This window comes from Nycticebus coucang, chromosome 11 (genome assembly GCF_027406575.1).
Source record: "Nycticebus coucang isolate mNycCou1 chromosome 11, mNycCou1.pri, whole genome shotgun sequence".
In the NCBI taxonomy this organism is placed as follows: Eukaryota; Metazoa; Chordata; class Mammalia; order Primates; family Lorisidae; genus Nycticebus; species Nycticebus coucang.
In genome coordinates, this window is record NC_069790.1 from 110,250,813 (window position 1) to 110,363,722 (window position 112,910).

Sequence of the window (112,910 nt, forward strand, 5' to 3'; positions counted from 1 at the left end):
TTTAAGGGGTTGTATTTTACTTTCTACTCCGAAGATGCAGATAGGAGAGGAAAACAGAGGTCCTAAAAATTTAGGGAGAGCAGAGGAAGTGGCCCTGGCATTATTGAAATAAGCTTGTTTACCTGTAATAGAGAGAGAGTTACCTCAGGCTCTCAGTGTGACAAAGTTGAGCTTCTTCTGAGGCTGGGGTCTGTCCTGCAGACCAAAGTGATCCTAGAGGGTCTGTGGGTGTGGAGGATGCCACTCGGGTGGGCTCCACCTGTTCTAGGCATGAGCTCTGCTCCCTGGTGCATTTCTCTCCAGGGACCCACTGGAGCAGAGGAAGCAGGGTGCAGGGCACAGTCTTGGTGTCTTCTTGCCTGAGCCTCCAGGGTACCTCTGTCCCTAAAAAATTTCTACTATAATTTTAGCCACCATTTGAAAAGCTTCTTTCTCCTCTCCAGGCCTGCTGTGGCCCTGTCTCCTCTCTGCCTTCTCTCTCTCTGTTTGTTTTTGAGACAGACTCTCAAGCTGTCACCCTGGGTAGAGTGCTGTGACGTCACAGCTCACAGCAACCTCAAATTCTTGAGCTTAAGCGATTCTCTTGCCTCGGCCTCCCAAGTAGCTGGGACTACAGGTGCACACCACAATACTTGGCTATTTTTTGGTTGTAGTTGTCATTGTTGTTTGACAGGCCCAGGCTAGATTCAAACCTGCCAGCTCTGGTGTATGTGGCTGGCGTCCTAGCTGCTTGAGCTACAGGTGCTGGGCTTCTCTATTTTTGTTTGAGACAGAGTCTCACTATGTCGCCCTCTGTAGAGTGCTGTACTGTCACAGCTCACAGCAACCTCAAACTCTTGGGCTTATATGATTCTCTTGCCTCAGCTTCCCAAGTAGCTGGGACTACAGGTGCCCACCACAACACCTGGCTATTTTTTGGTTGTAGTTGTCATTATTATTTAGTAGGCCAGGGCTGGGTTTGAACTCACCAGCCCAGGAGTATGTGGCCAGCACTCTAACCACTGAGCTATGGGCACTGAGCCCCTTCTCTCTCTCTCTCTGTCTCTCTCTCCAGTTATCAAAGACTGCTGAAGGCCTTACGGACTGAGCCACAGGCGCCGCCCCCATATACCGAGGGTGGCGGGTTCAAACCCGGCCCCGGCCAAATTGCAACCAAAAAATAGCCGGGCGTTGTGGCGGGCGCTTGTAGTCCCAGCTGCTCGGGAGGCTGAGGCAAGAGAATCACCTAAGCCCATGAGTTGGAGGTTGCTGTGAGCTGTGTGAGGCCACGGCACTCTACCGAGGGCCATAAAGTGAGACTCCGTCTCTACAAAAAAAAAAAAAAAAAAAAAAGAAATTCTGTTTGAGGGTCCTTTATAAGCTTTTGGAGTTTATGCAAAATATCAGGGTCCAACTGGGAGATGAAGTACATTGCCAGGATAGATTGTCTTTCCTTAGTGTCGGAATCTAAATTGGGAAGGAGGGAATCGAAAAAGACACTTTATCTGGAAAGTGAAGACAGTGAGAGCAAGAAGGATGTAGATCAAAAAGTCCAGCAAACTTGGTTGGGTGTGGTGGCTCACCCTTGCATTTAGGAGGCTTAGGCGGGTGGAATGCCTGGGCTCACAGGTTCAAAACCAGACTGAGCAAGTGTCAGAATCCCCTCTCCTCCCCCCACAAAAACATAGCCAGGCGTTGTGGCAGGTGCCTGTAGTCCCAGCTACTTGGGAGTCTGAGGCAAGAGGATCACTTGTTGCTGTGAGCTAAGACGGCACTCTACCAAGGGTGATGAAGTGAGAGTGTCTCAAAAAAAAATAGAAGTCCAGCAAGTTTAAACCTCAGCAGGGCATACAGTAGAAAGAAAGCATTGAAAATAAAAGTAGGGCGGTGCCTGTGGCTCAGTGAGTAGGGCGCTGGCCCCATATACCGAGGGTGGTGAGTTCAAACCCGGCCCCAGCCAAACCACAACAAAAAATAGCCGGGCATTGTGGTAGGCACCTGTGGTCTCAGCTACTTGGGAGGCTGAGGCAAGAGAATTGCCTAAGTCCAAGAGCTAGAGGATGCTGTGAGCTGTGACGCCATGGCACTCTACTAAGGGCAAAAAATGTAAGACTCTGTCTCTACCAAAAAAAAAAAAGAAGAAGAAAATAAAAGTAAATCAGTGAGTCATACCTCCTCCTGGCTGGCTTTCCAGCCAAATTGACCTCCTTGATGGTTTTAGATGAGGGTACCATGTCCAGGCCCACCTCCCTCGGATGAGGGGTTAGCTCTTTCAGCTCCCCTTCTGGAGCTAACAGAGCATGGGCATATTGGTCACAGCTCATTCAACTCAATTACCAGCTTACAGTGATCATCTTCACCCTGAACTATATTTTTCCCTGAGTAGCTAACTTTTCTCCCTCTGTTCTCTAACCCATTGGAAAAGGTGGTACCCATAACTCAGTGGGCGGGGTGCTGGCCACATACACCGAGGCTGGCGGGTTCTAACCCGGCCGGGCCTACTAAAACAACAATGACAACTGCAACAAAAACAACAACAACAAAAATAGCTGGGCATTGTGGCAGACACCTGTAGTCCCAGATACTTGGGAGGCTGAGGCAAGAGAATCGCTTAAACCCAAGAGTTTGAGGTTGCTGTGAGCTGTGACACCACAGCACTCTACCAAGAGTGACATAGTGAGATTCTGTCTCAAAAAAAAAAAAAAAATTAGAAGATTCCTTTCTGGGCGGCGCCTGTGGCTCAGTGAGTAGGGCACCGGCCCCATATGCCAAGGGTGGCGGGTTCAAACCCAGCCCGGGTCAAACTGCAACAACAAAAAAAATAGCCGGGTGCTGTGGCAGGCGCCTGTAGTCCCAGCTACTCGGGAGGCTGAGGCAAGAGAATCGCTTAAGCCCAGGAGCTGGAGGTTGCTGTGAGCTGTGTGATGCCACGGCACTCTACCAAGGGCCATAAAGTGAGACTCTGTCTCTACAAAAAAAAAAAAAGAAGATTCCTTTCTTTTCTTATATCTATATTATGTAAAGACATAAAAATCTTTACATATAGAATTTCATCTCCTTTTCCTGATCATTGACAAAACATCACATTCAAGCTGTGGAACAGTATAATAATTCAAGGAACCGTTCAAGGGCCATCTTTCCTCAGAGCCCCAAACGTACATAGGCTAGACAGTGTTGCAATAGAAGGTTAATTTCCTTTTAGTTGGAGACTAATGCCCGTAAGTGGCCCAACTAGACAGGATGTGCCCCAAAAGGCTTTCTTGTAGGTTGTACAGACACAAACAGAGACAAATGTCACGCAAACATATACCACATACGTACATAAACAGAAATAGAAGCTTGAACACAAGGATCTCATTCTATTTTCCTATTTTTTGACAAAAGAGCTCTACCTGGAGAATATTGCAGTAATTTAAGAATCCATTTAATAGCCATTTCGCTTTACCTTTAAGATTGTACATAAATAGTCAGGCGTTGTGGTGGGCGCCTGTAGTCCCAGCTATTTGGGAGATTGAGGCAAGAGAATCACTTGAGCCCCAGAGTTTGAGGTTGCTGTGAGCTGTGATGCCATGGCATTCTACCCAGGGCGACATAGGGAGACTCTGTCTCCAAAATATAAAAAAATTAAAAGATTGTACATAGGCCAGGCCATATCACAGTAAAACCTCATCTTTTGGCGGGGGGAGGGGTGCGTGTCCTAGGTGGATACCCATTAGATGGCCAATCAGATAGGATACAACCTATAGGCCTGTCCTGTAGAACTGATAAGTGAGCCCCTATGGTTGGGCTCCGCAGAAAACACAGATGCCTAGTCAAGCAGACGGGGACTCTATCCTCTGTGCGCAACCAGACGGGGACCCTAACCCTGTGCGGCAACCAGAAGGGGACTCTAACCTCTCTGTGCACCTGAATAAAAGTGGAAGGGATTTCTATATAAATGTGACAGTGAGAGGAGGACCCCACAGAGAGAGATATTCCGGCAGCGTTGCAAGGAGCGGCAGGGAGGCATGCTGCAGTCTCCCCTGTCCAGGCCAATTGCCAGAGCCCTAGGTGAGGCTGTCCTCACCAAGCCACCCAATTGATCGTCCCTTCCTGGTTACCAAAATATGTTGGCAGACCAAGGAGTCTGTCCACCTGTTACCCAAGTCAATTAACGGAGAAGTGGTTGAGAGATCAACAATTCCACTTTTATTTAAAGAAAAGCCAGCTTGGGCGGCGCCTGTGGCTCAGTCGGTAAGGCGCCGGCCTCATATACCGAGGGTGGCGGGTTCAAACCCGGCCCCGGCCAAACTGCAACCAAAAAATAGCCGGGCGTTGTGGTGGGCGCCTGTAGTCCCAGCTACTCGGGAGGCTGAGGCAAGAGAATCGCTTAAGCCCAGGAGTTGGAGGTTGCTGTGAGCTGTGTGAGGCCACGGCACTCTACCGAGGGCCATAAAGTGAGACTCTGTCTCTACCAAAAAAAAAAAAAAAAAAAAGAAAAGCCAGCAATTCTGGAGAACAGCGAGAATGTCTCCTCAAAGAGCTGTTCTATTTGTCTTTGTTAATTTTATAGCCTCACCGTAAAAGTAAATATTAGCCATGTTATTACTTTTTGTTGTAAACATTAAACACATTTTTCTTTTCTTTTTTGAGACAGAGTCTCACTATGTTGCCTTCGGTAGAGTGCTGTGGCATCACAGCTCACAGCAACCTCAAATTCTTATGCTTAAGTGATTCTCTTGCCTCAGCCTCCCAAGTAGCTGGGACTACAGGCACCTGCCAAAATGGCAGGCTATTTTTTTGTTGTGGTTGTCATTGTTGTTCAGCTGGTCTGGGCTGCGTTTGTACGCGCCAGCCTCGGTGTATGTGGCTGGAGCCGTAACCACTGCGCTACAGGCACTGAGCCACAGATTTTTCTTTATAGGTTACAAAGTTATATAATATCCCGGTATCTTAAAGTGTCTATGTCTTCAAAGCATTCTTACTTTAGATTAAATCTACAGTTAGTCATCATTTTACTAAGTGTATTACTAAGTGTACTTCACACACTGGGTCCTTGACAGGTACCATGGTCCTTAGAGTGTTCAGTTTCTTAACTTTGTAACAGAAGACCTTGTGTGTGAATCACAAACTCCCGATGGTGGCACATGGGTTCATTCAGCCCCACCAGGACCTGTCCAGCGGTGCCCTGTATATAAAGGTTATTCAGGTTAATAGTGGTTGCCGCCAATGGGACACTGAACAAACTTCGGAAAGCTGTTTAAGGTATTGTGCTTCAAAGTTCCTTAATTTAGCCAGTGTGACAATCAGCTGAGCGTAATGAAGAGCGACTTAGACTGACTTTTGAATATAATCTTCCAGGTTAAGTCAATACAAATGAGTTAACTCTATTTATACCAATTCTCAGGAGCTTCTTTTCCAAAAGTAAGACCAGGTAACCAAAGCAATTCTTTTCCCAAGTAAGAACAGCACATTTTTCCATTCTCTCAACTTCCTCTTACTGTCTTTCTTCTTCACAAACTAGAAGTCTGTAGCCTAAGTGTTTTGTTTGGCATGTAGTACTTTATTTTTTAGTTTTATTTTTGTAGAGACAGAGTCTCACTTTATCGCCCTTGGTAGAGTGCCGTGGCCTCACAGCTCAAAGCAACCTCCAACTCCTGGGCTTAGGCGATTCTCTTGCCTACAGGCACCTGTCACGACACCCGGCTATTTTTTGTTGTTGTTGTTGTTGCAGTTTGGTCAGGGCCAGGTTTGAACCCACCACCCTCGGTATATGGGTCTGGTGCCCTACCCACTGAGCCACAGGTGGCGCCCGGCATGTAGTACTTTAAAAGTATTAATTAGTGGCCAATATTTAGAAGGCAAGATTTTATAGCACTATTAAAAAATGGATTTCTTGGTGGAGGATGGGGAGAGATTTGCTTTCCTAAATGGCAACCATAGAGGTGAGTAGTGGGGACAGGTGGGCTAGGTGCTGTCCAATTCACCTAGGTTTCCCACCAATTCTGCTTTACTCATTAATGTACCATTAGTGTTCCATTTGTGTTGGTCATTTCTGCTCAATAGCTTATGTCTCCTAGCCATTGGGGCCATAACGTGCCAAAGCCCTTTAGAAGCTCCAGATGAAGCTGCCTTCTGAAGGAACAGACTTTTCTGTAGGCACAGGGCTTTTAGAGCTGAACAATCGCCCAGTCTGATGGAGGAAACTGATAACTATAATATGGCATGATGAGTTATGTATGACGGAGTAAATAAAGGGAACAACAGAAGACGGGGGAAGTGAAGTGAATCATTTTAATCTTGCCTGATTGACCATTAGCGGCCTAGAGAAGAGTCTAACCCAGACTTCTGAAGTAGGCTGAAGCCCCAAGGATAAACAGCAATATAAATACAAACGGTTAAGGCAGAGGGAATAACATGTAAGTTGTGGCTGAGACAATGAGTTCATATATTCGGAGAGGAGGGTGACAAGAAACAAAAAGTGAAAGATGAAGATTAAGATATAAGCGAAGTTCAATTTAGGCAGACTCCAGTATGTCGTCTGGGAGTCAGTTTAAGTAGCCTGAACTTTAATTTAGGGACAATGAGTCACTGCCAGACTTCAAGCGAAGGGTAAAGTCGTTGAGACTCTGAGAAGTAACTCGCCCGATTTATACAATTAAGAACATAACCAGAAAATGAGCTAACTCCTGATTACTTCTAATTAACTCATTCCTCATGAATTAACTACAATTCCCGGCTGTCCCATATCTACCAGCGACCCGCCAATTCAAAGGGCAAGGCTAAGGTTTCTCACTTGCCACTGGCTCGGCGGAGTTAGCTTAAGATTTCAACCGGAAACAGAAATTGACCGCTGCGGGCGCCACCTAACGGCCGGCAAGAGCAAAGCTAATCCCGGAAAGTCGCAACACCGGAAGGGGCCTGGCTGTTTCCGGTAAGACGGCATCAGCGTAGACACTCAAAGGGGGAGTCTCAAGGGAAAGGTCCGGCAAGTTTACCTAGCGCGCTCGGCAATGAGACGTCGCATGCCCGCTTTTGCGCAGGCGTGGGGGCTACTGCGCAGGCAAGCGCGTGCTCAAAAGCGTGCGCGCACTCGCTTTGAGCCTGGCGCACCGGTGGTATTTGGAGGGTGAAGCATTTGGAGCTGTAACGCAGGCTTGTTTTCTGAACTACAATTCCCAGCAGGCAGCACCCTTTATTTTAGTGCTAGGTGTGGTTTTCCAGGATAGGGTAAAAAGAAACTTAAGAGGCGATGACGTAGTAAAGAGAAAAAAATTTAATACGTTGTTTGAGCGTGTTGTTCGCAGAAGCCCCAGTGGCCTAATGGATAAGGCATTGGCCTCCTAAGCCAGGGATTGTGGGTTCGAGTCCCATCTGGGGTGGAGGAATATTTTTTAACTTAAAAGATTTTTTTTTCTTTCTTACACAATTACAATAAAATCTACCAACTTAGTATCACTTTTTCTAAACGAGGAGCGTGTGTATGTGGTTTTATTAGTTGCTGGAGTGTAATTCTCCAGAATCAGCACATTCCTTGTCCTGCAGGATTTTTGAGAAGTCTGACAATACGTTGAATTTTGATACCCCTTTTGGAAATCATTACAAGGATATCTTCTCAGCGTGTTCTATACCAAATCCACATTCAAGCCCGCCACGCCCCGAGACTCCGCAGGCGGTCGGCGAGCGGCGTCTCGATGACGAGAGCCCTGAGGACCTCCTTTCCCCGCCGCCGGCCTGTCGCAGGTTTTCAGGACCTGGTACTCATTTACATTCGGCCTTCGGTTGCTTTTCTCTTAATTCGGAAGGGCGCCGCTCGGCGTTCGATTAATATGGTTCGGTAAAATAGGGGAGTGAGACATCCCACTGCCCGTTTGTAGAAAAGGGGAGCTGGTCGTCTGGGCCCGACCGTACCATTCTGCTCGTGGGCGCGGGAGGGCGCGCGACGAAACCAGGCGCGGAGGACAGGAAAATGGCGGCCTTAGGGTCACCGGCGCGCACTTTGCGAGGCCTTCTGCGGGAGTTGCGCTACCTGAACACGGCCACCGGCCGACCCTATCGCGACACCGCGGCCTATCGGTACCTCATGAAGGCTTTTCGAACACATCGGGTACGAAAACTATGTCCCGATGCTCCACGTCCCAGGAAGGGAGGAAGAGTGGGGAAGAGCGGGGGTGCGGAAGGCTGAGTCTCCCTTCGGTATCTCCGCGGCCGACCCTCCCTCCGAGCCCTGCTCCAGACCAGACTCAGGCCCCAGGCTCTATACTCCGGCCCACACCCGGGGACCTGCCGAGGCCCGGCGGGCCGCAAAGTCCTCCGGAGGGATGGAGCCGTCCCGAAGGACTTCATTGGCCGGTCTGTGGCCTCTGCGGAGGGAAAGTGGGATGGTGGGAAGGATTGACGGTGGGTTTTGTGAAGGGAGGAACGTCCCGAGACTTTAAGACACGGTATCTATCCAACACTCTCCTTTTTCTTACCCTAGAAGAACTACTCAGAGAAGCAAATTTTGGGGAGCAGAAAAGAAAAACTGTAACAAGGTGGGGAACATTGGGAGCTTGAAGAGCAGAAACTGTTTTACTTTTGTATCCCCTAAAAAAATGGTGCCTTGCAGAGTGGTGCTAGGAACTGTAATGAGGTTGTACCATCAGTTACAGCATTAGCTTGATACATGACCAGGAACCTTTTTACTCCTGTAGCATATAAATCTAAACTTAGGGGAGGCCAGCCCTGGGGGAAATATCGTCCTGAAACCCACAGTTCCATATACCTCTTGGGCAAGAGCCAGTGTAAGATAGTTTCATTTTTTTCAAATGGGGCAGCCGAGACCTGTACAAGGAGACGTAGAACAAACAGCTATTCTAGAACCTAGGTTACTTTGCTCCCAAATAGGATTCTTACAATTAATGCCATTGGCGTTATAAATCTGGCTTGGAAGAAGCTGCAGCCTATCTAAGAAATGGTAAATTGTTGGAGCCCTGTGCTTTAGGAAAGACACTGCAACATGGGAAAAGGGAGACCCATCATTTTGACTGCTGAATTTCTGAGCCATGGAAGTCAGAATGCAAAATCTTAAAAATAGACCTCAGCTAGTTTTAAAATATTAGGGACTGTGTTAGGAACTTGGGCTAAACAAGAAGAATAAGATGCACTTGGGTCATGTCATTTATGCAGCTTACAGTTCACCTCAGGAGCCATATAATAAAGAACTTAGAACAAATACATGCTAAAGGTATAGAGGACAGGGGGCTAAAGGAGTAGGTAGGGAAAGCTTTCAGGAGGAAATTAATTGGGGGACCTTAAGGGTAAATGTAGTTAGCAAGTAAACGGGCTTAGGAAATTTGAAGATCCAAGTATAAAAGCTGCAGAATTGACAGCCCAGAGGGAAGAGGAGTTGGGAAAGATAGAGTCTTAGGTGTGAAGGTGAAGTGAGGAAGAGGAGGTGGTTGGCAGAAATTTAAACTTTATGTAAGTGTAATGGGAGGCCATTCTAAGATTTTTAAGGTGACATGATTACTCTTGAGGCTTGGTAATGGCTCTGAAATTCCTTGGAAATACATACAAAATTCATGCTAAAAATTTTAGAAACAGCACTCTGTGGAATGCATATGAGGATATGGAGTATGGATTTTACTCCCTTCTAGCTTAGACCTAACTCATTGACTCTCCCCATTTTCTCTATCCTTTCCCTAGGGAGACAGGAGAATCTTAACTTTCTTCTTTTGAAAAATGTAGTGTTTAATGTATGGACTCTAGGTGTCCATGGTTCATTTACTGACCCTCGTAACTCCTCTTGACTCAGGCTCAGGTGAATCAAGATCAGTATCTTCCATATTAACCTATAATTCCTGTTTCAAATACTAGAGATTTAGGTTTATATAGTAGAAATGGATGTCACCCATTGTTAATAATACTTGACTTTTATGAGAGTATACTTGGTGGTATACTCTCATAAAATCTTAATTAAGAAGTTAAGGGCGGCGCCTGTGGCTCAGTTGGTAAGGCGCTGGCCCCATATACCGAGGGTGGCGGGTTCAGATCCAGCCCCGGCCGAACTGCAGCCAAAAAGTGGCTGGGCGTTGTGGCGGGCTCCTGTAGTCCCAGCTGCTCGGGAGGCTGAGGCAGGAGAATTGCTTAAGCCCAGGAGTTGAGGTTGCTGTGAGCTGTGTGAGGCCACAGCACTCTGCAGAGAGCCATAAGGTGAGACTCTGTCTCTACCAAAAAAAAAAAAAATTATAAAAAAAAGAAGTTAAATTAAAAAATAAAAAAGGAAATATAAGGGCGGTGCCTGTGGCTCAAGGAGTAGGGCACCAGCCCCATATATCAGAGGTGGTGGGTTCAAACCCAACCCTGGCCAAAAACTGCCAAAAAAAAAAAAGTTAAATTTAGCTGGTTCCAGTGGCTCCATCTGTAATCCTAGCACTTTGGGAGGCCAAGGTGAGAGCATCACTTGAGGCCAGGAGTGAGACCAGCCTGGGCAACATAGTGAGATTCCTGCATCTACAAAAAATAGAAAAATTAGCCAGGTTAAGTGTAGTAGCATGTGCTGTAGTTCCAGCTACTCAGGAAGCTGAGGCAGGAGGATTGCTTGAGCCTAGGAGTTTGAGGTTGTAGTGAGCTATGATCATACCATTGCACTCTAGCCAGAGTGACAAGAGTAAGACTATCTCCAAAAAAAAAAAAAAGGTTGTGCTACATTAACCAGTGTCACAGAAACATAAACTAAAGCAGTCCTTCATTTTTTTGAAAGTTCTGTATTATATTCCTTAGGTGAAATTGATGAGCACTGACCTGATTATAATTCCTGTATCTGCCAGTAACCAACCACTGAATGTTTCTAGGCCTTAGTTTCCATATTTGTAAAATGAAGGAGTTGAAACTAGATGTCTTCTTCCAGTGTTAAAATATAGGAACTTCCATTGGCAGTTGAGTGTCAGCAGAAATTTTTGCAGTTTTTTTTTTTTTAACTGGGGCTGGGTTTGAACCCATCACCTCTGGCATACGGTGCCAACACCCTACTCCTTTGAGCCACAGGCAGAAATTAACTATGAGATTTCTAAACTGTGCCTACTCCATGGCAGATTCCAAAGGCATATTTGGAGTCTGTGTAAATAGTGGCAGCTTTTCCTTTTGTCAGTGTGCAAGCTCTAGTAAGAGCTATGATTAAATTGACAAAAGGCAGTTTGGGGTGAGCATTTGAGTGCCCTGAGATTTTTTATGTCCTCAGTAAGTATTAGTTGTTTATACCCACTGGAGTCTAGGGGCCTTATATACCTTATTCAGTTAGAGTCTTCAAAAGAATAAGGGAGTGAAAGAAGGCAGCTTGTTTATAGAGCAAAAGATTATCAGTGTACTAAAGTGCTGAACAGGAGTAGATCCCTGGAGGCTGGGCGAGGTGGCTCATGCCTGTAAACCTAGTACTCTGGGAGACCCAGGTGAGTAGATGGCTTGAGTTCACAAACTGGAGACCAGTCTCAGCAAGAATGAGATCCCAACTCTAAAAACTAGACGGGCATTGTGGTGGGCATCTGCAGTCCCAGCTACTTGGGAGGCTGAGGCAAGATGGCTTGAGCCTAAAAGTTTGAGGTTACTGTGAGCTGTGATGCCAGGGGACTTTTTTCTTGAAAGAATATTAGAGAATTACATTATCTGTGAGGTATTGAGGCCCATGTTAATTATCTCCCTCTAAAGATGAAAATTTTCTTGTAGGGTGGTACCTGTGGCTCAGTTGGTAAGGCGCCAGCCCCATGTACCAAGGGTGGCGCGTTCAAACCTGGCCCCGGCTGAATTGCAACCAAAAAAATAGCCGGGCGTTGTGGCGGGCGCCTGTAGTCCCAGCTACTCGGGAGACTGAGGCAAGAGAATCACTTAAGCCCAGAAGTTGGAGGTTGCTGTGAGCTGTGTAATGCCATGGCACTCTACCCAGGGCCATAAAGTGAGACTCTGTCTCTACAAAAAAAAAAATTTTTTTTCTTGTAAAGAGAAATTGCGAATCAGGGTACAACAGAATCAAGAAAAAAGTTGAGCAGAGGACAATTACTGTATTAATAAAGTCATGGAAGCTAAAAGAAAAAAACATATAGGGAGGCTGGGTGCGGTAGCTCACACCTGTAATCCTAGCACTTTGGGAGGTTGAGGCCAGTGGATTGCTTGAGTTTATGAGTTTGAGACCAGCTGGAGCAAAAGCGATACCCCCATCTCTACTAAAAGTAGAAAAACTAAGGTAACAATTTCTTGAGCCCAAGAGTTGAGGTGGTTGTGATCCATGATACCATGGCACTCTACCAAGGCTGACAGTTTGAGACCACATCAAAAAGAAAAAAAAAAAAAGGGATATTCAATGATACTCCTTTTAAACATCCTTTGATTAACTGGAAGTCAGCTTTCCTAAGAATTATGGAGTGGTTTTACAAGTGTATTAAGTATACACTTATTCATATTTGTATTTCTTCTGGGCAATTGGCTTTCCCTCTGGAGAATGCTAGTTTATTATTCCTTTCTTTGTGGACCTGTATCTGTTATCTGGGGTGTTAATGGCATTTCTAACTTGTTGCTTCTCCAGGTCACCAGTGAGAAATTATGCAGAGCAAAACATGAGCTTCATTTCCAAGCTGCCACCTATCTCTGCCTCCTGCGCAGCATCCGGGAACACATAGCCCTTCATCAGGAATTTCATGGCAAGGGTGAGCGCTCAGTGGAGGAGTCTGCTGGCTTAGTGGGTCTCGAGTTACCCTGTCAGCCTGGAGGGAAGGGCTGGGAGCCATGAACATGGAGCGTTTCCCCGGATGCTGCATTCATACAAGAATTTAATCATTTCTGCCAATATGTATTTATCATTAAATTTCTTTTTAAATTTTTAGGGTTTTTTTTTGTAATTTTGTTGACTGAATGGTTCTTAGAGGAATTAACTAGAGGTTTCTTCATTACTTTCAGTGAATTCACTGAACTTCTTGTGCTAGCCTTTTGTTTTAATGAATTCATATATTATAAAATAAAAGCAAGCCCTCTTGTCTCACTTCCCTTCCCTCTTCCATCCCCATTGCCAAGTAGTAACCATTACTAACAGTTGATGTGCATCCTTCTAGATATTGCCTATGCATTTATATATAATTACACATAGAAATCTTATTTTAAAAATATACAAATATGTGTTAGGATCCTGAAAGAAATAGATGGCATACTCGAATAGGGTTATTGAGGAGGGTTAAAGGGATATATAAAGATTTGGGCTGATTTGAGGTCAAGATGGTGACCCTAAGGGACTAACAGGATTGGGGAGCTCTTGCCTCCCTAGGCCTGACAAGCCCTGGCCCTCAGATGGAGGAAATGGCCACAGGTCAACTATAGTACACAGGAAGGAAGTTCAGAGAGAGGGGAAGGGAATGAACTCACTGACATCTACTTACTAATCTTGGCAAATGGCTTTTCCTCTTGAATTCCCTAGCTTGGTGAATGGCTCCGCCATGCACTTGACTAATCAAGTAAAAAACTTGGGCTTCATTTGGTATTTTTCTCTCCTCACTCATCACATTCAACCAGTCAGTAATTTCTGCTTCTACTAACTCTAATAGCCTTCTCTTCTCACCCTCTCTGTTTCCACTGACTCTGCCCTAGTTCAAGCACTGATAATCTTTTGGCTGAACCATTAAAAGACTTTCTAAATGGTTCTTTTGCTTTTTTTTTTCTTTTTGCAGTTTTTGGCCAGGGCTGGGTTTGAACCCACCACCTCTGGCATATGGGTCCGGTGCCCTATTCCTTTGAGCCATAGGCGCCACCTGGTCCCTTTGCTTTTAATGTCCTTAATTCGTCAAATAAAAATTATTCTTTTTCTGTAAACTGCCAACACTTCTTTGTTTGTGGCCCTTTATTATATAAATGAGTATGTCAGTTTCTTCTGGTAGATATTATATGTATTATAATTTCTTTTTCCCTAGACTGTAAGGTCTAAAGAGTGAGGACCATGTCTCATTCTTGTGGTTTCCAGAGCACCTTCCACAGTGACATATATGTAGCATGTATTAAAATATTTTTAAAATGGATAGCTCAGGCTTGATGCCTGAGCCTGCTAAACAAACAAAAAAATAGGGCAGCGCCTGTGGCTCAGTTGGTAAGGCGCCGGCCCCATATTCTGAGGGTGGCGGGTTCAAACCCGGCCCCGGCCAAACTGCAACCAAAAAATAGCCGGGCGTTGTGGCGGGCGCCTGTAGTCCCAGCTACTCGGGAGGCTGAGGCAAGAGACTCGCCTAAGCCCAGGAGTTGGAGGTTGCTGTGAGCTGTGTGAGGCCACGGCACTCTACCGAGGGCCATAAAGTGAAACTCTGTCTCTACAAAAAAAAGACAAATAAAAAAAATCTCCAAATGCCATGTTTTTCCTGTAAGAGGTTAACATTAAAATAATAGTATTAAGAGGTCATGTAACCATTTATCCAATTGAACAGATTTAAAAAAGGGAAGTGTTTTGGCTCAGCATCTGTAGCACATTGGTTATGGCACCGGCCACATGCACTGAGGCTGGTGTGTTCAAACCTGGCCTGGCCCTGCTAAACAACAACAACTCAACAAAAAAAAAATAGCCAGGCATTGTGGTGGGCGCCTGTAGTCCCAGCTACTTGGGAGCCTAGGGCAGGAGAATTGCTTAAGCCCAAGAGTTTGAGGTTGCTGTGAGCTGACATTACCGCACTCTCAAGTGAGACATAGACTCTTGTCTCAAAAAAAAAAAACTTTTAATTTTTTTTTTTTTTTATTTATTTATTTATTTTTGGCCGGGGCTGGGTTTGAACCCGCCACCTCCGGCATATGGGACTGGCGCCCTACCCGCTGAGCCACAGGCGCTGCCCAACTTTTAATTTTTTTTAGATTTGTATTAAGATAGTCTACTTTGTAAGAGTTAAGAAAACAAAAGGATAGGTTGATGTTTTGATTTCCTTTGTTGTATACAAAAAATAAATATTTTTCAAGAAAGAGATTTGAGGCAGAATTGCCTAATTGCCTATGGCTTTTAAGTCATACTGATTTTTTCCACCTTTATAATTTACTTGCTGTGTGATCTTGGGCAGGTTGACCAGTGCTTGTTCCATCGTTTATAAAATGGGAATGCCAACAAGGTGGTTGCAATAAATGAGAATGTTTATATAACATATAATGAGTGCCTAAGGAAAAAAAATCTTAACCATTTTCATCTTTTTTATTCTCATTCTTTTTTTTTTTGAGACAGAACCTCAAGCTGTTGCCCTGGGTAGAGTGCTGTGGCGTCATAGCTTACAGCAACCTCCAATTCCTGGGCTTAAACGATTCTCTTGCCTCAGCCTCCCAAGTAGCTGGGACTACTGGTGCCCGCCACAATGCTGGGTTATTTTTTCGTTGTAGTTGTCGTTGTTTGGCAGGCCCAGGCTGGATATGAACCGGCCAGCTGGTGCCTTAGTTGCTTGAGCTACAGGCACTGAGGTGTATTCTCATTCTTTTTATCATGAGCCCATCTCTAAGTCCTACTGCCATGAGGCTTCAGAAGACTAGGCATATTATATCTTATGACTTAAATAATTTGCTCAGGCCATTTCTGTCCATATATAATCAGCCTTTACCTCCTATTAATAGTCATTACTAAGAATCAGCTCAACTCAGTATCAGAAATAGAAATTATTCTAGAACAACTACAGTACATTAGCAGTCAACTTTTCCGTCCTTGGAAGGTCCCAGAACAGAGAATCCTGAGGTTTTGGCCACCTACTATTCTAGGTTTTTTTTTTTTGTTTGTTTTTGAGACAGAGTCTCACTGTGTTCCCCTCAGTAGAGTGCTGTTGCATCATAGTTCACAGCAACCTCTCACTCTTGGGCTCAAGTGATTCTCTTGCCTCAGATTCCCAAGTAGCTGGGACTATAGGCACCCACAATGCCTGACTATTTTTAGAGACAGGGTCTCACTCTTGCTCAGGTTGGTCTCGAACCGGTGAGCTCAGGGCAATCCATCCACCTCAGCCTCCCAGGGTGCTAGGATTGATGTAACATCTAGTTTTTGATGTGACATATTCCTTATCACATTCCTTCACTTTCCTGTCTCTTTTACACTTTCTTTAACTTCAACTGTTCCCTCTCACTGGTCTCTCTTATTAGCATTTAAATATGCTTAAGGACCTTCCTTCTAAAAACTACTCTGCCTCTATCAACTTTTTTAGCTACTACCTTCTCTTGTTTCTCTTTATAAATTGAATGTATTCAGTGACTTGAATAAATTATATTCCCTTGCTATATTTTAAAAACTTGTAAAATAAGCACATCAAAGTAAAATTTATAGATAATATACCAATTTTAAGAGTCCAGGTCAGTGGATTTTGACAAATGAGTGTACATGTGTAATAAACATCTCAGTAAAGCTAAGTAACATTGCCATCACCCCAAAAAGTTCTCTTGTGTCCTTTTGCAGCCAATTCCTTTTCTTCACACCTCATCCAAGGCAATCACTAACCTGCCTTCTATGACCAAAGGTTAGTGTGACCTGTCCTAATATTTTATCCAAATGCTGTCTTATTGTATGCACTCTTCTGAGTCTGCTTTTGCTCAGGATACTGATTTTGAGGTTAGTAAACCACATTGCCTGTGTCCATTTTCTGCACTTACTGCTCATTCACCCTCCGTGTACTTTCTGCCTCTCCCTCTTGCAGGATTACAAATGACCTTCCTTCCGGCCACTAAACCCAGCGAATCCTATTAATTTCTTTTTTTTTTTTTGTAGAGACAGAGTCTCACTTTCTGGCCCTTGGTAGAGTGCCGTGGCCTCACACAGCTCACAGCTCACAGCAACCTCCAACTCCTGGGCTTAAGTGATTCTCTTGCCTCAGCCTCCCGAGTAGCTGGGACTACAGGCACCCGCCACAATGCCCGGCTATTTTTTTTTTGGTTGCAGTTTGGCCAGGCCGGGTTTGAACCCGCCACCCTTGGTATATGGGGCTGGTGCCTTACTGACTGAGCCACAGGCACCGCCCAAATCCTATTAATTTCTTGTTTGTTCTCTAGGAAGCATGTGACATGCACTATTCCCTCCTTTCCCCTTGGCTTTGATGACATCACATTCTTCTGTTTTCTTCTCTCACTCTAGCCATTTGTTTTTAGTTTCCAGTTCTGTGTATCCCTTATATATTGGTGTTCCTCAGGATTCAGACCTAGGCCTTTAACTCACACTCTATGTGCTTTCCCTGGCATGATCCCCTCTACTCCCAAAGGCTTCAGTTATCCTCAATGTGCTGATAATTCCAGTTCAGGGTCCCCCACTCCCAGCCAAACTGAAGACCTGTATGTCCAGCTGCCTGGCAGACAATACCACTTAGATAACTGAGTGTCCAAAATGGAACCTCATCATGTTCCCCTACAATTCCTTCTCAGTTCAATGAAACTTTTGCTTAGCTTCAATAAAGAAATCTCAGGGTTTTTTTTTTTTTTTTTTTGAGACAAAGTCTCACTTAGTCATCCTTGGTAGAGTGCTGTGGCGTCACAGCTCATAGCAGCCTCAAACTCTTAGGTTCAAGTGATTCTCTTGTCTCAGCCTCCCAAGTAGCTGGGACTACAGGTGCCTGCCACAACACCTGGCTGTTTTTTTTAGAGACGGGGTCTTGCTTTTGCTCAGGCTGGTCTCAAACCCATGAACTCCGGCAATCCACTCACCTTGGCCTCTGGGAGTGGTAGCATTACAGGCGTGAGCCACCGTACTGGTCACAAATCTCAGTTATTGAATGATTCCTTTACTTCATATCCTTAGTTAAATAATAATCACTAAATTAGATTCTATCTCCTAAGAATCTCTGTTGCTATTATCCTAGTCTAAACCTCTTACATCTTGCATCTCTTCCCTTAACCACTGCCCTCCCCAATGGTTTCTTTAATTCCAAACTTGCTCTCTCCAATCCATTTTCCACTATGTACAGATCTGATCTGGTCACAGTCCTAATTACAGCCCTTGCCATGCCAAACCTTTTTGGCCTCATCTCTACTGAATGTGACAGTCCAGCCATACAGAAATTCAGTTCTTAGAAGTTGTGATCTTTATTTCAACATTTGGCCATTCCTTAGGCACGGAAAACTCTTTCTTCACTCATACCCGCCGTTCCCTAGCTATTTCACATTCATTCTTCAGGAATTTAAGGTTCAATTTCCCTTTCTCTGTTTTCTTCCTTCAATAAACATTTATGAATGCCTACTATATGTTTGACACTGTCTTAGGTAAACTGTTTCACCCTTAAAAAAAGTAAAAGTGGGCCAGGCACCATGGCTGAAGCCTGTAATCCTAGTACTCTGGGAGTCCGAGGTGGCTGGATTGATTGAATTCAGGAGTTCAAGACCAGCTTGAGCAAAAGCGAGATTCTATCCTTACTAAAATAGAAAAATTAGGCAGACGTGGTGGCGCACACCTGTAGTCCCAGCTACTTGGGAGGCTGAGGCAAAAGGATTGCTTAAACCCATAAGTGTGAGGTTCCTGTGAGCTATGATGATGCCACAGCACTCAACCCAGAACAGACTGCCACGCTGTCTCAAAAAAAAAAAGAATTTTTTTTTTGACTTTTTTTTTTTTTTTTTGGCCGGGGCTGGGTTTGAACCCACCACCTCTGGCATATGGGACCGGTGCCCTACTCCTTGAGCCACAGGCGCCGCCCAAAAAAAAAAAAAGAAGAATTTTTAAAAAAATTCCCCTGTCTTTAATAGACCAATTAACTAGCTCTTTCAGTTTAGGGGTGGCTCTTGCCATTTCTCCTCTCTACAAGCTTCATATATTAATGCATTTCCACTTATTTTCACTAGAATTGAGGATGTTTCTGGCTATAGAGTTCGGTGTCAGGGTGTTAGGGACACAGATACGAACATGTGATAAGAAAAGGATGTTCACATACTAGGGTTATGTAGAGGGCAAAGAAATTTTTGTTGTTTGAAACTAAAGGCAGGCTGATCCAAAGTATATCGATTTTTGTTTTTTTTGAGACAGAGCCTCAAGCTGTCACCCTGGGTAGAGCGCTTTGGCATCACAGCTCACAGCAACTCCTTCAACTCCTGGGCTCAAGCGAGACTCCTGCCTCTGCCTCCCAAGTAGCTGGGACTACAGGCACCCGCCACAATGCCTGGCTATTTTTTTGGTTGCAGCTGTCATTGTTGTTTGGCAGGCCTGGGCTGGAATCAAACCCGCCAACTCAGGTGTATATGTATGGCGCCTTAGCTGCTTGAGACACAGGCGCTGAGCCCAAAGTATATTGTTTTAAATTTTTAATTCATTTGACTAAAAGATATAATTTTCACAGAATTTGAATTTCTAAGGCTATCTTTATTTTTTTTGAGACAGAATCTCAAGCTGTCACCCTGGGTTGAGTACTGAGGCATCATAGCTCACAGCAACCTCCAACTCTTGGGCTCAAGCGATCCTCTTGCCTCAGATTTTTCTATTTTTAGTAGAGACAGGGTCTTGCTTTTTGCTCAGGCTGGTCTCGAACTTGTGAGCTCAAACAATCCACCCACCTTGGTCTTCCAGAGTGCTAGGATTATAGGCGGGAGTCACTGTGCCGGCCTATTTTTTATTTTATTCCTTTTTATTAGACAGAGTCTTACTCTAGCACCCTGAGTAGAGTGCTGTGCCATCATAGCTCACAGCAACCTCGATCTTAGGCCCAAGTGATCATCTTGCCTCAGTTTTTACTATTTTTTTTTTTTTTTGCAGTTTTTGGCTGGGGCTGGGTTTGAACCCACCACCTCTGGCATATGGGGCCAGCGCCCCACCCCTCTGAGCCACAGGCACCACCCAGTTTTTTCTATTTTTAGTAGAGATGGATCTTACTCTTACTCAGGCTGGTTTCATCAGCTCAAGCAATCTACCAGCCTCAGTCTCTCAGAGTGCTAGGATTACAGATGTGAGCCACTGTGCATGGCTACCTTTAATTAAGAGAGACCTTTTTTTTTTTTTGTCTTTTGAGACAGAGTCTCACTATGAGTGCTGTGGTGTCAAAATTCACAGCAATCTCAAACTCTTGGGCTAAAGCTATTCTCTTGCCTCCCAAGTAGCTGGGACTACAGGCATTTGCCACAATGCCCAGCTAAGGAGAGACCGTCTTTTTGTTTTGCAGTTTTTGGCTGGGGCTGGGTTTGAACCCACCATCTCCAGCATATGGGGCCGGCGCCCTACTCCTTTGAGTCACAGGCATCACCCCAGGAGAGACTATCTTAATAAAATTTGATTGTGTATTGATGCCCCAAGAATAACTATAGTATTAATTTTTATTATATAGCCTTTAACCATTTATTACATTAATTTATAAATTGTAACAAATTGAACTCTTTGTTCTGGACAGCTAGCAAAACATATGTTACTTGTACTATTCTAATGTTTATTTTATATATTAAATAGCTGGCCCAGGCCGGGTTTGAACCCACCAGCCTGGGTGTATGTGACTGGGGCCATAACCACTATGTTATAGGTGCCAAGCTGATTAATGCTACTTTATATAATTTCGTTTCCCTCTGAGACCTTGTTCCTGAAGAATGGTTATCATTGCTAAAATATAGACTCAGACATAGTCTTATTTTTCAGATAAGATTAATATATAACTACATTTTAAAAATGGAGAAAATTTGCAAGCAGAACAAATTTTCGATTCTGTTAATGTCAGTCCATTGAAGATAACTGAAAAAAAATAGTAGATAAAATATTTTTTAAAATTCTCCTTAAAATCATTGAAGAGCTAACAGTAGTGGGGAAATAGCAGGCCAAAACTTTGGAAAAGACAACCAAGAAAAGGGTAGCACACAAAGGCACATTTCTGGCTTAAGGGTATTTGCTAATTTTGTAGAAATATCTTCAGTACTGAAACTGAGCTGTGCTTTGAGTGGACCTGTACAATTGGGAGACAAAAAGCAACACACTCATTAAGGTAGGGACTCTTATTAAACCACACACAACCACTTCAAATTAGAGCCCAAAGTTCACTTTCAAGTGTGAGTTGGAAATAAAAAAACTTCCTTGCCAGACTTTCAGTCCATATTTTTATCTTTTGACGGTCAAGATAAACTGAGGCCTTGGGTGTGTATCTTGGTAGTTCTTGTAGTCAAAAATGTCTTCAATTACTTAACTGAAAAATGAAAATCCTCTCTGGAGGAAGATAACATTATATCCTGACTTAGGACATACATTATTCCTATACATATTTTTTCAAACACATATTCAGATAACCAGACACATAAGAAAACAAGACTTCATATGTGAGGACCAGCAGAAATGACAGACAACAGGAACAGACCACAAAAATCTTCAGATACTAGAACTGGCAAACTCAAATTATAAGAGTTGTTCACTAAGGTCAAAGAAATAGCCAACCTTAGAAATTTCATCAGGGAATCAAAGTATAAAGTGATATAGCAGATTAGAAAAAGAACCCAATACAAATTCTAGAACTGAAAAATGAAGAATTCAACTTATATAATTTAACAGCAGATTAGATACAGCTGAAGGGAGATTGGTGAATTATAAAATTTGTCAGAAAAAAATACCAAGGCAGCAGCTTTGGAAGGCAGGTAGAAGGCCGGATGCTTTTGGTGGCTCACACCTGCAATCCTAGCACTCAGGAAACTGAGGCAGGTGGATTGCCTGAGCTCACAGATTCAAGATCAGCCTGAGCCAGAGCAAGACCCCATCTCTTAAAATAGCCAGGCGTTGTGTCAGGCACCTGTAGTCCCAGCTACTCGGGAGGGTGAGACGAGAATCACTTGAGCCCAAGAATTTGAGGTTGCTGTGAGCTGTGACACCAGCGCACTCTACCAATGGTGACAAGTGAGACTCTGTCTCAAAGAAAAAAGAAGACAGGCAGAAAGAAAATCAAGAGTAAAGAGAGAAAATACAGTGAAAACTATATAATATACATGTATTTAAAGGTTCAGAAATTGATGCAAGAGATAATATCTGAAGAGATAACAGCTGAGAATTTCCCAAACTGATGAAAGATGTTCATGGATTCTCCATGAATGAATGAATGCTCATTGCTCAATGAGCTCCTAGGAGAATAAAAATAAACTCACACCCAGATACATCATAGCAAATTTGCAGAAAACCAAAGTCCAAAAGAGCACAATTTTAAGTTAGTGACCTTCAAAGGAGTAACAGACTGAGAAATGACTTCTCAGGAGAAATGGAAAGTAAAAGGCCAGATAGAATCTATGTGCTAAAAGAAAATAACTTTTAACTTAGAAGTCTATAAAAATATCAATCTAGAATTAAAGCAAAATAAAAACCTTATCGGTTAAGTAAAAATGAGAAAAGCCCCCACCAGCAGGCCAACAAACTCTGAAGTTGGGAAGGCAAACTTAAGAGCCAGATAATAAATATTTATGTGGTGTAGGCCTTATAGTATGGTATCTGTCACCATTCAATGCTGCTTTTGTAAGGCAAAAGCAACCAAAGGCAGTATGTAAATCTCTGAGCCTGGAAGTATTCCAGTGAAACTTTTGGGTTTTTTTTTTTTGAGACAGTCTCATTCTGTTGCCCTGAATAGAGTGCTGTGGTGTCATCATAGCACACTACAACCTTTGAGTTCAGGTGATCCCCCTGCCTCAGTCTCCTAAGGAGCTGGGAGTACAGGTGTTCACCACTATGCCCAGCTAAGTTTTTCTATTTTTGGTAGAGATGGGGGTCTTCCTTTTGCTCTGGCTGGTCTTGAACTCCTGGCCTCAAGTGATCCTCCTGCCCCAGCCTCCCAGAGTGCTGGGATTATAGGTGTGAACCACCCTGCCCAGCCCTCCAGAGAAAGTTTATTAAAAAAAACTGGTAGTGGGCTGGATTTCACCTCTTGACTGTAATTTACCGACTGCTGTGTCCTGAAAGATAAAGTTCAGACAAAAGGCACATGATCCCAGATGGAAAGGCAGAAATTTAAAAAAGAATGAAGAGGCTCGGCACCTGTGGCTCAACTGGCTAAGGTGCCAGCCACATACACCTGAGCTTGCGGGTTGGAATCCAGCTGGGGCTGCCAAACAACAATGACAGCTGCAACCAAAAAATAGCCAGGCATTGTGGTGGATGCCTGTAGTCCCAGCTACTTGGGAGGCAAGGCAGGAAACTTGCTTGAGCCCAGGAGTTGGAGGTTGCTGTGAGCTGTGATGCCACAGCACTCTACCCAGGGTGATAGCTTGCGGCTCTGTCTCAAAAAAAAAAAAAGAATGAAGAGTAAAGTGGTAAATAAATGAATACAGATTATATATGACTTGGTCTTAAAAACAAAACATCTGGTAACAAGAACATATAACTTGGGCGGCGCCTGTGGCTCAGTGAGTAGGGCGCTGGACCCATATACCGGAGGTGGCCGGTTCAAACCCCGCCCTGGTCAAAAACTGCACACACACACACACACACACACAGCATATAACTTGGGATTAAGAGGTACATGGAATTAGTGTTCTAGTTTCCTTATATTATCTCCCTGGAGGGAGTACAACTGTCTTGAATAAATGAGACTTGGATATCTTAAGAGGTAACTACTAAAAGAATAAAATATAAAATTTCCAAACTAGTAGAGGAAAATGGGATAATGAAAAATAAGGAGAGAAAATTAAACAGGAAACAGGTGAGACAAATAGACAAAAATAAGCTTTAAACTCAATTACGTGAATACAAATGATTAGCTGTTTGAATTAAAAGTCAATGAATATCAGACTACTTTAAAAAACCCAATTACATGTTGTTTGATACACCTAAAACATAAGCAAATAGAAAGGCAGAAAGTAAAAGTTAAGAACTAAAATCTCTTCAGTAAAACATAATCCTTTAACATTTTAGTTAATTTTTTAAAAAGATACTGTTTTTCAGGATTAGATCATACTGTATATATATAACAGCGCATCCCTTTAGGACATAATATATCGTGCATTTTTCTATTATAGTAAATCAGTATTCAAAGGATGATTTTTTTTCTTTTGAGATAAAAGTCTCACTATGTCGCCCTTGGTAGAGTACCGTAGCGTCACAACTCACAGCAACTTCAAACTCTTGGGCTTAAGCTATTGTCTTGCCTCAGCCTTCCAAGTAGCTGGGACTACAGGCGCCCGCCACAACGCCCGGTTATTTTTTTGTTGCATATGTCATTGTTGTTTAGCTGGCCCGGACCGAGTTCGAACCCGCCACCCTTGGTGTATGCAGCTGGCGCTGTAACCACTGCTAAGGGCGCCGAGCCAAAGGATAATATTCTTACTAATTGGGGTTGTTTGGAATTTTGAGTTCTTCGAATAAAATCAGGGAAACTATTTTGCCAATTTAAAAATCTAAAATTTTTCTTGGCCCGGGCGGTGCCTGTGGCTCAGTGAGTAGGGCGCGGGCCCCATATACCGAGGGTGGCGGGTTCAAACCCAGCCCCAGCCAAACTGCAACAGAAAAATAGCCGGGCGTTGTGGCGGGCGCCTGTAGTCCCAGCTGCTCGGGAGGCTGAGGCAAGAGAATCACGTAAGCCCAAGAGCTGGAGGTTGCTGTGAGCCGTGTGACGCCACGGCACTCTACCAAGGGCAGTAAAGTGACACTCTTGTCTCTACGAAAAAAAAAAATGTTCTTGGCCCAATATGCATTTAAAGAATCTTGGGGCCAGGTGCAGTGGCTTACACCTGTAACTTCAGCACTCCACTCTGGGAGGCCCAGGGTGGTGGACTGCTTGAGCTCAGAGTCAAGACCAGCCTGAGCAAGAGCGAGACCCGTCTCTGTTAAAAATAGAAAAACTAGCCAGGCGTGTTGGTGCATGCCTGTAGTCCCAGATACTCCAGAGGCTGAGTCAGGAGGATCACTTGAGCCCAAGAGTTTGAGGTTGCTGTAAGCTAGGCTGCTGCCAGGGCACGATAGCCTGTAGCAACAGAGTGAGATTCTGTCTCAGGGAAAAAAAAAGTAATCTTGGAACTATGCGATTTCATGTTTTTTTTTTTTTATTGATTCTGCTATTAAATTAGAAGTTCTAAGTGATGCACATATAATTTTAACAAAACAAAAAAAGAATTTTTACCAGTATTTTCTTTCAAAGTATCTTGCAAGCACCTATATTTCATCTTAAAGATAATTGGCGACCAAGGTTTTGTTTTTATTTATTTTTTGAGACAGGTCTCTCTCTGTTCCTGCCCCTGCTGAGTACACTGCATCCTCCATCTCCTGGGCTCAAGCGATTCTCCTGTTTAAGCCTCCGAGTAGCTGGGACTACAAGTACCCGCCACTCCGCCCGGCTGTTTGTATTTTTTGTAGAGACGGGGTCTCACCATATTGCTCAGGTTGGTCTCCAACTCTGGCCCTCCCAAAGCACTAGGATCACAGGGCGAGTCACCCCGCTAGCCCTAGGTTTTTTTTGAACACCAACCGGGCCACAGCAAGTTAAGCTTTCTTATGCTGATACACTTCTCTACAAGATCGCCTCCATTTACTGCTTAATTTTTAGTTTCAAAGTTAGAGCGACAACTCTTCGCTATGGTAAAGATTATCCTAATAGGTTGGAGAGCCTGTTTCCTAATGTACTGATTTCAGGTGTTATTTACTTGACGTCAAAATGCCAGTTCCGGAGCCTTAAAGGTCTGTGAGCACAGATGCAGAACAGGACCCAGACGTCTGTAATCCGGGGCTGCTTCTGCTGAGGGAAAGGAGCCGTGAGAAAAAGGCAGACTCCGCACGATTCTGGGTTGGCCACTGAAACCGAGATTATCGGCCGGAGGAGCATTCGTCAGGAACCGTGGCTACTAGACTGCTAAATTCAGTCGAACCGGCGACAGAGAAGGGGGTCTCACCATATTGCTCAGGTTAGTCTCCAACTCTGGCCTCCCAAAGTGCCTACTTACTTTCGACTCGGACTAACCCTCCGGCACTTTTTGCTAATTGGGGTCTGGCTAGCCAGCACACCAGGCCCCGCAGCCCTAGCTGGGAGCATGAGGTTTGGCGCTTGCGGGGAGGTACCGCTGGGGAGTCGGTTAAGGAACTCGAATCTCGCGAGATGTGGGGGAAAAGGGGCGGGAGGTGCTCGCGTGCACGCGCCCGAGAGCCGTTAGGGTGGACCTCCTCCCGGGCGGGGCGGGTGGAGCGAATACTGTTGGACGCCAGTTGGTGGAGCCCCCGCGGGAAACGACTAAGCGCGAGGAGCGTGCGCGCTCCCGTCGCGGCGACGGTGGCGGCGAGCAGCGTCAGAGCTCCGAGGGGGGGTTGACGGCTTCTGGCGGGTAGCGGTGTTAGAGGCGAGAGCTTGCTTAGCCCGTGTCGCTGTGTCCCAGGAACTGGACGGATAGGGCACGAGGGTCGCTTTCGGGGGCTGTCGTCTTCCACGTACACGTCGTGAGGAGCGCAGCCCGGACTCTACAGCCAGCCCTCCGGCTTTTCCGCACGTCTCGAGGCGGCGGCGGCGGCCACCGAGACAGCATCGCACCTCCCCCCACCCTTTCCCCTCATCCCCCCGCCCCGAAGGGCCCGGTCTGCGCCCCACCCCCGCCGTCCGTCCGCTACGCCGCCGCCATGTCGGCGCAGGCCCAGATGCGCGCGATGCTGGACCAGCTGATGGGCACCTCCCGGGACGGTAAGTCGCTGCTGGGGCCCTGGGGGTGGGGGAGGGGAAGCAGAGGGAGACGGGAAGGGAGTCCGAGAGCGCACCTGGGCGCGCGTGTGTGGCTTGAGTAAGGGGCTCCCAGATTGGTAACACGAGGTCCCCGGCCCTCATACTATCCAATCAGGGCTTGGGAGGCGGTGACTGTGCGGATTGGCGGGAACTGCTGCCAATAGGGTGAGGCAGGGCCTGGAGGCAGAAAGGAGAGTTTGTGCTTTTAGCGTTGACTTGGCTGAGAGTGAAGAGTCTCTTGCGTAGTCGGGCGGCCCGTTTTGTTGCTGATTAGGTACCTGTGGACCGCTAAACCTCCACCCCCTGGTCTAATTCTATTACCCAGAGTTTTGACGACATTCTTCGCCGCCGTCCTCTAAAATATTCGGAGAGAAGCTTCCCCTACTTCCTCTTGGGTCTAGAGGAAACCTTTTCTACCAACCCAGTCCCAGAGATGCACCATCGAGCCCCACAGAAGCAACCATTTTTATGGAAAATCTGACCCAAACCATGGTTTCTTGCAGTGGGTGTGTTTGGCCCCATTTTGTGAAAAGAAAAATGCCAATGGCCTGTTTTTCCGAGAGACCTCCATTTTGTTAGACAATTTAATAGAGGCTTTGTTCCGTAAATATTGACAAATCTTGCATGTGCCCCCATAGAGCCATTTTGAAAATTTGGTGCCCAGCGAAGTAGAATTGAGGGAAATAAAGATCCTTTTGGGCGTTCAGGTTAGAATCTGTATAGAAAGACTCTAAGTGCTGGATTATCCTTTTGTTATAAAGAGAATCTCTAAATGATAAAATACTGCTTTTTTGGTGATGATAATTATGTACTCTTTGAAATTCAACTGATATCCACGCAAATATGGAAGAAAGACCTAGTTCAGTACTTTCTCTCTTAAAAACAATGCCGAGTCCTTGCTAGTTTTTATATGTCGCTTGTTTAGGCAAATAGTGTTTTAGCCATTTAAATGCGTTTTTTTTTTTTTTCTGACAAGTTACTTAAATTGTTTGGCTTAAGAGATAAGGCACTTCTCACATTGAGTTTTTAACAATTGCTCTTATAATTTACTTGAGTGCTTTGCAGCAAAATATGTGAGTAGACAGAAAACTATCGCATTCAAATCGTTTTTGCAACGACTATTTAGAATGGCTTTTTAGTGTTCACAGTTCAGTTTTTATAAAGACCCACTTGGGAACTTTTCTTCATAGATCATACAGACAGGTGGTTGTAGGTGGCAAATCTAATTGTGGTTATATAGAAAGGATGGAGAAATTGGAAAGGAAATGAGTTTTATCTGCAAGCAAACCCTTGGAAGTTAACATTAACTTAAAATGCCATTGGAAAAACTTAAGTTATAATTTCTCATGTTTAGATAACAATGGTTACTTTATAACTTTAGCATGTTTTAACATTGCTCCTTTTCAAATATGAGAGGGTATTGGGAACATTCTTCATCAGATATATATATATATATATAAGAATAATCTTCGTAATAAAATATAGTGATCATTTAAGGCTTTACATGATTCTTTTAATCCCTGATGTATATCATTTTTGGTTATCTTCTGCGTGGATTGGATTTCCTCATTTTACTGGGAGGGAAGTCGGATCAAGCTAACCATTACTGATAAGTTTCTGAACTAAGCAGCCTGTCTTAATATTGCAAAGCTAAATTAAAAAAAAATATGTTTGTGTGTAGTCAGCAGAAATATGGATTTCTTAAAATCCACTCTGTATATATATTTTTATGTATCTGTTGGGGATTTTTTGTTTTTAGACTTACAGGATTTATGAATGAACTCGTAATTACGAGTCCATGATATTAATTAGTTGAAATGATTGGGTTTTCACTGCTGTATTGGGTCAGAAGTGAGAAAGCTACTACTTTCAAGGAAAAGAATTGAATTTTTGTAAGATATCCAAATTAGTTGTTTTTATATGTGAAAGATAAGAATCAGAACATTCTTTTCCTTCTTACCAGATAATTTAATGAGTTTACATATTTTATTTTATGATTTAGGACCTTTAAATAATTAGGATTGTTCTTTTTTAGCATACAGTCAACTTCAAGTTATCCAGGGATAGGGGAACATGGATACCTCCTCTGAATAACACCATGTAATTTGAAACCATATAATGGGAAGCCTTGTATTGGACACATGAACAGCTTATGGGAACGCTGTTGGGTGTCTTTTGCACTAAGAGGTGGAAATGGGGATCCAGGAGGTGGGAAAGAGGTGGAAAAGGTAGGTGGGAGGGTATTTAAGGCAGCTCTGCCCTTTGTTAAATTCTAGAGACTAACTATAAAGCAACGGCTCTCTTTTTGGGTAGTGGGTTCAAGGTGGCATGACTCCCTCAATCCCTGCTGTCCTATCTTAAAAGAATCTGAGGTGGCTCAGAGTCCTGATGCTCTGGGAGAATATTGCTCCCCCTTCCCCCTTCCCAGCTGTTTTTAATTAGTTCCTTTGAGGTCTGTTAAAGTATCATTTAGATTACCTAAACTTTACTAGAATCTTTAGGAACAGGAATTTTGGTAGCAGGGAAATGGAGAGGTAATTTTGGATCATTGGGCACTTCAAGAGAGGACAGACCTGGGTGAGTGGTGGAAACGGGGGGCTTTGGACAACTAGAGGGCAGCATGATGGCGCTGGGAGGCTGGGCATGGGATGACCCGGAGGTGGGAGAGGAATGCATAAGGGAGGTGGGAGGGCCAAAGACAAACTTTGCCTTCTTTGCAATTTTGCCTAGGGCCCTGGTGGTGGCAACCGCCTGTGTGCCACTGAAAATCGTGCCGATGCCTGGCATACTGCATAAATGGAAGCAGGGTACCGCGTGAGTTGAAACATTGGTCACACTATATAAAGTTTGTATATGTGAATCAGTGTAACTCATACCCATATTACTGGGGGTCTGACTGTATTTGGATTTTTCTGATAAGGCATCATGGGCTAAGGAAAAGAGCACTGGGCTGAGACTCAGGAGACCTGGTTTCTAGCCCCAGCTGTACCTCTATTTGTAACCTTGGGTAAGTCACTTAACCTTTTTTGCCTCAAGTTAAGTCTATGATTTGTTACACGGGAAACCAAATAATTACCTATGTTATACTAAAAAAATGTTGAAAATAAATAATTTTAAGTTCTTTTAGAAAGGAGAAACTATAAGTAGATATTAATACTAATATATTACTTTATCTCAAATTTATGAGTCATTACGTTTTGTAAATACCTTTCTGTTTTAGTTAGCATTTATAGAAGGGAGAGGAGCAATTTATTTTCCCTGAACATATTCCATTTGAAAGCAAGGAAGAGCTGCAAAGAAACAGTTTGAGAATTGTGTTATGTGACAGTTGGAAGAACCCAAGTCCTCACCCAGACTCTGGTCATTTTTGTTGGGTTGGAGTAATAGCAAGTGTCCCTAGCTGAAGCCCTTTTGCCAACAAATACAGTTTGGTTATAAGTTATCTTTGATCCTGATCCCAGGGAGGCCTGGGAAGGTGTAAGGGATAGGAATTAAATAAATTGAGGGTGTAGATTTAGATTACATCATAAATTTAGAAATTAGGAAAGTTACAGAAGGTAGTTTTGAGGGTTCCCTCTCTCTTAATTGCTTATACCTTTAAATGGGAGTGGAGACCATCTTTGAAAGGTTAAAATAAGGGCGGCGCCTGTGGCTCAGTGAGTAGGGTACCGGCCCCATATACCGAGGGTGGCAGGTTCAAACCCAGCCCCGGCCAAATTGCAACAAAAAAATAGCCGGGCGTTGTGGCGGGCGCCTGTAGTCCCAGCTACTCGGGAGGCTGAGGCAAGAGAATCGCGTAAGCCCAAGAGTTAGAGGTTGCTGTGAGCCGTGTAACGCCACGGCACTCTACTGAGGGCCGTACAGTGAGACTCTGTCTCTACAAAAAAAAAAAAAAAGAAAGGTTAAAATAGACCAGAAATGGCAGCCTGCCCTCAAAAACAAACAGTAGACTAAGAATGTAATACAGAACAGAATTTTATAGCATCTTAGTTGTCCTTTATGGTTAAGGAATGTTTGGGGCAAGTTAAAGCTTTCAGAAGATTTTAGCTATTTTTGATAATTCTAATTTTATGATGTACTTCCTCAGTTAATAGAGTATGTTAGTCATAATACTTCTGCTGATCAATTATATTGTGCAGTAATTATAGTTTATGCCATGTAAAATTGAAAGGATACAAATCTAGGAGATATCCAGGAAAATATAGTTGAGAAAGTCATTTGCCCGTTTCTAATATGTTAGTAATAGGATAGCATATAGTTTCCTTTCTGCAAAAATACTGAATTAAAGACTGAGATAATATTTTCTTCAGTGGATTTTCTTTTTTATAAAATCATCTTTACTGTAATCTGTGTACCTTGACTTGTCATCAACATTGAAAACATTTTTTCTTAAGTTTCTCTCATTAACATAATGAACCATGTTCATCTCTTGGTCAGTTGTGAGCCATTCTTTATTCCACTTGGAGCATTCTTTTTAATTGAAGGAGGCGGAGCCTTTAATGTACAAACACATATTTTGGAAACGATAATGGAGTATATCGTAGTCCCAGGTTGTAAAGTTTTTAGTATTATGAGAAATTTTAGGAAATGTTTCACAGTTTTAGTAATTATTTGACTTTATCAGTGGGCTTTCTTTCTTTCTTTTTTTTTTTTTTTTTTTTTTTTTTTGATAGATGGGGTCTCACTATGTTGCTCAGGCTGGTCATAAACTGCTGGCCTCAAGCAATCCTGCTTTAGCCTCCTAAAATGTTGGGATTATAGATGTGAGCCACCATGTTTGGTGAGCCGTCTTAATTTGCATTTTGAACTCTGATATCTACAGAGTATCCTAGAAAACAATAAAAAGTATCATCTCATATGCATAACCCTGCAGTTATCCCTGGATTCTCTGCAGTTGTTTAGCTCTTCTCAAGATGTTGTTCTACTTTAGGTGAAAAAAAATTGAAACAGGAAAAATCACTGCATGTCTATCTGGGCATCAACTCTGTAAGGAGAAAGTAAATGCTTTTAATTGAGGTTGGGTGATACTATAAAAGGATAAATGGTGGTGAGCTGCATGGTTCAAGATAGGTAATATGGATCTAAAGGCAGTTAGGTGTCATGGATCAAGGTCCAGGGTTAGGGAGTCAACAGTGTTCAGTAACAGGTAGTTTATACAAGCATTAAAGCTTGAAGTTGGTGAGAGTTTGCAGAATAAGTGGGTTTGAGAAGATAGGCAGATGGCTTAAAACTGAAGGTCAGTGAATGCGGGGAAGATTGAGATTAATGAAGCAGGTTTTCCTTAAGGATGAAATTCAAGAAAGATTCTTGAGGCTGGGCACAGTGGCTGGTGCCTGTAATCCTAGCACTCTGAGAGGCTGAGGCAGGTGGATTGCTTGAGCTCAGGAGTTCGAGACCAGCCTGAGCAAGAGTGAAACCCTGTCTCTAAAATAATAAAAATAGCCAGGTGTTGTGGTCCCAGCTACTCAGGAGGCTGAGGCAAACTCTTGAGCCCAAGAGTTTGAGGTTGCTGTGAGCTACGACGCCTTGGCACTCTAAGGAGGGTGGCAAAGTGAGACTGTCTCAAAAAAAAAAAGTAAAGAAAGAAAGGTGCTTGAAATGGACTGAATCCTTAAAGCCCAGTGCTTTTGCATATATAGTTCTTGAGGAAACAGCAATTCTACTCAACTTACTCAGTCTGCTAAGAAATTGTAGACTAAGAAGATGAATGGAGTTGGAACATCTTGCTGGAGAAGGAATGAGGGAATGAAAGAGGGTAAGTTTCTGATGGGAATCTCTTGGCTTTAGCAACCTACAGAAAAGCCAGGCTGTTTCTTTTTGGTTTAAATTCTCATGCACTAGCAGCTGCTAGGGTAGATACTGGAAAGCAAAGTGGAAATAGAACAGTTAATCAATTTTGTAAGATTGAGCATATAGAAGAATGTAGTTTGTGAGAACTCTGAAATTGTCTATAGCTTCTTGTTTTTGTTTGAACTGTATAACTTCTGACTTTTAGAAGTCAAAATCATTAGAAAATAACATGTAGTTTAGTCAACTGAATAAATGTCGTTTTGCTATTTAATATGGGCCAGAGAAAAGAGTCTTTAAAACTTCTTTCCAAAACCCACTCACTCAGTATTGACCCATATGTTCTAATGTAGTTGTGAACCACGAACTACCGATGTTTGACCTACTTGACTCAACATGAAAAGAATTTAACCAGCTGCCCTTGATGAATCTTTTGTCATGTCTCCTGAATATGGTAAATTTTTTTTTTCCTCTTGAGACCTCAGATTTCTGCAGATCCCAGTTTTCTCTTTTAGAATTAAACTTGCTGAAACTTCTTTACAATTGAAGAGGTTGTAGATATTTATTGGATAATAGGTATAGGACACTTGGCTGTTCTGTATTCTGTCCTACTATTATTTTACACAATATATTCTTTTCAGTTATTTGAGGGTGTATTTTATTTTAGATCTGGGTTTGGTACCATGGCCGCCTGCTTTTTATAAATAAAGTTTTATTGGAACATAGCCATGCTCACTCTTGTATATTGCCCGTGGGTGCTTTGTCTTAAAACAGCAGAATGGAATAGTTGCAAGAGTCATAGTTCCCACAAGCCTAAAATATTTACTGTCTGGCAGTTTAAGGAAAAGTGATCACTGTTCTAAGTAAGTTATTCTCGAAGTGTGGTCCTCAGGCCAGTGATCTCAGCATTACTTGGGAACTTGTTAGAAGTGCAAATTAGGGTGGCACCTGTGGCTCAAGGAGTAGGGCACCGGTCCCATATGCTGGAGGTGGCAGGTTCAAACCCAGCCCCAGCCAAAAACCACAAAAAAAAAAAAAAGAAGTGCAAATTAAGGCACGTGGGCCCCAGCAATCTGTGTTTTAAGAAGCCTTCCAAGTGATTCTGATACATGTTAAGAGTTTGAGAAACCCTGTCCTGAATAAATGTTTCCCAAATGTTTATCACATATATTACCTTTATTATTTTTCTTTTTTGTTTTACCCTTTTTAAAACTGTTTTCTGTTTATTTAATATTTTTTATCAACTCACTTTCTAAAAATTAATGTTTAGAAGTTTATATCACCATAAAAATAAATATAATGAAAACAAAGTATTGTAAAGCTATAACTAGATCCTGTTGTCACTTAGGGTTCCTTGTACTAAAAATAAGAATTGTTAGATGTATTAAATGTATAATTGCCAAATGGTCACTTTTTTCCTGACTTAATCATGATAAACACATTTCTTACACTATGTGACTGTTGTTAAAAATGTCATGTTGGCTGGGCATGGTGGCTCATGCCTATAGTTCAGAGGCTGAGGTGGGAGGATTGCTTGAGCCCAGGGGTTCAAGGCTACAGTGAGCTATGATTATGCCATTGCAGTCTAGCCTGGGTGACAGTGAGACTCCATCTCTTAAAAAAAAAGTGTGGGCATGTGTATATGTATGTATATGTAATAGTAAAATTTCCTGTTAGTGAAATCATATAAGTCATATTTTGGAAAATACTGTTCTAGGTAGTACTTGTATAAAAGTAAAGCTGCCTGAACTGTATGTATCCATGCTTGTAAGCAGAAATGATTGGCCAGAAATATAAACCTGTGACATGGAGAGAGTTAGAAGATCACTAGAGGGGCCCATCTAGACTTCTAGAGTGAAATTAAACTCATTTAGTTCTATTTCTCCCCTTTGCTTTAATGTTTTGGTCCTACGATCAACAGTTCTACAGAATTTCACTAATTTCATAATGGGAATGTGAAAAGATGCCTGTGGGAAAAGCTGGTTGTGAAGAGACATGTGGAGGTCTGTGTTGCTGCCTTATAGACAGGGGAACAGAGTAGGGCATGCTTGCTTGCACTAGTAGTTGATTCACCTTAGGGTCTAGAAACTATATATGGAGTGGCACCTGTGGCTCAAAGGAGTAGGATGCTGGCCCCATATGCCAGAGGTGGCAGGTTCAAACCCAGCCCCGGCCAAAACTGCAAAAAAAAAAAAAAAAAAATAGAAACTATGTATTAGTATTGTGAAATTCCTGTGTTCAGATTTAATTTGTCTGGTGGGATTAGGACTACTTCCCTACACAAAGTGTTCTGTATATTTATTTGTTGATGTGCTTCAGGGTATAGTTGTTGATAGCAATAGAATCTTACTTTCTTTAGTATTCCCAGGTTGCTGAGTTGCTTTAGTTATTTCCTTTCTTCCTTTTCTTAGAGATTATAGACATATTTGCTTCTGTCATCTTTTCGTTTTGTGCTAAAATAATCCTAGAGGGACCAAAAATCTAATGGGGGAGTTAGTTAGTTACACATGAACAGTTACGTTTATTTTTAAGTAATACATTCTGTGACTGCTTTTAGCTATCTGATTTGGAAAAAGTTTTTAAAAGTACAAAGAATAATCAGACACCTATATGAATGAACAAATGTTATTTTGTACATTTCTGTTAAATTTTAAAAAGTGAGTAAAGCATTACAAATAAAATCCCTTTTGTTCCTCTTCATGGTTTCAGTCCTTTCCTGAAAGGCAACCCTTGCTATGAATTCGGTTTTAATTCCTTGTGACACAGTATTTCTGCTGTGTTGTTTCTGTAATTTTAAGGCTCACATCTCCTTCATTTGTTTTTCATTTTAGTTTCATTTATCATTGGCTGTTTGTCACCTCTGTCCTTCAATATTCTCAGTTCTTTTCCCTTTTTCTTTTTTTTTAGATTTGAGAGGTGGCTCTAGTTGGCTTCTATAGCTTTTACTAGTGAGTGAGAACTTGTCCTTTTTGATAGATAAACTAGCCAATCAATTTTTCTTTTGATTCTTTTCAGCTATTCCTTTATAGCCAACAGTATAGCTTTTATTACTTCTGGTTTTATGTACAGAAAGTTCTGGATGGTAGGAGGGATCATCCAGGCACAGTGGCTCATAATCCTAGCACTCTGGAAGGCCAAGGTGGGAAGATTACTTGAGCTCAGGAGTTCAAGACTAGCCTGAGCAAGAGTGAGACCCCAGCATGAGCGAGACCTCGTCTCTACTAAAAATGGAAAAACAAGCCTGGTGTTGTGGTGGGTACCTGTATAAGTCCCAGCTGCTTAGGAGGTTGAGGCAAGAGGATCTCTTAAGCCCAAGAGTTTGAGGTTGCTGTGAGCCATGGCACTCTACCCAGGGTGAAAAAAAAGAAGGGACCAGATATTTAGAGTACATGTGTTCCAATATCAGAATTGCAGCTCTACAAGTAAGTATTAAAGCGTATAATTTAGCATCCTGCAACTTTTTATGACCTATCTTCTTGTTCTTTTTTGGTGGAGAAGGGTTTCTATGTTGCTCAAGGCTGGTCTTGAACTCTTGCTTTCCTGCCATGGCCTCCCACAGTGCTAGGATTATAGGTGTGAACCATCATGCTTGCCCTTTTATTATATATATCTTAAATTGCATATAATCCACTTTAGAACTTTATTTTTTTTTTTAAGTTAAAATAAGTTTTGTTTTGTTGTAGGGATAGGGTCCCACTCTGTTGCCCAGGCTGGAGGACGGTGGTATATGGCTTATTGCAACCTTGAAATCCTGGGCTCATAGAACTCAAAGTAACTATTTATTCAGGTTTTTATAATGTCGCTCTTAAATCCAAGAAGAGAAATACGTTAATAAATTTCTTAAAGTAGGTAGTCCAGAAATGTAAAGTCGTTCATGCCTGCCAGCCACTAAGATTATTTGCTTTTATAGAGAGAGAAGCTAGGGTTGGGGCAGGGGATGGAAAAGAACCCTTGGAAGGTAGCTACTCTATTATTACTTTTTTTTTCTTTTTTGGAGATAGAGTCTCATTTTGTCACCCTGGGTAGAGTACTGTGGCATCATAGCTGACAGCAACCTCAAACTCTTGAGCTGAAGAGATCCTGTTAGGTAGCTGGGGCTACAGATGCCTGCCACAACATCAGCTAGGTTTTTTTTTTTTTTTTAGAGACAGAGTCTTCGCTCTTGCTCAGGATGGTGTTGAACTCCTGAGCTCAAGCAATCCTCCTGCCTTGGCCTCCCAGAGTGGTAGGATTACAGGTACGAGCCACTGAGCCGTCTGCCCTAGTATTTCTTTTCTCACATATTATCACCTTTCTTAGTTCTTAGAGATCCTACAAGCTTTTTCTTCTACTAACAAGGCTGATTCTCAGTCTCATTGTTTTTAATTTTGTTACATGGATTTTCACAGACAAGTGGGCTAGATTTTTAGAATTTTAAAAACATTATTAATCTTTGATCATATCTGGCAAGAATGAACTTTTGCTGGAAATTTCTTCTACAATGGACATAGCAGTTTTTAAATTTTGAGCTTGTCACGGGGCTTATTGGTGCCTACTTATAATTATAAACTTTCAGGGCCATGTGAACCAAAGGATTACGAGGGATATCCTTTCTGAACTGAATAGTACCCTATGTTTGCACTTTCTGCAGGAAAGGAAACTGGTACTACTGCTCAGTGTGACTTTATGAGTTCTGATAGAAAGAAATGACTTGATACATTTGGAAAGCAGACTGCCGTAATTGGTTTCTCATTGCCATCTTTGGTGTGTGGTACTCTTTGTTTCCTTTCCTTATGTAATATGTGCCTGAAAAGTTTAACATATTAAGTCATATTACATGTTTTCAAAGCATCTTTAATCATATTATGTTGAAACGTGGTGGTGAATCTTTTTATAAAATGAATCCTTACACTTTGAATTGCTTAAATATACAGTGGGTTAAATGGAGTGTATTTATTAACAAAGGAATGTAGAGCGAAGGAGTAATACTTTTTTTTTTTAAGGTTAATGTCAAAAGGGTTTGTGTAGTTGGATTTTTAAGATGACTTCTGAAGGAACAACAAAGGTAGGTGGGAGAAGTTAGAATTGGTTAGAAAGTTTGAAGAGGACATGGAAATGATCAGATTGGTTCCTCAGTATAGTAGTTACTGTGTATCAGTAGTCACCCATTTTTTTTACCTTGGTTCCACATGAAGACATAGGTTTTATCATGCACTTCTGATGGTCTCTTTTTGTCCTGGACTAGGCTAGATGTTTACCAAGGGTCTTTATATAGTTCGCACATTATTATGTGCACTTGGTATCTTACGTTGGAATAAGCGGAGGGAGGAAATTGGAGGGAAAAAGAGGGAGGAATATTTCTCTGCATTTGAGGATTCAAGGGGTTAGGGAAACAAGAAGCTTTAAGCTTTCAGATCTATACTTTACTAAATCTAGCTTTCCTTTCACCGAAGGGTTATGGATCTTACCTTAGAGTGAAGGGGCCTGTCCTTTGTCAAGCCAACTGTGATATGGTGGCCCCTAACAAGTGTACCTGTGGGGAGGGCTTTGGTTGTTGCACTGGAGAATATGGGAGGCCTTCCCCTCCCTGCCCCATGTATAGACGTGGGGCACTACCATTGCTTTGTGTGCTGTTGCATTTTCTCCTCCCTCTTTGTGTTCCCTAAGCTAAGTTCTAAGCTAATTTTGTGCAAAATAAATACTGATTGTTTTTGTAAATTGCTTGCCATTAATGCCTGATAATATGCAGTAAAATAGGATTCTGCATACCCTTAAATATGTCAAGTATTACAAACTTGAAGATTCTTTTGAAATTACAATACTAAACTCAGTTCACTTTTGCTTAGCCTTCACAGTTGTTGATCACATAGCATGGTCATCCACTCACAGCTTAAAAAAATACAGGGAGCATCGGAGAGAATGGGTAAAGTAAAATTTTGATGTTTTTAAAATAGCAACTAAATCTATAAAAGTTGATTTGATTTCTTGTTTGTATGGGAGGGAGGGGTGGGTAGTACGCAGGGAGGGAAGGGTGGATGTTGGGAAAATAGCATGCACCATATAAAATGATGTCAGATACCACTTAGGCTATGGTTTTAAGTGTTACTAACATTTAAGTTTAAATCAGTTTCAGAAAAGGCAGGACCATAAAATGGCAGTGTTAAAAATTACGATGGGCTTATTTTTCCCTCCCAGCAGATTAAAGGGGAGATTTTGAGAATAGTAATATTTGAGTATGGTTTGGACAAGAAACCTCTTTTAAAAATGACCTGCCCTGATACCCTGAGTGAAACTGACTACTTCAGTACCATCTTAGGCTCTGTTACATTGGTGAAGGAACTAGAGAGAAATATAGTATGCATCCAATTTTACTGTTTACCTGTGACTCAGGTGTTCTCAAATGTTACAATTCATGAAACTGATGAAATAAATGTTACAATTTATAAAACTGATGAAGGGGTTGAAGGAAGAGGGAGATAAGACAGTTGTTACTTTGAAGATAGGTAGGAAATATTAATAGAAATATTAATTTGTTTGTTTGGTAGGAAATATTAATAGAAAATTTGATGCTTCTCTTAAAATGAAAAATGTGTCACCTTGCCAAAGTTCTAAATTAAGTTCCTTCCTTCCTTTTTCTTTTTTTAGACAGAATCTCTCTGTTGCCTGAGTGCCTGAGATAGTGTCATGGCCTCAGCCTAGCTCACAGCTACCTCAATACTCTTGGGCTCAAGCAACCCTTCTGCCTCAGTCTCTGGAGTAGCTGGAATTATAGGCCGCCACCACAATGTCTGGCTAATTTTTCTACATTTTTTAAAATAGAGATAAGGTCTCACTCTTGCTCAGACTGGTGTTGACCTCCTGAGCTCAAATGATCTTCCTACCTCAGTCTCCTAGAATGCTAGGATTACAGGCATGAGCCGTGGTACCTGGCCCTAAATCAGGTTTCTAACTTTAAAAAACTTGCCTATGCAGTTGTATGCAAAGCTTAATTATCATGGAGATTATAAGGCAGAGAGACCTCCTCTGTGGTCTCATACCTCCTTTGATAGGTATGACGTTTTTGTTGTTGACTGAAATCATTTGGTCTAATCTCTGCTCCATTGTTCTAATTTTTTGTTACTAAAAATCTAGATTAAAAAAAAGGAAAAAATATTTAAGAAATCAAATTTTACCCAGTCGGTATTCTGGCCCCGACTTTGCTATTCCCCTCCACGAAGCCATTTGCCAAAGCCAGATACGGTTTACTTATTGTTCCCCAAACCTTCCTGACTCTGTAAGCATTATTCCAGTTTGGAATGTTCTTTTGTCTACTTTCCTTTGGTCTAAGTTCTGTCTTTCCTTCAAATTTTGGCTTCTACTTATCCTATGAAGCCTTTCCCAACCTTTCCACTCTTGGTGGTCATTCCAGTCTTAGAATTCCTGAAGTATTACCTAATTGAAACACTCATTTGGCACTTGGATCATGTTATCTTGTATTATTACTTATTCATTTATATGACTATCTTCTCCAGCAAAATCAAGGGTTTCTTGAGGGTAGACAGCTTGTCTTATATGCCTCTTTGTAATTCCATTGCCTAGTACAGAGGATATGGTAATTAATAGGTTTGATTCTATAATTTGGATCCAATGTCATCATACATAGTAACAGGACAGTTCCCCCCCCCCCCAATTTAGGTTATTTTTGTAACACTCCCACAAAAGCCAAAGGTAAAGTACATTGAATTCATAAAATAATTCTTTGTATTATAAGGAGATAGGTTCATATTCCCTAATTGCAATCCTTTTTTTTAAATTTGTGAATAGTTATTGTTTTATCAATTTCTTTTGAAAAACATGGTTTGGGCCAGATATCTTGACAGAAACCAAAATTATCAGTGTTTTTATTTTAAAATTCTTCCTTGCCGTAGCAAAATTGCACTTTCATGACATAAGCCCAAGTACATTTATAAATACTGCATGGATGTGTAGCCAAATTGTTTAAAATGTCAACCTTAAAATCCCTTAAATAGAGAGTTAAAATATCAATAAACAGATACTTAGTTGCTATTTTCTTTCAGGGATTTTCCAAATCTCAAATTATTAGGGTTTTTAAAAATTTTGTTATTTTATAGAGTTCTATAATAGCTGATATTTGATAGCTGTATTTGTTGTGTTTGCTATAATTATCAAGTATTTATGGATAATAAATATCAAGTATTTATGGAGCACCCATTCATTTGCAGTGAGCAGTTATTTTTAAATGCTTTTTTGCATTTATAGAAACATTTCTTTTTAAAAGCTTGCCAGGGAGAATACGTACAATTATTATATATCCATAAAAATTTAAAAAACTCACCAGGAATACTTGGTGGTTTTTCTCTAGTCATAATTAGAATTAATCACATTTTACTTGATCCTATGTCTTTAGGATCCAAAAACCTTAATTTTTAATTTAATATCATTTAAGCAAAAATAGTCACTCAACTTGATGAAATGTTTGATTAGCAAAACATCCATGAATCTTGATTATATCTGAAGGCCTGAGCCATTAGTTTAACAGAGCATTGAAATGACACTGCTATTGCATTGCCAAAAAGCCTAAATACTTGTAGCAGGAGGACTACTAGGTATGTAAGGGTTTGTGTTTTTCTTCTTTTTCTTTTTTTCCCAACTTTTAAAATTTTATCATTTTTTAAATTTCTTAACATAATTAGGGTATAGATTTAAAGCAAAATTATTTTTTCCTTACTAGGAAGCAAAAAGCTACCATTCTGGTGTAAGTTTATCATAAAACCATACTAACATGAGCCTGGGGCCCTCACCAAAGTCTTGAAAAATACACTTGTTTTTCTTTCCAAGATCCTGAATAAAACATACTTTTTAAAGAAACATTTTTTAAAAACCCCAGTTGGCCCAAGGACCACTTTCCTAAAGTCCAGAGTTCCAGCCTTGGACTTTTACCCATGGTCATATTCTTATCTGGGGTTACACTTGTTAAGCCAGTATTTTAAAAGAAAACACCCTGATTTTGTTCACTTTTGTTTTCCTATACAAGAATCTTTACAGTCAACATGTACTTCTAGATGCTGTATTGAAATTGCTGGCAGAGTCTATTCTATACAAACTGAACAATCTGGCCCCTTGTTTTATTTGTAAAGGTTCAATGTATCTATGCCTGCCTACTTCAGTCTGCAAGGGAGTGTCAGAAAGGCCCCGCATTCGCCGAGCCGTGAGTTATCACTAACTTTTCAGATGTGTTAATGAATGTGGAACAAAAGCAGTTGTGTTTAAAAGGAAAAAAGGACCATCAAAATAACCTTTATTATAGTAGCAGGCGTGAACACTATATGGATTATTCCAAGTTATGTCAAAAATAACCTACTAGAGACTAGCTTCTAGAAAACCTATTGTTGAACTGCTCTGAAGCTATCATTTTACTTGTAAATTGCTGTTCTTAAAACTTTATATACCCTGGTTACAAATTAGAATGTTCTTCAAATCTTTTTAACCATGTTAAAACAATCTGAACAAAATCTTACCCCATCTATAAAAGACAGTATATAGTTGAATTTAGTTAAGCTCTTCAATATAAGACCACATGAAGGGGTAAAGTTTTAACCCTTTGTGTTATTGACATATGGAAATATAGACATTAAATTTAAATGACTGAATCACTTCTAGATGAAAGTTTTTGGAGTGCTCCAGGCATCATGTGAAGTATGGAGGTATTTACGATATCTTTTGGTACCAATAGTTCTTGCTTCAGTAATTCACCAGTAGGTTTTCATTCACTAGTGGTATCAATTTAAGGCTAAAATAAAACTCCTACATTTCTTAGGGCTTAATCATTCTGTATAGAAAGAACAAACATCCTTTAAATTTTTCTTTTGTTTTTCCAAAGAGATTCTAAGCAAAAAAATGGTAACTAACATCTGTATTTTGTTATTAGTGCTAGTTACTTTTCTTTTTCTTAGACTCTTCAAAGTTTTTGAATAGATAGCCATATTTAATAAACAGGTTGGATACTTAAGTTGCTTAGGACACGTATTGTGTTATATGATGACAGAGTGAATTTAAATGTACCCAGTTTGGCAATATATAGCACAGACTACATAAAACTTGGAGATATGGAACCTTTGGAGGCATTAAAGTTAACGTTTCATGTAGGCAATGTGCCTTTGTTTGACTGGTGTGTAAGTCCTTCTTCCAGGTTTGTACACTCTTAAATGCATTATTCTACCCTCTCTTAACTCCTCCCAGCAGCAAAAGGGAGACACATCAGCTGGAACAAAATAGTGGAAGAAATGGCGTCTGGGGTTCAGTGGGGATTCGCAGTGTGTATGCAATGTTTGCAAGATTACTTTTTATATTTTTCAATTACTGTAAACAATTATAAAATATATCAATGCTTATCAAGAAGGGAACAGTGTATACCAGTAGAAACTCTCCTAGTGGGTCTGCTGTAAGTCATTTAACCTCTTGGGGCCTCAGTTTTCTCACCTGCAGTGTGAAGGAGTTGGACTTGGTAATCTTTAAGGTCCATTCCTGCTCTAAAATCCTATGCTTTTCTGAAGTACTCTATTTAACAGAATGCATTGCTTTCCCACTTTGACTATTTGAATTACATGTGCAGTACACTTGCTGCAACTGCATGTTGTCTAAAATAGTTTTTCTATAGGATGTTATATAAAAAACTAATCCCTCTTGAGCTTTTATATAAATGTGTGTATAATAGCCACACATACAAAGCTAGTGATAGTAGGGCTCGCAGAAAATAAATGCTTTCCCGTTGTCTAACCTTGAATGTTATTAACTTTTCTATATTACAGGAGACACTACTCGTCAGCGAATCAAATTCAGTGATGACAGAGTATGCAAGAGTCACCTTCTCAACTGTTGCCCCCATGATGTGCTTTCTGGAACTGTACGTATTTTTTAAAAATTATCATTTGATTACTGGTGTGCTATAGTAATGAACTACTTGATGAAATCTTAATTCTTTGTCAAATTATTAACATCTTTTTGGACACTTGTGAGAAGGAGGGATCTGCATTCGTTATCATTTATTTAAGTTGATTTAAATCTACAATAATGGGTTTCCTCTGAGAAGTAGTTTTTTTCCAGTTTTCAGAGCAATTTTTTAAAAAGCATTTATTTGGAATACAAAGGTAGTATTTGCATTTGCAAACACAGCATTGCACTTTTAGTTGAGAAATAATATAATTCATTTTTATTTTTCTTGAGACAGACTCTTACCCTGTTGCCCTGGGTAGTGTTGTGGCATTATTATAGCTCACAGCAACCTCAAACTCTTGGGCTTGAGCAATCCTTTTGCTTCAGCCTCCCGAGTAGCTGGGACTATAGGTGTGTACCACTACACATGGCTAGTTTTTGTATTTTAGTAGAGACAGGGTCTTGCTCCTCTTGCTGAGGCTGGTCTCAAACTCCTGAGCTCAAGCAATCCACCTGCCTTGGCCTCCCAGAGCTCTAGGATTACAGGTGTGAGCCACTGTGCCCAGCAAGTATAATTCATTTTTAAAGTATTAATAGTTTCCTTTATTGTTAAACAGAGTAGACTTTTGTCCAGAATAGTACACACTATTGTGTAGATTTGTGTACAGTTATATTGTGCAGGGAGTAGGGAAAATAGCAAATACTTAAATCTACACAGCTTGATTTGAAAGTAGTGTTATTACTTAAAATTCATCTATATTGCTGACTCCTAATAATATAAAGCTTACTTAATTGTGATTCTGTGTCTGCAGAGATAGATGTTGATCTTAGAGTATCATCATCTTAATTTAGAAGATAAAGCACATGATAGTAGACCTATGTAAAGGGATCAAAGGATTTGATTCCCTGACTTTTGTATTTGGTAGAAATGATTATAATTGCTTTCCCTTCACAGTTGCTTCTGATGGGAACTAAATGATGACCAGATCTTGAACTGGTTTTATTTCTGATTTTGCCAAAAATGACTGAAATGAAGAAAAGATTTCTGACTTGCCTTTTCAGAAGCAATGAGTTCTTTAGTTAAAGATGCCTAAATGAGTGGTTTCTTTATTAATAGGAAGAGTTAAATTAAGGACATACTCCAAAGAGATACGTATTAAGGCATATGCAGAGGAAACACTTGTGTCTTCCTAGTAGGAAAAATAATTGGAACTATATTATGTTAAAGGGGGGGGGGGAAGCCTTTTTTTAAAAAAAAGTATATTACCACAGGCAAAAAATCTAGTTTCTGAGCACTTGAGTTAGGACTGTGACAGATAATAAACTCTCTTTTATCTACTCTTTGAAGATTTATTTGTTTGTTTTTGAGATAGAGTCTTAACTCTATCAACCTGGGTAGAGTGCTGTGGCATCATAGCTCACAGCAACCTCAAACTCTTGGGCTTGAGCAATCCTCTTGCCTCAGCCTCCCTAGAAGCTGAGACTACAGGTGTTTGCCGCTACACCTGGCTAGTTTTTCTGTTTTTACTAGAGACGTGGTCTTGCTCTTGCTCAGGCTGGTCTTGTACTTGGGAGCTCAAACAGTCCACCCACCTCAGCCTCCCAGAGTGCTAGGATTGTAGGCGTGAGCCACCACACCCAGCCCAAAGTTTATGTAATTATTTTCTACTGTGTTATAGTAGATTTGAAATCTAAAAAAATCTAATTGTAGTATACTTTGATTCTCCATGTTTACTATAGTATAAAATTGAAGTTAATGTAATTTTATTTAATGGTTAATTGATCACCTCAGATCAATTTTGAGAACAAGATTAACAAAGAGGCAGAATTTTTACTTTTTAAATTTTTCAGTACTTTAAGACCAGCCATAGCAAGACTTTGACTTGTTACATTCTTCAGGTATGGCATTAGTAATAAAAATAGGACTTCACACTTGGGTTTCACATTTCATAATGTCTATAACACATTTTTTTTTACAATGATTCTGTAAGTTATATTATCCAACAGCTTTATTAAGCGGCTTATTCAAAATCACTCAGGTCTGTTGAAACTGAGAACAAATTTTAGTGTTTTTTGTGTGTGTGTGTGTGTGTGTGTGTGTGTGAGACAGTCTTACTATGTTGCCCTCGGTGGAGTGCTGTGGCATCACAGCTCACAGCAACCTCAAACTCTTGGGCTCAAGCGATTCTCTTGCCTCAGCCTCCCAAGTAGCTGGGACTACAGGCGCCTGCCACAACACCCGGCTGTTTTTTGGTTACAGTGGTCATTGTTGCTTTTATATTGAAGATGTGTATTTCTTTCCTTTTTACATACTAAATGAAGAATGAAATAAATTATAACTGTTGATTTAGTTGGCCCGGGCTGGGTTTGAACCTGCCACCCTAGGTGTATGTGGCCAGCGCCCTGCCGACTGAGCTATGGGTGCCACCTTGGTAGCATTTTTCTTACGATACAGAACATAATGATGAAACTAAAAATTGATAGTATCTTGGATTACATGAAGAACAGTAAAGACAAGGCTTTTGCAAAGGCATCTTCAGAGAATAGTCTGGAGGAGAAATCTCTTATCTTTTGCCAGCTTGATAGACAAGAGATGGTTGTATGTAAACATACGATTAAATAATGAACCTCTTAACAGAACTGATTATTATTATTTGGGGGGAATGTTGGGAGGCAGCATTAGCTTCTAAGTTGTGAGAGACGACCACCCCAATGTCAAGCTCCCCTCCCCTTACAGAATTCAAGCAGAGTTTTGAGAACTAGCTAAAGGACTTTGTGAGACTCTAGAGTTGTCACAGATTGGTGTCCTTAAGAACTTGAAAATTGTCTTGGTGCCTGTAACTCAGCAGTTACAGCACCGGCCACATACACTGGGGCTGGAAGGTTCTGTCTCAGCCTGGTCCTGCCAAACAATAATGACAGCTACAACAACAACAACAACAAAATAGCCAGTCATTGTGGTGGGTGCTTGTAGTCCCAGCTACTTGGGAGGCTGAGGCAGGAGAATTGCTTAAGCCCAAGAATTTGAGGTTGCTGTGAGCTGTGACGCTGCGGTACTCTACTGAGGGTGACATAGTGAGACTCTTGTCTCAAAAATCTCAAAACAAAACAAAACAAAACAAAAAAACAACTTAAAAATCATGCATTGCATGATATCCTTATAACCCTCATTTTTAAAAAGTGCTGTTTATAACAGTTGACCCTGTATACAAATAGCTTGTAATTACAGAGTTCTGACTTTTTTAGCAACCAATCCCTGTAGAACAAATGCTTTTTGGGGATGGTACATAATAGTTCATACCTCTTTATGTTGAAGATGTGTATTTCTCTTCTTTTTACATATTAAATGAAGAATGAAAATAAATTACAACTGTTGATTTCATAATGCTTTCTCTTTTTTGTACAACTAAAGACTGCCCTTTTAGTTTCTCTGACCTTGTGCCTATGATCTGTGTCTTCTAGCAGAATATGACTTACCAATCGTCTGCATTATTTAGCAAAGCCTGATGTGGTAGCTTGTGCCTCTTGTGCCAGCTTCTCAGAAGACTGAGGTGGGAGGCAGGGTTGTTTGAGCACAAGGGTTGAAGTCCAGCTTGAGCAACATAGTGAGACTCCATCTCTTAAAAAAATAAATGAAAAAGAATGTATAGAAACTTATTCCCTGGCTTTTTTTAATAAAGAGGTTGGACTTTTATATGTAGCATTTGGAGATGAAAAGTGTAATTTCTAAAACTTACATTCATAATTGACATTTAGTATGGAATTCCTTTATACTGAATGGAATTCAGTTTCACAAAAGTGCTCCTATAACATTTTACCTTTATAAGTCTCCCAAAAACAATTCTTTTTTTTTTTTTTGAGACAGAGTCTCACTTTGTCACCCTTGATAGTGTGTGTGCCATGGCATCATAGCTGACAACAGCCTCAAACTCTTGGGCTCAGAGGATTCTCTTGTCTGAGCCTCCCAAGTATGGTCTCGAACTCCTGAGCTCAAGCAGTCCACCCACCTCAACCTCCCAGAGCACTAGGATTACAGATGCGAGCCACCACGCCTGGCTTCCATAACCAATTCTTAATCTGATAATTGATCAGAGGAGGTAAGATGAAGAGCAAAATGAGGATAATTAGTTTTTGGCCAATTATTTCTGGGAGAAACATGAGTATTTCTTTTTTTTTTTTTTTTTTTTTGTAGAGACAGAGTCTCACTTTATGGCCCTCGGTAGAGTGCCGTGGCCTCACACAGCTCACAGCAACCTCCAACTCCTGGGCTTAAGCGATAGCTGGGACTACAGGCGCCCGCCACAACGCCCAGCTATTTTTTTTTTGGTTGCAGTTTGGCGGGGGCTGGGTTTGAACCCGCCACCCTGGGTATATGGGGCTGGCGCCTTACCGACTGAGCCACAGGCGTCGCCCTAAACATGAGTATTTCTTATAGCTTAGGCAGTTAATATACTTCAAAGGCTTGGGTTATTTTCCTACTTATTAGAATACTGTTTTCTCCTTTTGACACACTTGGTTTCTCCCTGTTCTATTCACTATGCAGACAGCAGACAGCATCCTCTTTCAGCTGAGTTGTCATTTTCACCCCCAATACATTATTTCTGGTGGGTACATATCTTAAGTCTTCCTCAAGGAAAGATAAAGATATTGAAGTGCTTTTAAAATTTTTTTCTAGTAGGAGACAACAATGAAAAGCAAGTAGACAACCTTCAGAATGGGAAAAGGTATTTTTACAAATCGGACAAAGGTATGATAACTAGGATCTGTAGAAAACTCTAATCACAAAAAGCAAATAATCCCATCTGTCACTGGCAAGAGACATGGACAGAACCTTCGCTGAGGAAGACAAACAAGTGGCTAACAAACATGAAGAAAGGCACATTGTCCTTAATCATCAGAGAAATGCAAATCAAAACCATCTTGAGATACCGCTTAACTCCAGTAAGATTCATCCATATCACAAAGTCCCAAAGCTGCAGGCGCCAGCATGGATGTGGAGAGATGGGACCACTTTTTCCACTGTTGGTGGGACTACAAACTAATACAACTTTTTTGGAAAGAAATATGGAGAATCCTCAAAGATCTCAAATTAGATCTCCCATTTGACCCCACAATCCCACTACCAGGCATCTACCCAGCAGAAAAAAATTCTTTAATCTTAAGGACATTAGCATTAGCACTTGATAGTATGCCGTGGCGTCATAGCTGACAACAGCCTCAAACTCCTGGGCTCAAAGGATTATCTTGTCTCAACCTCCCGAGTATGGTTAGCACTAGAGTGTTTATTGCAGCTCAATTTACAGTTGCCAAGACAGGGAAACAACCTCAATGCCCACCAACCCAGGAATGGATTAACAAGCTGTGATTGAGATTTTACACACACACACCATGGAATACTATTCAGCCATAAGAGATGGAGACTTTACATCTTTTGTATTAACCTGGAGGGAGGTGAAGCACAGTCTTCTTAGTAAAGTATCACAAGAATGAAGAAGCAAATATCCAGTGTACTCAATACTAATATGAAGCCAACACTAATAATTCACGCCCACAGAGGAAAAAAATCTCATTTCAATTCAAGTTGGGGGAAAGAGAAAGAAGAGGTTTGGGGTGCTCCTACTTAATGGGCATAATCTAGGGGATTATGGCATACCTTTTGGTGCGAGACACAACTCAGAGAGGGACTCTACCTAACAAATTCAAGTGTTGTGACCTGATTGTGTGTACCCTCACACTAACCTGAAATAAAAAAAAATTTATTCCTTAGTAATTTGTAGTGATCTGGGAAAAAGATACATGATAGTATTGATTTATAGATAGCATGTGATATAATTAGCTTGAAATTAAGATTGACAGACATAATGTATACTGCCTTACTGTATTTGGCCAAAATTCAGAAATGACTACTGTTATATTGTAGTCTTCACCATAATTGAGCATTGATAGACCCTTGTGTCTTCTAGTGTGAAGTTCAAATGATGTTTGTGAAATGTCTCACCATCAGTCAACTCACAGTACTTTATACCATGTAGGAAGTCTTAGATTTACTTAAATCTAAAAACTTAAAAAAAAATTTGTTGTTGTATTTTATAACAGTTACCTAGGGCAGTGACTTTCAGATGTTTCTGAAATATCCTTGGAGGTGTCTCAGGTACTAAGGATGTGGGAGCAGGCTAACCTCTCCTATTTTAATTAGAATTGTATGTATTTTTTTTTTTTTTAGAGACAGAGTTTCACTTTATCACCCTCAGTGGAGTGTCATGGCATCACAGCTCACAGCAACCTCCAACTCCTGGGTTTAGGCGATTCTGTTGCCTCAGCCTCCCAAGCAGTTGGGACTACAGGCGCTCGCCACAATGCCCAGCTATTTTTTTTGTTGCAATTTGGCCGGGGCTGGGTTTGAACCCACCACCCTCGGTATATGGGGCCGGCACCCTACTCACTGAGCCACAGGCGCCACCCGAATTGTATGTATTTTAAATACAGGGATTTTCCATGAAATTTCATTTAAAAGAAGTTAAATTCTGTTCAAAAATGAGGGCATTTTAAAATACCTGATTTTAAATAGAGGTAGGGTCTTTTGATGTGGTCAAAGTCATTATTAAAGTAAAAGTTTATTTGCCTTTTTGAAGTGATTTGGATGGAAGTATTGGTTGTCAAAAAAAATTTTTTTTTTTGTTGAGACAGAGTCTAACTGTCACTCCAATGCTTCTCAACCTGTGGGTCTCAGCCCCTTTGGGGGTTGAACGACCCTTTCACAGGGGTCACCTAAATAGGTCCTGCATATCAGATATTTACATTACGATTCATAACAGTAGCAAAATTACAGTTATGAAGTAGCAACAAAAATTTTATGGTTGGGAGTCACCACAACATGAGGAACTGTATTAAAGGGTCACTTAGGAAGGTTGAGAACCACTGCTCTAAGTAGAGTGCTATGATATAACTCATAGCAATGTCCAACTTTTGAGCTCTAGTGATCCTCTTGTGTTGGCTTCCCAAGTAGCTTGGACTACAGGCATGAACCACTATAGCCTGCTAGTTTTTTTTTTTTTTATTGTTGGGGATTCATTGAGGGTACAATAAGCCAGTTACACTGATTGCAATTGTTAGGTAAAGTCCCTCTTGCAATCATGTCTTGCCCCCATAAAGTGTGACACACACTAAGGCCCCGCCCACCTCCCTCCATCCCTAGCCTGCTAGTTTTGGGTTTTTTTTTTTTTTTTTTTTTTTTTTGGTAGACACAGGGTCTCGCTCTTGCTCAGTCTGGTCTCAAATTCCCAAGTTCAGGTGATCCACCTGCCTTGGCCTCCTATAGTGCTAGGATTACTGGTGTGAGCCACTGCACCCAGCTGGTTGTCAGAAATTCTGTTTTATGGTACTCCAGTAGGTTCTGGGTTTTACCCAAAGTGCAAGTTTTTACCAACTCAGACTCCTTTGTTACTTCCCTGACTTCGGGGCTAAAATCAGTTACTTAGGTGGCTACAAACCTGAACTTGAAGACAGCTGAAGCCTTTTTTTGTTGGTTTTGTTAATTGAGACGAGAGTCCCAGTTTGTCACCCTCTGTAGAGTGCAGTTACATCATAGCTCACAGCAACCTCAAACTCTTGGGCTAAAGTGATTCTCTTGCCTCAGCCTCCCTAGTAGCTGGGACTATAGGTAGCCATCACAAGGCTTGGCTATTTTTTATTTGTTTGTTTAGCAGGCCTGGGTGGGTTCAAACCCAGCAGCCCTGGTGCATATGGCCAGTGCCTTAACCTCTGACCTATGGGCATCCAGCCACTAAAGTCTTTTTGATAGTACGTAAGTAAAAGAGCCATGAAAATATGGAGAAGCAGAATAAGTGTTAAGTACGAAATTTTCTCAACCAGCCATTAGAATGAAAATTTCACAAGGGTAGGGACATTTTATTCACTGCTATATTCCTACCATCTAGGCAGGGATCCTCAAACTTTTTAAACGGGGCCAGTTCACTGGCCTCAGACCATTGGAGGGCCGGACTATAGTTTAAAAAAAAAAACTATGAACAAATTTCTATGCACACTGCACATCTTATTTTGAAGTAAAACAAAACGGGAACAAATACAATCACACCACCTCATGTGGCTTGTGGGCCGCAGTTTGAGGACCCCTGATCTAGAAGAATGCCCATTCATTGTATTCAGTCTACTCAAAAGTAGAATGCTACATAAATAGATCTGTTTCACAAACCAACTGAGTTTCAAAAATTAATAGTTGTTAATGGCAAATTACCTTTAAATGGATAAGAAGTCCTGAGTATTTTGGTTTTGACAATTGCATATCAAAATGTGATAATTGTAGGTGGTGCCTGTGGCTCAGTGAGTAGGGCGCTGGCCTCATATACCCAGGGTGTTGGGTTTGAACCTGGCCCCAGCCAAACTGCAACTGAAAAAAAAAAAACCCAGAAAACAGCAGGGCATTGTTGTGGGTGCCTGTAGGCCCAGGTGCCTGCAGGCCCATTGTTGTGGGTGCCCCTCCTCTCAGGAGGCTGAGACAGAATCGCCTAAGCCCAAGAGCTGGAGGTTGCTGTGAGCTGGAACACAATGACACTACGGAGGGCAACAAAATGAGACTCTTGTCTTGAAAAAAAAAAAAAAATTAGGCTTGGTGCCCATAGCTCAATGGTTAAGGCACCAGCCACATACACAGAGGCAGGCGGGTTCGAACCCAGCCAGGCCTGCTAAACAACAATGACAACTGCAACAACAACAAAACAGCCGGGCATCGTGGCCGGCGCCTATAGTCTCAGCTACTTTGGACTCTGAGGCAAGAGAATCGCTTAAGCCCAAGAGTTAGAGGTTGCTGTGAGCTGTGACGTCACAGTACTTCACATAGTAAGACTGTCCTAACAAAACAAAACCGAAACAAATATGGTAGTTATTGTAAATGTGAAAAGATAGTCTGTAGATTTGTTAAATTTAAATAACCTCTTTCCTAAAGTTAAATTTCTAAGCAGTAAAAAGAAAAAGAGAAAAATAACCTCTTTCCTAGAAATGGTTTGTTTGGAGGCTTAGTATTATTTAAAAGGTGTTTTTGGCATAAGCTTAGAGTACTGGCTTGCTTTTTTTTTTTAATTTTTTAATTTACGTGAGCAAATTTCTAGAGCTTCTCAGTTGGCAGAATAAGCCTGGTTTTATCAGTTTTGGCTTTGAAGTACCTGGTCCTTACTTCGAACAGATTTGTTGTATTATATTTTTCTTAGTCTATTACAAAAAATATACATTCCTTTAACCATCATTTCTAGAGACTGCCTAAACCAGATATGCATTTGATATGCATGAAGTTAGAGGCACTTTGAAAACTTTCCAGTGAATGGCTCAGCACCTGTAGCTCCTCAGTTAGGGCGCCAGCCACATACACTGGAGCTGGTAGGTTCGAATCCAGCCTGGGCCTTCCAGACAACAATGACAACTACAACCAGAAAATAGCCGGCCGTTGTGGTGGTGCCTGTAGTCCCACCTACTTAGGAGGCTGAGGAAAGAGAATTGCTTAAGTCCAAGAGTTTGAGGTTGCTGTGAGCTGTGATGCTATAGCACTCTACCGAGGGCGACATAATGAGAGTGTCTCAAAGAAAAGAAAGTTCCCAGTGAATAATCAAAATTTTACTATTAAAGCTTAAAAGCCAAGTCTTGAATAGGCGCAGGGATGTTCAACCTTTTTTTTTCTTCTTTTGGTGCACATCGGAAGTAGAGTTGGCTTGGGCCACACATTAAAAACACAATTTTACATTAATGAAAGCTGATGAGTTAAAAAAAAAAAAAAAAAAAAGAAATCCAAGTATAATTTTCTCAGTATCCAACACCACAGTTAAGCAAAATAGACCTCAAATAATCTGTACATGGCCCACAGACTGTAGGTTGGGTACGCCTGAGCAAATAGGCAAGTGAATCCTCTGCACTATTTAACTTGGGGTCCTTAGGCCCACTGGAAGTTAAGTAATTCCCCCCACCCCTTTTTTGAGACACTCTCAGTCTCTTGTCCCTAGGTGGAGTATCCTGGCATCATCATAGCTCACAGCAACCTCAAACTCTTAGGCTTGAGCAGACTACAGGTGTGCACCACTAAACCTGGCTGGTTTTTCTGTTTTTAGTAGAGACGGTTGCTCTTGCTCAGGCTAGTTTCAAACTCCTGAGCTCAAGCAATCCTTGCGCCTTCTGCAGAATGCTAGGATTATAGGCGTGACTCACCACATCTGGCCAAATGACTCTTTTCTATTCTTCTAAGTAATTTTTTTTTTTTTAGAGTCAGGATCTTGCTATACTGGCCTGGCTGGCCTTGAACACCTGGGCTCAAGCAGTCCTCCCCCTCAACCTAGGTAGTTGGGGCTACATGCGTGTGCCACCATGCCTAGCTCTGTTTTGAATAATCTTGTAATCTTTGTTTTATGTACTTAATAGTATACTTAAGGCTTGTGGAAGTCACTTTATTTTTTTTAAGGTGACCCAGAGGTAATGTGTTTAAAATCTTGTTGAGATTTGTCAATTCTTTTGTTTATTGCATTAATGGTTAAGTACAAATATAGATCATTATAGGTATGATGGACTGCAGTGTTTGATGTCCAGTCTTACAAGTCAAATGCAAATTAATTGTACCTTTTATTGAGTCTGAGGGAGAGATCTTTTCAACTTTTGTAATGAAGAATTTCAAACATAAACAACCATCAACCAGCCTCAGTAACTAGTTTTCTCATGGCCTGCCTTGTTTTATTTACAGTAACTTGTGTCCTCTCTCCTGCCTTTTTTTAAAAGAAAATCTTAAGTTTGTATCTGACTCTTGAAATGATATAGATAGAATGTAGCAGAGACCAATTACTCCTAAACAAAGCAGGAGGTCTGCAAGTCATTATTGAAGCAGATTATTTTTCAGAGTCCTTATACATTATTAATATATTTCATTGTCACAGTTTTTTTTGTACAGTGAGTCTTGAATGTTTATTAATAACCTATGAACCAGGATTTATTCTCTTATTATTTCTTGAGCTCTCCAGATACTTTTTAAGAAATACATACAATTTCATTAGCTGTCTTTTAGCAAATCTGAGGAAACTAGTGTGTTCTCTGAGGCTATCCATTGGAAAAGGGAGTATGGTGTTATAAATTCATCATTTGAAGGATGTAGCTCATTAAACAGACTAGATACATGGTACTGAAAACTTCAAATATAAGCGTGTATATATGCATATTTTGAGACAGAGTCTCACTTTGTTGCCCTTGGTAGAGTATCATGGGTTATAGCTCATAGCAACTTCAAACTCTTGGGTTCAAGTGATCTTGCCTCAGCCTCCCAAGTAGCTGGGACTACAGGCGCCTGCCACACCAGCTATTTTTAGAGACGGGGTATCACTCTTGCTCAGGCTGGTCTTGAATTCCTGAGCTCAGGTGATCCACCCGCCTTGGCCTCCCAGAGTGCTAGGATTACAGGTATTAGCCACTGTGTCTGGCCCTCAAATATTTTTATTTTATAGGTGATTAACTACAAACATCAGGCAAAATTATAGATAATTACAAATAGAATATTTCTATATCTGGAAATACATCTTAAAAGGTGATGAATTCTACCTTGATATGCAAGGCAAGATCAAATGACTTAGTAAAATAATTTCTAGTCTGATGATTCTTACTCATTAAGGGAACTTTTATGAACATATAGTCGGTGACTATGGCCTATATAGAACTAAGCATTTTGAAAATATATTATCTCATAAGATCTTTTTGGTGATCTAGGATCAAAAATTTAGGTATATGTACTGAGTCAGTCAGATGATGTAATTGGTAAAATTTCCAAGTGCAGATAGGCTTTTATGTTTTTTCTCTAAATATTTTATTATAATAGAGTTTAGAGTCATGAAATTTAAATAATACTAGAATTAAGCAGACAAAGAAATAGAAAAGAATGATCAAAAAGGGTCAGATTAACAGAGGCTGAATAGAGAAAGTAAAGAGAATTCACAGTGCTTTTTTATTTAGCATGTTATTTCTGAAGCATCCCATCTACAAATAAAAACCAATGTGATTGTATAACTATTTTGAAAAACTAATTTTAAATTTACATGTTAACACATTTCCCTTCAAGAAGTGATTTAATTTTTCATCTCTGAGAGTGCTGATGGCTGAGATCAGCATTCATTCATTCACTTGATAAATACTTGAGTACATACTCTGTGCTGTGTGCTGTGCTAGGTGAGTTCATGCTTTAGTGGTGAATGGCTTACATTGTAATGCAAGAAGCAGACAACCAAGTATGAAAAGCAAATAATATGATTTCAGGTAGTGATAAGTGCTATGATGAAAAAGCATGGTTGGGTATTTTCAGAATGGACAGGGCCGAGGCAAAGAGCTCCTCTGGTGGGGTTGTTAGAGAAGACCTTTTTGAAGAAGTGGCATTTAAAAGGATCTGAATGTTGAGAAGATGCTAGTCATTCCCGAATGAGAGTCAACTTGAGATGTTATTCCTACACAAAAACTTGTGTCAGTTCCCAGTTTATACCTGTAGTCAAAAATCTAAAATTCATAGCCTACTCTATACCTCTCCCTTGATTGAAGAAATCAGCATGGTCCTCTATTTTGACCAAATTGATTTATTCATTTTTGTCTCACAACTTTCCTTCCTTAGTATGTTTGTTATTTTTGCTTATCCTTTTTTCTCAGCCTGTAATATTCTTTTTCCTCTCTACAGATTTAAATCTTGCTTGGTTATTACATATGATTGCTTTATCCTATAGCAGTTTTGCCTTTCAACCCTAATGTAGCACCTGCTATCTACATTGTTGAATAGGCATTTGTTATTTATCTTGTTTGTGTATGTTTTTTATGGAGCAAGGCCTTTTGTTTTGTTTTGTTTTGGTTTTTGAGACAGAGTTTTAAGCTCTCGCCCTGGGTGGAGTGCCATGGCATCTAAGGTTGCTATGCCAGCTCACAGCAACCTCAAACTCTTAGGCTTAAGTGATTCTCTTGCCGCCTCCTCCCAAGTACCTGGGACTACAGGCACCTGCCACAGCACCCAGCTATTTTTTGGTTATAGTTGTCATTGTTATTTGGCAGGTCCGGGCTGGATTCAAACCCAGCAGCACTGGTTTATGTGGCTGGCGCCCTAGCTGCTAAGCTATAGGTGCTGAGCCAAGGGGCAAGGCCTTTTTTTTTCTAGTTATTTTTATATTGCTAGGGTTGGAAATGGATACAAAAGTATTGCCTGCTTTACTCTTCAAAAAAATAGGTAGAAGAAGATCATTGTTTTTCTTTATGTGCTTAGGGAAAAATGGACTTGGAGGTGGAATATATAAGTGGGAAGGTGCAGTTAAGAATTTGGGAAGTGGGTTGGCTACAGTGGCTAACATAAGTAATCTTAGCACTTTGGGCAGGTAAGGCAGAAGGATCATTTGAATCTGGCCTGGGCAACATGGTGAAACCCCATCTCTACAAAAAAATAAACTGGGCAGTGGTAGGAAAGCAGCAACTGCTTTCAGCATGCAGTATGTCTCATTTTTCTTTACACTATGCTCATGTTCTTAATATGATTTGTTAATGATGGTCTCCTAGAAAAATGCTTGAGCTGTAATTCCAAGGAAGAACATAAAACATTCTGCTTGGAGAATTTAGTTGGATAAAGAAAGCCTGTAATATATATAGTCTTTTATCTGTACTTAACATGTCCAAAGCAAGACAAATCAATTCTCTCATTTGATTTTCTCACTTCTCTTGGTGACATTGTTTTCTCTTGCTTAAAATACGGGCTCAGTCGGTAGGGTGCCGGCCCCATATGCTGAGGGTGGTGGGTTCAAACCCGGCCCTGGCCAAACTACAACCAAAAAATAGCTGGGCATTGTGGCGGGTGCCTGTAGTCCCAGCTACTTGGGAGGCTGAGGCAGGAGAATCGCTTAAGCCCAGGAGTTGGAGGTTGCTGTGAGCTGTGTGAGGCCACGGCACTCTACCGAGGGCCATAAAGTGAGACTCAGTCTCTACAAAAAAAAATAAATAAATAAAAATACATGAATCCTTAAAAAGACTCCTGATTTTTTTTCCTTTTCATACTTCATTTCTATTTAGTTAAAACTGTTTGAAATTTGTATTAAAAAGACCTGTTCATATTTTTACTCCACTGCTACCAGCTTGTGCTCCTAAGCAAATCATCTGGCCTCTGAGTCTTCCTTTCCATATCTGTAGGAGGATTTGATGGAGTTCATGATTTCATAGATCCTTGTTTTTTTTGTTTTTAGGCAGAATTTTATTATGTTGCCCTCGGTAGAGTGCTGTAGTGTCACAGCTCACAGCAACCTCAAACTCTTGGGCTTAAGCGATTCTCTGGCTTCAGCCTCTCCAATAGCTGGGGCCACAGGTACCTGCTGCAGTGCCCGGCTATTTTTTGTAGTTGCCATTGTTTTAGCAGGCCCTGGGCCGGGTTCGAACCTACCAGCCTCAGTGTGTGTGGCCAGTGCCTTACCCACTGAGTACGGGTGCCGCCAGATCCTTGTCTTTAAAATGACTTTTTTGGCTGGGTGTAGTGGGTCATGCCTGTAATTCTAACACTCTGGGAGTACAACACTGGAGGAATCTTTGAGCTCAGGAGTTCTAGACCAGACTGAGCAAGAAGGAGACTCTGTCTCTCCTAAAAATAGAAAAATTAGCTGGGTCTTGTGGCAGACGCCTGTAGTCTAGCTACTAAGGAGACTGAGGCAGGAGGATCGCTTGAACCCAGGAGTTTAAGGTTACTGTGAGGTAGGCAGCTGCCAGGCACTCTAGCCTGGGCAACAGAGGAAGACTGTCTCAAAAGTTTTTTTCTTTTTCAGTATGCTGATCAACTATATCACCACCTTCTTTCTTTTAATTTGACTCTAATGGCTTGGATTGTGATAATAGCTTTTCTTTCTTCTTGGTCACTTTCTTCTTGTCAATCCATCTTGTCAGTTAATCCAGTAGTGTTAATGCTTCTAAAGCATAGAGATTTTATCGTGTCATTACTATTCAAGTAATCGAGCATTCTTTGCATACAGAGTAAATTCTGATTTTTTGGACTAATTTGCAAAATCTTTCACAGTCTAGTTATAGGCAGCAAACTGGTGGCCTCTGAGCCAGAATAATCCTATATCTTCTTTTCCCCAACAATTATTTTTCACTATCTTCTACTAGAAATCATCCAGTTCTAGTTGAGCTACTTGAACTCTTTATTTTCCAGATAGGAAATATTTATTCTCTTAAAGTGTTTGCTCCGGCAGTTTCCTGCTATTCTTTGTCTTTTCCTATGTAAATCATCTTCACTTTTCCTGGAAACCTCCCAGTACACACCAAAACCAGAGCAATAGGTCTGTTTCATGAATTCCTTTGAAAATGGAAGCATTAGAAATAATTTATGAACCAAGAAAATATGCCCTATTGAACTATAATATTGTATCATTACATAACAAAATATTGAGCACCTTTTAGATGGTATTACTAATATTGGGGCTATAGCAATGTTCAAGAAAGGAAATGTCCTTCTGTCATTGGGCATATATCCCATTGCAGTCAGTATGCAAAAATAAGTAGGTCGACAGCCTATCCTCAGAGTGCTTTCATAAAAATCTTATTTGATCTATACAATAACCCTGAAGAACTTGAGAAAAGAGAAATTCAGAGACAGTGATGAATTTCTGATTCAGTTAGGTAATAAAATAATGGGAGCTTCTCTGAGTGGTCCAGTGCTTGGTATGTCTTTTTTTTTTTTTTTTTTTGAGACAGAGTCTCAAGCTGTTGCCCTGGGTAGAGTGCCGTGGCATCACAGCTCACAGTAACGTCAACCTCTTGGGCTTAAGCGATTCTCTTGCCTCAGCCTCCCAAGTAGCTGGGACTACAGGTGCCCACCACAACGCCATGCAATTTTTTTGGTTGTAGTTGTCCTTGTTGTTTGTTGTCATTGTTGTTTGGCAGGCCCGGGCTGGATTCGAACCCATCAGTTCAGTGTATGTGGCGGGCACCCTAGCCGCTGAGCTGCAGGTGCTGAGCCTGCTTCGTATGTCTTAATTTATCACTTAGACAATATAGTTTTCAAGTACAACAGGATATAACATAAAACATGAACTAGTATGTCTCTCTTTTCTTTTAAAAATTTTAAGAGACAGGCATTGTTCGGTCATCCAGGCTGGAGTGCTGTGGCATGATCATAGCTCACTGTAACCTCGAGCTTCTGGACTTAACCGATCTTCCAGGAACTACAGGTGCCTGCCACAATATGCAGCTAATTTTTCTGTTTTTAGTAGAGGTAGAGGCAGGGCCTCACTCTTGCTCTGAGCTCCTGAGCTCAGATAATCCTTGTGCCTCAGCCTCCCAACTCCTGCACTAACATACTCAGCTATTTGTTCTCTTTTTGTAGAGATGGGGGTCTCACCATCTTACCCAGGCTAGTTTTGAACTCCTGTTCTCAAGAAATCCTGCTGCCTTGGCCTCCCAAATTACTGGGATTGCAGGCATGATCTGCCACACCTGGCTGTATATTTCCCATTATACATTATCCCCCTTCTGAGACCTAAACCTCATCAATAATGTAGTATACATGTTTTACACTGACCTTTCTTTGTATATTTACAAGTGTGTGAGTACGTGTGTTAACAAATGTCATTATGGGCTAGGTGCCTGTGGCTCAAGTGGCTAAGGTGCCAGTCACATACACCTGAGCTGGCGGGTTCAAATCCAGCCTGGGCCTGCCAAACAACAATGACAATTGCAACCAAAAAATAGCTGGGCGTTGTGGCGGGCGCCTGTAGTCCCAGCTACTTGGGAGGCGGAGGCAGGAGGATCGCTTGAACCCAGGAGTTGGAGGTTGCTGTGAGCTGTGATGTCACGGCACTCTATCCAGGGTGACAGCTTGAGGCTCTGTCTCAAAAAAGATGACATTATGTTGTTTGAATTTTTTTCACTTGCCTGGAGATTTCCATATTAGTCATGCACATTAAATAACAGTACTTATATAACATTTTATGCAGTATAGTATTCTTTATTTTGCTTATCCAGTGAGTATTAATAGTCTTTGTTTCTGTTTTTGATGTATTATGGCACTGAAATCCTTGTATGTACATTTTTATATGCATTTGCAGCTGTTTCTTTACATTTTTTTTTTGAGACAGTCTCACTGTATCACCTTCAGTGGAGTGCTGTGGTGTCAGAGCTCACAGCAACTTAAGACTTTTGGGCTTAAGCAGTCCTCTTGCTCAGCCTCCCAAGTAGTTGGGACTACAGGCAACCCCCACAATGTCTGGCTATTTTTTTTTTTTTTTTTTTTTTAAGAGACAGGGTCTCGCTCTTGATCAGGCTGGTCTTGAACTTCTGAGCTCAAGCAAGGCCACTTGCTTAGGCCTCTGAGAGTGCTAGGATTTCAGGTAAGCCACCACACCTGGCCAATGTCTTTTTGGTTTTTTTGTTTTTTTTTTCATTTGAATATAAATTCCTTAATGGGAGGAATTATATTCTCACATTGTTTTGTAATTTGGTTCAAGATATGTCTCATAGAACTGAGCAAATATAATAACATACCAACACAATGATATTTATGGTTGACGCTGTCTCTATGCCACTTTCTATTACTGATATATTCATAACGTATTATTGAAACTATACTTGGCAGTACACTCAAATGTCTAAGTTAACCCTTTGATTTACTCTACTAATATCATTTTGTATGGCTGGGTATGGTGCCTCACAACTGTGATCCTAGCACTCTGGGAGGCCAAGGTGGGAGGATGGCTTGAGAGGTCAGGAGTTTGAGACCAACCTGAGCTAAGAACGAGACTGTCTATACCAAAAATAGAAAAAACTGGCTAGGTGTGACGATGTGAGCCTATAGTCCCAGCTACTCAGGAGACTGAGACAGGAGGATTGTTTGGTCCTGGGAATTTGAGGCTGCAGTGGGCTATGTGATGATACCATTGCACTCCAGCTCAGGCAACAGATGCTATCTCTGAAAAAAAATAAGAAAAGAATTCATGGTTGAGGAATAGTTGAGGCTCATGGTTGAGCCTAGAGGAATAGTTATTAGGACTGTATTTGAACTGCTCAGTTACCTGGGAACTCACTCAACTCTGAGGAAGGTTGTTCCACCTTTGGAAAGCCCTGATTATTGGGTTAGGCATTTTCTCATATTGAGAGAGTTAAAAATCTGACTCATTAGAGTAGTGGTTCTTTACCTGTGGGTTGCGACCCACAGGAACTGTATTAAAGGACCGTGGCATTAGGAAGGTTGAGAACCACTGCATTAGAGCCTGTTGGGGGTCATAATCTATTTCTGCTTCTTAATGAAACATTCTTCGTTTTACATCTATCTTAGTTGATTTTTCTTTTCTCCATCTAATTACTTTTGTTCCCTGACTTTTTTATGTAGCTTGGTTTTGAGACACTTCATCTAATTTATTTTAATCCCTTTTTTAAAATGTCATAGAATGTGTCTCTTGGAGAGCAGCAGTTTGCTTTAAAACCAGCCTTCAGTAAAGATTTCTCATATTGTTCATACTGCGTTCTCTTTAAGTTAGTTTTATACCACATAGCTTTATCTCAATCATGACATACTGTAATCCTTACTCTTGACTAGTTTTTTATTAATTTTTTCTGATTATTTGGCCATATTTGTTTGTCTTCTAAGAGTCTCTCTTTCCTGGACTGGAGTGTACTGCTGTCATCATAGCTCACGGCAATCTCAAGTGATCTTCCTGCCACAGCCTCGAGTACCTAGGACTACAGGTGCACACTACTGTGCCTGGCTAATGTTTCTATTTTTTGTAGAGATGAGGTCTCCCTCTTGTTCAGGCTGGTCTTTTATTTCTTTAAATTTTATTAATTGGCCTATGGCAGTGGCTCACACCTATGATCTGGGAGTTGCTATGTTGCTCATGCTGGTCTAGAAGTTCTGGTCTCAGCCTTGCCACACCCAACTTTCGTTTTAGGTGCTGTATGCAAAGCTAAGTTTCAGACTTGTGTGCTGTAGATACTGTAGACCTGTTCCCTGTTACCAGAAACTTTTCTGTGGTTAACACTGGTGCATATATATATACACACACACACACACACACGCACACATGTTTGTGTATAAATATAAAATATATAAATATAAAAATATATATAAACATATTAAAAATACATTTTGTGTATTTATTTTAGTTTAGTTTTTAGAGACAGAATCTCACTTTGTCGCCCTTGGTAGAGTGCTGTGACATCACAGCTCACAGCAACCTCTTGGGCTTAGGCGATTTTCTTGCCTCAGCCTCCCATGTAGTTGGGACTACAGGAGCCCACCACAACACCCAGCTATTTTTTTTGTTGTTGTTGCAGTTTGGGGCTGGGTTTGAATCCACCACCCTCGGTATATGGGGCTGGTACCGTACTCACTGAGCCACAGGCGCTGCCCTACATATATATATATATATATGTATATATATGTATGTATGTATGTATGTGTGTGTTTTTTTGTTTTTTTTTTTTAAGTCTGGCACCTTAATCTTTTGTAAAAACTGAAAGTCTTTTCTTGGCTATTCCTAAGGTTTGTTCCCTTCTCTTATTACATAATTCTGGTGAAGTGAAGCAATGGGCGTGAAGAAGATTCTCATTCTCTAGATAGTTTAAGTTCATCCTTTTCAGAAAAGTCTTCTCTGACTACCTTATCCCAAAGTAGCCCCCGTAATTGAGGAGCATTATTATTTTTATGAGGTCACCTAACTTGGTTCATAGACATTTTATCTTTCATCTTTTATCATTTGTTCCCCTCTTTTTTTTTTTTTTTATAGAGGCAGAGTTTCACTTTAGCACTCTCGGTAGAGTGTCGTGGCATCACACAGCTCACAGTAACCTCCAACTCCTGGGCTTAGGCGATTTTCTTGATTCAGCCTCCCGAGTAGCTGGGACAACAGGCGCCTGCCACAATGCCCAGCTATTTTTTGTTGCAGTTTGGGTTTGAACCCGGGGCTGGGTTTGAACCCTCGGTATATGGGGCCAGCACCCTACCAATGAGCCATAGGCGCCACCCTGTTTCCCCTCTTTTCTCCCCGTAAGCTCTGCATAGTGAGAGACTGTGTCAGTGTCACTTAACACTGTATCCCTAGTGTGTAGTGTTGTGTTTAATACAGTGTTTTTTTGTACTGTTGTGTATAGATTTTGAAACAAAACCAGAAGGAATATTTATTATACTTTTTTTGAATTACTGTTATTATTTAGAGATGAGGTCTCACTGTGCTGCTCAGGCTGGTCTTGAATTTCTGGCCTCAAATGATCCTCCTGCCTCAGCCTCTCAAAGTGTTGGGATTATAGGTGTGAGCCACTACGCCTAGCCACTTTTTTGATATATGTACTCCTTTCACCAGCCCACCAGAGATTTTGACACATTCTTGTCAGATACTTCTAAGTAGAAAATCTCATCCATTGATGACCCATCCCATCTGTAATTATCTTTGTATGTTGCACAATTTTCACCTGAAAGGGTTTCATGGAAGATCTTATCAGTTGCCCAGATACATGTAACAGTGGCTGGATTTTGTCTCAGACATGAGAAAAGCCTGTAGTTTTGTAAATAAGTAATTAGAAATTCCAAGTAAAAGGATTCTAGTGTTTGGTAAGGGTATTTATTTTATTTTCCTGACATATGCTCATCATAGGTGAGGTTAGTGACTTGTTCTTTGTGAATTTATGGGTTTTACTAATAAATTGTCTCTCTTTTTGTTTTGGAGACAGTCTCACTATGTTGCCCTTGATAGAGTACTGTGGCGTCACAGCTCACAGCAACCTCAAACTCTAAGGCTTAAGGCATTCTCTTGTCTCAGCCTCCCAAGTAGCTGAGATTACAGGTGTCTGCCATAACGCCCGGCTATTTTGTTGTTGTTGTTTAGCAGGCCTGGCAGGGTTCGAACCTGCCACCCCTGGGTGTACACGGCCAGCGCCCTAACCACTGGGTACAGGCACCGAGCCATAAATTGTCTCTTTATCAGTTCACATGGAGTGTTGTGTGATGCCAGGGTCACCAGTCTATTTCTTTTTTTAAGAGGCAGTTTCACTTTATCACCCTCAGCAGAATACCATGGCATCACAGCTCATAGCAACCTCCAGTTCTTGGGCTTAGGCAGTTCTCTTGCCTCAGCCTCCAGAGTAGCTGGGTGTATCGGCACCCGCCACAAGGCCTGGCCATTTTTTTATTGCAGTTTGGCCCGGGCCAGCTTTGAACCCGTCACCCTCGGTATATAGGGCCAGCGCCCTACTCAGTGAGCCACAGGCACCACCCACCAGTCTGTATTTTGAGGATTCTTTGAAAGAACATTGACAACAATTCAGCAATTTGGTTTATGTATTCTTTGAATTTTGTTTTAAATTAACTGTATTTCCCGTGTTAGAAAAAGCTAAGTGAAATATGTTGTTATATAGAAGCTGCAAAATTTTTTAGGATTCTGCAAAGCTTTTCATATCCATTTGTTCTTAAGTCAGAAGCGATCACTGTTCCCATCGGTTGGTAGACAGAATTAGTGCTGTTATTTTTCTGACTCTTAAGTTTTAAACTTACCTATGAAATTTTGTCATTTGAAAGTATAACTAAAGAAGTATTTGTGTGACTTGATGTGTATTCTGAAGAGAACTGTGGTTGTTAATGTATTTTTGAAAATATGCTTTTGGTTTAATATTATGTATCTTTTTTTCCCCCAGAGAATGGATCTTGGAGAATGTCTGAAAGTCCACGACCTGGCTTTAAGAGCAGATTATGAAATTGCATCCAAAGAACAAGACTTTTTCTTTGAACTTGATGTATGTGATTTTGCTTTAATGGCTCATATTATTTTTTTGCAGTAGAACGTTTTCAATATGAATTAATATCTCTTTTTTTTTTTTTTTGACACATGCTTACTGTGGTATTGTTTATGATGACAAAAAATTGGAAACCACCTAAATGTCTATCAATAGAGAAATGCTTAAGTAAACTATGGTTCAGACAGAACTCCATGCAGTTATTTAAAAGGGTGAGACAGATCTATTTGTGCTGGCATGGAAAGATCTCAATGTTCCATATATCAGATGATACTGTTTTTGTATTTAAAAGAAGATATACATGGAAAAAAATATATACCAAACTTTAGAAACTTACATGCCATATAATTCACCTACTGTAAATGTACAACCATCACTATAATACAGTTACAGAACTTTTTTATTACCTCCCCCCTGCAAATTCCCTCATGCTCATTGGCTTAACTTTTTTGAACCATGTATATTATTTTATTAAAAGGAAAATCTTTCATAAGAGATTCATTTCTTTTCTCTATAATATATAAAAAATTCTACAAAAATATTTCTATTTTTTTTTTTTGAGATAGTCTCATTATGTCGCCCTCGGTAGAGTGCGAATTAATATCTCTTAATAGGAAAACTCTTAGCAAATTATCCTCATTGTGTTTACATGGATTATGAACTATAATACATAAGGTGAGATCATGTACTTTTTTTTTTTTTCTTGAGACAGCGTCTCACTTTGTTGTCTTTAGTAGAGCGCCGTGGTGTATAGTTGACAGCAGCCTTAGGCTTTTGGGCTCAAGTGACCCTCTTGCCTCAGCCTCCCAAGTAGTTGAGACTATAAGCGCCCGCTGCAATACCTGGCTATTTTTAGAGACAAGTCTTGCTCTTGCTCAGGCTGGTCTCAAACTCCTGAACTCAAGTAAGGCCCAGCTTCCCAGAGTGCTAGGATTATAGGTATGAGCCACTGCACCTGACCCTATCATATGCTTTCTTTTCTTTTTTGTTTTGTTTTTTGAGACAGAGTCTCATTTTGTTGCCCTCGGTAGAGTGCCATGGCATCACAGTTCACCTCATGGCAACCTCAAACTCTTGGGCATAAGTGATTTCTTTTTCCTGAGCCTCCCATGTAGCTGGGACTATAGGCGCCCTCCACAATGGCTGGCTATTTTTTGTTGCAGTTGTCATTGTTGTTTAGCTAGCCTGGGCTGGGTTCAAACCTGCCAGCCTGGGTGTATGTGGCTGGCGCTGTAACCATTGTGCTATGGGTACTGAGCCTATCATGTACTTTCTTGATAACACTTTCTTTAAATTTTTAAATTTTTTGTTTTGTAAGACAGAGTCTTACTTTGTCACCCCTGGTTGAGTGCTGTGGCATCATAGCTCATAGCAACCTCAGACTCTTGGGATTAAGCATTCTCTTGTCTCAGCCTCCCAAGTAACTGGGACTATATGGGACTATAGGCACCCACAACAGCACCTGGCTATTTTTTTTTTAGAGACAGGGTCTTGCTCTAGCTCAGGTTGGTGTCAAACTTGAGAGCTCATGCAATCCACTCATCTTGGCCTCCCACAGTTGCTAGGATTACAGATGTCAGCCACCGTCCCTGGCCTACTAACACTTTTTAAAATAGGAAGTAAGACTGAGTATTTTAAGAAAATGTGTAAAATGTGTGCAATTCATATGTTCTTTTGAAAATTAAGCATATTCTGGGCGGCGCCTGTGGCTCAGTGAGTAGGGCGCCAGCCCCATATGCCGAGAGTGGCGGGTTCAAACCCAGCCCCGGCCAAACTGCAACAAAAAAATAGCTGGGCGTTGTGGCGGGTGCCTGTAGTCCCAGCTACTCGGGAGGCTGAGGCAAGAGAATCGCTTAAGCCCAAGAGTTAGAGGTTGCTGTGAGCCGTGTGACGCCACGGCACTCTACCCGAGGGCAGTACAGTGAGACTCTGTCTCTACAAAAAAAAAAAAAAAAAAAAAAGAAAAAAAATTAAGCATATTCTTCTCAATAAAATAGTAATGATTAGGGAAATACCAGTTTAATGAAAAGTAATCAACTTATTTCTAGTGTATATAGGGGTCTTCAGTAATTTTGAATTTTTTTATATTCTTTTTTATTTTTAAGACAGTCTCACTATGTTGCCCTATGTAGAGTGCTGTAATGTCACAGCTCACAGCAACCTCAAACTCTTGGCCTTAAGCAGTTCTCTTGCCTCAGCCTCGCAAGTAGCTGGGACCACAGGTGCCTGCCACAACACCCGGCTACCTTTTTGTTTGCGTTGTCATTGTTGTTCAGCTGGCCCTGGCCAGGTTTGAACCCTCCAGCCTGGATTTATGTGGCTGGTGCCCTTTGCACTGAGCCATGGGCACTGCAAGTAGCTGGGACTATAGGCGCCTGCCACAATGCCCAGATATTTTTTTTTTTTTTTGCAGTTGTCATTTTTTTTTTTTTTTTCCACTGGGGCTGGGTTTGAACCCTCCACCTCCAGCATATGGGGCCCACGCCCTACCCCTTTGAGCCACAGTCATGGCCTGTCATGTTGTTTTAGCTGGCCTTTGCTGGGTTTGAACCTGCCAGCCTCATTGTAAGTATCTGGCTCCCTTACCCACTGAGTGACAGGCACCGCCCTCATGATAATTTTTATTAATGACATAATAGGTGTTTTTATTTAGTTTGGTATTTCAAGCAATAAGTTCCTTTTTATTTACTTCTCTGAACTTCTAAGAATTTCTGCTAATGGAAATACAAATTATCTTTGTAAAGGTAATTTAATATATGGCTGGAACCATTGAGGAAAATACCTTAAGTAATCTGGACATAAATTACAGCAGGACTTGCCATCATTAGGTTGTTCTCAGTCATTTTCTATTATAGTATGATGACACATTATTTTCACACAGTATTTATAGGATAAGTAGAACAGCTAAGTCTAATAGTAATTTTATAGATATTGTCGAGTTATTGTTTATAAGAATTAGCAATTTACACTCCCACCAATAATTGGTGAAATTATCTATTTCCCCTGTGGCCACATAGTGTGTTATCCATGATTCTTTAGGCAACTTTGATAAGAAATGAGAAATATAAGTAGAGTTATAATCTGTATTTCTCTTATGAGTGAGTTTGAACATATTGCATGTTTTTTTTTTGTTTGTTTGTTTTTTGTTTTTTTTTAACTTGGGCCAGGTTTGAACCTGCCACCTCTGGTATATGGGGCCAACTCCCTACTCCTTGAGTTACAGGCGCCGCCCCCATATTGCATGTTTTTTTTTTTGAGACAGAGCCTCAAGCTGTCACCCTGGGTAGAATGCCATGGCATCACAGCTCACAGCAACCTCCAACTCCTGGGCTCAAGTGATTCTCCTGCCTCAGCCTCCCAAGTAGCTGGGACTATAGGCTCCTGTAGTCAAAACAGCGCCCGGCTATTTTTTGGTTGCAGCCGTCATTATTGTTTGGCGGGCCCAGGCTGGATTCAGACCCGTCAGCTCAGGTGTATGTGGCTGGCGCCTTAGCTGCTTGAGCCACAGGCCCTGAGCCCATATTGCATGTTTTAAAAATCTATTTTCCTTTTTAGTGATCTGTCAATGTGCAGTTATTTTGGGGTTATTGGCTAATCTTGAATATTTGCATTTTCATAATTGATTTATACTAACTCTTAATGTATTATGATAATTAGTCTTTTTCCTCAGATATACATTGTAAGTACTTTTTTCTTTCTTTATTTTTGGTGTCTTTTTTCCCTTGTAAGATAGTTTTAGTTTTATTGTTCAGTTTATCAATCTTCATATGTGCTATTATCTTCATTTTATACACTTAAATCTTTGATTCATTTTGAATTTAGTCTAAGGAACTGAGGTATGGCTCTACATATGTACTAGTTACCCAGTAGTATTTTTTGGTTAGTCCATCTCCCACTGCTTTAAGATGCAACTTTGTATCCTAACATAAGAAAATTTGAACAGATTTGTGTTATGATTTAGAAGATAAATTGCAAATTAAAAAAGTTAAATGGCTATTTTTATGTTACCGCAGTTAAAAGCTTTGAAGTGATCCTTATTGCTTTTCACTTTGAATTCTTGGATTATCTAACCACTTTTTGAATTAAATATCTGTTGGATAAATTCATGTTTTTGATTAAATGTTTACATTTTGAATTACTTATATTTCTTTACAGTAAGATATGGAAGTCCAAAATGGCTTAATTTGTAAATAAATATTTAAGGTTTACTTTTTAATGAACTATTATTCAATTATAGACATATTAATATGTACCTTAAAAATCTTTTATATATTGGTTTGGTGCCTGTGGCTCAAGCGGCTAAGCACCAGCCACATACACCTGAGCTGGTGGGTTTGAATCCAGCCCGGGCTGCCAAACAACAATGATGGCTGCAACCAAAAAATAGTCGGGCGTTGTGGCGGGCATCTATAGTCCCAGCTACTTGGGAGGCAGAGGCAGGAGAATTGCTTGAACACAGGAGTTGGAGATTGCTGTGAGCTGTGATGCCGTGGCACTCTACCCAGGGCGACAGTTTGAGGCTCTGTCTCAAAGTAAATAAGTAAATAAATAAAAATAAAAATAAAGTCTTTTATATAAATATTGAGCAGGATTTTTATGGCACAGTCACTCATAAATTCTCAGTGGTCTATTTGAAAAAAGGTAAGTTTTCTAATTGTATATTGTGGTAAATTAAAAGAACACAGGAAGACAAATTAAAAATTCATATGTTCAGAAATGATGTTTTGTGTATGATCTTTCATTTTTTTTCTGTGCTTCATTTTATAAAATTGGGATCTTTTTAAATATAATATTTGTAACTTGCTTTTTATTTATGAATGAATCCTGAACATTTCTCCACATCTTTGAGTTTTCTGTTGAAAACTTTTTTTTGGACATAGTCTCACTATGTTGCCCTCTGTAGTGTGCAATGGTAGTCACAGCTCAGCAACCTCAAACTCTTGGGCTTAAGAGATTCTCTTGCCTCAGCCTCCTAACTAGCTGGTACTATAGGCGCCCGCCACAACATCTGGCTATTTTTTGGTTGTAGTTGTCATTGTTGTTTGACAGCCCCAGGCTGGATTTGAACCTGTGAACTCCTGTGTATGTGGCTGGCGCCCTAGCATCCTGAGGTACAGGACGCCGAGCCAATCTGTTGAAATCTTTTTAATGACTGGAGATCAAAATTTCATAGTTGTTATCTGTTTACTGTATTTTCACTCTTACAACACTATAAAGAACATATTTGAATATTAATCACTCCATATATCTCTGATTACTTAAGATAAATTTCTGGTAGTAAAATTGGTTGCCTTTTTATAAAGACTGCAGTAGTTTGTGTTCTGTTCAGTGGGGTATAAAAATGTTAGTTTTCTTATAGCCTTACCTTTTGGAATTATGTTTAGTTACTCTTTGATAGATAGTAGTTTGGATTAATAATTGAACCTTCTTTTTTTTTTTCCTAATTTTCCTGGTAGCATTTTAAAAAACAAAAATGTGATTTTTGATTAAGATATTTCTGAATAAGTTGACTTTCTGGTAGTAATTATCTTTTAATTAAACTTTGTAGGCCATGGATCATCTGCAGTCATTCATTGCAGATTGTGATAGAAGAACAGAAGTGGCTAAAAAAAGGTTAGCAGAAACTCAAGAAGAGATTAGTGCTGAAGTAGCAGCAAAGGTAAGAATGTCAGTCATTTTATTAGTAAAAAGTATAATTTCAGTTTGCTATGTTTGTTCTATTTTAAGGTTTTAGTTTGAAATAATTAGATTTTCAGGAGCTCACAAAGACATACGCAGGAATTCTATGTACTCTTGCCTACATGAATGTTAACGTCTTTCACAACTATGCTATGATAAAAAATTGACATTAGCCTAATCTTTATATTCAGATTTCACCAGTTATATATGCATTTATTTGTATATTGCATGTGTGTATGTATATGCAGTTTTAGGACATGTGTAATTACTACCATAGGTAAGATACTTAACTATAGTATGACCAGAAGATGCCATGTTACCTCCTTTATAGTTAAATTACTATAAAGGTTAAAGAGGTTCTAATGTATAGTGTATATAGGTTCTAATGTAAAGAGGTTCTAATGCAGAGGTCCTCAACCTTTTTAAACAGGGGGCCCAGTTCACTGTCCCTCAGACCGTTGGAGGGCCGGACTACAGTTTAAAAAAAAAAAAACAACTATGAACAACTGCACATATCTTACTTTGAAGTAAAAAAACAAAACGGGAACAAATACAATCACACTGCTGCGTGTGGCCCGCGGGGCATAGTTTGAGGACCCCTGTTCTAATGTATAGTGACATTAGAACATACCCTCTTCCCCACCATCCCTAGCCCCTGGCAACCACTAATCTGTTCTCCATCTTTGTAGTAATGTTATTTCATGGGGTGTTACATAAATGGAAGCCTACAGTATATATCTTTTTGATATTGGCACTTTTCATTCAGCATGACTTCCTTGAGATTCATCCATGTTGTGTGTATCAGTGGTTCATTTCTTTTTATTTCCGAGTAGTATTCCATAGTACCAATATACCACAGTTTATTCACATACTGAAGGAATTTTGGGTGGTTTTCATTTATTGGCTAATAGCAAGAATGCTGCAGTAAACGTTTGTGTGCATATTTTTGTGTCCACATATGTTTTCATTTCTTTGGGGTAGATGTGCAAGAATGCAGTTGCACAGTCATAAGGTATATCCACTTCTAAAAAGCAACTGCCAAAATTTTCAAAATGACCATCATTTTACATTCCTACCAGTCATGTGCAAGTGATCCAATTTCTCTGTTGTGTCACTATACATTAAAACCTTTGTTAAGTTAACTACTCAAAGGACAGTAACTGATCAACATTCAGAGGTGGTCAACATTAGGAATTAGGCCTGCTGTACTGATACATACATGTTGTGTATATCGGTCTATAAAAATTAGGACAACTTAAGTAGGTACTCAGCTATGGAGGTTCTACTGTATTTCATTTTATCCATTCTAATAGATGTATAGTAATATCTTACTATAGTTTGAATTTGCATTTTCCTAATGACTAACGATGTTGGACATTTTTTATATCTATGTTTGTTATCTGTGTATCTTTTTTTTTTTTTGGAAACAGGCTCACTGTCACCTCAGAGTGCTGTGGCGTCACAGCTCACAGCAACCTCTAACTCTTGGGCTTAAGCAATTCTCTTGCCTTAGCCTCCCAAATAGCTGGGACTACTGGCTCCCGCCACAATGCCCAGCTATTTTTTGGTTGTAGCTGTCATTGTTGTTGGCAGGCCTGGGCTGGGTTCGAACCTGCCAGCTCCGGTGTATGTGGTTAACGCTCTAGCCGCTGAGCTACAGGTGCCAAGCCATGTATAGCCTCTTCAGTGAAATGTTTGTGTGTATGTTTTTTTGCCAGTTATTAATTGGATTGCTTTTTATGTAAATGTTGAGTTTTGAGTGTTCTTCGTATGTTTTACTTGACTCATTACCTTAAATAAAAAAATGTTTTGTTGGCTGTGCTTACACCTGTAATCCTAGCACTTTGGGAGGCTAAGGCAAGGTGGATTGCTTGAGCTCAGGAGTTTGAGAATAGCCTGAGCAAAAGTGAGACCCCATCTCTATTAAAAATAGAAAAACTGAGGTAAGAGGATCGCTTGAGCCGAACAGTTGGAGGTTGCTATGAGCTATGATGCATGGGACTCTACTCAGGGACACAGCTTGAGACTCTGTCTCAAAAAAAAAAAAAAAAAATTTTTTTTTTTGTTGTAAAGTTACCATTCAGAGAGTATAGAAAGGAAAGTACAATGAATTCCAGTGGATCTGTCACCAAGTAATCCAGTAGTTTTTTTAAATGTTTTATTTGCTATTAAAACTTGAGTTTTAGAAGTCATTTTGCCAGTAAAACATCATAATATCACATCCATTAAATTTTTTTTTTCTTTTTTGAGACAGGGTCACTTTGTCACCCTTAGTGGTGTGCCATGGTGTCATAGCTCACCACAACCTCAAACTCTTGGGCTCAAGTGATCCTCTTGCCTCAGCTTCCTGAGTCACTGGGACCACAGGCGCCTGCAACAGCACCCAGATACATTTATTTTTTTTTTTGGAGATGGGGGTGTTGCTCTGGCTCAGGCTGGTCTCAAACTCATGAGCTCAGGCGATCCACCCTGCTTGGCCTCCAGAGTGCTAGGATTACAGGCCTGAGCTTCTGCACCTGGCTAAATATAATTTTTAATGTTATCTGACACCCAGTTTATCTTCATTTTTCTAATAGTCAATTTGTTATAATCAGAATTCAAACAAGGTCATAAATAAGGTAACCATAAAGTTAAGTCATCAGATCAAATGCAGTATATAAGGTGGCCATAAAGTTAATTGCACACAAACTTTATGGCCACCCTGTATATTGCATTTGATTGATTTGATGACTTCACTACTTTGTAACATTATTCTGTTCCATTCTGTAAACCTACTGCATTTTATGAAAATGCAGAATGGGAGAAAAAGAGTTACCCAGGTAGAATTCAGATGACAGCATTAAAATGTGGTGTTCAGACATGTGTGTACAAGGGAAATTGATTCTCTTATTTAAGGAAAAGGGTTACTTTTAGCCACTTTTTTCTGAGAAGTTATCTGAAGATGGGGAACTTTAAGATGGACATACTAACTAACATACAAGGAATGTAGCTTATATCTCATGGTTGAGAGATCCATAAATGGTAGAGATAAAGGTGTACTGGATGTCCTTCACTACAAAACTGAGGAGCATATCAAATCCTAAAGCAATAATTAATCTCAGTGGAACGTAAAGGACTAAGGGATTGGGAGAAATATTGCAAATCAACATGGTGCTATGCAGTCTGTGTGCAAGGCACATTTTCTTATTTCCCACAACTTTGTGGGATAAGTACTATCCCTATTTTTTTTTTTTTTTTTTTTTTTTGTAGAGACAGAGTCTCACCTGATGGCCCTCCGTAGAGTGCCATGGCGTCACACAGCTAACAGCAACCTCCAAATCCTTGGGCCTAGGCGATTCTCTTGACTCAGCCTCCCAAGTAGCTGGGACTACAGGCGCCCACCAGAACGCCCGGCTATTTTTTTGTTGCAGTTTGGCTGGGGCTGGGTTTGAACCCGCCACCCTCGGTATATGGGACCAGCGCCCTACCTGCTGAGCCACAGGCGCCGCCCTTATCCTTGTTCCTTAGATGAGGAAATGGATTCAGGTTTAAGTAATTTGGCCCAAATTGCACAGCTAATAATTGTTTTAGCGAGCTGGGCACCTGTAGCTCAGTGGTTAGGGCACCGACCACAATCACTGGGGCTGATGGGTTCAAACCTGGCCAGGGCCTGTTAAACAACAGTGACAACAACAACAAACAGCTGGGCATTGTGGTGGGTGCCTATAGTCCCAGCTATTGGGAGGCTGAGGCAAGAGAATCACTTAAGCCTAAGAGTTTGAGGTTGCTGTGAGCTGTGATGCCACGGTACTCTACTGAGGGTGACATCGTGAGTCTGTCTCAAAATAATAATAATAATTAATAATTGTTGTTTTAGCAACAATTTAGATCTTTTGCACTCCTGAGCTATCCACCAGTTGCTTCATAGCATAGCCACCAATTCATTTCTTAAACTCAAATAGCCTATGCTATTTGTTGGGCATTGGAGTTATAAACACGGGAAAAAAAGATAATTATCCTTAAATAGTATGATATTAATGAGAGTAATTGTCAGAAAAGATATAAAGACATGGTGCAAAGGGGAGGGCATATATATGTTTAATTGAGGGCAGATTGTGGTATTCAGGAATGCTTCACTGAAAACACTCTTAAAATAGATTTTATTCAATGAATAAGGAGTAAGGGGTGGCGTCACAGAAAAGTGAACAGTATGTTTACTCATAGAGGCAGAAAACAGCAGGATAAGTTGGAGAAACTGAAAATAACTTGCAGATAATGTTGTAAGGTGGGGAAATAGCAAGAGATGATTTAGGAAGGAATAGAGGGCTAGATTCTAAAAGATAAGGTCTTTTACACCTGGGACACACTGCCCAAGCAGAGGCTGGAAAGTTATATTGGTATCAGTAGTATCCCTGACCTTACTGAAGGAAAGGCAGGCAGGCTGAAAACATCCGGATATTGCACTGGTTTATTTGGGATATGCTCAGAAATCATTGTTTATACTCAAATTGCCTTAGATAACAAGTCCTGAGCATTTATGAAATACTTTGAAGTTTAATATTCATTCTGTTGTTTATATGTGAATTTTTCTATCTCTTTTTAGGCAGAACGTGTTCATGAGTTAAATGAAGAAATTGGAAAACTGTTAGCCAAGGTGGAACAATTAGGAGCTGAAGGGAATGTGGAAGAATCCCAGAAAGTCATGGATGAAGTAGAGAAAGCACGGGCAAAGAAGAGAGAAGCAGAGGTAAATTCTTAATAGTAGTATATAAACCTTTAATATCTGTACGTTTTGAAAAACATATGTTTGACTGGAAATTATTGAAAAGTTATTAAAGGGAATTTAAACCAATTTTAAAACATTGGAGTGGTACATATTATAGTACATATTATAGTATAGGCAGTCACTGAGTTGTGAACAAGATTCTGTAGGTTCGTTCTTAAGTTGAATTTGTCAGTTGGAACAGGTACATTTACTTGTAACAGCCTCTGTGTGAGTCATACATGTCAGTTGAATGTTTGTAACTCAGGAGGGACTGCTGTGATAGTTTTTTGTTTAAAATAGTGTTTTTGTTTTTTTGAATTTGGAGCCATTGATATGTTGAAATTTATAACTGGTAAATGAAATTAAACTGGTAGACAATAACTTAATAGTTATACATACAAAATAGACATATATCCACACTCTGCATATACTTGGTCACTGTTATACCCTATCCCCCCTCAACCTCCTTGGAAATATAGCATTCTTCCTTCCTTTCCCCTCGGTAGAATCTGCCGGCATTTGAGTGCCTTGTCTCATTCTTCCTTCTCAGCACAGTTCAAAATCTCATATCTTGCAGACAGTTCTAGTTTGATTAGCACACCTTTTTTTTTTTTTTTTTTTTTTTTTATAGAAAATTGAATATCTTTGTTAGGGATTGTACTTTACCCTTTTGCTATAGACGCCACTGTTCCTAACTGATCACACCTGGCCTACCTCACAGTACCCTACATGGCCTCCATAGATACCTACTCTTGGGATTCCTCTTCTGCAGTGTTTCCTCTCAATACAGGGCACTTGTCTCCTCCCTGTTTTTCCTTTTTAAACCTCTCACCAATGTGCTTTTTTTATTGTGGTAGAGGGTTGATTTTTTGGCTTTTTTTGTTATTGTTGTTATTGTTGTTTAGAAGAGTAGGGTCTATTGTGGCAAGGTTAAAAAAACAAGGGAAGAAGGCTGGGCACAGTGGCACACCTGTAGTCCCAGCTACTTGGGAAGCTAAGGCAGGTGTTCAATAGAATATTCTCTACTTTTGAAGGAAGAGGAGGACTTAGTACATACTAAATATATATATATATATTTTTTTTTTTTTGGCCAGGGCTGGGTTTGAACCCTCCACCTCTGGCATATGGGACCGGCGCCCTACTCCTTGAGCCACAGGTGCCGCCCCATACTAAATATTTTTCACAGAAAAAAGAGAGTTAAAGGAAAACTTACTAATCAGAGTATCTTATCCTCCAGCCTTCTCAATAATTTATTCACATAAGGACTTTGTCCTTGGTTTGATATCAGGATAATGGTAATTCATACAATGAGCTGGGAAGTGTTTTATTTTTTATGAGAGTGTTTTTTTAGGATTGCTGTTATTTCTTCCTTTAAATATTTGATAGAATTCACCAGTGAAGTCATCTAGGACTGGAGTTTTCTTTATGGGAAAAAAAATTTTTTTTTTTGGCTTGGGCTGGGTTTGAACCTGCCACCTCTGGCATATGGGGCCGGCGCTCTACTCCTTTAAGCCACAGGTGTCACCCCATATGGGAAATTTTTTTATTTAAGACTTAAACTTTTTAGTAGTTTTGAAAATATTCAATTTTTTCCTGTTTTATAATTACCTTTGGAAATTTGTCTTTTACAAAAATCTCTTTAAGTTGTTACATTTATTGGCATAAAGCTCTTCACAGTGTTTTTCCTTTTTTTCTTTTTTTGAGATGGGGGTCTCACTCTCAGGTTGGAGTGCGAAGGTGCAATCATAGCTCACTGCAGCCTTGAACTCCTAGGCTCAAGCATTCCTCCTGCCTCAGCCTCCCATAGTGCTAGGATTTTCAAGCATAAACCACTGTAGCCAGCCTGTAGTGTTTGAATCTTGAGATTGTATTCTTTTACCTTGTTTGCTTTTTATTTCATTGATTTATGTTTATTATTTATTTTTTTTTCTGCTTTACTTTGGGTTTAATCTCTTCTGACCTTATAAGGCCTAAGCTCAGATTATTGATTATAGACCTTTATAATGCTATACATTTTTTCATCCATACTACTGTAGCTGCATACTTATTTTCATACCTTGTATTTTCATTTTTTTTAAGATTTTATTTATTTATTTATTATTGTTAAATCATAGCTGTGTACATTAGTGCAATCGCCTGTACCCATTCTAAGATGCACCATAGATGTGGCCCCACCCATTACCCTCCCTACACCAAAACCTCCCCCCTCCCTTCCCCTTCATTGGCCCTTTTATTTTCATTTTTTATTCAGTTCAAAATATTTGTTGATAATGCCTGTGATTTTTTTTTTCTTTGACCCATGGGTTATTTATAAGTGTGTTTAGTTTTTATGTATTTGGTTTTTTTTTTCCAGATATTTTTCTAATTCTTTTGTGGTCAGAGAACCTTTGTGTGATTTCGGGTCTCTTATTGTATTGACTCATATATTTTGGCAGTGCACAAGATAGACCTGATGTACATGGTCTGACTTGAGAATGTTTTGTCTGGTTGAAAAGAATGACACTGTGCCTCCTTGGATGGAGTGCTCTGTAGATTTCGGTTGAGCCAAGATAGTGGATTTGCTCAAGTCTTCTATATTCCTTATTGTTTTTCTGTTCTGCTGTTTACTGAGAATGGAGTGTTGCATCCTATCAAGAGGCACATGGTGAGAGTGTGTTCCATTTCTGATGTTGCTTGTGTTTTCATGGTGAAGTTACTGTGTTTCCGTTTTGCAAGTAATAAGTATCTTGGTACTGATACTTTTAAGACTATATAAATATTCTGTTTCTCATCACTTTCTGATCCACAGGTTATATCGGCCATTGTTGATTTTTGTTTGAATCTATTGATTGCCTTTTAAAGAACTTTCCTATAGATTCTATATATTTTTTTCTTATAGATTCTATCCAGCAATTTCCACTGACATTTTCTTAGTCAAAGCTACTAGAAAGCTTAGAGATAAGAGTATTTTTAGTTGGGCATGTTGCTGCCTCACACAAAAACCAGAAATCTAGTAGTACAGAAAAAGGGCATAGTGGGTAGGCAAACTCACCAATTTTTATTATTTCATTAGTTAACTAGTAGATGGATGAGTATAAGATACCTGGATCTTGGTAAGGCACCTTTTATTCATTGTCTTATTTTTTTTGAGACAGAGTTTTACTTTGTCTCTCTGGATAGAGTCCCGTGGTGTCGTCATAGCTCACAGCAACCTTAAACTCTTGGGGCTCATGTGGTCTTCTTGCCTTAGCCTCCAAAGTAGCTGGGACTATGGGCGCCTGCCACAATGCTTGGCTAATCTTTCTTCCTCCCTTTCATTTCTTTCTTTCTCACTGTTGTTCAGGCTGACCTCAGACACCTAAGCTCAGTCTCAGCCTCCCACAGTGCTAGGATTACAGGTGGAGTCACCACACCCAACCATTACTTTTTTTTTTTTTTTAATTAACCATTCGATACTGCAGTCCATTACTTTTTTTTTAGAGACAGGGTTTTACTCTGTCACCCAGGCTGGAGTGCAGTGGCATGATTATAGTTCACTGTAACCTTGAATTCCTATGCTCCAGTGATTTTCCTGTGTCAGTGTCCCAAGTAGCTGGGCAACAGGTGTATGCCACCATGTTTGGCTAATTTTTTTCTTTTTTTTTAAAGCTGGGGTCTTGCTGTGTTGCCCAGGCTGATCTTGAATTCCTGACCTCAAGAGATCCCCCACCTCAGTCTCTTAAAGTACTGGGATTAACAGATGGTGCCACTGTGCCCGGCCTACAAGTCATGTTCAGCAAAAGTTATAGGAAAACAGCATTGTAGAACATGGTATGGGGAAAACCTTTTCAAAAAGTTGTATTGTCTATCATGGTAGAATTATTTTGGTAGTTTCTTGACCATAGTTTTTGGAGGCTGTGTGACCTTTGATCTCAGGTGGAGAGAGGTCCCAAGAATAGATGAGGAGGATAAAGGGGCACACATAATTTTCATGACAAAATAGCCATGCTTTTGTGTATCTGTTAGCAAAAAATTTTGGTGCAAGCATACTGTATTTTATTGAATTATATGACTTTTAATGAGGCTTTATATGATCATTGTTTTTGTGACTTTTGTTTAGGAAGTTTATCGGAATTCTATGCCAGCTTCCAGTTTCCAACAGCAGAAGCTTCGAGTCTGTGAAGTCTGCTCTGCCTATTTAGGTCTTCATGATAATGACAGACGATTGGCTGATCATTTTGGGGGTAAACTACATCTGGGATTTATTGAAATAAGAGAGAAGCTTGAAGAATTAAAGGTATATTGGTAAATTAATGTCCCCACTTAATTCTGTTTAACCACTTGTTTTTTGATCTACATTAGTTGACCTTTTTGTACAATATTCTTAACTATGATTCAGTTATGTTTACTATCCTGTTATTTTAAGAGGTAGCATTTTATGTTGGATAGTATGCTGAATTAGGAAGCTTTCAAATCGATTCTAAAGTAATTAATTTATACAAATCCCCTGAAATTTACCTTGTTACCTTTTTAAGAAAATCAATGTAATGTTAATATAATATTTATAGGAAGATTTGGAAAATGAACCCAATATTTACGTGAAATATTTTGCTATTCTTCACTGAATAACAAGCTTGTAGAACCTCTAAGCTTTATTTTCTACTTTTGTCCCCATATCAGAAAGCACTTAGGATATTACCTATTTAAAAAAAAAAAAAAAAAAAAAAGACAGGCTGGGTGTGGTGGCTTAGGCCTGCAATCCCAGCACTTTGAGAGGCCAAAGCAGGAGGATCCCTCAAGGAGACTGAGTCTACAAAAAAATAGAAAAACTGGCTGGGCATTGTGCCACATGTAGTTGTATTTCCAGCTACTGGGGAGGCCAAGGCAGGAGACTCGTTCCAGCCTAGGAATTTAAGGTTCCAGTGACCTACGATCATACCACTGTGCTCTAGCCAGGGAGACAGAGCAAGACTATGTCTCAAAAAGAAAAAAGGAATTACTAATGCCAGTATGTTGTCTGATAGGGGTAGCTTTTTAAGAATTGTGGCAGTGTAGTGTTCTGTTGTGAATTGAGAACTGGTTCAAAGATGAAACAATGGGCAATTACTTTCTATGTCTCAATAATAATTAGTTCTGGAATTAACCCATACTATAGCTGTGTATAGCTTGACATTTAAAATAATGTAGAATTAGAAAATGCCCATTTCTTGCTCTTATTATTCTGAGCAGTTGGGATGATCCTTCATCATTTTCTAAAAAGTCAAAATGGGCTCCATGCCTGTGGCTCAAGCGGCTAAGGCACCAGCCACATACCCCTGAGCTGGCGGGTTCAAATCCAGCCCAGGCTCACCAATCAACAATGACGGCTGCAACCAAAAAATAGCCAGGCATTGTGGCGGGCGCCTGTAGTCCCAGCTACTTGGGAGGTGGAGACAGGAGAATCGCTTGACCCCAGAAGTTGGAAGTTGCTGTGAGCTATGATGCCACACCACTCTACCCAGGGTGACAGCTTGAGGCTCTGTCTCAAAAAAAAAAAGTCAAAATGAGGGGCAGTGCCTGTGGCTGAAAGGAGTAGGGTGCCAGCCCCATATACCAGAGGTGGTAGGTTCAAACCCTGCCCCGGCCAAAAACTGCACACACACACACAAAGTCAAAATGAGTTTTACTATAGCAAGTGGTTGTTGGGCTCTGAGTTACTCAGAATTGGTACCTACCTGGGAGTCTGTGCAGATAAAGACCTAACAAAAGGACTCTAGCATTTACTTGTATCTTTAAAAGCAGCAGCATCAGGATGGTGATTGGAAGTGGCAAAAGACATTTCCATATTAGATCACAGGGCATGGAAATTCATAGTGATTTTTAATGGTAAATGTTCTTTTAAAAATACAAAATAATGTTGGAAAACATTCAGAGGAGAAAAATCTTGTGATTTTGAAATGTCCTTAAGAAATCGTGAAAATGAATGGATTAGCAAACTAGTATATGTATACCATGGAGTACTATTTAGCAATAAAAAGGGTGGAGACTTTATACTCTTGTATTTGCCTGGATGGAGTTGAAACACATTTCTCTTAATAAAGTGTCACAAGAATAGAAAAGCAAGGATCCAGGTACTTAATACTAATATGAAACCAATATATAAACCACCACATACCCATGTGAAAGAAAAACACAAGTATATTTAAGTGAGGAGGGAAGGAGGAAAAGGGGGTATAACATGCACAGTGTGAGGGTATACAGCATAATCCCCTGGGTGAAGGGCTCAACTACATCTTGAACTTTACCTTGAAAATGAAAATAGTGTAACCTGGCAGCACCTGTTGCTCAGTGGGTAGGGCGCTGGCCCCATATACCAAGGGTGGTGGGTTCAAACTTGGCCCTGGCCAAACTGCAACAAAAAATAGCCAGGCATTGTGGTGGGTGTCTGTAGTCCCAGCTACTCGGGAGGCTGAAGCAAGAGAATTGCCTAAGCCTAGGAATTGGAGGTTGCTGTGAGCTGTGATGCCACAGCATTCTACCGAGGGCAACAAAGTGAGACTCTGTCTCTTAAAAAAAAGAGAGAAAGAAAATAGTGTGACCTAAACATTTGTAATCTGAAATTTAAAAAAGGGAAGAAGAAATCATGGAGAAAAATGAAATTTTCAAGAAAAGGAGGAAAGATTTTTTTTTTTTTTATTTTTTATTTGTAGTATTTGTGACTTAGCATTTATTGCTTACTTTATTTTCCACTATTAGGAGGAAAGATTTTCAAAGCAGACTTTTTGTAAGCTTAATAATTATACCTGGCAAAATTTCAAAGTGAATTGCTGTTAAACAGATTTATTTTTTTATTTCAGAATATTTATTAAGGAAGTACAAGTGTTTTTATTACATGAATATCTTTTCTTTTTTCTCACTATGTCACACTTGGTAAAGTGCTGTGGCATCACAGCTCACAGCAACCTCAAACTCTTGGGCTTAAAGCAATTCTCTTGCTTCGTCCTCCCAAGTATCTGGGACTACAGGTGCCCGCCACAACATCCGGCTATTTTTGTTGTTGTTGTTTAGCAGGTCCCGGCTGGGTTCAAACGCACCAGCCCCAGTGCATGTGGCTGGTGCCCTAACCACTGAACTATGGGTGCCGGGCCTACGTGGATATCTTGTATAATGCTTAATTCAGGGTTTTTGTTGTGCCCATCACCAGAATAGTATTCATTGTACTCAATAGTTTTTATTCCACACCCATCCTTAAATAGATTTTGATAGTAATTGTACTGTATTGGAAACCAGATATGGTAAAATTAAGGGTACACTAATTAAGGTTGGACCCAATAAATATACCTGTCATTTATTATTATCATTTTTAAGAGAGTTGTAGCTGAGAAGCAGGAGAAAAGAAACCAAGAACGCCTGAAACGAAGAGAAGAAAGGGAGAGAGAAGAAAGGGAGAAGCTGAGGAGGTATGGAGCAATTGTCCTAGTATTTGAAGTTGAATCTTGAAAAAGATACGATATAAAATATTAGATGTTAATAAATTTGTTATGCAACACATGAGCTTTTTGCTGACTTAAAAAATATTACCATGCAGATTATACAAGTATGTATTAGTAATTATACAAATATATTAACTCTTGACCATTTACCTAAAGGTGATTTCCTTCAAAATGTGTGAAGGGGTGAATAAAGAATGGCTCATATCTTTGTCTTGTAAAATTGGCAACAAAACCTTTTTCTAGCTCTCTAATTTTTTCAGATTGGGCTAGATTTGTACCACATTGGCATAGAACTATTTTGTTTTTATGATGTATATTACACATGTTGATATAAAATTTCGGGTTTTTTTGCTCTATTAATTTTTTGGTACATTTTACTTTGGTTCTTCATTTCCTCAATTCTAGGAGCCATAAACCATAAAAATTTCATAAATTTAATAGTGGCTAAATGTACACATTCTACTTATATTTTTAGTATCCATTAACTGATGAAATCATAATTATTCATATTTAGAATGTCTCAACATTCTTTTGAGTCACTTTTTACCCACTGGAAACTATAGTTGCATAGCATCATGATGGTAACATTCTTTGTAACTTTAACTTCTTTAACAACTTTAGGATGAACAGGTTTATCAAAGGATTTGCTTATAGTTCTAATTTGCAGTGTTCCCTTAGTCATAGTACAGATCTCTGAATCTTCAGAGTTGGCAGATGTGCTTAAGCTAATTAAAACCGTTTATATGTATAGGATGAGAATAGGTCTTTTTCTTTTATGTACACTAAAACTATGGGAATATTGCCTAGTATTCTAATATTTAAGACAATATAAATGGTATTGTTTTAATAATAGAAAACTTTCACTTGAAATGACATTTTAAGTAACACTGGAAATCTCAGTTTAAGATTTAGCTGAGGTGACGTCAAATGAGAACAAAAATCTTTGAAGGACTGTACTTTCAAATTTGTATATGAAGAGAAAGTAGAAGTAGTGTGGGTTATCTGCACCCAAGAGTTTGAGGTTGCTGTGAACTATGACAGCATGGTGCTCTACTGAGGGCGACAAAATGAAACTCTGTCTCAAAAAGACAAAAAAAAACTGAATATTCTGCCTAAGGGAGCCCTGGCAATGTGTAGATATCTGTAGAGCTTGCAATGCATTTTGGAAAACTTTGTGGGCATTAGCACATGCTTTATATTTATAACATTAATATAAAAATTAGTAATCAAGAATAATATAATTTAACAGCACATTGTACTAGCACACAGTTTTTGATTTGTTTATGGTCACTTTTCTAAAAATTGGTATTCTTTTTTTAGGTCCCGATCACATAGCAAGAATCCCAAAAGGTAGGTATTACACAAGACAGGTGTAAGTAGTGAAGCATGTGTTTTTCAAAGATAGTTTTTAATGAGACATTTGATTGGGTGTGGTGGCTCATACCTGTAATCCCAGCACTATGGGAGGCTGAGGTGGGAGGATCACTTGAGATCAGCCTGAGCAAAAGGGAGACCCCTGTCTATACTAAACATAGAAAAAACTAGCCAGCCTTTGTGGCAGGCACCTATAGTCCCAGCAGCTGGGGAGGCTGAGGCAGGAGAATCACTTGAGCCCAGAGTTTGAGGTTGCTGTGAGCTATGATGATGCTATGGCACTCTACCCCAGGGCCAAAGAGTGAGACTGTGTCTCAAATAAATAAATAAGTAAAATGAGTGAGACAATAAAATAGTACTCTGTTTTCAGCGTTGTTATTTGAGGAGAAACTCAAAAGATACCTAAAAGTCAAAAGACACTCGTGAAGTATAGATAAGATATATAGGTAATATAAAATTTGAGTGAGAGATCCACTGTGGGATGAAGAAGACTAAAATATTTAACATATGCTCCGGTCTTTATATGAGTTTAGTGCTCATCCCTTTGAACAGTGATTACAGAAACTTGCATTTTTCAAAGGGGTACCTTTGACCTTCAAAGTCAAAAAATAATGGCATCTTTTGACTTTCAGTGACTTTTTGAAACATTTATAGATTTTGCTAATTGTTAATTCTTTTCTGTCTGAGAAAATTGGGGAAACATGTTCATTATTAATTCTTCCTCAATTTGTCATTTGCTATTCTTATTTCTGTTTTTGAGCCTTTCTTCACGAAGCCATTCCCAAATTGCCTGTTCTCATTCTTTTTTCAAATCCTACCATTTTTCTTGTTTAGATGACATTTTCTTTTTGAAACCTTTTGAGTACTCTATAGAGACTATTGCCCAAGAACTTTTCCCTAAAAAGTAGAGCATTTTTTATGAAATCCCTCCTAAAACCTTGTGTTATCTGCCCCTTAGTACTTTTTAGAATATTTCAATGGTATGTTTGCTTTTAAACATTAAGAAATTAACATTATTAGTAAGTGGGACCAATTGTGTCAGCTAATTCATATTACTGTTTCTCAGATCCTTGTTGAGAAGTAGAAACATTAAATTATGATACTCTTACTGTCTGGTGGATTAATATAAGCTGGTCCCTTTGTTGAAAAGATAAAGTACTTTTACAAAGAACGTCTTTAGATATGTGGACATAGAATATTTAGATATTCTACAGTTCTAGTCCTTTTACCTTAATATTATAATAGCCTTTTAATTGGGCTCTTTATTTCTGTGCTTGGGCACTTCCCTTCACCCTAATTTTTACACATTAGCTAGCCAGCCCTCTAAAGAAATGAAATATATCATGTCAACTGCCTGTTCAAACCATGCGAAGATTTTCATAGGTGATGTATTTTATTTACTGCCTGCATTATCTGTAGACCTCTTTTTCAAGTATAAGCTCTGAGAGGTCAGGGATTTGATTTTATTTGCTCTTTGATCTCTCTTGTACTAGGGAGTTATACTGGGAGCAGAAAGTATCCAATAAATATTTCTTGAATGGATGTAGAATTTTTTTTTTTTTGTAGAGACAGAGTCTCACTTTATGGCCCTTGGTAGAGTGCCGTGGCCTCACACAGCTCACAGCAACCTCCAACTCCTGGGCTTAAGCTATTCTCTTGCCTCAGCCTCCTGAGTAGCTGGGACTACAGGCGCCCGCTACAACGCCCAGCTATTTTTTGGTTGCAGTTTGGCCGGGGCCGGGTTTGAACCCGCCACCCTCGGTATATGGGGCGGGCGCCTTACCGACTGAGCCACAGGCGCCGCCCGGATGTAGAATTTTTTTAAAGATGAATAAAAGCATGAATCAGTGGCTTAGCACCTGTAACTCAGCGAGTAAGGCACTGGCCACATACACCAAGGCTCGCGAGTTCGAGCGCAGCTCTGCTAAACGACAACTGCAACCAAAAAATAGCCAGGCGTTGCGGTGGGCGCCTGTAGTCCCAGCTACTTAGGAGGCTGAGGGAAGAGAAATTGCTTAAGCCTAGGAGTTTGAGGTTGCTGTGAGCATTCTACCAGGGGCAATATAGTGAGACTCTGTCTCAAAAAAAAAAAAAAAAAAGTATGAATTGGAAGAAAGAGATTCATAATAGCTAGCTGACAATGGTTAAAAATACCATTTGAAAAAACTTGTATTGAGAGAGGTTTGTATTCTTCTACCCTCTCTTTTTGGAAACATTCTATTCAGCTGTGGTTGATGCTAAGTCCAAGACACATACCTTTCTTTGACTGTACTGCTGTTAAACTTCATTTATAACAAAATAATCATTTGAAAATGAACTTGGTAAATCTATCACTTGAATAATGTGCTTTCGAACTTAACTATATCAAATTATGAGAAAACATTCTTAAAGTGACTTTAAGAAGTTTAACAGCTTTATTGAGGTAAACTTTACATATTCGTTTTAAAAGTTCATCATTTTTAGTAAATTTAAAGTTGTGGAATTATCACTACAATCCAATTGAGAACATTTCCACTACTCTAATAGTCTTTTAACAGAGCTGCTCACCTCTCTTCCCCCTTATTTTTCGTTAGATGCTCATGTTCTTCTCATCCTCACCCTTCACACAATGTATGTTATTTTGAGGCTGCATTTCTTCAGAATGTTTTTCCTTCTTCTGTGTACTCATTTAAATACGTTTTGTTTTTGCAATTTATGTTCTCTAAAATGATTTTTGCATGTTTTTTCCTTCTAAATTATGTGCTTCTTGAATGGAGAACTGCCTTACTGTGTTTTAATTACACTTTCATTGGGCATATTGTGGGCATTCTAAACTTATTTCTGTGGTTGCATAACCTTTATAATTTAGAAAGGTGGTAATTTACCCTAAACAGTATTCTTTTTTTTTTTTTTTTGAGACAGAGTTGCACTATGTTGCCCCTGGTAGAGTGCTGTGCCGTCATAGCTCAGAGCAACCTTAAACTCTTGGGCTTAGGCGATTCTCTTGCCTCAGCTTCCGGAGTAGGTTGGAGTTGTCATTGTTGTTTAGCAGGCCCTGGCCGGGCTTGAACCCTCCAGCCTCAGTATATGTGGCTGGCACTCTAACCAGTATTCTTTTTCACATTTTTTCATTCTGTCCCTATCAGGCGCATACTTAATTTCTAAAGAATGCTAAAAATCTTGAAAATTCAATAAAATTAAATTCATAAGGCATCTAGATAATGCAATGCCTGGCATATATAGTAGTGGTTCCATGTTGCCTTTCATATATATATAAATACTTGATGTAAATTTATAGAATACTCATTGTCCTCTGAGAATTAGTGTTTTGATTTTTCATTTTGAAATTTCAATATGTAGTTATTTTGTTAACGTGCCAACAATTTATTTTAGAGTAGATTATTTGGGAATATAGAATTGACAGTAAGGATACTGTTTCTTTTTAAATAAAAAGTCTTAATAAATGAGAGATGTAGTGTTGGTGAAGCTAAAAATGAGATCCTATCTTACAGATCCAGGTCCAGAGAGCATCGCAGACATCGATCTCGCTCCACATCACGGGAGCGCAAGAGGAGAACTCGATCCAAATCTCGGGAGAAACGCCATCGCCACAGGTCCCGCTCCAGCAGCCGCAGTCGCAGCCGCAGCCACCAGAGAAGTCGGCATAGTTCTAGAGATAGGAGCAGAGAACGCTCTAAGAGGAGGTATTAATGTGTCACTCAGAGGATGTGGAGCTACCTTTTTGTTTTAGAGTTGTTTCTGTTTACTTATGTTACTTATGTTTAGAGCTTAGATTATTGGTTTGAAACTTGGCATTTGGTAATATATACACATTTGTGTGTCGGTGCAAACACTTTTTTCCATGATTATATGGGTAGTTCTGAAAAAATGTACTTACGAGCCAAAGTGAGAAAAATGAAATTGATGTGTACAGAGGTTGTTGCTTGTCTCTACTTAATAAAAGTTCTTTACAGGCAAGGTACCAACACCCTACAGTTTTTTCAGTATGTATCAGCAAATTAGGGACTTTGAGAAGTCATTTCATTAAAATAATTATTTAGCTTTGATTTATTGTTTTCCAGCCTTATTTGAACTGGTATACTTTTTCAGAGCAGACGTATTCCAGTATATTCTTGTTTAATGTGTGTTATAGATATACATTTTTATATACCTTTGGCTTGGCGGGGCAGATTCATAACCTTAAGGAAGCTTTAAGACTTCCTTGGGATTATGAGAAAACTCAAAAGGTGCTGATGCAGGGTAAGATGTTTAAGGACCTGAATATCTATTAACAACAGACAAAGGATTAAAATTTGGTAGAGGAGTTTAGCACTCATTGTCTGCATAGACAGACCAAGCTTCCAAAACTTCTTGGGTCACATGATGGCTCTTAAACCAGGTAATTTCTGTGTAATATAAACTGTGCTTAAAATGACTTTTTCAATGAATTACATAGAGGCCATAATACAATCCAAGAAAGCTGTTAACATTTTTAGTTTTTGTTTTTTTTTTAATTTATTCTCAACTAGCTATTCCCTGAAGTTACTCACAAAATGAGTTTAATAGGCTCTTAATATTTTATTTGTTAAGTAGTCCTTAAGATGTCTTTAATCAGTTAGAATTGTATACTTTTTATCATACTAGAAGTCAGTAATACCTTAGTTGATCAACTTTATTATTCAAGTTGCTCTAAGAAGTTTACTATATGTGTTAGAACACAGGACCAACATCTTTGACAATAATTAGACTGTTGTAAGACCACATATTATAAATGCTAAATTGTGTATCACAGAATAATTAAAAATGGCTTCATGTAGTTGCTGAAACTGGAATAAAGTGGGTATAATTTGAACAGGTAGAATTAGGCAGGAAAAAGATATTCTATATAGTGTGTTTGATAGGCAAATACAGAAAATAATCAGAATTTATAAGGGACAGTGAGTATAGGTCACTTGTCTCATATTCTTGAGACTGAATTTGCATTTTTAAAAAGTTCTCTGTGAGTCTTAACCTGCACACTAAGTTTTGAGAATCATCTTTCTAGATGGGAAGTCTAGATAATTTCTTGTATTGATCTGCCCAAACTGTCATTGTTTCTTTCTGGTATTGGTGAACTCAAATGTCTTTATTGGTCGTGGGGAAGGGAGAGATGAGCATGACGCCCCCTTGTCTGAGACTGTGTTACCTTAGTCCCTAGTGCTTCCTGCACTTACAAAGTTGTATGGGAAATTTTTCCACCATACTACATGACACCCCTCATATCTAAGATACCAGCATGTTCATAAAGAGGATTATTTTTGTAAAACTATTAAAAGTTTCGCTTTTCTCAAGACCACTTTTCATCTTTGAATTAAAATTATCTTATAAAGCATCATTGTTTTTACCAGAAGTTAGCAGATCATTGCCATTAAAACTATGTGTGATTACTTAAGATGACACATTACTGATAACCTATTTGGGTTTAATTTTTCTAGGTACAAATTCCAGTTAAAAGTCTTTTATGTTATTCTTTTCTTCTGACCAACTGGTCTCTGGTATAAGTAGATTGTCTTTTTGTGATCTTTTCCTGGCAAACAAGGACCATGTATTTACAGCTTTCTTCTTTGTGCTCTATTCAAACATGTGTAGCGCAGACCTCAGACTACTTGGGTTCAGTGACCTTGGCCAAGTAACTTAATTTTCTACTTGTCTTTCCCTGTTTATTAAGTAGAAATAGTAAGAGTACCTGTTTTATTAGGATTATTGGTGTTTAAGTAAAATTGTATATGGAAACTGTTTATAAGTGGAACATTGTAATCTCACACAAAACATTAGTTGATTTTCATCTAATAGTTTTATTTCAGTTATTATTACTGACCTTTGAGACCTACCAGCATCTACTGTTGTTATTCTTAGGCATCGTTTCTATCATATCTGCATAGTGCACTCCCACAAAGGTTGTGGGTAGAGCTGGGGTAGACTTGAAATTGCTACTCACATTGTGTTTTTTTTTTTTTTACACATTTTTTTATTAATAAATATTAAATCCTTAAGTAGAATGCTCAAAGTTGATATTATTTAATCTTTTAGCCTTTTGTTTGCCCTCAAGTATATTTCTAAAACTAAAGGTAGTAGTATTTTTATTTTTTCCTTGATGGTATTATTCAAATTCTTGGCAGTGCCACAGATCCTAATTCTGAGCATGGGTTAAGTAAAAGAACCAAATAAATAATACTACATGTGTGTTACTGATTCATTCTAGATGTTGAAAATATGGAAGATTCCATATTTATTCTGATCCCATAATATACTTTGGTTTTCCTTTTGATTGAATCTCTGTTATGACCTTTTCTTGGTTGTTATTTATGTTTCTTATCAAAACTGAGAATGGGAATGGAGTAGGTAAAAGTTCATCAAGATTTATTACAGTGTGAGCATCTTTCTATGTCTTCTCCCCCCCCACCCCCCGTGGAATGAGCTAACACAGGAGTGGTGAAGCAGATTTTTGAAATAATAAATGGTCATTTAAGCCATATTATTAATCAGGTAGTTCTGTTATCTAAGCTGGGTGTTGGCAAACTATTGCCTATAGGCCAAATCTGTCCTGAAGTCTGTTTTTGTACAGCCAGCAAGCTATGGATGGTTTTTACATTCTTAAAGATAAAAAGAAAATCATACTAACACAGAAACTGAATGTGACCCACAATGCCTTAGATATTTGCTATCTGGCCAGACATCAAAAAGAAAAGGCTTGCTGACGACTGTTCTAAATCATTGATTTCTCTCCAATTTGGAATCTGTATTCAATTTTTTAAAAATTCAATACAAGCTATTACATACCCTTTTTATGAACTGGAAAAGCTTTGTGGTAGTCTGAGATAATGAGAGCATCCTGTAAGTCATGATTTTGGCTTATACTTTTTGACCCTCAGCCATTTGTTTTCACCCATCTTCTTGTTTGAGTTCTTTATCAACTACAGTAGTTGTTCTCTCCGAAAACTGACTTTTCTGTCTGGGGTATATGTATCTTCAGCTGTCAACATCTTAACATTTATCCTATTTTTTTTATTTGGAGTTTTGGGTTTCCCACCATATTTTGCTCCTCAAATTAATATTTTTCAGATCCTCAAAAGAAAGATTCAGAGACCAAGACTTAGCATCACGTGACAGAGACAGGAGTTCAAGAGACAGATCACCTCGTGACAGAGATCGAAAAGATAAGAAGCGGTCCTATGAGAGTGCTAATGGCAGATCAGAAGACAGGCGGAGCTCTGAAGAGCGTGAAGCAGGGGAGATCTAACTAGCGGTGTACATATCTTCAATACTTAAGCTTCCCGTGGAGTTACATACATTGTTTAGTTTACAGCTGTTCAGGGTGACAGTGAGCAGATCCCAACACCGAGCCAGCTAGGCTAGATGGACAGTATCTAACTTGATCTGAACTGAACCTGTTTTCCTTGTTGAAGCCTAAAACGGCATCCATAGTTTCTGGTGAACCTATAATACCATTCTGAAAGTACCGTTTTATATAATAAGACACTGATCTCTTTATTCTTTCAAGTAGGAGTGATAGTGAACAAACTGTGTTATTTGCCTTGGGATTTTCTGAACATTTGTAAAATGCTGTCTGCCTTTCTAGTCCAAACAGCAGCAGTTTGGGAATTGTTCTTTTTAATTATTCTTCCTCAGACTTGTATCCCTGAATACCTGCACCCTCCAATCGTTAGAGAAAAGGGACAGGGAAACAATATAGCTTCTGTTCTAAGGTTATATTCCCATTATTAACTTGCTAATTACAGTTCAGAGCATTCATACTGGAATGTGTGCTGGAGAAATTGATAATATTGAGGTTTTGTGTTTGTTTAATGGTGCCTATTTAGAGTTGGAAGTTGAACAGCTGTTGCATTACATACTTTTTGCTTTTTATTGAAATTTTGAAATCAAATTTGTCTTGATTTTTCTGTTCTATTGAATTGCTATGTTCAGGATGTTCTGCAGGGGGTGGGGGCAGGGACTCTTTCGTAATAAGCACTTGTTTTATTTTGTGTGTGTGGAGTATAAAGACTACACCCTTATTGTAAAAAAAATAATAATAAAATGAAAGAAACAATCACCACCATCATTACTTAACTAACTTGTCTAGTACATTGTCATTAGAACTGTGTGCTGTGGACATTTCCTATATTCTGTTACATGATTGACGGTGCCTTACTGTGCCAGGCACTAAAGGATACTTACCTACTCGCAGAGATTCCAGATGAACTGTTGCTCCACCTGGGCCCCTTGCTGACTGTATTCCAGCTACTTTAAGGTGTCTATACAGCCACTGTAGAGGAGGACTGGACCTGCAGAAGAAATTGGGGCATTTTGTTTGTTTTTCTTCTCATTCAACAAACAAATAAAAACAGTGTATATGTAACCAACGCAAGAGACTTAAGTTTCTGCATTGAAGAGCTATATACCCACCAGAGACTTAAACAGTAGTTGGCAGGTATCTTGTGTGATTCTAGAAAATGAGGAACAAAAATTCATTAAGTCAAATTTTGTGAGCTTACTTAATAACTAAGATTACCTTTCAAGAACTATTCATGTCTTTAGGCCCTGCAGTTTGACAGATTTCCCTGTGACAGAGACAGTTGCCTTTATGTATGTGTGAGAAAGAACAGAGAGAGTAAGGGTATTCCCAGTGAGAATCAGATTGACATTGAAAAGGGACATGCATCAAACTCCTGATGCGGCATTATTTGAAGGCTTGCTGCCATATTTGGTTCTATGCATTCAGTTTATAGGGAGTTTAATTTGAGAGACCCATCTGCATAACTGGCCCATTTCCCTTCTTTTAATTTTGGGTGCTGAGGAATTGTTTTGTATCTGCTTTATTCCTGGTAGCTTGTTATTCCTTACAAGCACTTGGGATTTAGTATGTTGGGGTGTAGAGTAAGGTTAAAAGAGTTAGCTGGTAAGTGCAAGGAAGGATGTTTGGGATTGGACCCAGTATAGTTAGTGGTATACTTGGAATTAGAGATTGAACTCTAAAAACACTTTAAAAATGCGTGTCAGTACATTTGTGTAATTGAAATCGAATACATAAGAAGTAACATGTCTGTGTTATCAGCTGGTACTACAGTTGTGATTTCTGGGTGGTCTAGGCTACCCTCCTGCCAGTAGGGCAGTGTAACCAGGGAAGCATACCACCATCCAGGGCTGTGTAGCGTGGTGGGTCACTTCAGGGACATGAGGCTTCACATGAGTGACCTCATTTTTAAAAAACCGTTTAAAACAATTATGTTACTTGGATACTTAATGGTATTTAGACTATGGGATAAGAAGTCTACATTTTATTTTAAATAATAATCCTTGAGGCAGGGCAGTCAAGGTACTTGTTAGCTGGTGACTGAGGTAGAAAAGATAACTAAGCTTAGTCATATTTGCAAAAACATCGGACCCTCTGGGCATGTCTAAGTGTTGTTATGTTCAGGTAAGGCTGCTTTCATTTTGCTGTCATTGAGCAATCCCCCGGAGCTCCCTTTGCTGAGCTTTATCAGCAGCAACTGAAATTGAGGGGAAAAGCTTCCATTTTTAAGTAGATGTAAGACTTTCTTACCTCTGATTATTAAGCCTAAAACCAAGGTTAACTTTTATCTTTTCCATGTTCCACTTTAAGTGTCTATTTAGCATTGGCCTTTTGAGCCACAGACAAGCATACATTTGTTACAGTTTCCATCGACACTTCTACTGTTTGATGTGGTGAAAAGAGTCAGAAGGATCATTTGAGGCCTGAAGTTTGAGACCAGCCTGGGCAACATTGTGAGATCCCCATCTCTACAGAAAAATTTTAATCAGTTGGGTGTGGTACAAGCCTGTAGTCTGAGCCAAGAGGATCAATTGAACCCAGGCATTGGAAGTTGTGAGCTAGGCTGATGCCAAAGCACTCTAGCCTGGGGCAGCAGAAACTCTCCAAAGCACTCTAGCCTGGGGCAGCAGAAACTCTGTCTCTAAAAAAAAATTTTTTTTTTTTTTTTTTTAGGTTATGGCCATCTACATAAGTTTTTTCAAATAAATGTGGTGATAATTATTATTAAAATAAATAGGTTTGCAAACTTTAAAAATCCAAGTAAATGTTGCATAGTTTAAAAAATGTACATATCTTGGGCAGTGCTCATAACTCAGTGGGTTGGTGCCAGCCACATACACTGAGGCTGGCGGGTTCGAGGCTGGCCCAGGCCTACTAAACAACAATGACGACTGCAACAACGACAAAAAGAGAAAAATAGCCGCGTGTTATGGCGGGTGCCTGTAGTCCCAGTAGTCCCGGCTATTTGAGAGGCTGGGGCAAGAGCATCGCTTAAGCCCCAGAGTTTGAGGTTGCTGTGAGCTGTGATGCCACGGCACTCTGCTGAGGGTGACATAATAAGACTTTGTCTCCAAAATTAAAAAAAAAAACACATATTTAAGGTAGACATTCAGCTGTTATAGTTATACACCAAGTCAAATCATTGAAATGTGCCCTTTTACTGGGTAACTAGCTATTGCCCTGAGCTGGTTAAGTGCCTTCCTCCAACCTGAGGCCATTCTCCCATCCCTCAAGTTTGATGTCTGGCACAGCCAAGAACCTTTAGAACTTGTGTGCCACAACATGCTATGCTGACTTAAGAATTGTGAATGACAGCCATTTTTTTAATCTAAAAAAACCAAAGCAGTTTACATTGTGATCTTATATCTTCACTGTTAATAATTAAAATTTCCTAAGGCAATATAAAGTTGCCCTATGATACAGTGCCCATCAAGACCACCCTGAAACATCAGGGTGTTAGAGGTTTGGGATCTGCAGGCATGTCTGGCGATCAGGCAAATGGTCAGCATAGCAGGGTGTAGGCTAACAGCAGGGCGTTGATAGAGTTGGGCACTCAAGTCAAGCAAGGCTCCAGAAAGTGAGAATGAATAGAAGCCAGAGGCTGGTGCCAGCACCTAAGTCTGCTCTTGACGCTCCTTTGGGAGACTGGCTTTCCAGATCCCCAGTGAAGTTCACTCCTGCCTCTGATGCTGTTGGCTACCTGTAACAGCAAATCCAGTTCACTGGCCTTAAAACAATGAAGGGATATTATTGGCTTGTGTGATCAAGTTACATGTGCCAGTTGCATCTTTGGGTTAGCACCACATGAAGAGGAACCTTATCCCCATGAAGAGAAACCATTCCATCTTACGTCTTAAGAGCAAAGCATCTTTTCCCAGAAGCCTTGGGCAACCTTTTTCTCACATCCCTGTTCCTGGCATGTAAACCCACACCGTAGAAACCCACACAGTGAACATGGAATGAATTAAAGAAGTGCCTTGTTTCAAACACAAATTAATATACATGATCTCCTTTGATTTGTACAATCCTGTGGTTTGTGGCGGGCACCACAATCACGTCCATTTTCCAGAGGAGGAAGCTGAGCTACAGATCTTCACTAATCAGAAGATAGAACAGAGTTAGTTGACATCTTTTTCATTTTAAGGCGAAGGCTCTTCCTGGCATAACATTGTGATAAGTGTATCCGGGCTGGGAGTGGCCAGAAGGGAGCAACAGAAGCATCCAGAGAAGGAAAGAAAAAGGCCAAAATGAATGAAGCAGAGTAACTACAGAACCGTTGCATTTCCACAAGCCTTTTATCACAGTCTCTCTTGCATTACCTGCCTCTCAGGCTGAGCATAACAGATGAAAAGTCTACAGTTACCCAAATTAGATTTTTGGTTTCCTGAAGTAGTATTTTTCAGAAAGTTTGATTAAAAGTTCTTGAAATCAATGTTAAAATCTATTATGTGATGAAATATAAAGGAGCCCAAAGAGATAACCAGTAACTGTTTGAATGCTGATTGGATCTTTGTTTAAAAGACAGTGGAATAACTGGGGAAATTGGGATGTGGGTTGAATATGAACTTACTCATCTTATTCAGTGTAATGGTGAAATTGAAACTGCATACAATAGTATTCTTAGGAGATGTGTACTAAAGTATTTACAGCTGACATATAGATGTCTGCAACTTTCAAATGGTTCAATAATTTGATGCAGCTCAACATATTCATATAAATAAAGGGTAAATGTGTCAAGTTGTTAGATCTAAGAGGTCATATGGGTGTTGTCATTTTTTTCAATTTTTCTGTATTTTGAGGTTTTTCCATAAAGTTCAAGGGAAACTTAAGTTTTCCATTTCAGTTATCACTTTAAAATGCTCTCTTGGCTGGGATGTATATGGGTGTTTCTAGGCAGATAAATAGTTTGCATATATCCTTACAAAGGAGGGAATTATTGATACATGCATCATGACTTTTTAAAACACGCTGAGCTAAAAGAGCCAGATGCAGAAGAGTACATACTATACAATTCTCTTTATATAAAATGGGTGTTTAGGGCTGGGCATGGTGGCTCACACCTGTAATCCTAGCACTCTGGGAGGCTGAGGCGGGTGGAATGCCTGAGCTCAGGAGTTCAAGACCACCCTGAGCCAGAGTAAGACCTTGTCTCTAAAAATAGCCAGGTGTTGTGGTGGGCACCTGTAGTCCGAGCTCCTTGGGAGACTGGGACGAGAAAATCACTTGAGCCCAAGAGTTTGAGGCTGCTGTGAGTTGTGACACCACTGCACTCTACTGAGGGTGACACATTTGAGACTGTCTCAAAAATAAAAATAGGCGTTTGAGGAAAAAATTGGGTCTCTGAACATTCTCTATCAGAATCACAAAATATCTGAGACTGATGAGCACACGAAAATATAAATCCGCGGTGCAGTTGCACTGCACATCCACTAGGATGACCACCGGTAAAAGGACTCGTGCTGATGAAGATGCACAGCAGCTGGGACTCTGAGATTTGCTAATGGAACTGTAAAATGTTACAGCCACTTTGGGAAACAGTTTGGCAGTTTCTTATAAATTAAGCATGCCCTTAGCATATAGCCCAACAATCCTACTCCAGCTACCCAAGGGAAATGAAAACTGTCCAACGAAAGACTTCTATTTGAATGTTCACAGAAGCTGTTTCCATAATAGCCCCAAACAGGGGAAAACTGGAATATCCGTCAGAGTAGATCTGCAAATTGTATATATCCCTACAAAGGAAAGAATTACTTAATCATTCAGCAACATGACTACCTTAAAAACATGCTGAGCTAAAGGAGCCAGAACAAGAGTATGTATGATAAAATCCTGGAACAGGCAAAACTAATAGGGACAGAAAGCAGATATTCCTGGGGCTGGAGGTCAGGGAGAACTGAAGATTGCAAAGGGACATAGGGACATTTGGGGATGGGAAACCTGTATCTTGATTGGAAGTGGTTATGCAGGTGCCTACATGTGTCAAAGGCATTCCTAAAATGGATGCAGTTTCTTTGTGCAAATTATACTTCAATAAGGTTTATTGAAAATACATGCACATGTTCTTTCCTATTGGCAGTATTGCTTCTCAAACTGTGGTTTCTGGACCATTGGCATTAGATTTACCAAGGATGGTGGAGTCCTGACCTATTAAATCAGCATCTCAGGAATTGCGGGAGGGTGAGTTTCCAGTGCTTACACAGGTGACTCCTACATAAACCAGAGGTCGAGAGCAGCTCCCTGCAGCTGTGAGTGCTCAGCCAGCCAGAGTCAGAGGCCAGCCTCAGAAGTTCCATGGCATAAGCCAGGGCTGGTGGCAATGTTGGATGTGAATTTCAAAGACTGGCAGCTGGCAGTGCCTGGAGGGAAGGAGACTAGAAAAATTACTCACAGGAATTCCATGCAGACCAACCTGCTCTGTAACTTTCCTCTTCCAACTTCTGCTTTGTAAAAAGGGAAAGATATGCTTTGAAGGAGAGGCTGAGACTTGTGAGAATTTGCCTCAGTGAAGGAAAGACTTAGAGACCATTAAAATTTTAAAAAGGCAGTCATAGGAACTGTTCCCAACCTTAGAAGTTCTCAGTTCAGGCTGCACACCTGAATCTCATGGACTTGAGCTGAAAATCTTCTGTTTTTATCAACATAGTACATAAATATTAGGAGGGTTCTGTTTTTTAAGGTGAACATGGTTTTAAGTTTGTAAATATATGTTAAAAAATGTCCTCTGCAACCTCATTCCTGTTCTTTGAAGGCCAACCTCTAAAAAAATTTTAAATTAAAAAGGGAACACTTCTACACTGCTGGTGGGAATGCAAATTAATACATTCCTTTTGGAAAGATGTTTGGAGAACACTTAGAGATCTAAAAATAGACCTGCCATTCAATCCTATAATTCCTCTACTAGTCATATACCCAGAAGACCAAAAATCACATTATACCAAAGATATTTGTACCAGAATGTTTATGGCAGCCCAATTCATAATTGCGAAGTCATGGAAAAAGCCCAAGTGCCCATCGATCCACGAATGGATTGATAAATTGTGGTATATGTACACCATGGAATATTATGAAAGCCTTAAAGAAAGATGGAGACTTTACCTCTTTCATGTTTACATGGATGGAGCTGGAACATATTCTTCTTAGCAAAGTATCTCAAGAATGGAAGAAAAAGTATCCAATGTACTCAGCCCTACTATGAAACTAAGTTATGGCTTTCATATGAAAGCTATAACCCAGTTATAACCTAAGAATATGGGGAGGGGGGAGGATGGGCAGAGGAAGGGTGATTGGTGGGATTACACCTACGGTGCATCTTACAAGGGTACATGTGAAACTTAGTAAATATAGAATATAAATGTCTTTTTTTTTTTTTTTTTGTAGAGACAGAGTCTCACTTTATGGCCCTCGGTAGAGTGCTGTGGCCTCACACAGCTCACAGCAACCTCCAACTCCTGGGCTTAAGCGATTCTCTTGCCTCAGCCTCCCGAGTAGCTGGGACTACAGGCGCCCGCCACAAAGAATATAAATGTCTTAACACAATAACTGAGAAAATGCCAGGAAGGCTCTGTTAACCAGTGTGATGAAAATATGTCAAATGGTATATAAAACCAGTGTGTGGTGCCCCATGATCACATTAAAAAAATTTAAATTTTATACTGTGGAGTACACAATCCTAAGAGTACAACTTGGTGAGTTTTTATGCATACACAGTTGTCCCTCGGTATCTGTGGGAGAATTGGCTCCAGGATGCCCCCACCACCACCAAAATCCATGAGGCCCAAGTCCCTGATACAAAATTGAGTAGTATTTCTATATAATCTGTGCACATTCGTGTACTTTAAATCACCTCTGGATTTCTCATGGTCACCTTGGTGACTTAATGGTGCTGGGGCCACACTGCCCTCTGGCTTCCTTGTCTCTGTGTCGTTTGCAAAAACCAATGTAAATGCTATGTAAACACTCTGTACTATATTGTTTTTATTATATTGTTATTATTTTTTGAATATTTTCAAAGTCTGCAGTTGGTTGAATTTGCCAGTGCAGAACCTACAGATACGGAGGGATGACTGTGCGCTCATTTCCCTGGATCAAGATACCGACCCTTTCCAGCTAATTACCCACACCCACCCCTACCCCGGCCATATAACCACTGTCACTGGTCTGATCTCTGTTACCCTCCATTAGTTTTAAGGCAACCGCTTACATTCTTTATGCTGTCCCTTCTAGTATTTATCTTCATATTTCTAAATAATATGCTTACTATGCTGCTATTTCTTGGCTTGACAGCTTTGGAATGTAGCTTCCTTGATGGTAGACCAGAAGTTCATTCAGTCTTCACCAAGGAAAGCTAGTAAGTTCCTAATTTCCCATAGGCCCCAGGACTATGTCCACTTTTTGGTCACTCCCTCCCTGCTAAGATTCCAAGTCTGTGGAAGGGCTTGGGGAGTTCTGGGGAGGACCGTGTACCTGTCAGTGTTCTTTAACCTCCACAGGTGATTCCAGGGGGCACCCTGCCTGGGAACCCCAAGCCCATGGTGTTGGCCCTGAAGCTGAGGGTTCCTGATTTAAAAACTAGCCTGAAGCCCAGATGCAGCATTTGCTGAGTGCTCTGAAGTGAGTGTTTTCTCAAACTCTCAGGTTGATTTTTAGTTGGAATAAGAAGAAAGCCATTGAAGCATTCCTAAGATTTTCATTGTCAAGTGTGCTCTTTAGGACTCCGTATCTGAATATTTAGGGTTCCAGCTTTGCTCTTGTCAGAGCTCCAGTGTGGCCATAGTTCTCCCTCCTTTGCCTGTTAGCTACAGACCAATTTATGATCGCACCTTGCCCTCATTCTGTCTCCCCACACATCCCCCATCCCCTGACCGCTGTGGATCTGCCTATAACCGCAGGCACTGGCCACCCACCCTTCCTTCCGTGCTGGGAGTATGAAGAGCCAGACTCCTCTGGGTGGCAGTTACCTTGGTGACTTAATGGTGCTGGGGCCACACTGCCCTCTGGCTTCCTTGTCTCTGTGTCACTTGCAAAAATCAAAACCAACCTGCAGCCTGTCCATTTAAAAAAAGTATTTATAGGGTGGTGCCTGTGGCTCAGAGGGTAGGGTGCCGGCCCCATATACTGAGGGTGGTGAGTTCAAACCCAGCCCTGGCCAAACTACAACAACAACAAAAAGAATACAAAAATAAACTTAATTAAAAAAAAAACTTAAAAAAATAAAAATAAAAAAAGTATTTATAAAAGCAAAATATCAATGTTCTACTTAGACTAATAAAGAGAACCAGATCCACTTGTTTGTTGATGGACACACTGTGTTCTACCAGGGAGCCCAAGGGTCAGAGCGCGCTGAGGCCGCATAGAGCTGACGCGAGAAGGTGCTTACGGGGCAGCACCGTGTGGTGGCCAAGTGCTAGGGTTTGGGGACAGACGGGTCTGAGCCCCGAATCTGCCACTTAACCAGTTGAGAGACCTTAGGGTAGTGGTAATAATAAGCTATTTACTGAGGCTAGACTAAAAAACCCCCCAGTGTCAGGGAATTATCTGTCACCTCTGTCTTTCACAACAGTAAACCCAGAGTGACCTGGTATTGTCATTCCCAGTTTTATGGATGAGGTTGCTGAGGCTTAAAGAAGTCAAAAAGGTACCCAAGGGGTCATGATAGGGCCTGAGGGATTAGAATCCAGTTGGGACTAACTCCAGGGCCTGTGAGTCTGTGTTACTGATTCATTCAAAGGCAAAACCTGTAACAGAGATGTCTAAAAATGATAAGGGCTTCCTCTTTTTTTTTTTTTTTAAACTACCTTATGGTGATGTTATTTGCACATAATAAAATTCAACAATTTTTTAAGCGTATGATAAGCTTTGACAAATGTGTGGCCACCACTGCCATCATGACACAGAATAGTTCCATCTCCCCACAGTTCTCTCTCTCAGACCTCTGGCCCCTGCCAATGACTGATGTCCTCTCTAGCACTAGTTTTATCGCCTCTAGAATGTTGCATAAATGGAATCATCAATATGCAGACTTCCGTATCTGGCTGCTTTCCCTTAACAGGACACTAATAAGATCCAGGCTATTCAAATCTTTTACTGTGACTCTACGCACAAATTCCTCAAGTCTCATCTGTCATGTGGTGATGAAAATACAAGCCTGGAAGATTCCTACTGTTTTGTCCTCCCCCTCCCCCACTGTCCTCTGGGGACTCTTTCCTTGCCTAGCTGCAGTCATATTTTAGTAATGTGGAAGTTTCCGTACTAATAACAACACCGCTTTACTCCTGGCCACACTTCAGTGGTCCAGAGGTGGGTGCCTGAGCCTACTTAAGACAATCAGAGCCTTTCCTTGTGCCTAGAAGTTTCCAGCTCACACTGGCTTTTCTCTTGACTTAAGGACATGTAAGTTGAGAGCTGTTAGTGGCCATATGCCACCGTGCTCCCGACAAAGCCGGCCCTCACAGGAGAGGAGAATGACCCAGACACATGAGGAGCAGTTCAGGCAAAACACGAGGGACTGTTGGCCTCTCTGATGCCCTCTAGAGCCTCCTAACAATTTCCCATTTTTGCTTAGGCTACTTGGAATTGGCTTTTTGTTGCTGATAATCCAAACAATGCAGGCTAACCCTTATATTGGGTCATTGTGGGGACTGAATGCAATATAGGTATGAAATGCTTAAACATAAGACCTGGGACGCCGCAAAGCTGCCAGCAGTGATGGCTGTCACAGCACTAGGCAGAAGATCTTTGCAGTGAGAGTTGTGTGCTTGTGACTTGATGCCCTCACCTTCACCAGGCATCCTAGGATTCTCCCAGTCACATAACACCTTAGCCTGCAGCCTCACTAACACCAAGGAGGGAAGGACCTTAGGGGTTTGGGCCAGAACTTGCTTTGACCAGGGCCAAAGAACATCTTTAAGACCCTGGAAAGTGGGAAATCAACCATCTGTGAGAAAGAGGCCATTGTGCTCGATTGACGGACCCATCCAACCGCAAGACTTCCTATGAATACCCACTCGAAATTATTAACTAATCAGTCATTTTTCTATAGTTACCAGGCATAAATTTTAAGCAATTCACAGAAATAATCACATATTTTTATTGGTCCAGTTCTTTGCCTCTTCCTTTGCCCCCCGACCTTGCACTTCTGTCTACTGAAGGATCAGGTCTACTCTCCTTCCCTTCACTTTGGGTTTGGCCGTCTCCCCTGCTCTGGCCGATGGCCTGCTGGTGAAAGGATGGCGTGCCAGTTCTGACCTAGGCCTCTGAAGGCTGAGCATGTTTCTGCTTGTCCTCTTGGGCCTCTGCCACTGCCATGAGGAGAATGTGCCTCCTACCCTGGTGGTCCAAGGATGCTGAAGGAAACAGGGAGGGGTGCCTTACCCATGGCAGCCTAGAAAAGGCCACCGCAGGCCACCTTGCTGTGGTCAGGAGGCCCAGTTGAGATCAGCAGAGCCATCACGGCTCATCTGGAGGCCCAGCAACTAAATATATTGTCCACAAGTGCAATTTTAAATGAGATACCACTACATGCCTATCAGTATGGCTGAAATTAAAAAGACAACACCAGGCTGGGCGTGGTGGCTCACCCTGAAATCCTACCAGGTGCGAGCTGAGGTAGGAGCATTACTTGAGCTCAGGAGTTTGAGACCTGAGCAAAAGTGAGACCACATCTGACTAAAAATAGAAAAATTAGGTGTTGTAGCAGGCACACGTAGTCCCAGATACTTGGGAGGCTGAGGCAGAAGGATCACTTGAACCCAGGAGTTTGAGGTTGCTGTGAGCCAGGGGGGAAAAAGAAGACACCTGTCTCAGAAAAAAAAAAAATGTTGGTAAGGATTTGGAGGAGAAATCCTAATGTCTCCATCTTAACGTGATCACCTGCAAAGACCCTGTTTCCCACTAAGGTCACATTCCCAGGACTTCAGTATTTTGGGGAGGTACAGTTCATCCTCTAAGAGCAGGCTCTGTGTTAATCTGCGATTTGCATGTACATGGCTGTCCTCTAGCAGCCCGTCCTCTTTACCGAAAACCATCAGCAGCACAGACTCCTGAGTGCGTCGACATCTCTGGATTTGGCTATTGAACAGGCTTTCCTGTGTTACCGCTCTTTAAAGAGGATTTGGCTTTAACAGGCTCTCCTGTGTTACTGGTCAGACAGGTGGAAGAACGCAGTAGAAGACTTCCAGTTTAAAAATGCCAGGATCAGGGCGGTGCCTGTGGCTCAAAGGAATAGGGCGCTGGCCCCATATGCCAGAGGTGGTGGGTTGAAACCCAGCCCCGGCCTGAAACTGCAAAAAAAAAAAAAGCCAGGCTCATGCAGCCTTCTCAGCCACTTCTCCAAATCCACCCAAAAGCAGCAAGGAGGACAGGAAGAAGAAATTCAAACTTCAGCACGAATGAGTAAGAAACATCTGAAACCCTTAACTACAGGAGTATGAGGAAGGGACGCCAGCCGGTGTGAACATTAAACAGGTGTGCGAAGACGCTCACCCTTCCCTGAGGAAGCCAGTGGGGCATAGTTGCTCCAAAGTCAGGGATGCATTCCAGGGCGCAAGGCGCGGCCAGCAGCTCAGGTGCGGGCTCGCCCAGACCCGGGTGAGCAGCTGGGACGGGCAAAGAGGGTAAGGCCGAGTGACCAGTCGGCAGACAAGCCGTCTTTGCAGGAAGCAGTCTGTTGGTGAGGCTGGCAGGGGGTGGGGGTCAGTGGTCGGGCCACAGTCGCGTGTGAGCCTGTATCTGATGAACTCAGCTGACGGGGGGGATGTGAAAGGCAAAAGGCCCTGCTATCCTAGAACACAGCCCAGGCCCCTTCTAACCGTCAACTCCTGATATCGAGGTGGTCTAGACTTGCGTCACTCAAATATGACAATTGGAAAGGGGCCAGCCCAGGATGTAGGTAGGTGCTGCCACCAAAAAGGAGAAAAGTTGGCCAGGTGCAGAGTGGCACATGCCTATAGTCCCAGATACTCAGGAGGCTGAGGCTCAAGTGATTCTCAGAAGAATCACTTGAGCCTAGGAATTCAAGTCCTGCCTGGCAACATAGCAAGACCCTGTCTCTTAAAAAAAAAAAAAAAAAAAAAAGAACAAAAAAAGGAAAGGTGAATAAAGTACACACCATTAGTGGAATGCTGCCTGTGAGGAGATGGACATTTTTACCAAACATGACCATGAAGTCATAGCCTCTACTGAAACAATCAACTCCGATTAAAAAAGAGTTTAAAAAGCAACTTCATTACTCATCAGGAAAATGCAAATAACAGTGCAATCATACCACACTCCCACTGGAATGGCTAAACGAAAAGGAGCAGACTAGGGCCAGGCACCTATAGCTCAGTCGTTAGGACACCGGCCACGTGCATCGGGGCTGGTGGGTTCAAACCTGGCCTGGGCCTGCTGAAAAAAAAAAAAAAAAAAAAAGGTAGCCAGGTATTGTGGCGGGCGCCTGTAGTCCCAGCTACTGGGGAGGCTGAGGCAAGAGAATCACTTGAACCCAAGAGTTTGAGGTTGCTGTGAGCTCTGATGCCACAGCACTCTCCCAAGGGCAGAAAAGTGAGACTCTGTCTCAGAAAAAAAAAAAAAAAAAGGGCAGTGCCGGTCAGGGTGTGGAGTGACTGGAACTCATGTGCTTCCCAAGGGAGTGCAAGGTGGTGCAATCTTACCCAAAAACAGTTTAGCACTTCCATAAAATCCAGCCTAACCTACAGATATCCTACGACCCACTCCTACATACGTACCTAACAAAAATGCGTAGATATGTTTACCAAAAGACATGTTCACCGTAGCACTATTTGTAATAACCAAACTGGAAACAACCCACATCTTTATCAATGGTAAAATGGATGAATAAATTATATGTCCATTCAATAAATACAAACAACAACAAAAGGAACTAAATACATGCACAACCAGGAGAGAATCCTAAATGAAATGAAGCCAGGCACAAAAAATACATATACTGAATTTACATTATGCTCAAGAAAGGGCATACTAGTCTCTGGTGCCAGCATTCAGAACAGTTAGCCTTGGTGGAAACCATGAGAGCCAGCCGAAGGGGAAATCTCTGAGTGCTGGTTCTATTTCTTGACTTGGTGGCTAGTTACAGGGATGAAAATCCTATTCTTGTGGAGTTTACGCATAAACAAGCAAATGTGTATGGGTTTGGGGGATTTGGGGGGAGAAGGGGTCTTGCTGTGTTGCCTCGGATGGAGTGCAGTGGTTATTTGCAGACGTGGTCAGGGCACACTACAGCCTTGAACTCCTGGACTCAAGCCACCTTCCACCTCAGCCTTCTCTCTAGCTGAGACTACAGGTGCAGGCCACTGCCACAGACTTCACATATGGTTTCAAAGCAGGTGATTCTAACCTTGAAGGGAAATGAAGCAGGGAAGGAGGGGAAATGATTGGGTGGGCGGGCGGGCTTGAGAAACACCCAAAGAAGAGCAAGACCACGAAAGAGGGACCAAATCTGAGGTTCAGAAGAGGCCCAGACTGAAGGTAGGCATTTCTGGAATTGCTGGCTTATAGGTGGTATTTACAACCACAACATCGGCTAAAATCACAGGGAGCAAAATGTAGGTAAAAAGTTCTCAACTTTTTTTGGTTCATGAACCCCCTTGGCAGCTTGGTGAAGCCTACAGATTCCTTCCTAAAATAATAATTTTAAATGCATAAAATAAAATACATAGGATTACCAGGGAAATCAATTATACTGATATACAGTTATAAAAAATATTTAAATTGTAATATAGTTGATTAGTGTCTTGTTACTACTATAACAAATTGCCACAAATTTCATGGCTTAAAACAGGAATTCTGTCTTACCTTCGGGGAGGTCAGCGTCGTCGACAGGGTCAGGTTCCTCCTGGAGACTCAGGGGAGGGGACACAGGTAGGGGGGCGAATCTGTTCTTTCCCTTTTCCAGCTTCTAGAAGACACTCGTGTTCTTTAGCTCAGGGCCCTTCTTCCATCTTTATTTATTTTATTGTTTTTTATTAAATCATAGCCGTGTACACTAATGCAATCACGGGGTACAATGTGCTGGCCTTATATACCATCTGAAATATTTTCATCAAACTGGTTAACATAGCCTTCACCGCACCTTCTTAGTTATTGTGTTAAGACATTTATATTCTACACTTAGTAAATTTAATATGTACCCTTGTAAAATGCACCGTAGGTGTGGTCCCACCAAACTTTTTCCATCTTTAAATCTTCCCTCCTCACCTGAGCCCTGAGCCCTGAGCCCTGAACCCGTCATCCAGCTTCCTTCTCCTCACTCTGACCACCACCCCCACCGTCTCATCATTTATACCGACGCTTGTGATAACATTGGGCCCACCTGGATAATCCAGCCTCATCTCCCCATGTGAAGGTCCTTAGCATAATCACAATAATCCTAGGAAAGGATCTGTTGTTTTTTTTGAAGCAGAGTCTCACTCTGTTGCCCTTGGTAGAATGCCGTGGCGTCATACCTCACAGCAACCTCAAACTCTTGGGTTCAACACATCTCTTGCCTCAACCTCCCAGAGTGCTAGGATTACAGGTGAGAGCCACTGCGCCTGGCAAGAAAAGAATTTTTTAAGAGCACAAAATAATTAAAAAGAAAACAGTCTTTGGTCAAAGCAGTGGACCCCAGTAGATTCTGAGCACTTCCTTGCTTTCCCTACCAAGCACACCAGTGGTGTTTAAACCCCTCCGGAGATTAGAAAACAACGTCCTTGATTCTTTCAAGGAAGTTTGTGTAACATTAATATTAAAACCCAATAACAGCATTCAAAGGAGAAAACTTCAGAATCCATTTTAAGTACAGTCATGTGTCACTGAACACTGGGGATGCATTCTGAGAAACGCATCACACAGGCGGTTTTATGGTCTCATGAACATCCCAGCGTGGTGTGGGTCCTGCACGGCCAGGCTCTGCAGTGTGGCCTGTTGCTCCGGGGCTGCTAACCTGCACAGCATGTGACTGTACTGAATTCTGTGGGCAGTTGTAGTACAATGGCATTTATGTATCTAAATATAGCAAATGCACAGTAAAAGTACAGTATAAACTTTTTTTTTTTTTTTTGTAGAGACAGAGTCTCACTTTACCGCCTTTGGTAGAGTGCCATGATGTCACAGGACTCACAGCAACCTCTAGCTCTTGGGCTTCCGTGATTCTCCTGCCTCAGCCTCCCGAGCAGCTGGGACTACAGGCGCCCGCCACAACGCCCGGCTATTTTTTGGTTGCAGTTCAGCCGGGGCTGGGTTTGAACCCGCCACCCTCAGTATATGGGGCCAGCGCCCTACTCACTGAGCCACAGGCACCACCCAGTATAAACATTTTTAAAAGTGGGGGGAGGACAACTATGTAGGGCACTTTCTGTGAACGGAGCTTGCAGGACTGGAGGTCGCGCTGGGTGGGTGAGTAGAGAGAGAGTGGGGAGTGAGCATGAGGGCCTCCGCCATTACTGTGCACAACTGCTGACTTTATATAAACACCGTACATTGAGGCTGCCCTAAATTTATTTTAAAAATTCTTTCTCCCCTAAATTTATTTAAAAAATTCTTTCTCCAGTAATAAATTAAACTTAGCTAACTGTAACATTTATATTTTATAAAACCTTTTAAACTTTTTGTAATAACAACTTAGCTTAAAACACAAACACATGGGGCGGCGCCTGTGGCTCAGTGAGTAGGGCGCCGGCCCCATATACCGAGGGTGGCGGGTTCAAACCCAGCCCCGGCCAAACTGAAACAAAAAAAAAAATAGCTGGGTGTTGTGGCAGGTGCCTGTAGTCCCAGCTACTTGGGAGGCTGAGGCAAGAGAATAGCGTAAGCCCAGGAGCTGGAGGTTGCTGTGAGCTGTGACACCACAGCACTCTACCCAGGGTGACATAGTGAGACTCTGTCTCAAAAAAAAGAAAGAAAAGAAATTAAGACATGCACACACAAATGAGCCTAGAACTGCATGAAGTCAGGAACAGAAACACGACTGTCTCCCACCTCCACCTCTCGCCCCACTGGAAGGTTTCCAAGGCCGGTGATGCATATGGCACGGTCATCTCTGAATGACAACAAAGCCGTCTCTGGACACCTCCTGGAAGACTCATCTGCAGCTGTTTTACAGTGAACTATTTTTTATATATGTATAAATATTTTTTATATATGTATATATGTATAACCATCCTCTAAAACAACAAGAAAAAGTTCAGCACAGGACATACATAAAACAATAACAGTTGATTATCAAGTATCATGTACTGTACATAATTGCATGTGCTATACTTTTAAGACAAAATCTTGCTGTCACCAGGCTAGATTACAGTGACACCATCGTAGCTTACTGTAGCCTTGAACCCTGGGCTGGAGTGAAGTGATCCTCCTTTATGTGCTACGCTGTTACAGGACTAGCAGGGCAGTGGGTTTACACCACTATTACCACACACCTAATGCATAGCACTATGCTGCGAGGGCAGCTGGGACGTCACTAGAGAATAGACACTTTTTATCTCTCTTGTAATCTTATGGGACCACGGTCATGTATGTAGTCCATCGTTGACTGAAATGCTACTATGCAGTAGTCCCAGCTACTTGGGAGGCTGATGCAGGAGGACCACTTAAGCCAAGGAATTGGAGGCTGCAGTGAGCTATGATCATGCCAGTGCACTGGAACATATTCTTCTTAGTAAAGTATCCCAAGAATGGAAGAAAAAGTATCCAATGTACTCAGCCCTACTATGAAACTAATTTATGGTTTTCATATGAAAGCTATAACCCAGTTATAACCTAAGAAAATGGGGAAGGGGGGAAGCATGGGCGGAGGGAGGGTGATTGGTGGGATTACATCTGCGGTGCATCTTACAAGGGTACATGTGAAACTTAGTAAATGTAAAATATAAATGTCTTAACACAATAACTAAGAAAATGCCAGGAAGACTATTTTAACCAGTGTGATGAAAATATGTCAAATGGTATATAAAACCAGTGTATGGTGCCCCATGATTGCATTAATGTACACAGCTATGATTTAATAAAAAAATAAATAAATAAAAATAAAGAGCAACAGAAAAAAATAAAAAAAAAAGAAATATTGCTATATCATTATACAGCACATGACTATATTGCTGTGAAACTTTAACATGAAATTTTCGCAAATAAATTCCAGCAACATATTTGAAGGATTAAACACCATAACCAAATTTCAAAAATGCATTCAATTTTAGAAAATCTTTTCATTATAACTCACTGTTAAAAGATCAAAAAAGGACAGGTGGCAACTGTGGCTCAATGGGTAGGGCTCTGGCCCCCTATACCGAGGGTGGCAGGTTCGAACCCGACCCCAGCCAAACTGCAACAAAAAATAGCCAGGCCTTGTGGCGGATGCCTATAGTCCCAGCTACTCCAGAGGCTGAGGCAAGAGAATCGCCTAAGCCCAGGAGTTGGAGGTTGCTGTGAGCTGTGATGCTATGGCACTCTACCGAGGGCAAAAAGTGAGACTCTGTCTCTAAAAAAACAAAAAACAAACAAACAAAAAAAAGATCAAGAAAGGAAAATTTGATGATCACTTCCAGAGATGCTGAAAAGCCATCTCGTAAAATTAACACATTGACTGCCAGACTAGAGAAACAAATTTCTTTCCTTGGGGCCACAGTGTTTTATTAGGTGAAAATAGTGCAAGAGTGATGTGAGTTATATATATGTCATGAGGCCCCAGGCTCAAAACTAGCGTAAGTTAAATACAACTCACATGGCAGTTAATGTGTTAAACTGATCTTAATGTGATAGGAATAGATGTACAGATACACATCCCTCACCCCCAAAGTGAGCTTAACGCTTGATGGGAAAACAGAATTTCCCCATAATTAAAGAAGGAAAAGTAAGGGCATTAACTGTGATCACTGTTTATTTAATGTTGCCCTTGACTTAACTTTAGCCAAGTAGGTAAAAAATAGGATAGGAAGAGGCAGGTCTGCTATCTCACGCCTGTAATCCCAGCACTTTGGGAGGCCATGGCAGGAGGATCTCTTGAGGCCAGGAGTTTAAGACCAGCCTGGGTAACACCCTGTCTCTATGAAAAATAAAAAAAAATTAGTCAGGAGTGGTGGTGCATGCCTGTAGTCCCAGCTACTTGGGAGGCTGAGGTCGAAGGATGGCTTGAGCCCGGGAGTTTTAGGCTGTAGTGAGCTATGATCATACCACCGCATTCCAGCCTGGGCGACAGTGTGACCCTGCCTGGCCCCCCAAAACTACACCATTTGAAAAGAAGTAAAAAACCCTTATTTGCAGAAGAAATGACTATCTGGAAAACTCAAAGCTACTAGAAACTGAATACTAACAGTAAGAGAATCTAGTTAGGTCCAAAGTTTACATACAGAAATCATGGTATTTTACTTTAGGTGCTGTTCTTATTATATGGATAGTGCATCAATATGTCCCTAATATATTGTGATAAAGGAAACCAGTTTCCTGGGCGGGGGTGGGGCTTGGCGGGGAGGGAGCCCAGGGGAACCTTGCTTAGAGCGCGGTGACAGGGGCAGAGCATACAGTTGCCAAACCTTATCAAACTGCACCCTTAAAAAGCCTTTCATTGCATCTAATTCGTACTTCAACTGGGCTGATTTTAAAGCACAATGATAATGATATTTTAACGTAGTTGGTTATTTTCATAATCTTATGTTCATTTTACACATTTTGAGACAGAATCTCCCTCCACTGCCCAGGCTAGTGTGCCATGCCTAGCTAATTTTTCTTCTTTTTCTTTTTTTTTAAAGTAGAGACAGTCTTGCTCTTGCTCAGGCTGGTCTTGAACTCCTGAGCTCAAGCAATCCTCCACCTTGGCCTCCCAGAATGATAGGATTATAGGCATGAGCTACCATGCCCTGCCTCTTTTATACTTTTAAAACATGATTCTGAGAAGGGATCTATGGTATCAAAAAAGATGAAGATGTGTGTGGATGATATGTTGGATCTTTTGTGTGTGTTCTGTTGTCCAGGTCTCGCACCTTCTCTTTTTTTCCTTCCGTCTCTTCATCTCTCTGTAATGCATTCTGGATACTCAACTTGGATTTACCTTCTAGTTCAATTAATTCTCAACTGTTCCTATCTTCTATTTAACTTGTCCACTCAGCTTTTAATACCAACAACTGTATTTTTTCATTTCTAGAAATTCTACTTGGTTCTTTTAAAACTGTCATCTTTTTTCACAGTGTCGTTTTCTTGTTTCAAAGCTTTTCTAGGTCTTTAATTGTATAACAAGCTCATCCTAAGAATCCATTGGATTTCTGAGAGTGGATTAAGGGCACACCCCTTCAGAGAAGTTTTGCATTGGTTTCTGCTGAAGACTCCATGTTTATTCCCAAGCCTAGAGCAATACTGATGGTGATTCCTCACATAGAAAGCTTCTGGGCCATGCCGGTAGTCTAAATTCAAATCCTGTGCTGATAGACACCCAGCCCTGAGGTTTCACATTAGTGGAAACTTCTTTCATCCAGGGAGAGACAGATGAGCTTCCTTGCCATCCCACTGTTGTTTTAGCCCAGCCTTTCACTGAGGACAAACCCTCCAAATTTTAGACCTAAATAGATCAACCTTCCCACCTTGTGTTGGCCTGAGCCACAGTTCCATCTAAGCTTGAAAATAGCCCATAGTTCACAAGACTAATGCGTCACCTCATGGGTAAGTCGGAAAACCAACTCATGCCCATCCTCGTCTGGTTCTCAGTTCTCTTTTTAGGGATATCTCTTTTCTGGGAGCACAGCTGTACATTAACAATTACTTCAAAATTCAAAGTCCCACAAGGTTTAAAAAAAACTTTTATTGCAAAATATTTCAGACATAATTCATCGGTTTTAAAGTTAACAACTATGTTAGATGAAGGTTTTTTAATGTCACCCTTGGTAGAGTGCTGTGGCATCACAGCTCACAGCAACCTCAAACTCTTGGGTGTAAGCCATTCTCTTGCCTCAGCCTCCTGAGTAGCTGGGACTACAGGTGCCTGTCACAACACCCGGCTATGTTTTTGTCGCAGTTGTTCTTGTTTAGCTGGCCCGGGCCGGGTTTGAACCCACCGGCCTCAGTGTTTGTGGCTGGCGCCTTACTCACTGAGCTATGGCTGCCAAACCAAACCAAACGAAGCTGGTTTTGTTCAAGAACTATTTCTATTCAGCTAGGGCTGTCTCGAGCACTAGATCTGATAGGGCAAGTAGCAAGAGCCAGCGTTGGACACGGCATCGTGATGTTATTTCTCTTCCCCTTGAAGCTGGCTGGACCTATAACTTGTTTTAGACCAACAAAATGTGGCATATGTGACAGTGGGTGACTTCTAAGGTGCCTTCAGGAGATCCGGCTTACACAGCCTCTTCTTTGGGAATCTCCTGCCATGTTACGAGAAAGCCCAAGCAGCCACGTGGAGAGAA

At 40.7% G+C, this 112,910-nt stretch overlaps 2 protein-coding genes and 1 non-coding gene across 15 annotated transcripts; all 3 read left to right on the top strand.

Moving 5' to 3' along the window:
- Positions 1-7,267: 7,267 nt before the first annotated feature.
- Positions 7,268-7,340, top strand: TRNAR-CCU (transfer RNA arginine (anticodon CCU)). The gene has a single exon. It is a non-coding gene; the product is annotated as a tRNA-Arg (tRNA).
- A 523-nt stretch (positions 7,341-7,863) lies between these two features.
- Positions 7,864-12,808, top strand: FMC1 (formation of mitochondrial complex V assembly factor 1 homolog). Of its 2 annotated transcripts, XM_053608517.1 has the most exons (3): positions 8,072-8,310; positions 8,438-8,492; positions 12,515-12,651. In XM_053608517.1, exons 1-3 carry the CDS (start codon positions 8,085-8,087, stop codon positions 12,606-12,608), a joined length of 375 nt encoding a protein of 124 aa, XP_053464492.1. In that variant the 5' UTR covers positions 8,072-8,084; the 3' UTR covers positions 12,609-12,651. The 2 variants fall into 2 exon arrangements, with proteins under 2 accessions (XP_053464493.1, XP_053464492.1); XM_053608518.1 differs by lacking the exons at positions 8,072-8,310; positions 8,438-8,492 and adding an exon at positions 7,864-8,065 and having other exon boundaries at positions 12,515-12,808.
- Positions 12,809-25,971: 13,163 nt separating this feature from the next.
- Positions 25,972-92,331, top strand: LUC7L2 (LUC7 like 2, pre-mRNA splicing factor). 12 transcript variants are annotated; one of them, XM_053608508.1, is made up of 15 exons: positions 29,285-29,342; positions 29,449-29,535; positions 32,669-32,769; positions 38,141-38,217; positions 41,432-41,502; positions 42,534-42,607; positions 43,103-43,197; positions 64,887-64,985; positions 70,534-70,644; positions 75,247-75,390; positions 79,487-79,663; positions 82,714-82,805; positions 84,159-84,188; positions 87,704-87,895; positions 91,293-92,331. In XM_053608508.1, the coding sequence occupies exons 3-15, from the start codon at positions 32,754-32,756 to the stop codon at positions 91,468-91,470; spliced, it is 1,356 nt and encodes a 451-aa protein (XP_053464483.1). In that variant the 5' UTR covers positions 29,285-29,342; positions 29,449-29,535; positions 32,669-32,753; the 3' UTR covers positions 91,471-92,331. The 12 variants fall into 12 exon arrangements, with proteins under 12 accessions (XP_053464479.1, XP_053464481.1, XP_053464486.1 ...); XM_053608513.1 differs by lacking the exon at positions 42,534-42,607 and adding an exon at positions 36,946-37,058 and having other exon boundaries at positions 29,294-29,535; XM_053608507.1 differs by lacking the exons at positions 29,285-29,342; positions 29,449-29,535 and adding an exon at positions 31,194-32,283.
- The last annotated feature ends 20,579 nt before the right edge of the window (positions 92,332-112,910 follow it).

What these genes read in the sequence shown, in the direction of transcription:
- FMC1 (XM_053608517.1), top strand. Translation starts at nt 8,085, where the DNA reads ATGCTCCACGTCCCAGGAAGGGAGGAAGAGTGGGGAAGAGCGGGGGTG. An exon ending in CCGAAGGACTTCATTGGCCG is followed by an intron (nt 8,311 to 8,437) that starts GTCTGTGGCCTC and finishes TTCTTACCCTAG; the next exon opens with AAGAACTACTCAGAGAAGCA. An exon ending in AAAAGAAAAACTGTAACAAG is followed by an intron (nt 8,493 to 12,514) that starts GTGGGGAACATT and finishes TTGCTTCTCCAG; the next exon opens with GTCACCAGTGAGAAATTATG.
- LUC7L2 (XM_053608504.1), top strand. Translation starts at nt 26,429, where the DNA reads ATGTCGGCGCAGGCCCAGATGCGCGCGATGCTGGACCAGCTGATGGGC. An exon ending in GATGGGCACCTCCCGGGACG is followed by an intron (nt 26,490 to 38,140) that starts GTAAGTCGCTGC and finishes ACTTTTGCTTAG; the next exon opens with CCTTCACAGTTGTTGATCAC. An exon ending in GGGAGCATCGGAGAGAATGG is followed by an intron (nt 38,218 to 41,431) that starts GTAAAGTAAAAT and finishes TTATTTGTAAAG; the next exon opens with GTTCAATGTATCTATGCCTG.